Raw genomic sequence first — 144,179 nt, forward strand, 5'->3', positions numbered from 1 at the left:
TTCCTCCTATTCTGCAGAGGAGCAACTTCTAGCATCTGTGGAAGATGGTCTGTTAGGAGGCTGTGATACTTGTGCACTTTCAGTGTTCTATCTACAAAACATGGGCTTATGAGTTGATGGTTCACTATCCCACACCACATGTTTACACTACAGGGTTACCGACGTTTCACCTGAAAAAGCCAAAGGGTCTATCAACAGACCCATAGTGCATGCTTTGGTGGTTTAGCTGGCCACGATTGGTAAATGTGGCATCATCGCTAAACAAGATAAGTGATACATCTGGAGTATCCTTTCTTAATGCCTATGTACAGAAGTTAACATGATTCTCATAATTGTTTCCATGCAGCTCTTGATAGAGAGAAGTGTGATATGGATGGAACCTATGTCGATGGAGAATGCATAAGACACTTTCCTGACTCATGTCAGTTCCTTATGCAATTGCACGGGAGGTGATATACGGATCAGCTGCTGCAGCAGCAAGAACATTAATTTCCCCCACATGCGTCATCACTTGTTTCCTTCTCTTGCATTGTCTGGGTGTTACACTTACCACTTTCATGTAACTGGCCGAAGAGGTTGATAAATAACTGCTGAGATGTTTGACATCTATTGGGATATCTTGCCCCATACACTGTGCTAGAACAAACTGCATTCATCCTTCTCTCTCGATACACCATGAGCACATCAGCTTTTTCTACGTTGGTGAATCCTATCATCCACTCACGACCTCCTGCTTAGACTGTCACACACTAAGTGACTAACAAGTTGCACTGTACTCAGTGAAACACACTCTCTCTCTCTCTCTCTCTCTCTCTCTCTCTCTCTGTCTCTAAGCAGACGTAACAACATTCTACTTAGTTGCAACTACGCAGGTTGAATGGCACAAACAAATGTCAGTGTGGAAACTTTTCTAAATACAGTATCTCGTAAACAACTTCCACTAGAATGCTGCAACTGATATTCTAATTTACTTTTAGTTTGTTAATGTGAATAGGCATTGTTCCATTTAAAAAAGTGTATGTTTTCACAAAAAATACACTTTCTAAGAATTATTACAATCTGTTTACTGTCTAACAATACAAGCGTCTTACTACCAACCCGTTTTGTGAAAACCACACATCAGTAGCACTTTCCATTTCCATGTCTAACAATACAAGCGTCTTACTACCAACCCGTTTTGTGAAAACCACACATCAGTAGCACTTTCCATTTCCATTAGGGCCAAGGAGGTGGATGCCCTTGACTGTTTTGTTATTATTAATAGAAGGGGATTTGAAGGTCTATATTTCCAAAATTTGTACAATACATGACAAGGAACTCAATCCAAAAAGTACTTTGTGTCTACCAGTTCACACAAGAAATGAAATCAGTATATGGAGTGAACATATCCTCAGAATTAAAAGTCTGGTGAGGTATGTGTCTTTCTGTTAGGGGCAATGATTTTGGGATGCAGCAGCCAGTATTGCCTATCGGGATAGCACCATCCTCCCAGGTGTCATTATGAGAAGAAAGTTTGTGACACTTGGAGGGCCTATCTATGTGTGGTTTCTGAAATTTGTATATTTGTGCTAGCCCATAGAGTGTCAATGGTCCTGCCACCAATTTTCTCTGAGGCAGGACAAACATTGTGGTAGCTTTGTATTGGTTAGGGTATTTTCCCTAATTTAATGAGAGTCTAGAGGAAATGATTTTGTTTCAAAGACTGATTAGTGTACACACACACACACACACACACACACACACACACACACACTCAAGCTTATATTACACTGAGGATTTGGATAGTAATTTCTTATAAATTTATTAAATCTCTAGAAGTGTTATTGAATTTAAACACATACTATGTTGCAGGTGCAAGACTGAAACATGATTTTCAAGTGATAATTTGTGTTTCCAGTAAAGTTTTAATTGTGCTACTTTTTTTTCTTAAACAATTCCATACCTTTATGATTGACACACAGCCATCTGAACAATCTGTTTACCTTGCAGGTGACAATGCTGCTGGGGTTTGTTTGTCATATTTTGTCACGGTTTTTACCTATAGTGGTGCAGCAACAGTGCCAGAAAGAATCTACTCAGGCAGAAGTTGGTTCTTCGACAATGAATACTGATGTAAGTACAAAAATAGAATCTTAGTTTCTTTTGAAATGCACTCTCTAACTCATTAATCACACATTAACTTAGATCCTGCAAAATTTAACACTACGAAATTAAAGGAATCTCCAAAGTATCTCTGAATTGTTTTGCTGTCACCAACTGCCTGTGCAGCTACATTCTTGCACTTGCCTTACATTCCAGTTTTTTGGAATAGAACTGTAAGAAATGTGTGAAATATGCAGCAATAATTGCACCTGTAGAATTTCAGGACTATGTAAAAATCTTAGGAATTTTGCTTTCAGAAAATGTTTTAAATCTCTTGTCACCATGCTTTCAATGAATTGGAGAAGCTGTGATGTAACTGAAAAATATAACACGGAAACAACCAATATAGGTTTCGGAAATGATTCTTATGCCATGAATGGTGGAAGAGGGGCAAGGGGGAAGGTTCGTTAAATCATATAGGAGAAACTCGTGTGGTGGATAAGCAAACAGACTGGAAGGAACATCAAATTAGAAACATTCCCCAAGGAGGTTGAATTTATATTTATGGTAGGGAATGTCAAAACTTTTATCTTCTGCATGGATTTTTAGGTAACTTACGTTGGTAACGAAGTGCCAGTTTTTTTGCAGTTGAGAGAAATCATTGCCAGATTCTGATATAGTAATAATGATTTTTATTGTCCCATGTTAGTTTCGAATATCTTGTCTGTTGTGCAATCAGATATTCATAAACAGGCTTTAAAAAATGTGGCAGACTCTACCACCGAAAGAAGGCATTGCAATTACTCTTCAATTTTTGCAAATAGTGTTTATTACTTTTATTACAGATATAATGCATTTATGTTTAGGCTAACATAAAAAAATCAACTAAAATGTAAAGTCATCTACACTGCGATGCTACTTTTCCTTCTGCTGAAACGAAGTATTCTGTAAATTAATTTCACACTTTTTCGGCTGTGGTGGTGAATTACATTTTTAGTGATTCCACTGGTACATTTGATTAGCCTGTCTCTCATTGTGCCATTCTTCTTTTCCACACTGACATTTTCATAATGGTTTTGAACAGAAAAAACTTTTAAAAGTCTGAGAAAAACTTCTAGCAACTGGGAAAGTTTGGCAAGTAATTGCAACAAGATGCAAGAAACTGTTGCCACTAACTTGTAGAAGCTACTTCTGTGAGTTGATGAAACTTGTAGAATTCAACTTGATGGGGGTGTTTCCACAGCTAATAACTTGTACAAGTAGCTTCTGCTAGTGGCTTTTGGAAGTTAACTTGTTTACAATCTTTCTGCATGGGTGCCTGAAAATTTTGTTAGCTGCTGCGTTATCTACACTTGAAGAAGGAATTGAAAGTCATATCACAAAGTTAACAGAATTTTTGAATGAAGAAGTGGATAGAGCCAGAATTGAGACAGTACCACTTCAGACATACTCATATCCAAGCCACCATACTGTATGCGGATATGAAAATACAGAAAATGGCAGCAAGGCTAAAAGATGTTATTCGGAATATTGTATGTTTTGTGACACTCAGCTCCATTGGATGCAATATTTTTCAAAAGTGCTGAATGTCGAGGAAACAAACAACAAGTTTAAGGCCTCATGCTGTGTCAAAAAAGGGGTTGCAATATCAAGGATTGCAGAAAAAGAAAAAAAAAGTAGGCCTTTCTAAAATTAAGAAAACCATCACATGTCTATATGCAGTGGAGAATGGCAAGTGGACAACATGGATGTGCGGTTGTATCATTTCACACGTCTTCAAACTCTGCTGGTATGGAACTAGGTAACAGCCTATGATCACAAGTCATTGCACACAAACCTTTAGCAGTTACAGAATTTGAGTTGCTATACTTAATGTTTACAAATCATACCTTTGTCAGGTTTAAGCCTACAGGAGATTGGACAAACGGCATGCTGACTATTTTTTTTGCTCGTGAAATTGAGAACACATTTCCCGTGTAGTCGTTATGTGAGGAATGCCGGATATGAACTTGTTGGATGCAAGCTTGCTGGATTCCAAGGTTAATACATAGTTTAATAGATGGATGCCAGTACTGGGCGATACTAAAGGACAGCCTACCAATACATCTCTCATATTCTGCAGTCCTCATTCTCTCAATATTTTGGTGTATTTGAAATGGGGAGATGTCTGGTGTTAATGTCAGTCATGTTACAGTGAATGACATGTCCCGTCATGAAAAATCTTCTTTGTCAGATGAAGGTAAGCATTGATTCTGGGACTTAGAAGTAATGGCAATCAGAGATCAACACAGAGGTCACACTCACTGAAATATACTGTCGTTTTGGAAGAATTCAACGATGTTTTCTAGAAAAAATATGAATTGGGAGTAGCGTCACTTTAAAAAACAAAAAAAGGTCTTTCATATGTATAATAGCAGTGCCAGAAAGAGGTTTTGATTCATTACAAAGAAAATTCACTAATAGTCACCAATTTCACGAAATGTTTCCTCTCAATATAACACAGCATTTGAGAATAATAAAAATCTCAGTGTTCATTGTTTTATACATTCAAACTATATTTTCTTTCTCATTATACAGTACAGAATGGAAGCACTGGAGTAGCTAGCTAAGTGGAGAATAATCTTTGACTGTTCATCACATGTGCACAATTCCCTATTGCCTAGTGACATTTTGACACAAGATGGAGTCTTCTGCCTGAAATTTTTCTTCAGTGTGTTTCTGTAAGCAGTAGTGGCACATCACACTTCAGCTTCTTAAATCTTTAAATGAGTGGGATAAAGGCTTATTTTTTCTGGTTTTGAATCAGTCAGTTGGCAAACCATGAATAGTCACCAATTTCACGAAATGTTTCCTCTCAATATAACACAGCATTTGAGAATAATAAAAATCTCAGTGTTCATTGTTTTATACATACAAACTATATTTTTTTTCTCATTATACAATACAGAATGGAAGTACTGGAGTAGCTAGCTAAGTGGAGAATAATCTTTGACGGTTCATCACATGTGCACAATTCCCTATTGCCTAGTGACATTTTGACACAAGACGGAGTCTTCTGCCTGAAATTTTTCTTCAGTGTGTTTCTGTAAGCAGTAGTGGCACATCACACTTCAGCTTCTTAAATCTTTAAATGAGTGGGATAAAGGCTTATTTTTTCTGGTTTTGAATCAGTCGGTTGGCAAACCATGAATGTCATCACATCCTACAGATTCACATGCTGCTTATTTCTTCTTTATACTACACTGTGGGGAACTCCTATGAGATTTAGTGGGAGATGTCCCATCCCAGCAGCACTTCTGTGTAAGTATACCTTTCTGGGTGATTTTTTTACTTGTTGTGGAGATGACAATGAAGACATGTTTATCTACAGGGATAATCAAAAGCTTTCTGTTCGAAGGTCATACAATCCAGAATACGTATGCTAATCTGGTAAAATCACCACGAACATCGAGGCAATCATCCCACCAATGCGCCAGGTTGAAGATACCTTTGTGGTAAAACACCTTGTCCTGCTGCATGAAAAAGTCTGTAACTGTGTGCTGTGCTTTCTCGTTCGCCAGGAATCGTTGACCCTTCACCTCCTTTTTTAAGGGACTGAAGGCATGATAATTCCATGGGAAGAGATCAGAACTACAGGTAGGGTAGTCTAGTGTCTTCCATTTGGGTTGGCACAATTTCTGCATTGCGACTTTCACGATATGGGGAAGTGTATTGTCATGAAGCAACAGAACCTGTTGTCAGCATTCCATAATAGTGGTTTCAAAAGACCTGCTACCCCATACACATACTTTGTTCTCTGATGGATACCTCTATTGTCATTATTCTTTAGCAGCTGAGAAAAGAATAGCAGTGTGCTCATCTTGTTTGGATGCATTTCTTAATAACATTGCCATAGTTCTTGCTCCTGTATTTACTACACACATGTTGGAAATACATGAACCCCACACAGATCCTTTGCCTACATGTCAAGTTATTATACATCCACATTGGGGTTGCTCTGTGTTGCCTGTATGCTGCAGCAACTCTCTCAAACGGAAACTTTTTGATTGCTCCTTATATTATCACCTGACAGGCTTGTTGCAGCAGCCAAAATTACTGATAGCTAACTGGGGTTTGGATCCTGAAAATTGGAAGGGCATGTGGAGAACAGCCCCACAGGAGTAGACAACATTACATTAGAACTACTGATAGCCTTGGGAGAACCAACCGTGACAAAACTCTACCATCTGGTGAGCAAGATGAATGAGACAGGCGAAATACCCTCAGACTTCAAGAAGAATAGGTGTGAAAATTACCAAACCATCAGTTTCATTAGTCACGGCTGCAAAATACTGACATGGATTCTGTACAGACGAATGGAAAAACTGATAGAAGCCGACCTCGGGGAAGATCAGTTTGGATTCCATAGAAATGTTGGAACACGTGGGTCAATACTTACCCTGCGGCTTATGTTAGGTGACAGATTAAGGAAAGGCAAACCTACTTTTCTAGCAAGGTGACAAGGGTCTAGTACAGGGAGCGAAAGGCTATTTACAATTTGTACAGAAACTGGTTATAAGAGCCGAGGGGCATGAAAGGGAAGCAGTAATTGGGAAGGGAGTGATACGGGGTTGTAGCCTATCCCCGATGTCATTCAATCTGTATATTGAGCAAGCAGTAAAGGAAAGAAAAGAAAAATTTGTAGTAGGAATTAAAATCCATGGTGAAGTAGGAATTAACTTCCACGGAGAAGAAATAAAAACTTCCCAGGTTTGCCAACGACATTGTAATTCTGTCAGAGATGGCAAAGGACCTGGAACAGCAGTTGAATGGAATGGACAGTGTTCTGAAAGGAGGATATAAGATGAACATCAACAAAAACAAAATGAGGATAATGGAATTTAGTGCCATTAAATCAGGTTATGCTGAGGAAATTAGATTAGGAAATGAGACACTTAAAGTAGTAGATGAGTTTTGCTATTTGGAGAGCAAAATAAATTGTAATGGTTAAAGTAGAGAGGATATAAAATGTAGACTGGCAATGGCAAGGAAAGCGTTTCTGAAGAAGAGAAATTTGTTAACGTTGATTATAGATTTAAGTGTCAGGAAGTATTTTCTGAAAGTATTTGTATGGAGTGTAGCCATGTGTGTAAGTGAAACATGGACGATAAATAGTTTAGACAAGAAGAGAATACAAGCTTTCAAAATGTGATGCTACAGAAGAATGCTGAAGATTAGATGGGTAGATCAAGTAACTAATGAGGAAGTACTGAATAGAATTGGGGAGAAGAGGAATTTGTGGCACAACTTGACTATAAGAAGAGATTGGTTGGTAGGACATGTTCTGAGGCATCAAGGGATCACCAATCTAGTATTGCAGAGAAGCGTGGAGGGTAAAAATTGTAGAGGGAGACCAAGGGATGAATACACTAAGCAGATTCAGAAGGATGTAGGTTGCAGTAGTTACTCAGAGATGAAGAAGCTTACACAGCATAGAGTAGCATGGAGAGCTGTATCAAACCAGTCTCTGGACTGAAAACGACAACATCAACAACATGGAGAACAGAAAGATAATCAGTCAAATGATGTGCTGTAGTCTTGGGTATTGATTAGGATGTGAAATCAGATTCATTGGACTTTGATCACAGTCTCATCACTGAGCAAGCTGCTAGATAGATGTGCCACAGAACATGTTTTACTGCGTAAGACAGCAATACTCTATGATTTTTTATAGAATCTTTTTTTCATTCGTATTTATCACAAGAAAGATTCTCTTTCTGAACATGTGGTGTGGCAGCATCCATTGGGATAAAATTCTGCCTTCAGACTTAGGAATTCAGATGGAAATTTTGTACTTAGAGATAGTAGAATTTTGAGAATTTTAAATAAACACCATATGATTGAATTTCAATATTATTTTATTAAGTATCTAACTTACTATAATAAGACCTACAATTTATATGATGTCTTAAGAATTTATCTCGGACATAATAATATAACAGTAAATGTAATCAGAGACCTTGTTAGTCCCAATGGTACTTCATAAAAATTATTGAATGATTGAGTGATTGTAATAATTTTACCACATTGTACTAATGGCAATACAATTTGTCAGGTATAAACAAGACACTGAAATACCATGTTTTATTGAGTATAGGATGCTATGGACTGTAAGAAACACTTTAATTTTTAAGCAATTTAAAAAAATAACATATTTACTATTTTTATTATTAGATGACAAAGCCAGACTAAAATATTCTTAGTTTAGAAATAAAAATTTCTTGTTTTATAAAATTAAACTGACATTTAAAATCCCTGAAAATCATCATCTGAACTTTCCTCCTTCTTCTTCCTCTTCCTTTTTGTCATCAATATTGTCCTCTTTGTACATAACCTGGTCCGTACTGCCATTGAGAGCATTTCTTGTGCCGCAGTTCTTGAAAGATTTAACAATACTTTTTTCTCTCACTCTAGACTACGACTGTTTTATCCGCTGACATACTTGTTTAGTTGTAGTTCGTTTTAAAGCTTCCTTTGGCGTGAATTCATGTTGGTTTCATTCGTCATCCATTTGTTCCATTCCTCACTCATATTCACTTTAAGTGGTTTATTTATCAAGATATCCAGAGGTGGTTGTTGTGAAGTAAGTCATCCTGGGATACCAGCAAGCTCTAGACTTCCTTGTCTCGATTTCTCTTTTACAGAATTTTTCAAATGAGCTCTAAACTGATCTAGCACAAGACAAGAACTCATATTCAGCAAAGCACTTTTAATTCTCTCACAGACTTTGTTAATTCGTAATTTCATACCAGCCCCACCCATCCAACCCTTGTCATGTATGTGAACAACACCCAGTAGTGTTTCAGAAGGGTTTGGCACTGTTTTGTGCTTGAAAATGATCCTTGGATTAAGTTTAATACTGTAAGCACAACATGAAAGGATGACAGTGTAGTGCATTTTTTCTTGTCCTCTTGTTTTTATAGTTACAGTTTCAGCACGTTTCATGGCAACAGTTCTGTTACTCGACACAGTCACGTGTCGGAGGAGATTTGTCCACGGTTGGTATTTTACTTAGTTCCACACTGGTTTTCTTTCGATGTTGAATAATAAAGCAATGAAAAGATAATATTTTCTCTTCACACTCTTGGGGCATTTTCTGAGATATTTTGGTTTTGGTTCATGTGCAGATTTCATGATGCTTTATAAACCTGTAACACCAACCAACTCCACTCTTAAAGTCTGTTAATTTCCACTGTAGTGCTAGCTTGCAAGTGTGCATTCAGATCATTTTTGTATTAATGCCAGTGCCATTTTGACATTGTCCTTGAATCCATTTCAATATATCATCTTCTAATTTTGGCCATTTTGCATTCAGTCCTCTATTTATATGTTTGGTGAGTCTTTCTTGTTTTTTACAGTTCTGTTTATCACTCACCAATCATGGATAGTTTTATCTGTTGGTGGAGGGCTGAAATGCCACTCAGCTGCTCTGTAGCCTGCATTATGCGTACCTTTTACTTACTTCCCTTACAAAACTAGCTACTAACAAAAATATTGTCCTGTTACCAATAACACAAATCACTTTCAGTTGAAGTTCACTGGCCCCGTAGACTGCAATGATGCATCATAGGCTAGTCAGTGTTCTGGGTTTGTGATGGCAGGACGGAAGGGAGACAATGTTTGCCAGCTTGTGAAACCCAGCAACTCATGTTTGTCGCATTGGTGCACTGCTGCTGCCAGTTGAATCCAATGCTGCCAGACACAAATAGGTTACCCATGGTATGGAATATATGGCTGTTTTGAAGACTGGTGGGAATTTTAAATCAAACACTCGACATTTTTATATTAATTTTGAGTATAAAATGAACGTGAATGGCTCTGAGCACTATGGGACTTAACAGATGAACATGAATTTTAGAGGCAATTTTTTAAAGAAAAAAGTGCATCTTATAGTCCGTAAAATATGGTACACAAAGAAAGACATTTTTAAAAAATTTTCCTTAATCTGAAATTAGTTCTTGTAAGTAGTTCCTTCATAAGTAATGGCAACCTTTTTTCCCAAGATATGTTTTAACTCTAAATAAATTTACAGATTCTCCAGTTGTTTGAAATGTGTGACTCTTGAAAATGTGCCTTGGTATGTTGGCTTATTGAAGGTTTGTAGTGATTAACATAAATATGTACACATAGCATTGCTTGCTCTTCTTGCAAAGCCAGTGAATACAGCCTCCCTGTGGTTTAAGTAATTACATATGTCTACTTTTTTCAGTTTGCCTGACATTGTTCTTATTGTTTGATGGTGTTCTTCACCTAAACTTTGCCATTATTGTAGACATTTGTTTCGCTTGGGGTGGTAAGAGTATTGGATGCATCTGCTTTACACGAAGCTGTAAGATTTTAATCACTGCAACACCAAATGTTCACCGAGCGAGGTGGCACAGTGGCTATCACACTGGACTTGCATTCGGGAGGACGACAGTTCAATCCCACTTCTGGCCATCCTGATTTAGGTTTTCCGTGATTTCCCTAAATCGCTCCTGGCAAATGCCGGGATGATTCCTTTGAAAGGGCTCGGCCGATTTCATTCCCCGTCCTTCCCTAATCCGAAGACCTCGCTGTCTGGTCTCCTTCCCCAAAAACAACCCAACCCAACCAGCCAACCAAATGTCTTCTAGAGATATCAGCCAAATGAACTGGCCATAACATTGCTGTCATCAACCATCTTACTCAGCTGACGTGCTGAGAATATGTCACTGTATTTCGCTGGGAAAGCCAACATTCACAAGTTCCTGTAACTCTCACCTTCAGTCCTTGACTGTATGCTTTCTGGCTATAACACTGGTTTGTCATGTCAAATATCAGTGTGCGTATATACACTCATGCTCATAAATTAAGGATAATTGCAGAATGTGGTGCCACACAATGTGGCACTACACAGAACTGGTACTAATAGCATAGGCACATAGGGAACATGCACGACACAGATCTGTAAGTCCACGGTATTGGTGCTAAGTTGAGAAAACCGTCCCGAAAGACAAGTGCTACAAAACGCCACTGTTTCCTATGCATGCACCCCGCTATCAATATGGGATATGATCACCATGCACACGTACACAGGCTGCACAACGGGTTGGCATACTCTGAGTCAGGTGGTCAAGCAGCTGCTGTTGTATAGCGTCCCATTCTTGCAACAATGCCTGTCGAAGCTCCTGAATTGTCCTAGGGGTTTGAAGACGTGCAGCGATACGTCGACCGATAGCATCCCAGACGTGCTCGATGGGGTTTAGGTCTGTAGAACAGGCAGGCCATTCCATTCGCCCGATATCATCTGTTTCAAAGTACTCCTCCACGATGGCAGCTCAATGGGGCCATGCGTTATCATCCGTCAGGAGGAAGGTGGGACCCACTGCACCCCTGAAAAGGCAGACATACTGGTGCAAAATGACATCCCAATGCACTTGACCTGTTACAGTTCCTCTGTCAAAGGCATGCAGGGGTGTACGTGCACCAATCATAATCCCACCCCACATAATCAAACCACGACCTCCATACAGGTCCCTTTCAAGGAAATTAGGGGTTGGTATCTGGTTCCTGGTTCACGATAGATGAAAACCCAGCGAGAATCACTGTTCAGACTATACCTGGACTCGTCTGTGAACGTAGCCTGAGACCACTGTTCCAATGAGCATGTACTGTGTTCTTGACACCAGGCTTTATGGGCTCTTCTGTGACCAGGGGTCAGTGGAATGCACCTTGCAGGTCTCCGGGTGAATAAACCGTGTCTGTTCAGTCGTCTGTAGACTGTGTGTCTGGAGACAACTGTTCCAGTGGCTGCGGTAAGATCCCGAGTGAGGTTATCTGCAGTACTCCGTGGCTGTCTGCAGGCACTAATGGTGGGATATCGGTCTTCTTGTGGTGTTGTACGCTGTGGATGTTCCGTACTGTAGCACCTGGACATGTCCTGTCTGCTGGAATCATTGCCATAATCTTGAGATCACACTTTGTGGCACACAGAGATTGTGTGCTACGACCTGCTGTGTTTGACCAGCCTCCAGTCGCCCTAGTATTCTACCCCTCATAAAGTCATCAAAATGTGTTCTTTGAGCCATTTTCAACACACAGTCACCATTAGCATGTCTGAAAACATCTGCAGACTTACTCGCTGCACCGTACTCTGACATTCACCAAAACACCTTTGCGTATGCGGACGGCGCCACCGTGCGACGACCGCAGTTCAAATGCACCACATGGTCATACCCGGAGGTGTTTCACCATGTATCAGCATTATCCTTAATTTATGAGCATGAGTGCAGTATGCAAGGTGACATTCTTAAATTTGAGAGTTTCCTCCATTTCCACATTTAGCATTTACTACGTGGTAAAAATTGCTTGATGAAACAAGAAAATGCAAAAATGAATTGGACAAAAGGGGCAGAAAGAAATAGGAAATGAACTAATTTTAGGAAATATTTGTGAAAATTGTGTGCCTCGAACTCCTACAGATAGGTGGATGACACCTTTGTTCTGTAACCACATGGCAAAGAAGCCCTTGACGAATTTTTTGGTCACAGTCGTCCAAGAGAAGGTGAAATTCACCATGGGGATGAAAAAAATCAGCTGTCTACCATCCAAACATTTGGAAAAAAAAAGAGAGCAGATTACTTCACTATGTAGGAAACTGACACACACTGATCTGTATTTGTACGTATCTAACTGGGACCACATGGCCAAACACAGCGCTGTTCAGGACTTCACAGGGCTATGGTTAAGTGACCAGAAAAGCCTCTCTACAGAACTGAAACACATGAGGGATGTCTTCCAGAGGAGCAGCTGTAGTGATACACAAATTAAGAGGGCAATATGCAGCTCCAAAATAACACGGGAAGAGGGGAAATGACTGGCATTATGTGGGACCACCTACAGCAAAGATCGCAAGGTACCGTCAGAAATACAATGTTAAAACAATCTTTCGACCACTACAGAAGAATAAAGACTTACTTGGCTCAGCCAAGGGTCCCGTGGGATTGCACACACTTAGCATGTGTGTGAGTGTGGGCTGCAGTACATTGGGCAGAAACAACACTGTGTTCAGCAGCATTGCTTGGTGCAGAAAGACAAATCAGTGATTGTTGCATACATCATTAAAGAAGCCATGTGTTTAATTTTGAACAGAATAGATTGCCATGCAGTACAAGTGGATTTTGAGAAAGCATAATAAATGAAATCATGAAAATTAGAACCAATGATAACCTCATAAATACATATGGTGGCCACCAAGTAAATTCTGCTTGCAACCTACATCCTTCTGAATCTGTTTAGTGTATTCATCTATTGGTCTCCCTCTACGATTTTTACCCTCCACACTGCCCTCCAATACTAAATTGGTCATCCCTTGATGCCTCAGAACATGTCCTAGCAACCGATCTCTTCTTCTAGTCAAGTTGTGCCACAAACTTCTCTTCTCCCAAATCCTATTCAGTACCTCCTCATTAGTTATATGATTTACCCATCTAATCTTCAGCTTTCTTCTGTAGCACCACATTTTGAAAGCTTGTATTCTCTTCTTGTCCAAACTAGTTATCGTCCATGTTTCACTTCCATACATGGCTACGCTCCATACAAATACTTTCAGAAACAACTTGCTGACACTTAAATCTATACTCGATGTTAACAAATTTCTCTTCTTCAGAAACACTTTCCTTCCCATTGCTAGTCTACATTTTATATCCTCTCTACTTCGACCATCATCAGTTATTTTGCTTCCCAAATAGTGAAACTCCTTTACTACTTTAAGTGTCTCATTTCCTAATCTAATTCCCTTAGCATCACCCGACTTAATTCGACTACATTCAATTATCCTCGTTTTGCTTTTGTTGATGTTCATCTTATATCCTCCTTTCAAGACATTATCCATTCCGTTCAACTGCTCTTCCAAGTCCTTTGCTGTCTCTGACAGAATTGCAATGTCATCGGCAAACCTCAAAGTTTTTATTTCTTCTCCATGAATTTTAATACCTACTCCGAATTTTTCTTTTGTTTCCTTTACTGCTTGCTCAATATACAGATTGAATAACATCAGGGACAGGCTACAACCCTGTCTCACTCCCTTCCCAACCACTGCTTCCCTTTCATGCCCCCTGACTATTATAACTGCCATCTGGTTTCTGTACAAATTGTAAATAGCATTTCGCTCCCTGTATTTTACCCCTGCCACCTTCAGAATTTGAAAGAGAGTATTCCAATCAACATTGTCAAAAGTTTTCTCTAAGTCTACAAATGCTAGAAACGTAGGTTTGCATTTCCTTAATCTAGCTTCTAACATAAGTCGTAGGGTCAGTATTGCGTCACGTGTTCCAGTATTTCTACGGAATCCAAACTGATCTTCCCTGAGGTCGGCTTCTACCAGTTTTTCCATTTGTCTGTAAAGAATTCGCGTTAGTATTTTGTATCCGTGACTTATTAAACTGATTGTTCGGTAATTTTCACATCTGTCAGCACCTGCTTTCTTTGGGATTGGAATTATTATATTCGAATGGCATATGAGGTGGAATCTGGTGCCAAGATTTGAGTGCAGTCCCTCCCACCTCTCCTTGTAGCGAGAGCAGGGGACAGCCCACTGCACTGAATTGTCTATCTGAGGACAACCCAGGCACCCTCTCCATGAGATGACAGGAGTGACTTAAAAAAACTGGTGATTAGACAAAAGTGAACAAGAATTCATTTTTGAGTCGTCGTGAGACATGGTGCAATGGTTGGCGTATTGGACTCAAATTTGGGAAAAGTGGAATCCAAATCCTTATCTGGTCATCTTTATTGAGGTTTTAACAGTGTAGGAAAAGACAGATTGTTACTTACCATAAATAAGACATGACAAATTGCAGACAGGAACAATTAAAAGACAGTCACATGGTAGCTTTTGGGTCAGAGTGCAACATCACATGGGATGCAATCACCAATCTGCAAGGGGTGGGGAAGGGGAAGGGGAAGGTGAAGGGATAGCAATGTATGGGTGAGGAGAGAGACGAACACGATATGATGAAGTCTGCAGGGACTAGACTGCCAATAGGCAGGTTTTAGATTGTTTTGTTGAAGTAATTGAGTGAAAATCAGGACAGTTCCTTTGAAAAAGGATACTGCCAATTTCTTTCCCCAACCTTCCTCTATTTGAATTTGGTCCCCAAATCTATAATGACACCATTTTTGACAGAAAGTTAAACTTTAAATAATTCTTCCTTATGTGTCCTCAGTCGTTTGTTGGTGGCATTAGGCGAACTTCTTTGTATCGATTTTTATTAGTGTCTGCAGGAAATTTTGTGTGGTTATTTGCAATAAAATAAAAGCCCGCACATTCATTCACACAAGCGAGCACACCTCACGCACATACGACCGCCATCTTCAGCAACTCGGATCTTTAGTGAAACTTTCAGTCACCTTGTCACACTTTATAATGCACACAAACTTCATTTTTGACCTTATACCACCATCTCTAATGAAGTGCAGATGAATATGTATCTTTCAGCCTTGAATGATAGCAGTTTGTAGGTGGCAACGTATTGGACATTGTTTGTTGCAGTGTAAGAATAGCACATTATCTCCTTGTTTACTGAGTTCAGTTTGAAGCTGTCGAAGCTACAGAGCTTCCTGAACTACTGATGTCAGTACATGACGATTTATCTACATGATCACTAACCCATTCTAAACACAGTATTCAGCTATTTCTGTGATTGTTTACACTGTATGAAATATTAGGTCTTGTCACTGGTGCAAGATGTAGCCAGTGGTGTACACGTTCCGCTTTTAACCCGCTCATGCTTGCCCGGTGGCCAGGCGGGCAGGCCGCCGCGCGTTGTCAACAGAACGGGCAGGCTGCTTCACTCCCAGCCAAGCCAAGCAGAACCCAACCTGGGCAGGCTGCGGGAAACTTGTGCCTGCCCATATTACCGCTTAGCTGCGCTATGCAGCTGTTTAGTCTGCGCTCATCATTGTCGTATTATGAACGTTAATTAAAAGTTTTTATCTTACCTGAGCACCAAAAGGTAAACCCCAACATTATATACATATATATATTAATTTCAGGTCAAAAAATATTGGGTTTTATTTGTACATTCTTCCTGTACGTGTATATTTGGGGCTTATTATCTATATAAATAAAAATGAATTGCCAAATGTGTTGTAAGCGTAAAACTCGAGAACGGCTGGACCAATTCGATTTTTTTTTCTTTTTTTCTTCTGTGTTCGTAATTCTCAGGACGAGGTTTTTATGAAATAAAATTTTTGGAAAATCGACCGAAAAATTGGAAAATTTGAGAAAAACTGAAAGTGCGTTTTCATTGTGTCCGTGTGTTTGTATTGCATTCAATCTTGATGACATTTTGCACACTATACCTTGAAACCAAGAGGAAGGTCACAGTCTACATAAAATTTCGTAGGGTGCATGGCAGAGGTTACTTTACCTAACGGAATTCGACAAATTGTACGTTTTTATTCCGATCTTGATGAAATTTGGCACACTTGATATTCAAAGCAGAATGAAGGGCAATGTCTGCTTAAAATTCTGAATGGTGCGTGGCGGAGGGTACTTTACTTACACTCTTCTACACCAACCTACAGTTTTATTCCGATCTCGAAGGAATTTTGCACACTTGACCATTAAGAGGAACATCACTGTCTACATAATATTTCGGACAGTGCATGGAATAGAGTAACTTACAAAAGATTTTGACATCGTTTGTGGGTTACCATGAAATCCTTCTCCCTCTATACTGCTAAATGGTCTCAGGTCCTTAGCACACATTTCGACACAGTTTTCGGCCACTAAATCTTTGTCCTCTTTCAAGATATTTACGGAGTGAGGGAACTGCTTGACAAATTTGCTCACGTGTCGTAACATACTGGAGGTTCCCGAATAAGTACTTAAGAGCATTTTTACATAGTTTGCATTGAGACACACCTACCGATTTATTTGAAGCGGCCTCATAAACACACAAAAACGTTTCCCGTGCGGCACTTGTGCTCTGTTTCGTTACCGGCATGTATTCAACAGTTGTCAATATTTTTTCAATCTCACTAAAGTTCGACCTATTCATTGTGCTGCCCCCACCGTTGCGATAAATGAACTGTGGGCTAACTACCTGGATACTCTAATCACAGTAGCTTGACAGCGCAACCTGTTGTCAGGCGCAGCAAGCTGAGCGGGTCCCGTGAAGCTTGGCAGGCCTGCGGGAACCCAGGTAGCCCGGGCTTGCGGGAGCCCAAGTCAGCCGCATTGCCCACTATGCCGCAGTACACGCGCACTCTTGTGTTTATGTCGCGGCAGGCCGTGCCTGCATGAATGGTTGCAGAGGAGCTAGGGGCAAGCAGGCTGCAAGGGGAATTTGTACACCTCTAGATATAGCAGACCTCGTATCGCTTGTCTATAGGGTACTTTCTTTCTCCAATAGTAGAGATTTTTATCATATTTTGCATTCACTTCAGTGGGAGTTCAGACTGGTCACCAATTTGACATTCCAAAATGATGTATTACTCCAATGATTGCATTACTTTTGATCTAGCATAATCCCACTATTTTGTGATTTGTGGTTACATTCATGCCAACGTGTTGCTTCACTTCATCAATACTGGTCATGCAAAACTTCTCTTTTAACTTTTCTTCGATTTCTGATTTAGTTTGCTGATGCCTAGCAAGAATTAGTGCACATCCACCCAAACTGAAAAGAATAACATTATTGATTTATCAACAGAATAATATATACCGGAATCAGTTCTTGACCTGTTGAGTCATATTTCAAGCAGTATATTATTCAGCTGTAGATTATACAGTTGGCAGCTACAGTTGGAGCCAGCAGTAGAAACGTTACTGACTGGAGGTCTGTTTTGATCTTAGAATAGGACCTTATAGTGTGCCCTCTCCAGTTTTCCTCATATTTACACGATTTAAAGGTCAGTGCCCAAATATCAGTTTCCTAAAACACACACACACACACACACACACACACACACACACACACACACACACTGAAAAATTGCCTTTGAAGTTAAAAGGTTTCCAAATGGCTGTTAATTATAGAAAATTTGCAGATTAACAAATTTGTCGGTAAGTCAGTGTGTACCAGAATGGGATTTTATCGTAAAGTCAGTGGTTCGAATTTTGCTAGTAGCATACTTTTTTAAAAATTTAATCCCATGTTTGTTCACAGTTAATAAAATATTTTGGGCTATTATGTCATGGTCAGATGGATTTCACATTAAAGCCCAACATTTTGTCCTCAGGTGCTGAGGACATTTTCAAGGCAAATCATAGCTTCTTGGAGTGTCCAATTCAAACGCTGGCTCACTAGTGACTGACTGCCGTCATCCACTGTTGCTATCACCCCCTGGTGGAAGATACATACACATCTACTTCAGCACATTGATCCAGATGTCATGCAATTTCACACACACTCCTGCTTCCTATTCAAATTCATGTGGTTTTAAACAACTGCTATGCCCTCTCTGTGTAGCCCTTTGTGATATCCATATGTAACTGCCAGTACTTGAGTCCTATCAAATGTCCTGCAATAGCTGATCTGCGAGTCTCTCCCCTCCTACTGTTGCTCTTGTGTTCTTCTAGCTGTTTTTTTACTATGGTTTTAGTACCCATGTACACCTCCCCACAACTACACAGAATCCTATAAATTCTTTCTTTCTCCAGCGGTTTGTGAGCAATGATGCCCAATTTTAGGTGATCCTGTATCTTCTGGGTGGGTTTGTAGATCAGCAAGATGATCCATTTTGTCAAGATTTATCTTATACGGCAAAACTTTCATTTTCACAAGCACTTGTACATTGCTAAGATTTTTGCGTAGCCGTCTTAATGCTCTTTTTACTTCAGTGGATGAGTACTGATTCTTGAGCATGCATTGGTGAGCATTCATTCAGCATCAAACAGCTCTGTTGTCGTAAGTGTTCCTTGCTCTATCCGCTAACATTTTTATGTCATCTTGCACTTGTTTTGGGTGGTGGCTCAAATCCCAGTGTAGGTAATGGACTGCATGCGTGTTTTCGGTGAACTGTGTGGCCTAAGTGATCATCATGTTTCTTGAAAACTAGCACACTAAGAAAATTTAATCCTCCACCTGCCTCCTCCTCCTCCTCCTCCATGGTAAACTGAATCTTCAGATTGAGATGCTTGTGAAAACAGTGTAGTTCTTCTCTGCTGTGCCTCCAAAACAAGCATATCAGCTGTATAGCCGACCAGAATTGGATAATCTTTTTTGTCAGTTTCCAATGCTTGCTCATCAAATTTCCCCAGAAAGAAACTCGCCATAACTGGTCTTAATAGGCTTCCATAGCCACACCATCCATCTTTTCATAGAACTCATCATTCCATTTAAAATACATGGTTGTGAGGTAATTTTAAATAGTTCTACTATATCTGGAGGAAAAATCAGTTTCAGCTGGTGCAACACCTCATTGAATGAACCATAGTAAACTAAAAACCTGAAAACTAACTAACCGTGTCCTCCGGTTAGACTGCTATGATATTTAATTTACTGATAAAATGTGGCAATTTCTTGGTATAGGAGTCTGATCGGCGTACGTTTGGTGATGATAATGTTGTCAAGAACTTAGCTGCCTAATAGTTTAGCATACCAATGGCACTCACTACAGGTCTGTGAGGAACATGTTCTTTATGCACCTTCGGCAACCCATGAAATTTTGGTGTTAACACAACTGAACTGAACAGACCTTTCAGGATGCTCTGTTCAATAGAGGAACATTTCTGAGAAATGTGTGGGGTGGTGTGGCGATGGGAGCCCGTTGAAAGCCCAGTTATGGTGAATTTCAGTCTGGAGAAATTTGAGGAGCAGGCATTGGAAATCAATTAAAAAAAAAAAAAAAAAAAAAGAAAGAAATTGGTTCTGCTATATAGCTGATATGTTTGTTTTGTGGAGGCATGGTAAGGAAGAAGTACATCATTGTTACAATGGAGTTAATCTGAAGATTCAGTTTACCATGGAGAAGGAGGCAGGTGGAGGATTACTTTTTCATTTGTGTGCTAGTTTTCAAGAAAGATGATGGTCACTTAGGGCACACATTTTACCAATAAAACACAGTTTCTCCCTCTCTCTCTCTCTCTCTCCCACACACACACACACACACACACACACACACACACCATTACCGGGATGTGAAGCATCACTGTCAACAAAAACGAGATAACATCAAAACATTAGCAGATAGTGAAGAAGTCTTAATGCTCTTTTTACTTTTGCAGATGAAAAACCGTTCATGAGCAATGCGTTTTTGAGGCGTTTTAATTCCGCTTCAAACAGTTCTGGTTCGCAAATGTTTGTTGCTCTGTCCGACAACATTTTTGTGTCAGCTAACTTCTATTGAGGGTGATTTTTCCCATCTCAGTGTAGGTAATGGTCGATATGCGTGTGTTTTTGGTAAACGGTGTGGCCTAAGTGACCATCTTCTTTCCTGAAAACTAGCACAGTAAGAAAATTTAATCTTCCACCTGTCTCCTCTTCAGCGGTAACCCGGATCTTCAGATTAATCCCATTGAGATGCTTGTTCATGATAAACCCACCCAGAAGATACAGGACCAGATAAAATTGGCCAAGTGTGCTCATAAACTGCTGGAAAAAGCAGGAATTTGTAGAATTCCTCGTAGTTGTGGGGAGGTGTATGTGGATACTACAAAAAGAATCCTCAAAAAATGGCTAGAAGAGCACAAGGGCAACTGTATAAGGGAAGAGATTGACAGATCAGCTGTTGCAGAATGTGCTTTGCAACCAGGAGACCACCATACTAATTTTGATATGAGTCAAATACTGGCAACCGAATGTCATGAAAGGATGTATAGAGAGGCCATAGAGAGCGGGAGACACCCCAGGAATTTCAGTAGGAAGGCGGAGGATGTGAAATTGAATGACATCTAGATGCGGGTGCTGGAGTAGGTGAGTACATGGAGTCCATGGAGTGATAGCAACAGTGGACAGTGGCAACCAATGAGGGCCAATTGCACCCAGATATTCATAGCATGTGGTGTCACGCCACTGCATGATAGCATGTGCAAACAGAATTTTTCTGTTGTTAGTCTGTATCCAGAGTGTGAAACGGACGCTTAAAGTAGTTATGATCCCCCTTGAAAATGTCCTATACAGATGGGTACGAAACATTGAATTTAATTTGAAATTCATCCAACCACGGGGTAGTAGTCTGAAAATTTTGTTAATTGTGACATTTCTGGCCATAAAAGTTTAGATTTCCATAATTATTAACAAATATAAACCTGAATTAACAGATATAGAATCATATTTTTAAATAAAAAACATTATTTGATATGTTGTATAAGATTACACTTGGACTAACTAAATGAAGTTCAGTGTTGATCCAAATCAGTACAATATACTGCTAAATCAGCTGTCAGCATGATTATCACACATCAACTGCAGATATTAATTGTACATTGTAGATACAAAGTATTTGGTATTGAAACTTTTCTGTTGTAAAGGAGGAGGAAAGTAACTGGAAGACACTTTTCCATGGGTAAATAACATCGAAATAATCAGAAATCCTCCAAGTAGATGTAAGGAAACAATATAATTCTGTATAATTCTTCGTGCTTAGTGCTTAGTACTCTTGAACGCAAAAAGCTGTCCACCACAGTAGCCCAGAACACTTTAAAAATAGCAAGTAGCATGTTTAGATGATATGGTTTCAAACAATTGTGTTGTAACATCATCTTTTACCCAGTACCATAAAGAAAACATCATTTGGCAGCTTCTAATTCAGGGTCACTTGGTGCTGGTTGTTAGGTGGTGCAACTAAGTTTACTGCGAACATGCAGTGTTGCTGGACTTGATCAAAACTTACATATTATAGATCTTTAGTCATGGATTTAAGGCAAAATTGACTGAAGTTTCTATAATTCACAGGTTTTGAAGTCATTAGTATTCAGTGTGAAAGAAACTATCAATGCAGAGTGTGGCAGAGACGTAGATTTTCATTGTTTGCCAAAGTAGAGTTGCTATAAATGTGAAGGTTAGTTTGACACCACAGTAACTTACTGGTCGCGGTCACTTTGGAGATGATTATACCCTTGTCTTCCTTAGACTTTCAAACAGACAGATTCATTGAGATGTATGGGAACTTATCTCTTAATCTGGATTCCAAACCACAGTGTAATTCAGAATTTCACATATTAACAAACATTGCCAGAAGCAAAAGAAGTGGAACAAAGAGGGGACCGGGGGGAGGGGGGGGATATAGAGATAGATAGATATACATCCTGTGATTGTCATGGGATCAACTCCTGGACCCTATGTTTCACAAACCAGCACATACCACTGAGCCACGGAACACCATTTCATTTTCTAGTTGGCTTACGAAAGGAACTTAACTAATTGATCTACATGTGCTTACTATTTCTGTCCATCAACTCCATGAAGAGAATTCTGATTTTTATAGACTCATTTTACTTAATTACTATCCATAGCAATTTAAGCACACGTGGGTATTCAGTAGTTACAGATTTAATGGAAATTTTGTAAGTTTACTATTGAAGTCTATAGAGCTTTTTTGTAAATGAATATAATAAAGGGAAACATTCCACGTGGGAAAAATATATCTAAAAATAAAGATGCTGTTACTTACCAAACGAAAGCGTTGGTATGTTGATAAGAGACAATAAAAAAACACACTCACAAATTTCAAGCTTTCACAACCCAAGGTTGCTTCGTCAGGAAAGAGGGAAGGAGAGGGAAAGACGAAAGAATGTGGGTTTTAAGGGAGAGGGTAAGGAGTCATTCCAATCCTGGGAGCGGAAAGACTTACCTTAGGGGGAAAAAGGGACAGGTATACACTCGCGCACACACACACACACACACACACATCCATCCGCACATATACAGACACAAGCAGACACTGAATGTCTGCTTGTGTCTGTATATGTGCGGATGGATGTGTGTGTGTGTGTGTGTGTGTGTGTGTGTGTGTGTGTGTGTGTGCGCGCGCGCGCGCGCGAGTGTATACCTGTCCCTTTTCCCCCCTAAGGTAAGTCTTTTCGCTCCCGGGATTGGAATGACTCCTTACCCTCTCCTTTAAAACCCACATACTTTCGTCTTTCCCTCTCCTTCCCTCTTTCCTGACGAAGCAACCTTGGGTTGTGAAAGCTTGAGATTTGTGTGTGTGTTTGTGTGTTTTTTGTCTCTTATCAACATACCAACACTTTCGTTTGGTAAGTAACAGCATCTTTATTTTTAGAGTTTTTTTGTAAGGTATGTTTATGCAATATTGGCTGAAGTTGAACTCCATATGCCTAACTGTGCACTGCAAATAGTTCTTACTTGTCTTTCCTACACTGCTGTTAAGATATGTGAAATAAGTATAAACTTTTTCATGTAAAGTATGAGCTGTCTACAAAAAATTCGTACGGAATCAATTACCAGCACTCGTTACTTGTATCACTTTTTTTTTTATTCAACTTAACCTTTAAAGATTGAAAAAAGGATATTAATTTTATCTCTTTTTTTTTAATTTTTATTTTATTTAACTAAACCTTTAAAGATTGAAAAAAGGATTTTAATTTTAATCATGTGAGAATGTTAATAACTTATTTATATTTTACATTTTTACGCTTGTATTTGTGCAATACGAACATTCACTTTAATTTCATTAGGTTGTAAATGATGACTGCAACTGAATTTTACTTAAACCACAAAATTTTACTGGTCAAAATTGATCTTAGTTCATACCCAAACAAAATGAGCGTAATGCTTAAACAATGCAGGTTTCTGAGTTCAGCTTGATCCAGGTAATTTTGGTCCCTAATGTACAGACAGACTGCTGCAGGTCGTTTATTATTTGACTTGGTTTACTCATCCGATGCAAGTATTCTCAGATGCTAGATCAAACTCACATCACTTTGTATTGATGATGGTGCCACAGTGCAAGTGTTCTCAGATGCTAGATCAAACTCACATCACTTTGTGTTGATGATGGTGCCAAAACTCTTCACTTTGTGTAGTATAATTTGAATTCAGTGAACCTTTAAAATGAGACATATATTATATGCAGCATAAGGATATTTATTAACCTATTTCACAAATTATGATTTACATTACTTATTATCTTTTAGTTTTTCAGTCATCACAAATTATGATTTACATTACTCATTGTCTTTTATTTTTCAGTCATCACAGGAGAAAAATTCAAAGACAACAGCAAATCCAAGTAATGTAAGGTAAGGTAGTCGATAAAGTAGGCTACATAATATTTTTAATGTGACTTTATAGCTTATAAAGTAAAAATAGATCCCGCAATTAATGTGCACAAATGTTGCACTTTGACTTTCTAATCTTCTTCATTCTGTAAGATCTGTGCCAAATTCCTTGTGCAGCAGGAACTTATATAAAATCAAACAATGGAAACTTCAATGCAGTATGCTGTGAGTTTGGTGAATACTCATGCAAGATCTAGTCCTTTGTTGACCCCAGTTGGAGCATGTCTATAAAGAAAGTGGTTTCGAAAGTGTTGCAAGCACAAACCTCTAACATGAAGGACAAGTTTACACGTTACAGTAGATGGTATATGATTCTCATAACTTAAATATCTAACTCATGAGATATCTATATGCTATGTTTCCCTTTATGATGAATCTAGTAACTGTCATAAATACTCATAGCTAATTTTTGTTTTTCAAACATTTTTCTTCTCTCGTACTGGTAAATCGACCATTTGAGTTATGAATAAAGCAATGTGTCAGTTTTCTTTGCAGGTATATTGTAAGTAGGTAGTTTGGTAGTGGTATTTCAGTTTAGAAGGGTGTTGCTACAGTTGGAAATGATCATTCCATCTAGCAGCACATAACAGAAAGATAATACTCAAAGCTGGTCTATAGAGATTGAAAGTATACTTTCATCTGAGAGACAACACCAGAATTGTATTCTGAACACAGATAGGCAACACTGATCAGAAGCATTCTATGTGAGGATGTCTTAAATCCTGCCATAACATATCAACATCAAAAACTATTTATGGGAGAGTGTCAGTGGCAAACAGGGAGTACGTTGAAACAGGGTATCATTAGAAGATGCCACTTGGTCGGGTATTTTCTTGTAGTATGGGAACACAGCTTCTTTAAATTTTGTAAAGGATTTCATCTTGCTTTCATCTTCAAGTATTATCTTTCAGCATCTATCCTTCATTTCACTGATTTGACTTGTCACTGTTATATGCTCCTAGTAGAATGAACATTTCAAACTGTAGCAAGACCCTTCTTAACTCAAATACAGTAGCAAATCATTCACTGTAAATTGTTCTCATTATGTTGTATTATGTTTTGTAGACACTTGAAAATAGCTTAATGTCAAAATTGCAATTGCAAAATAAAATTATAACAGCTGCAAGCAAGTTGAAATCCTATAAAAACACAAATCACTCTGTTATAGACTACTACACTTGAAAGCCAGCCCTGTACATATCACACACCAGACATCCTTTCAACAAGTGCAGAGACAAGATTATTCAAGTCATCCCTCTCGATATGTGTGATTACTGCTCCATAGTTATTTGACACCAATCAGGCAAATTCCAAATTCTGACCAAGATACTGAAAACATATATGATTAACAGTCTCTCTTCAACACTGGCTCTTCCCATTGCGCTCAACAACCTTAGCCCTCCCCTTCCTCCCCCCAAAATAATCGGGGTAACACTTCTAAGGTAAGGAGGTTACAGTACTACACCATTCCAGTTTCCACAGAAACACCAATTTATTTCCACTTTGATAAACCTTTCCAAGCCTATTTCCTTGACCAACTGTTAAGCTCCCTTACCTAACACAAATCTATCACAAAAAAGCAATATCAGCTTCACTTAGATGCTTGTACACTTGATCTCTGAATTCACAACTGAGGGGCCACTATTAATAAAGCAAAGCCAAAGTAGTACTCAAAACTATGATAAAGTTCTTACCCAAGTCCCAATGACTCTATTTTATTCCCTGTTGGACAATCTGCAACTAACACCCATTTTCATGAATTCCCATCTGAAATTAGTTGTTTAGGCTTCTGACACAATCAGTACAGTAGCTGCAGAACACTTGAATTGTTTCTGTCCGAAAGAACATTATCATGGATTCAGTTCTCTCTGCACCTAATAACCTTATCACACTTAGTGCCATATTTGGCAAGATAACAGTCAAAAAAATTCCTGTCATGACATGGGAAACATTCTTAATACCACGTGTAGTGAAACTATTCCTGAGAGCTGTGCTATTTGTGGATTTGGGCAAGATTGTTGCACTCCCTTCAGGCAATTAGCAGCGTGTTCTCTCCCATGCCTTTTGGAATGCTTTCCCAAAATCATGCACAACAATTGATTGAAATTGGTAATAACTCCTCCAATAACCCATCTCTGTCAGCAAGGAAAATATAATTTGCAAAATCTTTTGACTTACAAATATGTACAGTGGAAAATTGTCACTTGATAATTTGATGTGCAGTGATTATAACACACAGCATCAAAGATTTCCCTCATTCAGTTATGTTCAGTTAGTGGAAGATTCATTGACAAAGGGTGGAACATGGTCATTTGCCACTGCACTGTGACGGTTAATCCCCATATACTGCTGCTTGATACGTTGACGCCCTGAGCCACACAGAAGGCTTATTATTAGTACATTTGAATTATTCTCTAGATTTGACTTCTATTTCATGTTTTCCCAAAAAGCAAAGAAGAATATTTGTGGATAATGCATACTGCTTAGTAAAGTTGTTGTTGATGTATAATTTTTGACATGAATTGCACTAAAGAAGCTATGCAGGATACAGAATTTATTAGTTGACACCAGAGAATGAAAAAGTTTGCAAGAAATTTTTAAATATCCTATTTGTACAATGACTTGTCAGCTGTAGAAATTTTGTGTCAGAATTTTTGTGGGTTGATTGTAGAGGGTAAATATTTTTTGGATGGGTATTCTGTAGGCCACTTTTGGTCCCCTGGCCTTCCCCATTGTTATTTTCAAAAGATGAGTGTTTCTGTTTTTTTTTAAATTCTTTTTACCAAAGGAGATTTGAGAACTTTAAAAGTGTGTCATGTTTGGCACACTTGTTTTCTTTTCTCATATATGCCTTACTGCTGTATATAACAAGTTTATTTTGTTGTGTAGTTGCCTAGGTATTTCCATAATTCCTTCTCATAGAGTTTAATTTCACTGTTGTGAAGGTCTGTTTTTGTGATGAGGATTGTAACGTTTGAAATCCACATGGGGCAATAATTTTGTACCACATCCAGGGATTTCAGCCAGCTATCACAGTTTAGTCTCCATAGTGTTCTGCTATGTATTGTTTCAGGCGACATAGCTGCTTAGTAAAGTGTAAGTTTCGTTGCACTCAAGGATGGTGGACATAGGTGTTATGACATTGCTAATGATTTATTCATTTTTCTCTGTATATACGTTTTGAATGGTATTATCTATTCAAAAATCACTCATAATTAGTTCACTGTTTTATTTTAGTCAGTGGTGTATGTAAACACTGCATTTTAATTATTAAAATTATTAAAATAAATTACTGCTAATTTTTTTATCTTGTTTTGTTTACACTATTTCTTCACTAGATAGCTTTCTGACCATATATTTTGTTTCTGATATGGTTTCTGTAGCAGGCTAGGAATGCTTTAGTATCAGTGAATTGTGCTAAAACTATGTAGTTTTTTATGAGAATATCATTTACATGTTTTAAAATGAGGATAATGTAGGTGATAGTACTGACAGCAGAGGCATGCCAACTAATCATTAGTTACAAATGCTTTCTGTGGGTTTTACTACAAGTCTTATCCCTTGGAAGTAATTCTTTTTTCCAGTCTTCACCATTCTGAATTATTGATGTTGCGTGTTTTGGTGGTTCACCTTCTCTGGTGAGCATTTGTAGGCAGTTGACAGCAGGAAAAATAAAAATAAAAATAGAAAACATATGATTAGGAAAAAAATAGAAAACATAAAACTAGACTATAAAGAAAGAAATAAACCTTAAACTCATACTTTTTGACCAAAGAGGAGTACAAAGAAATACACCCATAGATGTCTGTCCACCAAGTAAGCAACCCTGTATTGAATTAATTGAATAGGTTGAGAAATTTTCTGGGAGGGCTGGTTGAAAAGGGATTTTATGACACCAGCAGTTTTTTCTGTTTATAAGAACTTTGGCTAAGTGGCATGCTCTCAGTATATCTGTTTGAAGCCCTAGATTACCTAATTTATTAACTACATGCTGTACAATGGATGTGTCTGGTTCACATAAAAAGAGTCACCTGGGGAAATCACTTATATGGACAGCCACAAAGTACCCATTTTATCTGTAGAATTAATGAATAAATGACCTGAAAATTTTTGAGTAACCCGTTGTTGCAGTGCAATAAATGCCACCATAAGTAAATTGTAGAAACTGTGTATCCCAGGTGGCAAACATTTTCAGTTACACAGAGACACTAAGCAAAGACATGAATTGAGCACACACAGCTGCAATATAAAGATGTCTAAAAATTTCTCACTTGGCTTCTTTTATGTGTACAAAGATCCCTACAGGCTAATAAATCACTCTCTGGTGTTCCGGTTGTGTGGTAGTTGGCAGATGTATCTGTATGTCCTACCACTAGCTGACACATTATTTTTGTGAATAAGCACTTATCCTCTTTTATATAAACAAGGTTATTGCATAAAAGTACTATTTATGTATAAGTCACAAATACAACAGATCATGATAGTAATGAAATTATGTGGCCTTAAGGTTTTAGCACCAGCAAAGAACAGAAATTGTATTCCTCCCAAGAAGAAATCAAAGATAATGAGACAAGAGGACTAACATTAACTAATTTCGACCGGAGACTGAACACCTTCCTGCAGAGTAGGAATTCAGAGCCCCAACAATGAGGAACATGAGACTAGGTCTTAGAAAAGCTGAGGAATTACTGGTTTCAAGTGGCAAACAAACTTTTACGTACTCAGCGATATGGAAAAACAGCTGTTGAAGTGTGTCCAATCTCGGATATTATTGAAACATTTCATCCTTTTTTGATAGACTCATGATCAGTGAATTTCTGTTTATGTTAAGAAGAAATATAATGGAGAAAACTTGATTGTGGTTCAAATACAGCTAGTTTCCGAGTTAGGAGGAAAACGCCATACAACTCTTAACAGTAATTTTAGAAAATGCTTCCATTTGTGAGGATTATCAGGAATGTAACCACCATTAGGCCACAAGTAAAATGTGAAAAGTATTGAACCAATTTACTAGATAAGTCTGAAAAATATCCTTTGGAATTATGCCTCTACATAATCTCCATTCATATTTAAACATTTATCATGCCTCTTAAAGAATTGACAAATTCTCTCTGCATAAAATTCTACCACCTGAAATTGCAGATAGTCAGTGGTAGCATACTGAAGTTCTTCGTTGGAGTCAAAGCTTTGGGAACCAGTTGATTTCCTCATAAGCATTAATAATGGAAATGACTGGGAGCCAAGTTTGGACCTTTCAGTGATCTCTCTAAAAAAAAGCATTTTAAAAGTGGTGCCAGACTTCTTCTGTTTTCTGAGCTGAGTATGGTCAAGTTGCGCAGGAACGCGATGTGCAGAAACATGATATCAATAGTCAAGAGTCTATGTCACTTGTTTTGAGTGGCTCACAGTATATTTCAGACTTGACTGACTGAGCGTGTGCCCCTTGGCCACAAACAATATTTCTTTAGCATTTCAGAAACTTGGTTGACCATGATTGTTTAGTCACTCTGAGAAATCTCAGGAACATTGTCTAATGGCTGAGATATCTTGAGAAACTGATTTTCATTAATTTTTTTTGTCAATTTTCTGTAGTGTTTTGCTGATGGCAGAAGTGATTATCCATCATTAGTGAGAATCGTGGATGTTTGTATTTCCACTACCAAACAAAAGATGCTATTCTCACACAGGTTCTTCATTTATCTTCATATACAGCACAAATCTTTGTTAAAAATGTCTACTAGTTTTGAGATTTTTTTGCTACAAAAAATATTTTCAAATCGAGTTCAGATTAGGCAGGATGTTCAATTGCAGTGTTCATTTTGAATAACTGCTGAAGATTAGTGGGGGGCAATGTGGCTTTTCTTTATCCCAGCTCTAAGCACAATGATTTAATGTGTGAATTAGCATGTGACTGTTCTGTTCCTGCCACTACTTCCCTTGCTTCATGGAAACAGGTTGCTTCATGGACAGCACTCATAACTAGTCACGTACTGTGGTTACTGAAAATTAGCAAAAATTTCTTTCTTACAACACACAACATACTTCAAAAATTCTACTGTTGGAACTAGAGCGTAATGATGGTGCAGATGAGTTTTATTTGTAAAACTCAACCGTGTTGTTCCGGTTTTGTCACTGACAATGAGAAGCTGACAAATAGTTAAAACTCTTATAAGAAACAATGAATGCCTTGCCTGTATAGGATAAAAAATTTAATGCTTCTCTTTAGATCTTTTTATCGTCTGTTGCTTAAGAGAAACATTCAAGGACTTCAAAGTAAGCATTTACTTTTGTCCTAGTTAGAATTCATTGTATTTTCTGAATTCACAGTGGCTACGCAATGATCTTAGTGGTTTGGTTTCTTAGTTAGAAGTTTGATGAAACCCAGTCTCTCCAGGCCCAATGCCTTGTCACAAGCTACCCATTAGCACCATGAAAAGTTTGTACACTAGATTACCACACACTGGTCAACATATCCTTCACTATTTGACTGTCCCTCATAAATATTATTTGTTCTCTCTCTCTCTCTCTCTCTCTCTCTCTCTCTCTGTGTGTGTGTGTGTGTGTGTGTGTGTGTGTGTGTGTGTGTGTGTGTGTGTGTGTTTTGTTGTTGTTCCACCAGTCCCCTTCCACTATGTCCAACTTGCTTTTCTGTGCTGTTTGATTTGAGATGCATCATATTGTGTTTGATTTTACAGGTTGCCTGACAAAGATGGGAATGAAATATCAGATACAGAATCCATGTGCCAGTCCCCTCTAGACAGCTTAACTCCATTTTCCACTCCAACAAAAAGCTCGATGTGTACGTCTCCTTCCACTCTGAGTTCTACAGACTCTGATATCAGGTAGAAATTGTTCCACCTTTTATTCATCAAATATTAGTATTCATTTTCTTTTCATTCATGCTCTGCGTTATATTCTGCTATCCCTGTGTTATTGTGTACTATGTGTCAATCTGACTGTGAATTAACTTTTATATATATATATATATATATATATATATATATATATATATATATATATATATATATAAAGATGATGAGACTTACCAAACAAAAGCGCTGGCAGGTCGATAGACACACAAACAAACACAAACATACACACAAAACTCTAGCTTTCGCAACCAACGGTTGCCTCGTCAGGAAAGAGGGAAGGAGAAGGGAAGACAAAAGGATATGGGTTTTAAGGGAGAGGGTAAGGAGTCATTCCAATCCCGGGAGCGGAAAGACTTACCTTAGGGGGAAAAAAGGACAGGTATACACTCGCGCACACACACACACACATATCCATCCGCATATACACAGACACAAGCAGACATTTGTAAAGGCAAAGAGTTTGGGCAGAGATGTCAGTCGGGATGGAAGTACAGAGGCAAAGATGATGTTGAAAGACAGGTGAGGTATGAGCGGCGGCAGATTGAAATTAGAAATTAGCGGAGATTGAGGCCTGGCGGATAGCGAGAAGAGAGGATATGCTGAAGGGCAAGTTCCCATCTCCGGAGTTCAGACAGGTTGGTGTTAGTGGGAAGTATCCAGATAACCCGGACGGTGTAACACTGTGCCAAGATGTGCTGGCCGTGCACCAAGGCATGTTTAGCCACAGGGTGATCCTCATTGCCAACAAACACTGTCTGCCTGTGTCCATTCATGCGAATGGACAGTTTGTTGCTGGTCATTCCCACATAGAACGCTTCACAGTGTAGGCAGGTCAGTTGGTAAATCACGTGGGTGCTTTCACACGTGGCTCTGCCTTTGATCGTGTACACCTTCCGGGTTACAGGACTGGAATAGGTGGTGGTGGGAGGGTGCATGGGACAGGTTTTACACCGGGGGCGGTTACAGGGGTAGGAGCCAGAGGGTAGGGAAGGTGGTTTGGGGATTTCATAGGGATGAACTAAGAGGTTACGAAGGTTAGGTGGACGGCGGAAAGACACTCTTGGTGGAGTGGGGAGGATTTCATGAAGGATGGATCTCATTTCAGGGCAGGATTTGAGGAAGTCGTATCCCTGCTGGAGAGTCACATTCAGAATCTGATCCAGTCCCGGAAAGTATCCTGTCACAAGTGGGGCACTTTTGGGGTTCTTCTGTGGAAGGTTCCGGGTTTGGGGAGATGAGGAAGTGGCTCTTGTTATTTGCTTCTGTACCAGGTCGGGAGGGTAGTTACGGGGTGTTGGTGGGGTCAGGAGGTTGATGGAGTCAGGTGAAAGGTTTTGTAGGGGGCCTAAGGTTCTGAGGATTCCTTGAAGCTCCGCCTGGACATCAGGAATGGGATTACCATGGCAAACTTTGTAAGTAGTGTTGTCTGAAAGCTGACGCAGTCCCTCAGCCACGTACTCCCGACGATCAAGTACCACAGTCGTGGAACCCTTGTCCGCCGGAAGAATGACGATGGATTGGTCAGCCTTCAGATCACGGATAGCCTGGGCTTCAGCAGTGGTGATGTTGGGAGTAGGATTAAGGTTTTTTAAGAAGGATTGAGAGGCAAGGCTGGAAGTCAGAAATTCCTGGAAGGTTAGGAGAGGGTGATTTTGAGGAAGAGGAGGTGGGTCCCGCTGTGACGGAGGACGGAACTGTTCCAGGCATGGTTCAATTTGGATAGTATCTTGGGGAGTTGGATCATTAGGAGTAGGATTAGGATCATTTTTCTTCGTGGCAAAGTGATAAACGAATCTGCTCCAGTCCGGAATCCTTGAATCATTACACCAACAACCTGAAAACAGCTTTTGCATCCCGTAACTACCCTCCCGACCTGGTACAGAAGCAAATAACCAGAGCCACTTCCTCATCTCCCCAAACCCGGAACCTTCCACAGAAGAACCCCAAAAGTGCCCCACTTGTGACAGGATACTTTCCGGGACTGGATCAGATTCTGAATGTGACTCTCCAGCAGGGATACGACTTCCTCAAATCCTGCCCTGAAATGAGATCCATCCTTCATGAAATCCTCCCCACTCCACCAAGAGTGTCTTTCCGCCGTCCACCTAACCTTCGTAACCTCTTAGTTCATCCCTATGAAATCCCCAAACCACCTTCCCTACCCTCTGGCTCCTACCCCTGTAACCGCCCCCGGTGTAAAACCTGTCCCATGCACCCTCCCACCACCACCTATTCCAGTCCTGTAACCCGGAAGGTGTACACGATCAAAGGCAGAGCCACGTGTGAAAGCACCCACGTGATTTACCAACTGACCTGCCTACACTGTGAAGCGTTCTATGTGGGAATGACCAGCAACAAACTGTCCATTCGCATGAATGGACACAGGCAGACAGTGTTTGTTGGCAATGAGGATCACCCTGTGGCTAAACATGCCTTGGTGCACGGCCAGCACATCTTGGCACAGTGTTACACCGTCCGGGTTATCTGGATACTTCCCACTAACACCAACCTGTCTGAACTCCGGAGATGGGAACTTGCCCTTCAGCATATCCTCTCTTCTCGCTATCCGCCAGGCGTCAATCTCCGCTAATTTCTAATTTCAATCTGCCGCCGCTCATACCTCACCTGTCTTTCAACTTCATCTTTGCCTCTGTACTTCCATCCCGACTGACATCTCTGCCCAAACTCTTTGCCTTTACAAATGTCTGCTTGTGTCTGTGTATATGCGGATGGATATGTGTGTGTGTGCGAGTGTATACCTGTCCTTTTTTCCCCCTAAGGTAAGTCTTTCCGCTCCCGGGATTGGAATGACTCCTTACCCTCTCCCTTAAAACCCATATCCTTTTGTCTTCCCTTCTCCTTCCCTCTTTCCTGACGAGGCAACCGTTGGTTGCGAAAGCTAGAGTTTTGTGTGTATGTTTGTGTTTGTTTGTGTGTCTATCGACCTGCCAGCGCTTTTGTTTGGTAAGTCTCATCATCTTTCTTTTTAAATATATTTTTCCCACGTGGAATGTTTCCCTCTATTATATATATATATATATATATATATAGAAGTATTGATGATCAACATTATGATGGGAAATGTATTATTCATGTATAAATTGTGCATATTTGCTTAAAATTTAGCTATTAACAAAGATTTAGAAAATTACTACATTTATTAAAGAACTCATTTATGACATAGGATGGCTTGTCAAAGAAAAATATTTGTGAAACAAACTGCAGAGACCGGGATGTAATAACAACAATATGAAAAGGACAGAGCAGTACTCACCACAAAGAGGAGGTGTTGAGTTGCAGATAAGTGCAATGGAAAGGTTGCTAAACATTTAAGTTTTCAGATAAACAGTCCTCCTTCCATTGTTTTTAATGTGCTTATAATTATCTTTCTATGAAATTGTGAGACAGAGTTACTGGCCATAATTACCTTCAGAGGGCGAAGCGTGCGACACTGCCGATAAACTCAACAAATGTACAAGATACTATACCAGTTGCTAGAAGTATTAGTTCCCTCCTCATGGAGGAGAGACAGGGTTCAGAAATATTAAAAGGGAAAAACAGGCTACTCAGACTCCAGGTTATGATGGACCTCCTGTTGTGGAGGTATGAGGAAACAAAAAATGTTTAGGCAAATCCAAACCAATTATTTTATTCATGCTTGTCTCATGGACTACACTAAAGTTGCTGAAAATGACAGCTATGAATAATTTTTTTTTTTATATTTGCATCCAGCATGCTTGTTGTGTATGTCACAGTTCCTCCCAAATTGAAAAGGGTTGGCAATAACAATCAGTGAATTAAAGTGCTGTTAGGTTGCTTTTCAGATTCTTGGATATCTACACACATCCATTCAAAACTTAGATGCAGTTGTAATTTTCTTTGTCCAACTGAATCCATTTTGCCTTGTGGAGTTCTCCCAAAATATTAAACTGTATGGTATGCATAACTGGATGTAGTTGGGATACGGAATACATATTTATTTATTTACATATTAGGAAAAGGATAGATTGTTACTAGCCATAAAGATGACCTGTTGAGTTGCAGACAGGCACAACAAAAAGAATGTTACATGCTATAGCTTTTGGTGAAAGCCTTCTTCAGCAAAGAAAACACACACATTCACACAAGCTAGCACACCTCATGCCCACGTGACTGCTATCAGTAGCAGCTCCAACCAGATGTGAGTGTTGTGTGAATAGCAGTCAGTAGTGGGGCAGGGATAGCAGGGTGTGGGAGGGGAGAGAGAAGAGCGCTGTCTGGCAGGGTGTGCAGGGAGTAGAGACTGCTAGGCACATTGTCTGTACGTGGGGTGTGGTGGAAAAATGGGAAGTGAAAAAGGAGAGGTGCAGAAATTAATTAATTAATTAATTTAACTTGATCTGATAGAGGCCATCAGGCCCTTTCTTACATCAGACCAAGGTTTCATACATGAATATCTCATAGTAACTTAAGAAATAACGATTTTAATATGGCAAATAGTATGAAAATAATTTTAGTGTCTGAAATGACAATGTGAGTAAATAATACTATGAGCTAATAAAGTTAATACTGGCAGTGCTTGTACTACTGCAGCTGCTACTACTAATAGTGATAATAGTAATAATAATAATAATTATTATTATTATTATAACAATAATAGTGATGACGACAATATGTTATGACATAGGTAAATATGCATAACTATTTTAAAAAATCCACAAATTCATTGTTCCTCATTATATTCCCATAAATATGTAACACAAAAAGTTTGAACATTCTCCACATGCAGTTCATTCGTATCTGCTCATTAGTTTTAATGACAGCAATAAGTTTTGTGGAGCTTGAAATTGAATATGCTATATTCTTAGATTTCAAAGCAAAGATGTAAAAATGACTGGTAAGTGAATCTTTGTAGTATGCTATGAGTATCGATCTGAAATATCATAATCAGCTTGCAAAATTTCACCTCACCAAATGTGGGTCTGCTCCAACATGATTCTGATAAAGACCATTTTGCCTCAAGTTTAAAACAAATAAAAGTCAAATCTGCATTGAAATTTCTATTTGAAACATCAGGTAGAAATTTCAGGACTGGTTTGACCTTACATGCAAAGTGGTCATTAATGGAATCATGGTGGAATACTAATGCTAAGATGATGCTAAACAAGATGATATATGGCCTGAGATATCTTCCAGATCAAAACAGATAGCACAAAATGAAAGGTCAGTTAAGTGTTGTCTGTCTTTATCTTCCGACATGACTTTAATACAATATATTGTAGCTATGCATTGCCTATTGAAAATAATGCAGCAATAGAAGATACATTTCTTTGATCATTTCTATGCAAATTATCTTATGTGATAAGGCTAGTACTTCTTACAGTTATGCTGGTGTTACAATGAAGTGAGCTATCAAGCACAGTAATAAAATATTAATTTAAGTAAAGTGCTCAGGTTGGCAGGTGGTGGCTTTGTTGAGAACCAGTGATGATTGGACAAACATCATTCTCATCATTTTAAGTCGAAGTGTTCAGACATTGTGGATGTCCCACTGTCTATATGTGTCAGGAAGCTGGCCACTTCCCCTGTGTGTGGGTGCAAAGATACAGAGTGAACTGGACAGGAAAAGGAGTGTTAGCAAGGCCAAAGGGTTATTCTTCCTATGAGTGTTGTTGATGTGTTGGGGAGTCTCTAGGCATATAGCTTCTAATGTGGGTACCATTGTGAACAAAGTTGAAAGCCTTTGCTCGTAGTAACAATAGTGTTGTCAATCCTCTGTTGATTAATTTATGATACTATTCCAGTAGCATTTGACACTGGGTAGCAAATTGTTATATTCAAAATCAAATAAGTGTTCTTTGTTGAATGTATAACCCCCCCCCCCCCCCCCCCCTGCCCAATTGATATCTCTCTCTGTCCAGGAAACACACAGCTGATGTATTCTGCATTTGTCCAATGTATTCCTGACCAAATCACATGGGTGGTTGTATATCCTTGGTACATCTTATACAAGGTCCATCAAAATATTAAATTCACAGTGGAATCAGAAGAGAGTAGATTCAGAAAAGTCCATAAGGGGAGAGGAGCAGGAAGGGGCTTGAAGATTCCTCCCTAGCTGTCACCAAACCAAGCTTTTTTTAATGACACTATAAGACAAAACAACTTCATACATGTAGATATTGATTACAGTTTACTTCATTAAGATCCATCAGATTGCTATACACAAATGATCAGACAACTATTATGGCGAAGCGTTTCACTGTTGATGTAGGTATAAACTTCCAGATGGTGCAAGAAAACACACACACACACACACACACACACACACACACACACACACACACACACACACAACAGTTTTAAGTGCTTCTCTACTACATGACTGGTTGTCAGGTCAATGAAATAGTGTAGCTACTTTATTGAGTTTTGTGTCATCAAGAGTAACAACCGTTACATAATATACATTACGTATTCTGCATGGTAGCAAACAAATTTGGCATCTACATGACTGACACAAATAGGACCCCCTATATCTCATCAGTCATAATACATAAAGCTCACCCAAGTATCTCAGTCTCACATCCAATTAATTGTCACATTTTACATAACTCCAGAATAAACAAATCATTATAACTCTTAAAATTATGAAAACAGTAAATGCCACTAAACACCCCCCCCCCCCCCCCACACACACACACAAAAAAAAAAAAAAAAAAAAAAAAAAAAAAAAAAAAAAAAAAAAAAATGTTAAGTGAACTTCCACTTAATAAAATGATGTCAGGCAGGCACACATAAATAAACTCAGACACTTCAGCATACACTCAGCCAATTACCTTGTTTACCCGATTATAAGATGAGGCTTTTTTCCAAATTTGTCATTCGAAAATTATGGGGTCATCATAAATTGACAGATTAAACTGTTGCTGCAGAGGTCAACATTTTTGCATTGATTCCTACACTAATACAGTACTCATCTTGCATTTACAGAGGAAGCTTTGGCTATTGAGGTTTTGCACAAATTGTTTTGAATAATCATGAAATATAGGGCTTAGCAAATAATACTTGCATTTAAGATGATGACCTTCACATGAAATTAGACAGAAAATTAATCCAGAAATAAATGTCTAAGCAACAAAATAAATCATATTAACATGACCTGTAACTGTTGTTCTGAGAATAAATTACAGCGAAAAGATCCATTGTGGAGATAGTATCAACAAGCAATAACGGGACTGAATCATGGTTGCAAGCTTTTATTTTTACATTCTCAAGCACAGCACTATGGGAAGGTTGGAGGGGAGGGCAGTGACACCACTTTCATTGGAAATATGATGAGTACAGGGAGGCGATTGTCGAGCAGCCAGCGAATTTTGTTGTGCAGCCAACCGTGTGAACCTATACTGTGTACTTTGGCTTCTTATGAATATCTACCATGTTTAAACTGCAGTTTGCCTGAATTCATTTGTACTCAGAAATGAATTGATGCTAAAATTGGACAAATACTCAACAACAGCATACAGTTTTGCAAGAGACGCTAGGAGGCTAGATTGGGGCCACTGGCATGCTTACATGTTACGTGCACCAATGTTGCGTCACTCACCATGACATATGATGGGAACAAGGGGGGGCGTCAGCTGCTGGTTCTACACAGCCAATGAGAGAGTGGTGGGCAGATGATATGTTTGGAAGCAAGAGACATTGTGATATCCTCACGTCAGCATAGAAGTTAAATCCACTATGTGTTTAGGATGATGACGACAACAACGATGATGATGATGATGATGATGATGATGATGATTATGATTAAAAATAGTGATACCACAGATGGTAAGCTAAGTAAACAAAAAAGATAATGAAGATAAAAAATTAATGTATACCATTTTTTCCCCAAAATGTAGACAATAATAAATGGCATAACTGTAGAATAGGTGTTATGTTAGCTTTTCAGGCAGATACCATACTTCAACAAAAGTTTTTACTGTTAATTAGAATATGTTAAAAAATGAATTTTTCTCAAGGAGCCTGTTAAATGGGGGTTGTCATATTCACGGTCATCTTAAATGCGGGTTGTCATATTCAGGGTAATCTTATACTCGGGTAAGTACGGTACATGACTTTCAAAAACCTTAAGATAAAATATATGTCTTTCTTTAATTTGAGTTAAAACTTTGTCTTGATTCAAACTTTGTCTGTTTTACCTTTTTTTATATGCTCTCTGTTCGTTCCTGCAGCTCATTTCTTAACATTAACAGCTCATAAGGAATTTCGTAAAAAGATGTATTTATAAGCAACTGGCTGTATTTTTTGCTTTTCTGCATTACTCTTCCAGTGACTCTCTTTCCATATCACCTCCAAATGATTTTTTATATGTCTCCTTTGAAGAAGCAGCTGGCTGTATTTTTTGCTTTTCTGCATTACTTCTCCAGTGACTCTGTTTCCAAATCACCTCCAAATGATTTTTTATATGTCTACTTCGATGAACTTTTCTCATTTCCTTTGCATAATAACTACCTGGAGAATTTAAATTTATTGACTTTCCAAAAATTCAAAATAGATAGGCAAATTCTTTCTATTTCCTGCAATAATAATCATTGCAAATCCAATTATCCCCTACTTTAGTGTCATCTCCTCCTTGCAACTTCCTAATTACTTCTTAAAAATCACCCATTTCCATCAGGTCAGTGACATCTGATGTTATTTACTTGACATTGTGCACAGTTATCAAGATCATCCATGTTTGATATTAATCCCCTTGCTTCCATGATAACATATACTTCTTTCTCAGCTGTTGTATCTGATTTCACAGCTAGAAAGACTCCTGCCCTGTCAAAATATTCTGCGTTATCAAAAAACTCAGCACCATTTTTTTCTGAGTTACTGCCAACTCCACCATTGAAATGTCATTTCCATCTACTTCATTGTTAGCAAATAAAATTGTCACCAACATAAATACAATCAGATTTACATTTATAAAAAATATTTCTTACTTGTGAAACTACAGAAATTTGATCTACTTCAATATGCACATTACCCCCTGCTACATTCTCTCTTGTATCTCTCTCTCTCTCTCTCTCTCTCTATCTCTATCTCTCTCTCTCATTCAGTTTATTTGACTGCTGCAGATATTACCTTGCTCTAATGTGGAACATTAAGCTTCTGACTATTTACTTTCTATCTCTGACTTCAACGTGTTTTCAGTGTCAGTTTCTCCCTTTCACAAAATATTTCGTATTGATTGGGCACTTTTCTTAAAATCAGTTCCTTGGTTTTATATACTCAGTTTAAGTTCACCTAATTGGCTTTTCTTGGAGCTTGCAATACTGTATTTACAGGATCCACTTTCATTTCAGAGCTATTCAGTGTGCCTACACCCGTTTTATTCTCTGCAGATTTGCAATGACTGATAACTGTGTTAAAACAGTTTACTTTCATTTATTCATTCTCAATAAATTAATAAAAATTTCATAAACACGCTGTTGTGGCTGTGCTATCTTGTAATGTGTTGTGGTTCCTGGCTGGATGAGGAGAGGGTGGTATGATAGGCGAGAGGCTGGTTTCCTCTCACAACAACATAAATTGCACATGTGACTAAAATACACTTTATTACAAGAACCAATTGAGTACTTAATTTCAATGATGTCCAGTCTAAAGTTCTGTGGTTAACAGCAATCAACTTCCATGTACTAATTCTTGAATCTTGTCTGTGGCCATATCACAACTATATATAATGACTAACATTCCCTCACAGCTAGCTAAGGTGTGAGGTGACGACTATCACTGTGGAAGACTACAGCGTAGTGCGACAAATTGAGGTGCAGTGGAACTAAGTCCTGATGCGACGTACTGAGAATGAAAGACTGAGACAGCGTGGTCAACTGTGACGGCCTGTATGCACACTGCCCAGGACGTGTTCTTGACACGTAGCCTAGGGGCAAGTTTGCTCTTCGCTTGTCATAAGTGTGCATAGTACAGTGCCTGCTATACAATGTTTCCTAGTGCCGACCGGTCTGCCGGCGAAGACGTACACCAGCGCACACACCTCCACACAAGATCGTTCACTTTCTGTTGTTTAAACTTATCTTTTGGAGCCCTGCTGCTTCCCACAAGGCGCATGAAGCTGCCAACACACAGCCAAAGCCATCTCTCACTGGGTTCCCAACTGCCTGGTGTGGAATGCTGTCGCTGTTGCTCAGGGGAATGGCACCTGCCACAGCTTTTGATGTCATCATAAATCTTAGATGACTTTCAGTGTACACCATACACATCTTGAATTTCTCTCTGCCTGAATACTGTTCTAACTTCACTCATTATCTAAATCATGACTTTAGATTTGCCTTTGGTTTCATGCGTATTAGAATAGCTTTTAAAATAACAATATAAATATTTCTATAATAGAAGGAAACATTCCACGAAGGAAAAATATACCTAAAAACAAAGATGATGTGACTTACCAAATGAAAGTGCTGGCAGGTCGACAGACACACAAACGAACACAAACATACACACAAAATTCAAGCTTTCGCAACAAACTGTTGCCTCATCAGGAAAGAGGGAAGCAGCTTTCCTGATGAGGCAACAGTTTGTTGCGAAAGCTTGAATTTTGTGTGTATGTTTGTGTTTGTTTGTGTGTCTGTCGACCTGCCAGCACTTTCATTTGGTAAGTCACATCATCTTTGTTTTTAGGTATAATATAAATATTTCTATATTTAACTTTATACACTCCTGGAAATGGAAAAAAGAACACATTGACACCGGTGTGTCAGACCCACCATACTTGCTCCGGACACTGCGAGAGGGCTGTACAAGCAATGATCACACGCACGGCACAGCGGACACACCAGGAACCGCGGTGTTGGCCGTCGAATGGCGCTAGCTGCGCAGCATTTGTGCACCGCCGCCGTCAGTGTCAGCCAGTTTGCCGTGGCATACGGAGCTCCATCGCTGTCTTTAACACTGGTAGCATGCCGCGACAGCGTGGACGTGAACCGGATGTGCAGTTGACGGACTTTGAGCGAGGGCGTATAGTGGGCATGCGGGAGGCCGGGTGGACGTACCGCCGAATTGCTCAACACGTGGGGCGTGAGGTCTCCACAGTACATCGATGTTGTCGCCAGTGGTCGGCGGAAGGTGCACGTGCCTGTCGACCTGGGACCGGACCTTAGCGACGCACGGATGCACGCCAAGACCGTAGGATCCTACGCAGTGCCGTAGGGGACCGCACCGCCACTTCCCAGCAAATTAGGGACACTGTTGCTCCTGGGGTATCGGCGAGGACCATTCGCAACCGTCTCCATGAAGCTGGGCTACAGTCCCGCACACCGTTAGGTCGTCTTCCGCTCACGCCCCAACATTGTGCAGCCCGCCTAAAGTGGTGTCGCGACAGGCGTGAATGGAGGGACGAATGGAGACGTGTCGTCTTCAGCGATGAGAGTCGCTTCTGCCTTGGTGCCAATGATGGTCGTATGCGTGTTTGGCGCCGTGCAGGTGAGCGCCACAATCAGGACTGCATACGACCGAGGCACACAGGGCCATCACCCGGCATCATGGTGTGGGGAGCGATCTCCTACACTGGCCGTACACCACTGGTGATCGTTGAGGGGACACTGAATAGTGCACGGTACATCCAAACCGTCATCGAACCCATCGTTCTACCATTCCTAGACCGGCAAGGGAACTTGCTGTTCCAACAGGACAATGCACGTCCGCATGTATCCCGTGCCATCCAACGCGCTCTAGGAGGTGTAAGTCAACTACCTTGGCCAGCAAGATCTCCGGATCTGTCCCCCATTGAGCATGTGTGGGACTGGATGAAGCGTCGTCTCAGGCGGTCCGCACGTCCAGCACGAACGCTGGTCCAACTGAGGCGCCAGGTGGAAATGGCATGGCAAGCCATTCCACAGGACTACATCCAGCATCTCTACGATCGTCTCCATGGGAGAATAGCAGCCTGCATTGCTGCGAAAGGTGGATATACACTGTACTAGTGCCGACATTGTGCATGCTCTGTTGCCTGTGTCTATGTGCCTGTGGTTCTGTCAGTGTGATCATGTGATGTATCTGACCCCAGAAATGTGTCAATAAAGTTTCCCCTTCCTGGGACAATGAATTCACGGTGTTCTTATTTCAATTTCCAGGAGTGTAGGTCAAATAAAACTTGTACAGATACATGTTGGCTAGTCCCACGCTATACAAACATTTGCCTTTACAGCTGTCAACAAAAGAATGAATGTTCCACACTCTCAGAGCTGTTTCATGCTCCTCTTGACCAATGTCCCATCTCCGAGCTACAGAGGTTGCATTCACTACATTAATCCAATGTAAAATATATCTCTGACCATATTAGTGACTGTGTATTATATTTAAGTGGAGTCTGTGACTCAAATTCTCACAGCACACACTCACTTATTAAACATTCAGAAAATCTTCTATGGAGTAGCTAAGTTCTCCAGCCGATATGATTTTAGTTTTGGTTTGAAATTAATTTTATTATGTAATAAATTCTTATATTTTTATGGGTCCGTAACTCACTACTTTCTGTGTTGCACTAAGATTGAGTGAAGGATTGTATAAGTTACTTCCAATTCTAATATTTTGCTTGTGAACCAAACTGTTGTTTTCAAACTGTGCTTGACTGTTGACATCAAACTTCACAAGGGATTAAATATATGGTGATGACGTCGTCAGTATGCCGAACTGTTTAGAACTGTCTGTAAGAGACTCTAGAGCGTCCATTACATGTTGTCTTTGTTACACACTTGTGTGTAACAAATACTTTCCTCAATGATGAATTACTATAGATTGTGATGTGATAAGACAGTCTGTTCCAGCACTGCCCCTTGTAGAATGGGCACATCTAGGCTTGCCTGAGGCATGTATTCCATGCAAATGTGAGCCTCTTGGACATGATTGCCAGTGGGCTCTCAGCTAGGACAATACGATCACATAAGCTATGACCCCCCCCCCCCCCCCATGAACCATAGACCTCGCCGTTGTTGGGGATGCTTGCGTGCCTCAGCGATACAGATAGCCGTACCGTAGGTGCAACCACAACAGAGGGGTATCTGTTGAGAGGCCAGACAAATGTGTGGTTCCTGAAGAAGGGTAGCAGCCTTTTCAGTAGTTGCACGGGCAACAGTCTGGATGATTGACTGATCTGGCCTTGTAACACTAACCAAAACGGCCTTGCTGTGCTGGTACTGCGAACGGCTGAAAGCAAGGGGAAACTACGGCCGTAATTTTTGACGAGGGCATGCAGCTTTACTGTATGAATAAATGATGATGTCGTCCTCTTGGGTAAAATATTCCGGAGGTAAAATAGTCCCCCATTCGGATCTCCGGGCGGGGACTACTCAGGAGGACGTCGTTATCAGGAGAAAGAAAACTGGCATTCTATGGATCGGAGCGTGGAATGTAAGATCCCTTAATCGGGCAGGTAGGTTAGAAAATTTAAAAAGGGAAATGGATAGGTTAAAGTTGGATATAGTGGGAGTTAGTGAAGTTCGGTGGCAGGAGGAACAAGACTTTTGGTCAGGTTAATACAGGGTTATAAATACAAAATCAAATAGGGGTAATGCAGGAGTAGGTTTAATAATGAATAAAACAATAGGAATGCGGGTAAGCTACTACAAACAGCACAGCGAAAGCATTGTTGTGGCGTGGTAGACACGAAGCCCACGCCTATGACAGTAGTACAAGTCTATATGCCAACTAGCTCTGCAGATGATGAAGAAATTGAAGAAATGTATGATGAAATAAAAGAAATTGTTCAGATAGTGAAGGGAGACAAAAATTTATTAGTCATGGGTGACTGGAATTCGGTAGTAGGAAAAGGGAGAGAAGGAAACGTAGTAGGTGAATATGGATTGGGGGTAAGAAATGAAAGAGGAAGCCGCCTGGTAGAATTTTGCGCAGAGCATAACTTAATCATAGCTAACACTTGGTTCAAGAATCATCAAAGAAGATTGTATACATGGAAGAACCCTGGAGATACTAAAAGGTATCAGATAGATTATATAATGGTAAGACAGAGATTTAGGAACCAGGTTTTAAATTGTAAGACATTTCCAGGGGCAGATGTGGACTCTGACCAGAATCTATTGGTTATGAACTGTAGACTAAAACTGAAGAAACTGCAAAAAGGTGGGAATTTAAGGAGATGGGACCTGGATAAACTGACTAAACCAGAGGTTGTACAGAGTTTCAGGGAGAACATAAGGGAACAATTGACAGAAATGGGGGAAAGGAATACAGTAGAAGAAGAATGGGTAGCTTTGAGGGATGAAGTAGTGAAGGCAGCAGAGGATCAAGTAGGTAAAAAGACGAGGGCTAGTAGAAATCCTTGGGTGACAGAAGAAATATTGAATTTAATTGATGAAAAGAGAAAATATAAAAACACAGTAAATGAAGCAGGCAAAAAGGAATACAAATGTCTCAAAAATGAGATCGACAGGAAGTGCAAAATGGCTAAGCAGGGATGGCTAGAGGACAAGTGTAAGGATGTAGAGGCTTATCTCACTAGGGGCAAGATAGATACTGCCTACAGGGAAATTAAAGAGACATTTGGAGAAAAGAGAACCACTTGTATGAATATCAAGAGCTCAGATGGAAACCCAGTTCTTAGCAAAGAAGGGAAAGCAGAAAGGTGGAAGGAGTATATAGAGGGTCTATACAAGGGCGATGTACTTGAGGACAATATTATGGAAATCGAAGAGGATGTAGACGAAGATGAAATGGGAAATATGATACTGCATGAAGAGTTTGACAGAGCACTGAAAGACGTGAGTTGAAACAAGGCCCCGGGAGTAGACAACATTCTATTAGAACTAGTGACGGCCTTGGGTGAGCCAGTCCTGACAAAACACTACCATCTGGTGAGCAAAATGTATGAGACAGGCGAAATACCTCAGACTTCAAGAAGAATATAATAATTCCAATCCCAAAGAAAGCAGGTGTTGACAGATGTGAAAATTACTGAACTATCAGTTTAATAAGTCACAGCTGCAAAATACTAACACGAATTCTTTACAGACGAATGGAAAAACTGGTAGAAGCCGACCTCAGGGAAGATCAGTTTGGATTCCGTAGAAATATGGGGACACGTTAGGCAATACTGACCCTACGACTTATTTTAGAAGCTAGATTAAGGAAAGGCAAACCTACGTTTCTAGCATTTGTAGACTGAGAGAAGGCTTCTGACAATGTTGACTGGAATACTCTCAAATTCTGAAGGAGGCAGGGGTAAGATACAGGGAGCGAAAGGCTATTTACAATTTGTACAGAAACCAAATGGCAGTTACAAGAGTCGAGGGACATGAAAGGGAAGCAGTGGTTGGGAAGGGAGTGAGACAGGGTTGTAGCCCCTCCCCAATGTTATTCAATCTGTATATTGAGCAAGCAGTAAAGGAAACAAAAGAAAATTTCGGTGTAGGTATTAAACTCCATAGAGAAGAAATAAAAACTTTGAGGTTTGCCGATGACATTGTAATTCTGTCAGAGACAGCAAAGGACTTGGAAGAGCAGTTGAATGGAATGGACATTATCTTGAAAGGAGGATATAAGATGAACATCAACAAAAGCAAAACGAGAGTAATGGTATGTAGTCGAATTAAGTTGGGTGATGCTGCGGGAATTAGATTAGGAAATGAGACACTTAAATCAGTAATGGTGTTTTGCTATTTGGGGAGCAAAATAACTGATGATGGTCAAAGTAGAGGGGATATAAAATGTAGACTGGCAATGGCTAGGAAAGCGTTTCTGAAGAAGAGAAATTTGTTAACATCGGGTATAGATTTAAGTGTCAGGAAGTCGTTTCTGAAAGTATTTGTATGGAGCGTACCATGTATGGAAGTGAAAATGGACGATAAATAGTTTGGACAAGAAGAGAATAGAAGCTTTCGAAACGTGGTGCTACAGAAGAATGCTGAAGATTAGATGGGTAGATCACGTAACTAATGAGGAGGTACTGAACAGAATAGGGGAGAAGAGGAGTTTGTGGCACAACTTGACTAGAAGAAGGGATCGGTTGGTAGGACATGTTCTGAGGCATCAAGGGATCACCAATTTAGTATTGGAGGGCAGCGTGGAGGGTAAAAATCATAGAGGGAACCCAAGAGATGAATACACTAAGCAGATTCAGAAGGATGTAAGTTGCAGTAGGTACTGGGAGATGTAGCAGCTTGCACAGGATAGAGTACCGTATTTACTCGAATCTAAGCCGCACTTTTTTTCCGGTTTTTGTAATCCAAAAAACCGCCTGCGGCTTAGAATCGAGTGCAAAGCAAGCTGAGGTTCTGAAAAATGTTGGTAGGTGCCGCCACATCTAACTTCTGCCATATAAATATTTCTATATTTAACTTTATACACTCCTGGAAATGGAAAAAAGAACACATTGACACCGGTGTGTCAGACCCACCATACTTGCTCCGGACACTGCGAGAGGGCTGTACAAGCAATGATCACACGCACGGCACAGCGGACACAACAGGAACCGCGGTGTTGGCCATCGAATGGCACTAGCTGCGCAGCATTTGTGCACCACCGCCGTCAGTGTCAGCCAGTTTGCCGTGGCATACGAAGCTCCATCGCAGTCTTTAACACTGGTAGCATGCTGCGACAGCGTGGACGTGAACCGTATGTGCAGTTGACGGACTTTGAGCGAGGGCGTATAGTAGGCATGCGGGAGGCCGGGTGGACGTACCGCCGAATTGCTCAACACGTGGGGCGTGAGGTCTCCACAGTACATCGATGTTGTCGCCAGTGGTCGGCGGAAGGTGCACGTGCCCGTCGACCTGGGACCGGACCGCAGCGACGCACGGATGCACGCCAAGACCGTAGGATCCTACGCAGTGCCGTAGGGGACCGCACCGCCACTTCCCAGCAAATTAGGGACACTGTTGCTCCTGGGGTATCGGCGAGGACCATTTGCAACCGTCTCCATGAAGCTGGGCTACGGTCCCGCACACCGTTAGGCCGTCTTCCGCTCACGCCCCAACATCGTGCAGCCCGCCTCCAGTGGTGTCGCGACAGGCGTGAATGGAGGGACGAATGGAGACGTGTCGTCTTCAGCGATGAGAGTCGCTTCTGCCTTGGTGCCAATGATGGTCGTATGCGTGTTTGGCGCCGTGCAGGTGAGCGCCACAATCAGGACTGCATACGACCGAGGCACACAGGGCCAACACCCGGCATCATGGTGTGGGGAGCGATCTCCTACACTGGCCGTACACCACTGGTGATCGTTGAGGGGACACTGAATAGTGCACGGTACATCCAAACCGTCATCGAACCCATCGTTCTACCATTCCTAGACCGGCAAGGGAACTTGCTGTTCCAACAGGACAATGCATGTCCGCATGTATCCCGTGCCACCCAATGTGCTCTAGAAGGTGTAAGTCAACTACCCTGGCCAGCAAGATCTCCGGATCTGTCCCCCATTGAGCATGTTTGGGACTGGATGAAGCGTCGTGTCACGCAGTCTGCACGTCCAGCACGAACGCTGGTCCAACTGAGGCGCCAGGTGGAAATGGCATGGCAAGCCGTTCCACAGGACTACATCCAGCATCTCTACGATCGTCTCCATGGGAGAATAGCAGCCTGCATTGCTGCGAAAGGTGGATATACACTGTACTAGTGCCGACATTGTGCATGCTCTGTTGCCTGTGTCTATGTGCCTGTGGTTCTATCAGTGTGATCATGTGATTTATCTGACCCCAGGAATGTGTCAATAAAGTTTCCCCTTCCTGGGACAATGAATTCACGGTGTTCTTATTTCAATTTCCAGGAGTGTATGTAGCTCTACACAAGCATGCTTTGTGGGCACAAAGATAAATACTGGCGCCAAAACGTTTTTTCTCCGCCCCTTGTTTCGGCCACTGCATTTTCTTACATTATCCAACGAAGTAAATACAAATTCCGTATTGTTCTTCTTCGAATGTAGCAGAATTTCAATGTACTACGAAAATCCGACTGGCAAGACTGTTAGGGATGTTTGTCAATATGGCCAACTCTACGTTCCGAGTTTTTTCCTACCTGGGAGAAGAGATGGTTGCTAATAGGAACCTGATGAAATGTGAATCACATGCAGTATTCTCTTCACCATAAGAATAATACGAAAATAAACATTTTGCCAACTATTCTTTCGTGTTTGCTGCTATCTCATTTAAATCCTGCATGCCTAATAAACAACGAAACTAGAGTGAAAGAACAGCAAACGCGGAAGAATATACGTAGCATGTCATGTTTATATTCGTATTATTCTTATGCCTAATAGTTATATAGTCAGAAATGAAGCACGGCAACTGACTCGATTTTTAATGTAAGATGACTAATTTCTGTGCAGAATTTGATGTAGTAAATAAGCGGCTGCAAAGATTTTCAAACGGAGAAAAATTTGCGCCTAACTCTCGTTCAGAACATGTTCTATCATACGCAGTCTATTATTTGGTTCTTGTTGGTTATCAAATAAAGCAGCAGTGTAAGTAACAACAAATAGCAGTCTCTTGCCATTGTTTCGCTAATGAGACGGTTCCTCTTTTCTGTTTTTTAAGCGGCGGTAGCGCGCATAAAGCAAGTCATGCCGCGAGCGGCGACAGGCCATAAATACGCACTATCAGAATGCGGCAAACAATGCATGACACAGTACAGTAATGCATTTTCAGCTTAGAGTGACGTAAACACCTATAACAAAGAAAACGGCACTTATCAGATCAAAGCAAAATAAGCAATCGATTCAAACCAGACGAAGCACGTGAAAAAGGAAGGGTACCCGTATAAATACGGACGGAGCGCCTGACTCATAGCAATGGCTACCTGGTAAAGCTTAACTGCTAAGCTTACGACTCGAACCAAACTACTGTAGCTGCATCGTCATTCATTCGACCTAAATTGTGTCTCATATTACAATGTTACAATGGACCAACTTTGTTTCGATTTGGAGGTGCGGCCTAAAACTTTTCTCTTCCCTTGAATTTCGAGTCTCAAATTTCAGGTGCGGCTTAGATTCAGGAAATATTGTTTTCCTTTATTTCGAGTCTCATTTTTCAGGTGCGGCTTAGATTCGAGTGCGGCTTAGATTCGAGTAAATACGGTAGCGTGGAGAGCTGCAGTAAACCAGTCTCAGGACTGAAGACCACAACGACGACAACAAGCTACGACCCAGTTGCCCGACTGCCCATTCGTTAAATATTTCCTCACCACCTACCATTGTTACATTACATGAGTGCTCACTCCACAGATCCTGAATACATGTTATAATGATATGACACGTGTCCACAGGCAGTCAGCTGTGCATGAGTGGGCTCTTGAGCTGGAACAGCTTACCATTAGACTGTAGTGAACGAAATAGCAAATGTAAGTGATTGAAAATAGCAAAATTTATGTTAACTTTTTGGCATTTTCAACTCCAAATTCAGATATTTACAAGAACACAGAAGTTGCAGAGCTTAGATGTTTAATATCTGCATTTGACTTTCAGTTCACGTTATTATCAGTACAAACAGTGAAGAATTTAGAATTTTGTGATATTCTACTGGTTCTTTACTGTGCTATCGAGTGTCAGAGTAAAGTCTGATTGGGAGCTAAGACTTCCTGTTATTTAATCTTGCTCACAATGTTACTTCAGCACATTCACGTACCTGATCTGATTGAACCTCTTTTCTCAAAGTGCTGCAACTATTGCTGTAAGTTGCAAGTAGAAATCCACCATCCAACTCTGGAAATAAATGAGATGCTTCTCATTAACAACATCTTGTATATTGTGCTATTATTTATAATAGCTGTGTTACATTTGGAAAATTGCAAAAACACTGATAAGGACAAAGTCTAAACTGTTCTGTCTTAATTAACAGACTCCAATTGAATGCATCCACATAGTAAATTTTCTCTTGTATTTGTGACTTCATAGGCATTATCACGACTGCTCTTCCTCTGTGGTGCACACTATATCTCCAAGGCATGAACCGATGACATGGAATAAACTGCCCAATCAGCAGGTACTGCAAACATGGTATGATGTTTATCGTCATTCCGGCTTGCAGATACACTGGATCCATTCATCTCATGTTACATGCGCATAAATAAAACACATATCCAAAAATTAGATTATCTAATGGGGTAATCATCATTCGTTGGCTCGAAAACGCATCATATCATACGCTGTACCACAATATTTGTTTCATTTATTGGTTTATTACTCATTCACTATTTCTAATGGTACAGTGAGGCCTTGTGCAGTACAGGATTTCACGTATTTTGTTTCATCTAATTTCAGCAACAGTCCATATGCAGAGAACCAGTTAATAATTTTCAAGAAAATTTTATTTACATTTTCAGGTGTTGAGTTTCTCCATAATGTTTGATTGTAGTACTTGCATTGTCAACAAAGAGTACTGTTTCTGCTTCTCGTATATATGATGAGTGATCATTTATGTATAACAAGAACAAAGTGGACCCAATGTCAATCCCTGTGGTAAACATGAGTGTTTCTTTTCTATTCTGAAAATGTTATTTCATTGTGCATACACTGAGTTTTTAATGACACACTCTGCAACATTTTTGTTAGATGTGAAAACCAGTTACTAGCAAGATTCCTGATACCATAATATTTGAGCTTCTCGGAGAGAGTACTGTGGGCTGCACAATCAAATAATGCTTTTGATAAGTCATAGAAAATACTGCTCACAGTATTAGTCTCAAAAATTTTATGGAATCATATTTGTGGATTGAAAAGGGTACAGACTATTTAGAGACCCTTTTGAAATCCAAATTCAGAGAATTGTTTTGTGTACATACTCTTTTCTATTACCTCCGAGGAGGATTTAATTAGTAAGACTGGTCAGTATTAAATATTATTTGTCTTAACTACATTTCTTGTAAAGGGGTCCAAAATAGCATATTTCGGTCTGTCCGAAGATATCCCGTGATGGTGATGCGTATTGCATATGTGAGTGTATACATTACATATATATATGAAAAATAGAATTTTATTAAGTTTCTTGAGATATTATCAATTCTGTGGGCATTTCTACTTTTGTTGATTTCATTTACATTCTTAATTTCTTTGGCAGAGCATGGAATAATAATGATTTTCCTCTATGAATATGGCATTGCATCTTTAATGTATTGTCAAGTGATTATTAAAATGTGGCTACCTGGGTGCTGTAATTTATTATTCGCTGTTTCCTATAATTGCAAAGTCCTCACATTTTTAAAACTGATTTACACTTTTTTTTGCAATATGAAATCGATATTATTAGTCAATCCTACTTCTCTGTTTGTCCTATCTGTTTCATACAATTTCATTTTCCTCGCACGTGATGTTTAGTTCGTTTTGTGATCCAAGACTTTTTTGGTACCTTGTTAATGCTATACTTACTTATATGTAAATTTGCTATTAAAGATTGAAAGAAACAAATATATATCATCTGGAATTAACATCTGTCAAATTATACACAATCCGTCCAACCAGCATCCTGTACTGGTTATTCTTTATGTTTTACTGTCCCTGTTAACACATATTGCTAAACAGAATATTGCACTATACTAATTTGGAACCAATCTATTGAGTGGACTTGTAACATTGTGCTTTAAAAATAATTTTGTTTATAACAGGGAAAAAACCAATGCTTTTTGCCGACACTGAGCATGAAGCACCTGATTAGCAGTATTTGTTTGGGATGACTCCACCTGCGCACTGCAAGAATGAAATTGCAGATACCCGCTGAAACACCAGAGAAAATGAACTTGATACCTGGGGGGGGGGGGGGGGGGGGGGGGACATAAAAAAGAATTCTGTAAATTGAAAGGTGGTTGACTGGCCAAAATGCAACAAAAACATCCAGTAAATATGCGCTGTAATGCGTACTTTAAGAGCTTTGATCACTTATTTGTTGTTTGAAACACATTTCTTTTGTTGCAAACTTTTTGCTATTACAAATTATCTACAGAATGAGATAAACAAATGAAGTCACATTCTTCTGTTATTGTCCATGTATACACCATGCATGCAACAGTTTTCAGCACACAGTACATGGGCTTGATGATTGCTTTCCTTTGCCAGGCCATAACAGAATATCATGTCTGCCATTTCACATATTTCACATGTAAAATATTATGCTTCCCTTTGTGCTGGTAAGTGCAAAGACAAAACTACAATGTAAGAGCATTTCACAAACTTATCAAAAGACAAACTGTTTCCATTAGAACTGATGTGTAAATGACACTCAGAACTCTGAATACAGTTAACAGTAACAACACTAACATATGTTTACTGTATGCTGTATCGATGGACAACAACAATGGAATGTGTCCTCATTTGTTCACTGCTTTTGTTGGTTTACCATAATAGCAAAGAGATTCCAGTAAAAAAGATTAACAATTGCTCATAACTCTCAAAGGTATCCATTCTTGAGCCCATGTCTACGTGCTACTTATAAAAGATAGATTGCTACTTACTGTAAAGATGACATCTTAAGCTGTAGACAGGCACAATTAAAAGGCACTTACAGATAAGCTTTCGGCCACAGCCTTCATCAGAAAAAAAGAGAAACTTACAGCATTCATTCACACAAGCAAGCACACCTTACACTTACATGACTGCATACTCTGGCAGCTCAGGCTAGAATACAACTGTGACGTGGCATGGAAACAGCAATCTGGAGGGGGTGGGAAAGGGGATGGGATAGCAGTGTATTTATAGGGGTGGGGGAGCAGCACTGCCTGACGGAGTGTACAGGGTCTAGACTGCCAACAGGCACAGCATCGGTAGGTCCCTGCCCCCACAACCTCCCGACACTGCACTTGTTGGCAGCCTAGACCCTGCCCATTCCGCCAGACACTGCTGCTCGCTCTCCCCACACATGCACTGCTATCCCTTCTCTTCCCCATGCTCTCGAGGTTGCTGCTTCTGTTCCATGCCACAGTTGCATTCTGGTCCAAGCTGCAGGAGTTGGTGGTTGTGTGTGCGTGAGGTGTGCTTGGTTGTGTGAATGAATGATGTGTGTTTCTTTTTCTGACAAAAGCTGTGGCCAAAAGCTTATATGTAAGTGTCTTTTAATTGTGCCTGTTTCAAGTTAACGTGTCATCTTTATCGTAAGTAGCAATCTATATTTGCCTACATTGTAGATATACCAAGCTGGAGTTTCCATTGTTTAAATAATTTTTTTTACAGTTTACAAGCTGTGTGTGTGTGTGTGTGTGTGTGTGTGTGTGTGTGTGTGTGTGTGTAGGGAAAAGGGGGGGGGGGGGAATGAAGAATAAGCAGATGTTTGAGCAGCAAATAGCTTATTATTTGTCTAATTTTGTAAACATCATTATTTACTTGCTGTATACTGAACAGTGCAGTGGTTAGCACACTGAACTCGCATTCAGGAGGACAGTGATTCAAAGCTCTGTCTGGCCATCCAGATTTAGGTTTCCTGTAAATTCTCTAAACCACTCAAGGCAAACTCCAGGATGAGTCCTTTGAAAGGGCAGAGGCGATTGCCTTCCCCATCCTTGAGATTTACCGAGCCTGTTCTCCATTTCTAATGACCTCAGTATTGACTGGAAGTTAAACCCTAATCTTCCTTTTTATGTGTTTTTATATCAAATATTAATGTTACGGTATGGTTGTTAGTCATTAGTTTTATTTTGATTGTAGTCCAGGTACATATATCTTCCTTTTTTGTTTCTTCTATACATTAATCAGATGTGTTGTAAATGTACTTTGTGAGACAACCACTCATGTCATTTAGAACATAAATACTGGAAATGTTCACTTTGTTAATCACCTCACATGTTACACATTACAACAAGATATCTGGAACATAATCTATGGCACATGGAGACAAGTAACCCATCAGCCCATCAGGTTACTAGAAACTATGTTGCTTGTACACAATCATTGTGTGTCACATATTTTCTGGCAGTGTTTCAGATTCCATTGGTGTGTGTGCAGAGAAGGATGTTGTTCCTGTTGGAAATGTCATTATCAAAGAAAGCAATCTCCCTCCTTTGGGGCTGGTAAATCGTCCTCCTGTGGTTGTTGGAGATTCTATGTATATCATGAATGATATAAAACGTCCATGGATTCTTGCTACAGTGAAAGATATTGTCTCACCAAACAATCAGGTCAGTTAATTGCACCCATATTAATTCTCGGTCTTCAGTTAAGTAAGAGAGACTTGTAAAGTAAGAGAGGACTTGTATTTGCTGCACCAGGCATAAAAGCAGAACTGCATCTTGGTTTTTGTCTATTTTCAATTTAATGGCAAGATTGATGAGTATTTACTAAGGCTGAAAGATGTTACTCACTTGGTATAAACTAAGCTTCTTGTGTATCCATTGATGCAAATGCCAAACCGGTGTTGTGGCGTAGCTGCCTAACTGATGAGTGTGGAAGACAACACAAAGAATCTATGATAGAACTCAACACAGAGGTATTGCATAAACCTCACAACCCACCAACATACTGAGAGAGAATTGGAACAACTTAAAACATAAATGTCACACTAGCAGATTTGGACAGTGACATGCTGTGGGAAAGGCTGGAAGGCTGACAGTGGAATGACATAGTGGACAACAAGACACCACAGATAATGTGCTTATATCAGCAAAATGCAACATCAAGAAAGCTAACTGGAAAGAATTGGGAAGGGTGTTCCATTGTCCAGGAAGCTCATCACTGGGTGATGATGTAGACAGTAAAGCACAACAAAATAAAACGGCTGCACACAGTAGAGCAATAGAGGTGTCAATACCTGTTCTGAGACAGGGTGTATATGACCCGGGACAACCGGGAAATCCGGGAAAAACACGGAAATTTTTTCATCCGGGAGAAAACCGGGAAAAACCCAGGAATTTTTCGGAATTCCGGGAATTTTTCATTGTTTTAGCTTTCAGTTAAATTTTTGTAATTTTGACTGCAGAATAGATTCTCTAGCAAAGAATGTTATTATATCCTGCTGCTGGAGAATGATACTGCAACAATAAAATATAAACGAGAGGGAAAAAAATAAAACTTAAGTGGCAAAGGAAATGTGCAATTTACAACAACAAAAAACCGTGCACGCACAAGCGTCTGCAAATAGCAAAAATATGTCAAATGCCGTAGGGCGCAGACTAATTCTTCGTAACAATAAACTGCTTGCTATGAGCATGACGTCACAACTTTTCACATTAGGTTCGTTTGACCAATTGCCAGCGGTCTGTTGCGCATGCGCATTTGACTTGCGTATTAAGCAGTACCTTCTCCCACTACTTGAAGTTTGGCTGTTAGCTGTGTCGGTAGTAGCAGCAAGCAGCCAGATGCAAACGAGAAAAATTTTTCTCGCGCGCCCTAGCTGCCAGATTCACGCTTGCACAGAGTTGTCTGAGTTGTAGTGGGGAGGGGGTTAACCTCCACGTTAGCTGTGTTAATGTTAAGTGATTTCGCTGCTTCTCTTCGTGTACAGCTCCCATGTCAAATGAAAACAAAACGGATTTCTGTGGCCAGGAGCTATCAAGCGAATTAAAATACATTCACATAATTACGGAGGGCAAAAATATATTATTAATTTCAGTTTTCTGATTTTATTTTGTTTCCAAGTTAGTAGCAGTCAAGCATTTGCAGAACAGGGAAGTTATTTTTGCAAGTTTGCTAAAGAAATTTGGCTTTATTAATCTTTCCGCCGAGGCAATCATTTTATTTGAAACGAAGTGTTTCATTCTACAGTATTGGCTAGTTCCAACTGTTCGCTGAATTTCAAGTGCAATTTCAAGTGCACGTTATCATCTTCTGCCATATATGGCATTATGCCGTAATAAAGAACCAAAAATGAGATCGTAGTGTACTGGCACTCCAAGAAAAGTTACATCCCAAAAACCACTCTGAAAAGCTTAATATCAGATGGGACCTACTTCATTGTGAATCTGGAAAAAGCCAATTTGCACTTCAAGCAGAATTATGCATTTTAGTATGGCTTACGAAATTCCAATGCTCTTTGGAGTATCCTCTGGTGCACTGTTTCTTTTATGGTGTAATGTAAGCTCTCTTAGTGCTTTATACACATGAACATACGGGCTTCCTACACCACTGCAGTTGCACACGCACAATAATGCCTGTTTTCTGGCGCTCTCTGGCAACTGGTAAATTGAACCTATTTCTAACAGTCTCTGGATAGTATTACGAACGGTAGTTAGAAAAGTGTTACTTTCAAAGTAAATTTCTTTTTACGCAAGATGAATTGTGTTACGTGTGAGAAAGTGGGATGGATATCTAAATCACAGAGCGTTCGAAACTGAACAGTTTGAGGACCAGCCACTTACAAGAATTTGGAGCTGAGACATTTATGTCATAATTTTAAATTTTTCAGGCACATTTGTGTGATGTGTTTTAAAGTATAACACACGCAAAAAAAGATCAATATTACATATGAAAGCTTAGGTTCGGTTGTAGCGTGTTAATCTTAGAGACTAACATTATATGTGAAAGCTTAGCTTTTCTTGTAGATATATGGTACTGTGTACATTAATGTAAACCGTTAAACTTTTCCTCTTGCGTATTCGCGCCATGTAACCAGTGATCTTGCTATTGGCAGACTATAACACGTGTCATACGCTCTCAATAACTGCTGTCATCGACTGACGAGATCTCGTGGCTTGAGATATGACGCTTACCAAAGAACATCGCAACCTCGGTTTCAACGCTCCGGAAACTAACGGCCTGTGTTTGGTGCAATTCACATTACACTTTCGTAATACGAAAATATGCAACGTATATTTTGCTGCAAGTCAAAGGTCTTTCCAAAACTTCTCTCCTTTTTTTTTAATTTAATTTTATTTTTTTTTATTTTTTTTTATTAAAAGTCTCTCCAAAACTTCTTTGTCCCGTCTTTTCTTTTTTTTTTTTTCCGGGAAGTTCTATGCGATTGTATAAAACGTTAACCATTCAAAGGATTGATAAGTTCTACAGTTCCGAGGGAAAATCCACGGAAAACCTACTGTCACTTAGAACAGAAAAAGTGTATTTTCGCCCGGGAAAAAGCATATTTTTTAAACGGGATATCCGGGAGAAATCCGGGAATTTTTTTTCCTTGTCCCCGTATTCACCCCTTGAGAGGTCGTTGGAGAGGAATACTTTGAATTTATACTAGGACATAGCAAAAATTAGGATATGAAAGGAGGAGACCCAGAAAGCTCTATCAGATTAGCATTCCAAAAGAGGAAAGAATCCAAATGCTGCATAGATACAACCAGGTTAAACATTTTAAGGAAGAGTTTGGAAAGCCAAAATGTAATGATGGAGATAATTCATAAAAATGAACTTAGAAACTGATCACTGGAGAATACCATACAAAACAGTCAGCAAGAAAATACAATCGTCAACAGTCTTGTCCACACTCAAATGAAATGATGGGACAGTAACAGATGCTGACTATAGGCAGGTGCCCCGCTAATGGAAACACTGCTTCCTGATGATGCCGGAGACATCAACGTATGGCTAAAATATAAAAATAATCATCTTTTGTACCCATTCACACAACAAGTAATTCTACAAACAATATTAAAATTGAAAAAGAAAAATTTCCAATGTGTGAGCTGTACAGCAAGTTTCTCTGCTGAGCTGATGATTATTAGTAAAGAGCAAGACAAGATTCCTAACTCCTAAAGACCAGTTTGTTTCCTGAAAGTTCTCAATAAGGTATTTGATACCTATTATGCCAAACTTACAAGGTCATAGACTACTATATGAGACCAGTCCTCTGAAGTAAAGACTTAGCAGAGGCAACTCAACTGAAGACATATTAAATAAGATGATATCACTAACAATAGACACTCATTCTGTAAGTCGTTGTTGTTGTGGTCTTCAATCGAGAGACTGGTTTGATGCAGCTCTCCATGCTACTGTATCCTGTTGTGCAAGCCTCTTCACCTCTGAATAACTACTGCAACCTACATCCTTTTGAATCTGCTTAGTTTGTTCATTTCTTGGTCTCCCTCTATGATTTTTACCCTCAGTGCTTCCCTCCAATACTAAATTGGTGATCCCTTGATGCCTCAGATGTGTACTACCAGCCGATCCCTTCTTCTAGTCAAGTTGTGCCACAAATTCCTCTTCTCCCCAATTCTATTCAGTACTTCCTCATTAGTTACGTTATCTAACCTTCAGCATTCTTATGTAGCACCACATTTCGAAAGCTTCTATTCTCTTCTTGACTAAGCTAGTTATTGCCCATGTTTCACTTCCATACATGGCTACACTCCATATAAATACTTTCTGAAAAGACTTCCTGACTCTTAAATCTTTACTTACTGTTAACAGATTTCTCTTCTTCAGAAACCCTTTCCTTGTCTTTGCAAGTCTACATTTTATATCCTCCTTACTAAAACGATCATCAGTTATTTTGCTCCCCAAATAGCAAAACTCATCTACTACTTTAAGTGTCTGATTTCCTAATCTAATTCCCTCAGCATCACCTGATTTAATTCAACTGCATTCTATTATCCTCGTTTTGCTTTTGTTGATGTTCATCTTATATCCTCCTTTCAAGACACTTTCCCCGTTCAATTGCTCTTCCAGATCCTTTGCTGTCTCCGACAGAATTAAATTGTCATTGGCAAACCTCAACGTTTTTATTTCTTCTCCATGGATTTTTCTTTTGTTTCCTTTACTGCTTACTTAATATGCAGGTTGAATAACATCAACTCTTATAACTGCCGTCTGGTTTCTGTACAAATTGTTAATAGCCTTTCGCTCCCTGTATTTTACCCCAGCCATCTTCAAAATTTGAAAGAGAGTATTCCAGTCATTATCGTCAAAAGCTTTCTTTAAGTCTACAAATGCTAGAAACATAGGTTTGTCTTTCCTTAACCTACATTCTCAGATAATTTGTATGGTCAGTATTGCCTTGCTTGTGCTAACATTTCTACGGAATCCAAACTGATCTTCCCTGAGGTCAGCTTCCATACAAACCATTTGTCTGTAAAGAAACAGTGTTAGTATTTTGTAAATGTGACTTATGAAACTGAAGTTTGGTAATTTTCACACCTGTCAGCACCTGCTTTCTTGGGGATTGGAATTATTTTATTCTTCTTGAAGTCTGAGGGTATTTTTCATGTCTCACACATCTTGCTCGGCAGATCAAGAGTTTTGTGTTGGCTGGCTCTCCCAAGGATATCAGTAGTTCTAATGGAATGTAGTCTATTCCCGGGCCCTTGTTTTACTTAGGTCTTTCAGTGCCAGTGCTCTGTCAAATTCTTCACGCAGTATCATATCTCCCGTTTCATCTTTGTCTTCATTTACGTCCTCTTCCATTTCCATAACATTTCCCTCAAGTACATCACCCTTGTATAGACCCTCTATATATTCTTTTCACCTTTCTGCTTTCCCTTCTTTGCTTAGGGCTGGTTATCCATATGAGCTCTTGATATTCATAAAGATGGTTCTCTTTTCTCCGAAGGTCTCTCTAATTTTCCTGTAGGCAGTATCTATCTTACCCCTAGTGATATGTGCTTCTATATCGTTACATTTGTCCTCTAGCCATTCCTGATCAGCCATTTTGCTCTTCCTGTCGATCTCATTTTTGAGATGTTTGTATTCCATTTTGCCTGCTTCATTTACTGCATTTTTATATTTTCTCCTTTAATCAATTGAATTCAGTATCTCTTCTGTTACCTATGGATTTCTACTAGCCCTTGTCTTTTTACCTACTTGTTTTTATTAAAAATGAAACTCCTCCAGCTGTACTTAAGATTTTATATTTATTTGGCAACTAGTTTCGACGTTGCGTTAACGCCATCTTCAGGCCCATACATTTTGATGAAATCAGTTGTGTGTGACTGAGTACTAGAAGTCCGTGGTGTGACCAATACGTGCTCCACATGGATGGTGGGCAGTAACTATTGTCACTAGTGACACCACATTGGCACGTTTCCATAAGTCTCATGTAACTGAACTTTTGACAGTTTTTGTGCCTGTCCTGATATAATCTACAGAGAATTGGTTTGGGGTGGTCACATTGTAAACTTTAATTCTGTAAGTGTTATAGATTCTGGAAGGGTGATAAGAGCTCAGTATTTTAGACCATACTACTCTGAATTATTAATGGCTCATATTGTAAGAACAGTCCTGGCAGGATTTATGTAATTGAGTAGTAAATGAGACCACTCACCAAATAGTAGAAGCATTGCTTCATCAATTGGCACACGGAAAATAATGAAAACTATGCTAGCTCCAGAATGAATCATTTAATGAGCTAAGAGTACACATGCACATTGCATCATTTAATGCTCAAGCCTCATTGCTCTTTGCCGTTGCCTGTTCTGGCATACCCAGTCATTATTTGGCCTCATGAGTCTTAATGTGTGTCGTAGCTTGCAAATCGTGCTAAAGAACTAAAAGGTTTGTGGAATGTTTATATTAGTTACTGCATAAAAGTAGACTGTGATTAGGAGGACGTTTGATTGGAGCATTGGGTGCTAATGTTACTGTGAAGAATAAATTACTTTTAGCGAAGTAAATTCATCCACCTCATTTTTAAGAATGCAAGTGAAAGTAAACAACTGACACATCACTCTATGTTGTTGAAGTAGTAGAAATTTACACCAGTGAATTTACCTTTCTGGTAAAAATACTGCAATACCAATGACTAGACCCAAGACTGTCCTGTGATGTTTTTATCTAGTCGTTCTGTGTCATTATCAGTAGTGGTGATCAGGTTATTTCATAGTTATGTTTTTTATTAAGGCTCCCTGCTATCATGCTTACCTCATGTGAAAGTTTTGTTTTCAGACATTGTACACTGTGGAGTTCTTGAATTCTAAAAACAAGAACATGAAGGAAATAAAAAAAGTTGCAGGCTTTCAGCTAGCCTATTCCCAGGTGCAAAATTTTCGTTTCTCTGTCGGTCACCGCATTATCTCTATCTTTCGAGATGGAATTTCAGATGAAGAGTATTATTCTGGTGTGATTGCAGAGCCACCCAAGTCTATAAACCGTTACAGGTGAGTTGCATTTTAACTGACTGACATGAGTGTAAAATTTATGTAATGGGAAAATCAGTTTGTAGTTTCTATTAATTGTGTTTCATGAATTAAAAAACCAATGGAGGCTCACAAATACAGTGTTTCTTAATAATGTAATATGCCACTGTATACTTACTTGTATGTGTGCTATGTCAGTAATGGAAATAAATTTCATTCAATAGAAAGTTCATGTGTAGCAAACGAGAGACATTACCATGGAAGGATTGTTAACATTGATTGGCAAATCATTGACATAGATCAGGGACAGAATGTGCGATGGAGGTCGGTAAGAAGTGTTGGAGGCAGAGCAAGAGATTGCATTTCAATCCTTCCATAGGAAATGACTGTTGCGCATGTCACCCACTGCTAGGCACACTCAGCACTCTCATGGTATAAAGCCATTAACCAGTAAATCCGCACCAACGTAGTATCTAAATCAAATAATGGGAAATCCGGACTGGAATGTAACAATATTGTGAAAAGGATAGTCGCTAATCGCCATATAGCAAAGATGCTGAGTTGCAGATAGGCACAACAAAAAGACTGTCAGAAAGTACGCTTGTGATCAACAAGGCCTTTGTCAGAAGTAGGCACACATACACAGGCCCTCATCAGGCAGAGAGTGTGGTCATGTTCGTGTTAGTTGCATTTGCATGAATGTGTGTGTGTGTGTGTGTGTGTGTGTGTGTGTGTGTGTGTGTGTGTGTGTGTGTCTAATATGACGAAGACCTCGTTGGCCAAAAGCTCACTTTCTAACAGTCTTTTCGTTGTGCCTATCTGTAACTCAGCATCTCTGCTGTATGGTGTGTACCAAACTTGTGTCTGTGCTCCATTACTATCACACATATTACACATGAATGGGGCACTTGGTTTTTGCATTGTTTACATTTTTATCGGTGAGATATTTAACATTACCAATATCTGCTATTATCTGCTATCAGACATAATGAAAATGATGCGTCTGCTGCTGGTTATTCTAGTTTACTGTCTAATACTGCTGCTAACTTATTGTTTTGCAGTTTATTTTGCATTGAAATGTGTTTTTTAATCCTCAGGATCAACATTCCTACTCTTATCTGAATTTGCATAGCATTAAGAAAATACTGAAGCTGTTAAAGTGCTATCTGTGAACTTTGTGGTCTTCAAGATCGCTTAAGTCGTTAAGAAGTTATTAATTTTTAAAGTTAATAGGGTCAGTCATATATTTCATCAGCAGTGTCTCAGATACTGTTGTAGCTACAGAATGGGTGTTCTACATGTGCTATACAAAGTGTAAAAGGCCTTGTACATGTGTGGAGCCTGTGCTGTTCTCTTTTACCTGGATATGGGCCAGGGTATTGCTGTGTACATTTGTGGGAGGTATACATAAGTTGTTTTTTTTCATTTTCTGATATCTTCTTTAGACACTGAAGGCTTGGGTGTTCCCTTCTCTGCTCTTAGGTCTAAGTTTTCATAGAATACCACACATGTGTGCCCCCCCCTCCCCTCCCCCCCCATATGAACACGCATTGACAACTCCCCCCACCCCCAACACACACACACACACACACACACACACACACACACACACACACACACTTAAGATCACACACATGGATCTTCATTTTGCTTAACTTTTTATTTAGGCAGTCCCTACAAACTTTGACAAAATACTCTTCAAAGAAACTGTATCTTTCTTTTATAGTTTGTACTCATTGTGGAATTTGGAACCTAGAGCATGGTAGGTGGTATTTTTAACCCTACTTGTGCACTGTTTTTCCTGTTGAGACAAATAAAATTGCAGAAGACAGATGTCTACTGTCAATCAAAAAACTGATTGAATTTTTGATTTCTTGGTACCTCTCTTAAGAACCGAAGGAAAATTTTGGCAGTTGTTCCAGTGTCAGTCTTATTATCTCTTCTGAACTTAAGATCATTCTCTTGCCTATTGCGTGTCTCAGTTTTATTTGCATAGCTCATGTCACAACATGGTACTAATAATTTATTGCCATGTATATATGGTTTGTCTTTCATATCCATTAGATTGTTGTATTTGTGTTTGGTAAGGAGCTGTCTATCTTAATTCATATTGCTATTCTCATTCCATTCCGGATTTTTCATTATTTGAAAACTGTCAGGAAGTTATGGCTTGGCACCTGGGATGGAGCATTTCAGAAATGATAAAACTGGCCAGCTGTTTGTCTGCTACTGTCGTGATCTTCTATGGAAATTGGTCGGAGAATGGTGAAACTGTTAGTGGGTGACAAGGTGTTGGACGTCCATGCCTCATCACGGAACATGGAAGTTGGAGGCTTGCACACACTGTAAAGCAGGATTGGCAGTGATCTGCAGCAGATCGGATGACGGAGTGCAGTGTTGGTGCAGTGACAAGTGACTTAGAGCATATTGCCAAGTGCATACTGTTGGAAGATAGGGCTCCACATTGGATGCTCCCTCCTTGTTCCCGCATTGACACAAGGACATTGTAAGTTAAGATTGCAGTGAGCACGAGACCGTCGAGATTGGACCAGTGGAAATCTGTTGCCTGGTCTGGTGAATCATGTTTCTTGTTACACTAGGTCGATGATTGTCTTCAAATATGCTGTCATCCAGGTGAATGTCTGCTCAAAAGTGCACTATGCCTTGAATGCATGCCAGTGGGGGCTGTATTATGCTATATGGGGAACATTCACTTGATGTTCCATTGGAACTTGCGACAGTAATCAGAGGCGCCGTGATAGATGTGGGGTACTTGAACATTATTGCAGAACATCTGCATACATTAATGCTTGAGGTCTCCACTGATGAGTTTGGCATCTACCAGCTGGACAACTGTCCATGTACAAGACCAGAATCATGTACAGTGGTTTGAAGAGCATGATAATGGACTCATGTTGATAGATTGGCAACCAAATTCCCATGATCTGAACCCGATGCAACACATTTTGGATGCTATTGAACGCCAGCTCCACACCCTCAAACCACTACCCTGTTATTTATGATGATTTGCGTAATTTGTGCATATACATCTGGTACCACATAGCCCTGGAAACTTACTTTTAGGACCCATCAGTATCTGTGTGCATGTGTGCATACACATGTCATATTGTATCCACAGCTGTAGAAGTCCTTAGTTTTTCCACCAAAGCTGTTACCTTGTCATTGACAAAAGTTTTGCATATAGTGGTTCATTCATGACAATGTGAACTGTGCCAGAAGACTACCAAACAGGCATGACAATTCTGAGCGAGCTATCAGTAGTTAGTTAAATTATTTGCTGCATGAAATCTTTGCCCATCTATCAAGTAATCCGTATGGCATTTGTTTTATTCCATATAACACTCTGTACCCCTACCCCTATCTACTTTATGTTTAAAGGCAAGTTAGCAGAGAATCCAAAGATGAAAGGAATTAGTAACATAGAGATTACATTGTTACGAGGTCGGTTTGTGTGCTAAATGAGCCTTTAAAGTTACACATGTTTGAGAAATAGAAGAGCTGGTATAAATTTTTAAGGAAATAGTAAAAAAAAATGTAGTTACGGTGTTTGTATCCTGATGATGCAGATGGCATATTGGAGAAGTTGCCTTGTCTAAGTGTATCAATTTCTAGGTATCTCATCTTCTATGATAATGGTGGCTCTCAATATGTTAAACATGAAGATATACGTCTTGTTGTGGAAAGTTCTCAGAATGTGTGGGAAGATGTACATATTGAGATTCGAGAATTTGTTCAGAATTATTTGGAAAAATACCCAGAAAAAGCTTTGCTTAAGGTGCAAGAAGGACAGGATGTCAGAACTGAGTGGAATAGTAAGTAATCCTTGAACATCTAGTAATTGGTATGCAATCAACCATAGTTATATCATTTGATGATCAGTTTATTATTATTATTATTATTATTATTATTATTATTATTATTAATGTTTATTTTCATTGCAGCCATGTGTGTTGCAAATTTGCAGAATGAGTTTGGAAATCTGATAAATAAGTTACAGAGCATTTGTCTTGTTACAGTTACACCTCAGTGAGAAGCAATGTGCTGTAACTCTTTCTTGTATGTATACAGTAAAGCTTTCACAATTGTAATGAAGCTATTATAGCATTTTGAATGGAGCATTTACTTTGTGTGAATTTAATACAGCTTTTAAAGCAAGGCACGAGTTACATTATTCCATGTAGAGAGCAACAGAATATGCATCAAGAAATCAAAGGGGAGTGTTGTGAGTGCAATTGTCATCTGTAAGCATTGAACATCATATTGTTGTAAAACTCAGATCCAGTATGTTGCTGATCAACAGAACCCCTATCATCTTTGTAGGTCAATTATGAAAATGTTTTATCCGTCTTGCAAAGAAATCTTGAAATCTCATGCATCATGTGGATGTCAGTCAGTTAAAATGCATTTTTGCTTTATGGCATCCCTGCTGTAGCAATTGCTGTGGAGAGTATACAGAATTCAGGGACTGCAAAGGTACACAATGGCGCCTTGGGCACACAAAAAAGGATACTAATCCTCTACCAAATGTCAATTGTACTTGACCAGGCTGTAGTCAAAATTGAAACAAATCTCTCCAGAACAGAAAAATGCTTATCGTTTAGCATGACACGTTGATCCAGTTGCCAACATAATTAAATTTTGAACTTGACTGTAAACTGTGGTGAAATAGAGGTCTATTTAGGTCCTGTTCAATTTTATTTTATTTGATGCTTTGAGATGTAGACTTTTTTCTCGATGTAGTGTCCTCAACAAACACTAATTTATGGCATGTAATAAAGTTATAATTCTATGTATTTAGCTTTGTGTCACTATATCTCATGTAGACTAAATTTAATTCATTTTTAATGATTCCTTTGTGATTTCTCACACTATTGTGGAGTCAATTTTTATAGAATGCAAAAGACGTTTGAAACATGAATGAATCATAAAATATTGTGCCTTATTTTTTTCATTAACCTGTATTTTAAAAATTCTAGGGAGGTGGTACAATGCCAAAGTCTTAGAAGTGGATGCATCTCTTGCTCAAATGTCTTTCCCGCCTTATGGAAAACATGTAGAGTGGATTTACAGGGGCTCTGCTCGCTTTTACCCACTTTTTGAGGCACATAACCGGACTTGTAAGGAACAGTTTGCTCGCTCAAAAGCATTTGCGAGGAAGGTAATAACTGTATTCTTCCTACTGTTGTAAATATTTCAGACACTGAATACAGGGTGGGGCAAATAAAAGTGGCCTGGAATTCCAGGGAACAAAGAAACACAGCAGAGGAAAGGAAATACAGTACTAACATGACTATAACATGTGCTGAAAATGATCACCATTCATCTCTTAGTACTTTCGGGCCATGTTCAGCAAGTTGCTGAAGACAAATCAAAGCTGGACTGCTGGAATTGCTGCTGTCTCATCCGAAACATTCTGCCACATTTCTTGAGGATTATGAGGGTTGTTGCGACACACAAATTAATCGCACACTGACAGATCAGGGGATCTAGTTAGCCAGCTAGGGCCATAACCAGACTGACCCCTGCTACCAACTTTGTCAGACGTGAAGATTGTGTAAATGTCTCCAACGTTCGGCTGGCTGTATGGGCAGTTGCTCCATCCTGTTGGAAGTAACTGTAGGTCTTTCCCACCTCCATTTGGAATGTTTTTTGACGTGTTTGATACAGATCCTGCCTGATGCCATTTTTGGACTAAGCATTGCATGGCACTCTTTGCTTGCACTTTGATACCATTAAACTTGCCATCAAACAGCTGACCACACGTTTCCATGACTTTGTTCTCCCGTATCTTTCGACAGTGATCACCCATTGCTCCACTGTGAGTACCATTGTCCCCTTTACACTGCACCCCTCACACTGACACAGCCCACACTATGCTCTGAACCTAATGTAGATCACATGGTGGGCGTGCAAATGCTGTGTGTTTCACATGGTGTGGTTATATGCATACATTCACATCCAGTTGTAGTCGCTCATCCGGGCCACTTTTATTTGCCCCTTCTGGTATTGTAAATATGCTAAATTTGAATCGGTAAAGTTGTAAGTCGTATTGATTGTGAATTAAGTTTATGTTGCAGCTTACAGTGATTAATTATTCTCAAGTTTTAACTTATAAGGTGTTTACAAGAGAAAGAGGCTGTGTGTAGCGCTGGAAAATTTCGCAAAAACGCTAATAAGAAAAATGAGGCAAAATTATGTTTTTAGCAGAATAATACAAAATCAGTGATTTTTACAAAATATATTGAAATTTGGAATTTAGCTGTATAAAAGTGTTGTAATTAAGAGGAGGGTGGTGTACTAATATTTGTAAGTGGTAGTTGTTAAATGATAAAATTACATTTCATGTTATAATCTCCTCAAGGTCGAAGTTTGTGTATAATCTTAAAATAATGGTTGATTTACCTCTGCATTTGGGGGGAGGGGGATGGACCTCTGATTTTGCTTCTCCCCAGTCATCCCTCCCTCCAACCCCATCAACTAATCCTTGTGTGTGTGTGTGTGTGTGTGTGTGTGTGTGTGCGTGCGTGCTTGTGTGTGCGTGTGCGTGTGTGTGTGTGTGTCCATCCATGTCCATGTCCCTTAAACTTGCCTTTTTGGCATTTTTGGTCTCCTTTTGGAGTTTGTCGTTTTAATTTTGTCTCCGTAGTGTGGATCAGGTGGGGAAGAACACCTTACTTAGCATCTTTTACATGTGGTCTTACTTCCTCTTCCATCTTTTCATTGACACCATTGTCCTTTAGCTCTATCTAGCCAGTACAGTAGCAAGTCCATGTGGTGCGGTCGTAGGCACCCTTTTGGTTGTGCCCTCTGACAACACAGGGATCACACTTCTGATACATGAACTGCTAACTTTCTATGCGTAGGAGTGATTGCTGTCTACAGCTGCCATCCCAAACTGACCTTGCTGTGGCTGTGTGACATCCTCAGGGAGAGCCCCTGATTGGAGTGGGTGGTATCAGGGCAACTCCTTTGTGTATGAAACACATTAAGCTCCAAAAAACAGACCATTCTTCTATGGATGTCTCTTAAGTTAGGAATGGATCTTTTAATGCTGCTTTTTATGATGCTGTGGTCTTTTCTTCCCTGTCTACTCCCTGGGAGGAGGACCAGGCTCGATGGCTTGGGATGAAACCTTTTCCCCCCTACCTGGTCTGCACCAGGACTGACGGGGATGCTTTCACCGCCACCAACTGATTATTTTTCATGGAAATTATGAAGGACAAGTTTGGCAAAGTAGACCCGTGGAGTTAAGATGCAGTCAGGTCCGCTGTTGATCAAAACTTATTCTGCCATCCAAAATACGGCCCTTCCTGTCTTTGACCACGTTGGCAACAATGTGGCATCTATTACTCCATACCAACCTCTGATGACTTGATGGGTGGTGACCCAGCAGCGTGACCGGCATTGGTCTGTTCACCTCCCATTTGGACCCCCGTTCCCTGCTTATCCAGTAGAATTGTAATGGATACTACCACCATCTTCCAAGGTTGGATACTACCACCATCTTCCAAGGTTGCAATTCCTTATTTCCTTTTACTCCACAGCTTGTATTGTTCTCCAGGAATCTCATTTTACTTATTCAACTTGGACCCAGCTGCCACAGTTTGGACTCTCTGTCTCCCTCTTGACAGGTTATCTATGCCCACAGCCCTAACTGCCCTCATTCAGCAACTCTTCCCTCCTGCTTGCTCCTCCATGGGGATTTTCATGCCCATCACCTCTTTTGCGTCAGTGCTTTTTCATCTATTCAGGTCCTCCTCAGAGACCAGTTTCTTGTGGGCCATGACCTGTACCTTCTTAGTGATGGTGCCCGTACCTATTTTAGTGCTACTTGTGGCAGTTTCTTTGCCATTGATCTTTCGCTCTCTTCCCCTCACCCTCCACTTCATTACAATGGTTGCTGCACGATGACCTCTGCGATAGTGGCTACTGTCATTTAATTCTCTCATTCTGTTCCCACTTCCTGATGGCCAGGTTACCTTTCTGGGCTTTCCATTGTGCTGATTGGCATCACGCTGTGTTGCCCACTCTTTATCAGGTTGTATTGATGAAGTTGTCTGTGACATATCTGATATGATTATTCACACTGCTTGCATTGCTGTCCCAAACTCGATGTACCCCTTAAACTGCCAGTCATAGTGATCACCGTCTCTGATTGCCATCAAGCCTTACAATGCATTAGCAGCATCTGTCCTCTGCTGGTCTTATTACCTTTAAACGCCTTTTCACCAAAGCCTGTTATTTAATCAAACAGAGAAAGTGAGTGTGTTGTGAATGTTTTGCCTCCTCCTTAGATTTTTTCTGTCCCTTCGCCACAGTTGTGGACTATGCTCTGCACCCTCCAAGGTTGCCAACAGCCATCTTCCATCCATCCTGGACATTGCCCTCCCGGATAGCCTTTGTATGAACCTTTTACTGAATGGGATCTGCTTCTGATCATCTCCTCTTTCCCTGTGATTCAGCCCTGGCTTTGATTCCATCCATAAAAACCAATTGCTTCAACACCTCAATCCACCACAACAACAATATCTCCATTAGGCATTTAAACATTTTTGGCTCCAAGGTGTTTTCCCCTCTCAGTGGAGGGACAGTATTGTGGTTCCTTTCTTGAAGCCCAGTAAGGATCCATCATACTTGATGTTTACCACCCAGTCTGTCTGACCAATGTCCCCTGCAAGTTATTTGACCAGATGGTGGCTCGTCAACTCTGTTGGGCCCCAAATGATGGGACCTTTAGTCTCCTTAGCATTGTGATTTTTGGAGGGATGGTTTCTGATCAATCATCTGCTGTGGTTGGAAACAGCGCTTCGGCAGGCCTTGTCACAGTAACTCCATCTTGTCACAGTTTTCTTTGCTCTTCATAAGGTCTATGACACGGCATGCTACCATTACATCTTACTATACTCTACAAGTTGTGTCTTTGGGACTGCCTGCCAATTTTTATTTGTCAGTTCCTGTCCCACCAGTTGTTCTGAGTTTGGGTTTGCACCATTCTCAGCTCTCAATGGACGCAGGAGAATGGCATTCCACAGGTTCTGTATTAAGTGTCCTTTTACTCATCTCTGTTAATGGACTTGTGGCCTCCCCTGCATATGCGTATGATTTCTGTATGTGGGCTACTTCCCACTCAGTAGCCTCTGTGAAGCAGCAGTTACAGGATGGCAGTGGGCTTGCTTCTGCATGGTCTCTCTCACACAGTTTTCAATTCTGCTCCCGTAAATCACTAGCAGTGCATTTCTGTCTCTGTACTAAGGTCCAGCCTGATCCAGATCTCTACCTTGATGCCCAAGACCAGACCATAGTCCCCCATTTCTGTATCTCGAGTCTTATTTTTGACAACAAGCTTACTTGGTTGCCCCGTATTCGCCTTCCAAAGATTGTGTGTCTCCCTAAACCCAGTGTCCTCAGCTTGCTTACACCTCTTGAGGTGTGAATCGTTCAACTCTTTTCTGCCTTTATTGGGCCTTACGACCGTCCCATTTGGACTATGGTTATCAAGTTTAAGACTCAGCTGCCCTTTACACACTGCTTCTTTTGGACCCGGTCCATCATTGTGGTTTCTGTTTGGCTATCAGTGTCTCTCGCACTAGCCCTGTCGATAGTATTCCGGTTGATATTGAGATCCCTCCCTTGTGGTTTGGCTATCCCATCTCCTGGTTATTTGTGTCTTTGATATCTGGTCTTCCCATGCTCACCCCTTGTGTGTGGATTTGTGGCATCATCTCAGATCCCTTTTCGCTAAGTTTTGGGCCAATTCTTTGCCGCCCCCCCACTCTCTCCCACACTCCCTGACCTGCCCATCTAGTAAACTTATGTGATTAAGGAGACTCTTGTTACGTGATGCTCCTCTCTCTGCCTCTCCAAATGGGAATCTACAATCATTTGCTACTTTATTTTCGAAGATTCAGGTTGACCCACATTGTTTCTTTTTAAATACACTATAATAAGCCAACCCCCTATGTAGTTGCGGGGACTCCCTCACAGTGATCCATATGTCGCTGGACCAGGTTTGGCCCTTCGCACTAAATGTGCCCTGCCACTTTCTTGGTCCTGAGTGTTAATGGATGGCGCTTGCATCTTGGTCCCGAGTATTAATGGCTAATGCTTGCATGGTTACATTCGTCTTCAGTTTTCTATGCGAAAGTGGTTTGTCTTCCCAGTTTAAGCACCTGAATTTCTTTCTGGAGGCGGAGTCCCTCAGTTAGCATTGACATTGCTTTGGGAGTCCTTTGGTCTTGCCTCCATGTCCCATTTGTTTTGTCTAGTCTTTTGTGCTATCCCCGTTTGTTCTGACACTTTCCCCTAGTGTTGTCCCCATTGTGTCATGATCATGGTATGATGTGGGGATCAGGATGGATTATGTAGTGCTTCTGGGGTGCCCCACTCTTCTCGTCCCTTTCCCCCTCCTGTTCTTTACTTTTCCTACCACCCTGACATTCCTTCTGCTGCCCTGATGTTCCTTCTGCTTCTTTGTTTGCTCGTTTTTCTTTCCCATTGACTGGACTGTGTTGTTGGTGTTGTTCTTCCCTTAGCTTCTGCCAGATTGGATTGTGGGACGTATGACCACTGTTCGGTGCCCCACCCCACCCCTCCCTCCACCACCAACACACACCAGTCCACCAACCAACTGAATGTGGGTGGGAGAAAACACCAGAATTAAAAAAAAAACCACACACACCAAATTCAGCAAAAAATTACACAAACTTTCGCAAAAAAATACACTGAATCTAGTAAAGTAAAAAGAAAAAGAAAAACAACAAATTTGACAAAAATAATGACAACTCTTGGAAATAATAAAACTGAATTTGGCAAAAATTCATTGAATTTGACACAAAACCACACCATATTTGGTAAAAACAGTGAATTTGGCAAAGAATTACAGTTGAATAAAAAAAAATCTGGAAAAAGATAATACTGACTTTGTCCACAAAATAAAATGATTTTTTCCTGTCCCTAGTCATGTGTTATTTAATATCTTTTGTTCATTTTCTGTATTGTTTCTTTTTAGAGAGGCGATCCATATATTCAGTACACTCTGAAAGAGGAAGAAGAATTGGACAAAGAGATAAAAGGTATGCTAAAACGTTTTCATACACATGAAAGTAAGAAAAAGTTGTTGTTGTACTAGCTTCTTTAATATTACTCAGTTACATTTATGTTATTTGATGGCATGTTTCTTGCTACTTAAGTTGCAAAGGAAATGCACCATATGCAACAACAAAACACTGTGCTCATACACGCGTCTGCCAACAGCAAAATGTGTCAAAGGCTTCAGGACAACTGTGATGTATCTTAAGTGTAACACACACAAAATAGATCAACATTATGTGTGAAAGCTTAGCTTCTCTTGCAGCTTATTAATCTTAGAGACCAATATTATATGTAAAAGCTTTTATTTTCTTGTAGCAATACTATGTATATTAATTTAAACCATTACCTTTTCCTATTTGTGTGTTCGCGCTACTTAACAGTGATGTTTCTATTGGCTGACTACATCATGTGTCCTATGCTCTGAATATCCACTGTCATCGGCTGGTGAGATCACTTGACACGAGCTACAACTGGCTTACAAAAGCGCATCGCAGTCTCAATTTCAATCCTTCGGAAAGTAACATACAGTGTTTGGTGGAATTCGAATTTATACTTTCGTAATACAAAAAAATGCAGTGTACATGTTGCTGCACATCAGACATATTTCCAAAACGTGTTTTTTCCCCCCGAGTTTTGTTTTCTAAAGTGCTGGTAAATTCCACGCCGGTGTATAAAACCACAACCGTCGGAAGGATTGATAAGTTTTACAGTTTCGAGGAAAAGTATACTGTTACTTAACATGGAAAAAATGTGTTTTCATCTAGGAGAAATTGTATTATTAACTGGGAAATCCGGGAAAAATCCAGGAATCTTTTTTCCTCGGCCACGTGTACACCCTGAACCCTGCAGCTCGTGTTTGTCGCGTCAGTGCACTGCTGCTGCCAGTTGACTCGATTGTTGCCAGATAGAGATAGGTTTCCCATGGCATTGAATATATGGCCATTTGTAAGACTGGCAGAAATTTTAAATCAAACACTGGGAAATTTATATTAATTTTGAATATAAAGTGCATCCGAATTTTAGAGGCAATTTTTCAAGGAAAAAAGTGTGTCTTTTAGTCCGTAAAACACAGTAATTCAGTACATTTTCCTCTATAGTGAGTGTCCATCAGAGACAAGATATCATCAGGAGTACCCCAGGGAGGTGCTATTATTCTCTATATCATAAATGATCTGAGGGTTAGGGTGAGCAGCAGTCTGCAGCTGTTTGCTGAAGAGGCTGTTGGGTACGGGAAGGTGTCATCATTGAGTGACTGCGGGTGGATACAAAATGACTTAGAGAAAATTTCTAGTTGGCATGATGATTGGCAGCTAGCTCTAAACACAGAAAAATGTAAGTTAATGCAGATGAGTAGGAAAAACAATCCCATAGTGTTTGAATAGAGCATTAGTCATGTGTTGCTTGACACAGTTATGACAATCAAATATGTAGACGTAACATTGCAAAACAGTATGAAAAGACGCTAGTACATAAGAATTGTAGGGAGCTGATTGGTCAACTTCAGTATATTGGTGGAATTTTAGGAAAATGTGGTTGGTCTGTAAAGAAAACTGCATATAGGACACTAGTGTGACCCGTTCTTGTGCACTGCTCAAGTGCTTGGGATATTCCGCTGTTCTTGTGCACTGCTCAAGTGTTTGGGATATCCCACAAGTCGAATTGAAGGAAGACATCAAAGAAATTCAGAAGCGGGTTACTAGATTTTTTACTGATAGGGCCAGTCAAAATGCAAGTATTATGGAGATACTTCAGGAACTGTAATGGGGGCCCCTGGAGGGAAGGTGATGTTCTTTTTGAGGAACACTATAGAGAAAATTTAGAAAAACGGAATTTGAAGCTGACTGTAGAATGATTCTACTGCTGCCAACATACATTTCGCACAAGGACCATGAAGATAAGAGGAATTAAGGCTCTCATGGAAGCATATAGATGATTGTTTTCCCAAGCTGTGTTCGTGAGTGGATTGAGAAAGGAAATGACTAGTAGAGGTACAAGGTACCCAGCACCACACACCATAAGGTGGCTTACGGAGTATGGACAGGATTATTGCCTATGCTTTCACCTATCACCAAATCATCCAGGCCCCTGTAATAATTGGGAGACCCTCTTAAGTTTGGAAGGAATGTACCTGTTCCATGAATCGTTTCATGTGGTAACCACCCTCCTTAGCTGTGGTGCTTTGAAGTGGTGAACATCAGGACTAGTTACACTATATGCAAGGTTGCAATATTTCTTTATTTCTCTTATTTTTAATCAACAGAAAACTAAAGACTTAGGACATGTAATACTTGTGTACAGTCTTCCTTTGCCTGGTCTTCTTCCAGTCAAACTGTAAGCATAGTTGTAAATTATCAGAAATGCTGTTGGTTGGAGAGTATCGTATCTTTTTCTGCTTTCAGAGATATTCTACCTTCCCATATCATTATTGGTGCGGAACAGCCCAGTACAAAAGCTGACTGTTCTTCCTCTTGTTTGCAAGTGTAATTTTGCCAACTCTGCCAACTTGCAGGATGGGGAATCATATTGGGAGATGACAGATAGAGATACAGATAACTCACACAATACTCAATTGAGAGGATATTTTCTCTGCAGATTAGTAGTGTTACTCAAATAATGTGACATTTGAGGAAATTAAATTTGAACATTTAATAACTGCACTTTCTTTTGAATATGATCTATTTCTTAAAATTATGTGCAGATGATCATGAAGCAGTCACAGAGGACTTTGAGCCTACCCATCGTTCCACAGCTCGTAAGAGCACTTCTCAGACAACAGCCCAGTATCCACGTTTATCATCTTCAGTAAAAGCTCCAAAAAGGGTAAGTCTGGCATCTTTTCTAACACAAGTACAATAAAAGATACTCCAGCTGTAGTACTGTAATTAAATTACAGTGGTGTAAATTTATTTATTTATTTTTTACTATTGTATTACTGTAAATTCCAAAAGTGAAGTAAATGGTTAGGAAGCACATACAAATTGTGTGGTTTTGGATGACTTTGCTATTTAATCCTTTACTTTTGGCTTGGTTGAACTCTTCCCATTTGTAAGTTTATCGAACAGAGAGGTATCTTTTTTTACGCATGCTTGCTGCCCTCTGCAAAAGTAACATTTTTTGTCTTTCTCCATTTTCAGTGTATTGTAAGTATTGTTAATGTAAAATAAAACTGTTCCAGAAAATATTTACAACAATTTGTCCCATATAAGATTCTCTCCAAAACGACACAGAACAGAATAGAAGGTCATCTTGACCAACTGATTGGGGAATATCAACCTGGTTTCTGAAAGAGCCATTCTTGTCCAGAACAGATCTTTAATCTAAAGAAAATCATCAGGTACAAAAAAACTGGAGGAAATAACTACATGGCCGTGTTTGTTGATTTTCAGAAGGCATATGACTCCATTGACCGACAGGCATTACTGCATATTTTGGAAGGGTTTGGGGTAGATGATACATCAAGAAAGCTGATCAGACAAACTCTCACTAACACAGTGTCAAAAGTAAAATTTATGGGTGAGATATCGGAACCCTTTATAATCAGAACAGGCATTAGACAAGGAGATGGCCTATCCCCGCTCCTTTTTAACTGCATCTTGGGAAAGGTCATTCGTGAGTGGAGAAAGTTGTTAGCCCAAGAAGAAACAAATGAAGAGTGGTTCAGACTTGATCTTAAGAACAAATGGGTGTACATTGACTGCTTGGCCTTTGCAGATGACCTGGTCATTTTTTATAACAACATAGTCAGCAGTCAACAAGATCAATAGGCTGTCAGAAATTGCTGAAAAAGTCCGACTCCAGATCTCTATTCAAAAGACAAAATATATGACGAACATCTGTGATGGACATGAATGGCTGATCACCAATCTTGGAAATATCGGACGAGTTAAGAATTTCAGGTATCTCGGTGAAGTCATCCAGGAGAATGGATTAGAAGAAGCAGCAATTAATGCCAGGATGAGGAAGTTAGACCAAGCATACCAACTGACAAAGAATACCTGTAACAAAAAGTCTATGAGTATAGGGGCCAAGTTCCGACATTATTATATACTTGTCAAACCTGAGGGCTTATATGCATCCGAAACTTTGATCATGAATAGACTCTAGGTCAAGCTGAGTGGCTGGAAAAGCAAGAGTGTAGGATATTAAGGAAAATCCTAGGTAATAGATAGGTTGATGGACAATGGCGAATGAGAGCAAATGAGGACTTGTACAGTAAGACAGAATCTGTCACAGCATCCATTAAGAAGAGACGATTGTTATTTTACGTCAGCTCATGAGGATTGACTGTGACCGACTAACTAAAAGAATATGGAGTTTCAGCCAATCTAAGAAAACAAGGTCAAGATGGTTCAAAGAATGTGAAAAAGAGCTTTGGCAGATTGCTCTCTCAGAAAGAGAAACTCCTGACAGGAATAAATTTAGAAGATTGGTGAACATGTACCAAGGTTTTAAAATGGCACCAATGTCCAAAAGACAGAGAGGACCATTATCCGAAGAGCATAAACGGGCACTTCCTGCTGGGCTCATAAGATACTGGCAGGAAGTCAAAGCTGGAACAAGAACAAGACCTAGACACTAAAATGAATTTGGTTGTTACCACACATTCCATAGAGGCTCAACTTGTTAATAATAAATTACAACAAGATTGCTGTGCAATTGGTCCCTGGTAATGAACAACACAGAAGATGCTGGAAATGGCCATGATTTTATCACTAACAAGGCAACATTCCCAAGTATAAATAAACTATCTTGGTGAAACTTGGCAGGTTTGTAGAGGGACCAGAGTAAAGTCATGCATATTATTTTGTTTGTGCCCAGTTCCACTTTTAAGGATTACAACATGCCTCAAAAGATAATTTGACATATTATGTTTTATAAAAATTGATATGTAATTAACGTTCTAGATTACTGTGTAGTCAACTTTTGTAATAATTTGAAATTTTATGGTATACCCCACCACCACTAATTAATTTTGAAAATGAAGACGTTTGACAACATAGGTTAAAGAAGTTTTCAAGCCACATACATCCACATGTAATAAAGGTGGTTTCTGAAATACCATTCATGGGAAAAAGAAGAGCTGTACACAGTGTGCTGTCAAAGAATTTTCAGCGTACCCAATTAAAATATCTAAACATTGGTTATTATTATAATTATTTATGTTACTTATATTTTTTTTCTGTTTTAAATTGTTATTTTACATTTTATTTATTTATTTATTTTTCCCTCCTTCATACATAGGGTTCATTAATTGAAAGTAATATGTGACTCATTATTATTATTATGCAAAATTATTGCAGAATTTGATAATGTGTAAAAAAAAGCTTAAAACATGACGTGTTTTTTACACCATGCATGTAAAATGAGTGTAAATTCTTCACATAGTATACACGATGGAGAACACAATATAATACAAAATTCAGCAGGATTTCAGAATATCGTCGGTGATCCTGTACATATTGTGATTTGTATCATACTTATTTCAGTACATTGGTAAGCCTTGGCAAAGAGAACTGATTATGTACTAGTGACTGCAGCTTGATTATATTGTATCTAAAGTGGAGACTGACATCATAAACATTTATGAGAACTAAATCTGAAATTGTTCTCACAAACAATGGAAAGGACAGTTTGGAATATTAACAATTATGGAAAGGATAGATTGCTACTCATCGTAAAGATGAAACATTGAGTTGCAGACAGACACAACAAAAAGACTGTTACACATTGAGTTTTCCGCCAAAGCCTGCATCAGAAAAGAAAAAACACACATGCATTCACACAAGCAAGCACACGTCATGCACAAATGACCACTGTCTCTGGCTGCTCAGGCCAGACTGAATCTGAAATGTGTCAAACAGGAGCAACGATTGGTTGTGGAGCAGGGAAGGGGAGGTATAGCAGGGTATGGGTGGGGAAGAGGAAACAGTGCTGCCTGGCGGAATGTGCGGGGACTAGAGGTGGCAGTCGAGGCTACCTTATGCAGTGTCAGAAGGCCATGGGGGAGGAAAGGAAGTGAAAAGAAGTGAATGTGAGGGAAAGAAGAAGAAAAAGGGAAAATACAGGTGGGTGCGTTGGCTGAGAGCAGTGCACTATGAAGGTGAATGGACCTCAATTGGGAGATAATAGGATGGAGGGGGTGGAAACTGTTGTGTGTAGGATGTTGGTATAGTAGGTTAACATAGGTTGAAGCCGGTGTAATTTCGGGAGCAGAGAATGTTTTGCAAGAATAACTCCCATCTGCATGTTGTGCAACAGGGTGGTCCACTTTGCTCTTGGCCACAGTTTCTCAGTCGCCATTTATACTGGTGGATAATTGGTTGGTAATCATACCAAAATGAAAGTCACTCCAAATCCCAACCACTTGCCACAGGGATGATATTCTTGGGAAAGACCCATGTGCAAGACCTGCCCAATCCCCTCACCCAGCAAACCCTATTCCAGTCCTGTCACAGACTTATCATATTGCATGAGATTCTGAGCCATCTGTGAAATCAGCCTTGTGTTGTACCAGTTCTGCTGCAACCATTGCTCAGCTTTTTATGTTGGTATGACAACCAACCAGCTGTCCACTAGGATGAATAGCCACTGGCAAACTGTGACCAAGAGCAAAGAGGACACCCATGTAGCACAGTATGTACCAAACATAACATGTTTGATTTCGGTGCCTGTTTCACAAGCCGAGCCATCTGGATCCTCTCCTCCACCACCAGCTTTTCTGAACTGTGCAGATGAGAGTTATCCTTACAACACATTCTCTGCTCCCAAAACCAACCCTGGCTCAACCTACAATAACCTGCTGTCCTCACACACTCCACCCCTTGGTTTCTGCTCCCTCTGTCCTATCACCTCACCCCAACTCACTCCCATAACCCCTGGTGTGCTTTCCTCTTTGCCAATGGTGCACCCATAATATTTTCCCCTTTTCTGCTTATCTCCTTTCCACTCCCTTCTTCCCAAGCCCCACATTCCCGCATCCCACTCCCACAGTCTCCCAACACTGCGCCAGGTAGCCTTGTTTGCCACCTCTAGTCCCTGTACACTCCACAAGACAGCACTGTTTCTTCTTGCCGCACCCGTACCCTGTTATCCCTCCCCCTTCCCTGCTCCACTGTTGATTATTACTACTGTTCAATGCACTTTAGTTTCAGTGTGGCCAGAGGAGCAGCCAGAGGTAGCAGTCGTGTGTGAAGTGTGGATGCATGTGTGTTTGCTTGTGTGAAAGCATATGTGTCTTTTTCTTTTCGGATGAAGGCTTTGGCCGAAATCTTAATGTGTAACAGTCTTATTGTTGTGTTTGTCTGCAACTCAGTGTGTCATTTTTACAGTGAGTAGCAGTCTATCTTTTCGTAATTATTGATCTTCCCACAAAGTTCTTCCAGCATCAAAGGTCATCTGAGTTCCATGGCTGTAACTGTACCCTTGAGCATTTTGAGATGATCAGATGGATAAGTTTCTTGTCCTCAGGTGCAATGCTCAAAACAGTTTTTACACACTGACCACCTGTCTTTTTATAGTTTTAAAAGAAAATAATGATGACTTTCGACTGAGAATTCGAAAATCTCTTTTTAAAGTTCCCAAATGACCTTGTGACATTATCAAAATCTGGTAAACTAATGTTTGCCCTTGTGAGGAGATCTTTGAGAGAAGTTTTATTTCCCAGAGTGGGAGAAAAATCTGTATTACGGTTATGTTCTTGAGGTGGTCAATGTGAAATAACCATTTTGAGCATTGTACCTGAGGAGAAGGAACTTGTTCACTTGGCTCGACAGGACAGGTACAGCAATTGGACATATGTGGCATTCAATGTTTTGCTTACAAGTCTACTGAAATATACCTGATACAAATCAGGATATTTAGAATCGCCCGTGACAGTTTGAAATCCTGCAGAATTTTGTTTTATATTATGTTCTCTGTCATGTATGTTATCTGAAGAAATTTCATTCATTTTATGTGCATGCTGTAAAAAATATGTTTTAAGCATTTTTTACAGATTATTATTGTTGTAATGATTTTATATCATAATAGTGAGTTACTTATTATTTTCAGTGAATGAAAAACAAATATGTGAATCACAAAAAGTAAAATAAATAATTAGAATAATAATAAATGTTTAGATTTTAATTAGGTATGTTGAAAATGTGCTCCCTGCCGCCGTTGGATAAGCAGCTGCAGCAGCAAGTCGTATACTCCTAGCTCACGCATTTGTTACATAGTTTAATTCTTAATTTCTTTGTGTGTTTTTGGTACTTGCATTGTTTAATTCATAAATTTCGGGCGTATTATAGTATTTGAGAGTTGTAGCATCGCGTTTTAGTACCTGAATAGTGTAAAATCGCGTAGTCTCCTTCCGCCGCCGAGCAGTGTGTGAGCAGTGCGCAAGTAGCAGCATTACTGCATTTACTAGGCAATCTTGTATTTTAATAACCGTTTAAATTTTGTGTCGATTTGTTTGCGCTCTCTGTAGATTAGTTCAGACGTTCTTTGCACAACAGTTTTTAGCATGGATAGGGACTGCAACTGCTGTGTTCGGATGCAGGCTGAGTTGGCATCCCTTCGCTCCCAGCTTCAGGCAGTGTTGGCTTCGGTCACACAGCTAGAGGCTGTTGCCAATGGGCATCACTGTGGGGGTCCGGATGGGGGTTTGTCGGGGATGGCCAGCACGGCCCATGCATCCCCCGATCGAACTACGACTGTGGTTGCCCGGGATACTGCCCGCATTGAGGCTGATCCCTCACCTGTGGTAGAGTGGGAGGTCGTCTCAAGGTGTGGCAGGGGGCGAAAGACATTCTGGAGGGCTGAACGGAAGGCCTCTCCAGTTTGTCTGACGAACCAGTTTCAGGCTCTGTCTCAGGCTGATACTGATCTTCGGCCTGACATGGCTGCTTGTCCTGTTCCAGAGGTTGCCCCTCAGTCTGCAAGATCCGGGCGGTCACAGAGGGTGGGCTTACTGGTAGTTGGGAGCTCCAACGTCAGGCGCGTAATGGGGCCCCTTAGGGATATGGCAGCAAGAAAGGGGAAGAAAACCAATGTGCACTCCGTGTGCGTACCGGGGGGGAGTCATTCCAGATGTGGAAAGGGTCCTTCCGGATGCCATGAAGGGTACAGGGTGCACTCATCTGCAGGTGGTCGCTCATGTTGGCACCAATGATATGTGTCGCTATGGATCGGAGGAAATCCTCTCTGGCTTCCGGCCGCTATCTGATTTGGTGAAGACTGCCAGTCTCACTAGCGGGATGAAAGCAGAGCTCACCATCTGCAGCATCGTCGACAGGACTGACTGCGGACCTTTGGTACAGAGCCGAGTGGAGGGTCTGAATCAGAGGCTGAGACGGTTTTGCGACCATGTGGGCTGCAGATTCCTCGACTTGCGCCATAGGGTGGTGGGGTTTCGGGTTCCGCTGGATAGGTCAGGAGTCCACTACACGCAACAAGCGGCTACACGGGTAGCAGGGGTTGTGTGGCGTGGCCTGGGCGGTTTTTTAGGTTAGATGGCCTTGGGCAAGTACAGAAAGGGCAACAGCCTCAACGGGTGCGGGGCAAAGTCAGGACATGCGGGGACCAAGCAGCAATTGGTATTGTAATTGTAAACTGTCGAAGCTGCGTTGGTAAAGTACCGGAACTTCAAGCGCTGATAGAAAGCACCGAAGCTGAAATAGTTATAGGTACAGAAAGCTGGCTGAAGCCAGAGATAAATTGTGCCGAAATTTTTACAAAGGTACAGACGGTGTGTAGAAAGGATAGATTGCATGCAACCGGTGGTGGAATGTTCGCCACTGTTAGTAGTAGTTTATTCTGTAGTGAAGTAGAAGTGGATAGTTCCTGTGAATTATTATGGTTGGAGGTTACACTCAACAACTGAGCTAGGTTAATAATTGGCTCCTTTTACCGACCCCCCGACTCAGCAGCATTAGTGGCAAAACAACTGAGAAAAAATTTGGAATACATTTCACATACATTTTCTCAGCATGTTATAGTCTTAGGTGGAGATTTCAATTTACCAGATATAGACTGGGACACTCAGATGTTTAGGATGGGTGGTAGGGACAGAGCATCGAGTGACATTATACTGAGTGCACTATCCGAAAATTACCTCGAGCAATTAAACAGAGAACCGACTCGTGGAGATAACATCTTGGACCTACTGATAACAAACAGACCCGAACTTTTCGACTCTGTATGTGCAGAACAGGGAATCAGTGATCATAAGGCCATTGCAGCATCCGTGAATATGGAAGTTAATAGGAATAGAAAAAAAGGGAGGAAGGTTTATCTGTTTAGCAAGAGTAATAGAAGGCAGATTTCAGACTACCTAACAGATCAAAATGAAAATTTCTGTTCCAACACTGACAATGTTGAGTGTTTATGGAAAAAGTTCAAGGCAATCGTAAAATGCGTTTTAGACAGGTACGTGCCGAGTAAAACTGTGAGGGACGGGAAAAACCCACCGTGGTACAACAACAAAGTTAGGAAACTACTGCGAAAGCAAAGAGAGCTTCACTGCAAGTTTAAATGCAGCCAAAACCTCTCAGACAAACAGAAGCTAAACGATGTCAAAGTTAGCGTAAGGAGGGCTATGCGTGAAGCGTTCAGTGAATTCGAAAGTAAAATTCTATGTACCAACTTGACAGAAAATCCTAGGAAGTTCTGGTCCTATGTTAAATCAGTAAGTGGCTCGAAACAGCATATCCAGACACTCCTGGATGATGAAGGCATTGAAACAGAGGATGACACGCATAAAGCTGAAATACTAAACATCTTTTTCCAAAGCTGTTTCACAGAGGAAGACCGCACTGCAGTTCCTTCTCTAAATCCTCGCAGAAACGAAAAAATGGCTGACATCGAAATAAGTGTCCAAGGAATAGAAAAGCAACTGGAATCACTCAACAGAGGAAAGTCCACTGGACCTGACGGGATACCAATTCGATTCTACACAGAGTACGCGAAAGAACTTGTCCCCCTTCTAACAACCGTGTACGGCAAGTCTCTAGAGGAACGGAAGGTTCCAAATCATTGGAAAAGAGCACAGGTAGTCCCAGTCTTCAAGAAAGGTCGTTGAGCAGATGCGCAAAACTATAGACCTATATCTCTGACGTCGATCTGTTGCAGAATTTTAGAACATGTTTTTTGCTTGAGTATAATGTCGTTTTTGGAAACCCAGAATCTACTATGTAGGAATCAACATGGATTCCGGAAACAGCGATCGTGTGAGACCCAACTCGCTTTATTTGTTCATGAGACCCAGAAAATATTACATACAGGCTCCCAGGTAGATGCTATTTTTCTTGACTTCCGGAAGGCGTTCGATACAGTTCCACACTGTCGCCTGATAAACAAAGTAAGTGCATACGGAATATCAGACCAGCTGTGTGACAGGATTGAAGAGTTTTTGAAAACAGAACACAGCATGTTGTTATCAATGGAGAGATGTCTACAGATGTTAAAGTAACCTCTGGCGTGCCACAGGGGAGTGTTATGGGACCATTGCTTTTCACAATATATATAAATGACCTAGTAGATAGTGTCAGAAGTTCCATGTGGCTTTTCGCGGATGATGCTGTAGTATACAGAGAAGTTGCAGCATTAGAAAATTGTAGCGAAATGCAGGAAGATCTGCAGCGGATAGGCACTTGGTGCAGGGAGTGGCAACTGTCCCTTAACATAGACAAATGTAATGTATTGCGAATACATAGAAAGAAGGATCCTTTATTGTATGATTATATGATAGCGGAACAAACACTGGTAGCAGTTACTTCTGTAAAATATCTGGGAGTATGCGTGCAGAACGATTTGAAGTGGAATGATCATATCAAATTAGTTGTTGGTAAGGCGGGCACCAGGTTGAGAATCATTGGGAGAGTCCTTAGAAAATGTAGTCCATCAACAAAGGAGGTGGCTTACAAAACACTCGTTCGACCTATACTTGAGTATTGCTCATCAGTGTGGGATCCGTACCAAATCGGGTTGACGGAGGAGATAGAGAAGATTCAAAGAAGAGCGGCGCGTTTCGTCACAGGGTTATTTGGTAAGCGTGATAGCGTTACGGAGATGTTTAACAAACTGAAGTGGCAGACTCTGCAAGAGAGGCGCTCTGCATCACGGTGTAGCTTGCTCACCAGGTTTCGAGAGGGTGCGTTTCTGGATGAGGTATCGAATATATTGCTTCCACCTACTTATACCTCCCGAGGAGATCACGAATGTAAAATTAGAGAGATTAGAGCGCGCACGGAGGCTTTCAGACAGTCGTTCTTCCCGCGAACCATACGCGACTGGAACAGGAAAGGGAGGTAATGACAGTGGCACTTAAAGTGCCCTCCGCCACACACCGTTGGGTGGCTTGCGGAGTATAAATGTAGATGTAGATGTAGATTCTGACAACACATCGTGTACAGCTTATTTTCCAAAAATGGTATTTCAGGAATTAGCTTTAGTATACATGGATGTATTAGCTCGAGAGCTTCTTTCATTTATGTTGTAACAGAAGTTTCCATTTTTCAAAGTTAGTTAGTGGTGGTGAAGTTTTTCGCAAAATTTCAAATTATTACAATAGTTGATTAAGAGTTATCAAAAATGTTATGTATCAACTTTTATATGAGAAACATTTTTATATGTCATCATGTCGAAGATATTCCCTCTAAATGTAATATGTCAAATTACCATTTGGAGTGTGTTTCCCCTACTTTAAAGTGAAATTGGACACAAACAAAAAAATACATATTGCATTATTTTGCCCCTCTACACACTAGCCAAGTTTCATCAAGATGTAATGAAAACTACACAGGTTACTTATTTTTTATGCTTAGCACAATGTGTTTTGAGAACTTATTGTCATTTTCGAGTGCATTTGTGTACATGAGTGTGTTTGGTGATGTTTGCATGAGGGTTTCTGCCCCTCTTGCGTCTTTTTGAAGTTACACTGTAAGTGGAAAATCGCACAAAATAAATGTTTGAGTGTTTTTAAATGCTAATGTTAGAGACAGTATTTTTGTTTTTCTAGTTACAGGTATTGTGCCTCCTCCATTATACAGAATATCACATACACACAGCTTTTTGTTTACAAACTATGTCTTCACAAAGAGTTTATACACAGTCACAGTTGTTACATTCTTTTTGGATTACATTATCTATGTATATAAGGTTGTAAATTATGAAATGTATTTTTACCGCTGTTGACTACTAAATTATTGATTACTTTCTTCCTAATGAGGAAATGTACATATTTATGAAAGTTGTTACAGTTATCATATGCAGGAGAAACATTTGAAGAAATGGGTAACAGAAGAACTTGAAGTTTTTGTACACCACAAAAAGCAAAGAGAAAAAAATTATCAATGACAAACTAGATACTGAATCACTTAATTTTTTAAAATGTTTCTTCTGCATATGCTAACTGTAACAATTTAAATAATGAAAACTGCATGAGTTACTTATTTTTTGATGCTTAAACACTGCAACAACTCTATGTACAAACTCTTTCAGAAGCCATAGTGTCATATCATCTTTGTAGCATGTTTTCTAAACAAACAGTGTAAATGATGATTTGCCTGTGTGTGATTTTCTGTATAGTGAAGGAGACACAATACCTGTAAGCAGACAAACAAAAATACCACCTCTAACATTAGCATTTAAAAACACTCAAAGATTTATTTTGTCCAATTTTCCGATTGCAGTCTAACTTCAAAAAGATGCAAAGGAGGTAGAAAATCACACATGCAGTCATATTCATGTTAACAAATGCACTTGAAAATGAGAATAAATCCTCGAAACACGTTGCACTAAAGGAGTCGCGGAGGAGGGGGGATAAGAGAGAGAATAAGTAACTTGTGCAGTTTTCATTACTTAAATCATGAACAATACAGTTTCAGGCTTTTCTGAAACATCTAATATGATGAACAAAATTAAATTTCATCAAGATAGTTTATTTACACTTGGAAATGTTCCCTTATAAGTCTTGTATTGCAGATGTTTTTGCTATAACACTTGAGGTCTCAAACTCTTGTACTAACACATTTTCTGTGAATTGTTTGATAATGAATACATGCTGTTTTATTGTTGAGCACCATTTTGTATTACATTCAGCTTGCCATTAAATGTGTCAGCTCGTTTCACTCATTGAAATGTAATGACTGTGACGAACTTGGGTCAGAGCTTCTGGGAGATACTCATGTGCAGACATGTGACAGCAACTGATGGGTCCAACAAAGTCACAGTTCCCAGCATTTCCTATGATGAGCAGTTCTGTTCATAAAAAATTACCACTATCATCCTACAGGCCTAAGTTATGTTTTGTACAAAACTTTTACAAGCATATTATTAAATTATGTCAGCCCCATTCTTGATGCAGCTCAAACTATTTGATCAGGCTGCATGCCATGGTAGCTTCAGCACTGTATTTGATATTTTTGTTCTCTGGGACTTAATAAGCAGAGCAAACTAGTGCAAAGTATCTCTGTGTGTAGATTTTGAGAAGGCCTTGATTCAATTAGCCAGCCTGCTGCTGTGCAAGTCTTATTTGAGCAAGGGTTGGAGATGACTTATGTTAAAATCCTGCACCATATATACAAAACTTCTACAACATTTGTTAGTGTCAGGGAACTAACTCAAAAGTTTCCAGTTCACAGAGGAGCAAAACATGGTGTTCCTTTCTCTGCCAAGGCGTTCTCTGCTGTTCTGAATATAACATTGACTGAATTAAACTGAGAATAAAAAGGAATTAGAATCAATGTGAAGAGTCTTAACAACCTGAGATTTGCAGGTGACCTCTTGCAATCGTAAGTATTACCTGCCAGGCAGCCCTATTGGAGCATATTCATGCCTTTGTATCACATGCATGAACAATTTGCCCACACCTACCTGTAGGTGCTTTGCCAAGAGACACAGCATCTGGCCTCCTGTGCTCAGGCACTTGAGCTGGAACAGCCTGGTGTAGGGTGTAAGGTTTTGAGGAGGAGAGTCATTGATTCCTCATTACAGTTCTGACAGAATTGGAATACTCAACACAGTATGGTTGAAGGAAGGAATGAAACACGTATGGTCCTTCTCCTCCACATAGTGCAGCCAATCTGCAGATGCAGCCACAATCTGTGACTTTAGTAATTATAGCAACTTGTATGAATTTTCCTATATTCCTAATAATCACAGCTATTTAATGGGATAAGTAAAAAATCTTCCCTCCAAGCAACTGCAAGATACACACATAAAAGACTGTTGTAATTGGCAAGCTTTTGGTGCCAGTGGCTCCTTCTTCAGGCAGAAGTGTTGAAGGGGAAGGAAGAAGGGTGAAGGAAAAGGACTGGAGAGGTCTAGGAAAAGGGGTAGATTTCGGGATAGTTACCCAGAACCTTGGGTCAGGGGAGACTTATTGTACGGAATGAGAAGGAAAGACTGAGTCATCCCTTATGGTAAATCTCCCCTGATCCATGGTTGTGGGTGACTTTCCTGTAATCTACCCATTTTCCTAGACATCTCCAGTTCTTTTCCTTCACCCTTCTTCCTTCCCGTTCAACACTTCTGACTGAAGAAGGACCCACTGGCTCCGAAAGCTTGCCAATTATGGCATTCTTTTATGTGTGTGTTCTGTTGCTGAGTAGATTTTTTTTATGAATCCAATTAAATAATTATGTCAATAATTGATTGTTTTCATTATTATAATAATCATTGCTGTTTGAATTTTATTTCTGTTATAATCCATTAAAAGTTACTTCTTGTTGCTGTGGTGGTCTAGCAGGTAGAGCACTAGACTCTGGCTGTGAAGTTCCCAGGTTCAATTCTGGACAGGGGCAAGAATTTCCCTCGTACAAGTCCTTCCAGAATTGCCACAGGTCCATTCAGCCTGCTGTCGTAGAACACTGGGGGTCTTTATTGCGGGTAAAAGACAGCTGGGGCAGTGGGCAACCTTCCCCCTTCTGGTGCTGCATGGAAGAAAGGATGCTGGTGCTGCAGGGAAGAAAGGATGCATGCTGCCTGCAGTCAGGTCTATAACCCTATCATGATCTTGCACCACATACTTTACTTTTCCTTTTACAAATGATTTTTAAGTGATTATTGTTGCATAGAAGACTTTTGAGACTTCAGTTTCCGTCTTTTATGTAAGGAAAACAGTTGCATAAATTATGCTTGGCTTTGCTACATCCCATTCTAAAAGCTGGTATGACTGACTTCAACGTCGTGATTGCTTTGAATACCACAGAGCTTTCCTAGAATGGTCCTTGGAGGTGCTATGCTCTTGCCTTCTCCAACTTTTGAACTGACTTAACCAGCCCATTATAAGGGGAACTGTAGTTGAATCTGGACTACAAATTATGGTGCAGTTCAGTATCTTTCTTGTGCACAATTCATTTCCAGAGATGAAAGAAGAGATAATTGAGAGAAAAAAATCCTAGGAATTGAACCTTGAACCGTTGGATTTGTAGTTTGACACTTAACCACAAAGTTACCTTGTTTGACATGAAATATTTTATACCAGGTGCATTTTCATATATCTTTCAGAGTTTGCACAAATGTTAAAAAATATGTGAGTGCATAGGCTTCCCCAGCCATTGTCACACTCATTAAAAATGTTCGGGTCTATTCACTGCATAATTAAACCACGCTAATGAAGCAGCTAAAAATACACTAAAAATTTTTATGGAGATTACAAACTGTAGTGCTACTAAAGGCTGCTGTAGTCAGGAATGCGGCATTTATAACACCCAGTGCAGACAGGTGGAAAAATACTAACACCCAAACCTCCAGGTGTCAGACAGATCAGCCCCAACAGTTGTATGTTGACAGAATGTCAACCAAAACTGTGATATATTTTCTGCTATGTGCTATTGTCCAGGAGAACATGTGTAATAAGTAACACCTGACCTACAGAGTAGACAAAAAGTGTAACTCTGAGCATCTGTCGTTGGAGCTCTAGTTTGTTGTACCAAATATCCCCCAGTTCGAGTACTGGTTATGCCAGTTTTTGTACTCTAGCACGTGTGAAACTGTTAAATGGGACAACATATTCCTGACATGTAAAATGACTGTTCAGATTTTATAGCAATGTTCTGTTGGCAGTCTGCTTTCGCTTCATTTATTTGAAAGCAGCAAACTTATTCAGTACATTTATAGTTTCAGAGAATGAACATAAACAATCAGAACAGAAAAATATAGAAAGAATTGCTTCACCCATGTGGAAATGTTAATAGTAATAATAATTATTATTACTGTTATTGTTATTATTATTACTATTAATATTTTTGCATGTGTGATGCAATTGTTCTTCTTCTGTACGAAATGTTTATGTTTATTCTATGAAACTACAAAAGTACTCTATAGCTTTTCCACTTTCAAATAAATGAAGTGAAAGCGCACTGCCAATATAACATTACTATAAACTCCAAACAGTCCTTTCACATTTCAGGAATATGTTGTCCCATATAACAGTTTTACATGTGCTACAGCAGAAAAATTGGTGTAACCAGTCCTTGAACTCAGGTCTCTTGGTACAATCAACTGATGCTCTACTGACCTCTACACGGGAACTCTAGGTAACACACGCTCACAGCTATGCTTTTCCTTTGCTCCATGGGTCAAATGTTACCTATTAAATCCCATTTATGCATGTTCTCGTGGACGACAGCACATTGCACGAGTTTTGGTTGGTACTCTGTTGATGTACAATGTTTGGGGCTGATCTGACTTTCTGACATCTGGAGGTTTGGGTGTAAGTGGAGACATGCAATAGAAGTACTGTTTCCATTATTAACAATGTTAAGAAGGATTCATTGTTATTGTAAATTGTTAGCATATATCCACAGATTTTGTACCAAAATTTTGTTCTTGTGATATGTTTTTGCACATTGTTGACTTCAGTAAATTATGCTGTTCAATGTCATTTGTCAGTATATATTTTCGGATATAATTTTAGCAATTATGCCAGTCAGAGAACTACTTGACTCTGTGTCATTTTAATTCATAAATATAACACTTACAAGTTTTGTTCTTTGCATTTGCAGATATTTTACCCATGCTACTCTCAGGTGACCTATAGTACACACAAGTGTAAGCCTTCATGTCTGGTGATTGGAAGTTCAGAAAAAGATTTTTCCAATTATCGAAACCTTCTAAGTCATCTGTCGGAACCAATGTTACATGGCTGGACAAGGTAAGTAATAAGTGTAGTTTGTCATTCCCCTTTTCCTTGCAGTAAAGACTGTCCTGTCAGCCTTTGGATTGAAGATTGGATATATATATACACTCCTGGAAATTGAAATAAGAACACCGTGAATTCATTGTCCCAGGAAGGGGAAACTTTATTGACACATTCCTGGGGTCAGATACATCACATGATCACACTGACAGAACCACAGGCACATAGACACAGGCAACAGAGCATGCACAATGTCGGCACTAGTACAGTGTATATCCACCATTCGCAGCAATGCAGGCTGCTATTCTCCCATGGAGACGATCGTAGAGATGCTAGATGTAGTCCTGTGGAACGGCTTGCCATGCCATTTCCACCTGGCGCCTCAGTTGGACCAGCGTTCGTGCTGGACGCGCAGACCGCGTGAGACGACGCTTCATCCAGTCCCAAACATGCTCAATGGGGGACAGATCCGGAGATCTTGCTGGCCAGGGTAGTTGACTTACACCTTCTAGAGCACGTTGGGTGGCACGGGATACATGCGGATGTGCATTGTCCTGTTGGAACAGCAAGTTCCCTTGCCGGTCTAGGAATGGTAGAACGATGGGTTCGATGACGGTTTGGATGTACCGTGCACTATTCAGTGTCCCCTCGACGATCACCAGTGGTGTACGGCCAGTGTAGGAGATCGCTCCCCACACCATGATGCCGGGTGTTGGCCCTGTGTGCCTCGGTCGTATGCAGTCCTGATTGTGGCGCTCACCTGCACGGCGCCAAACACGCATACGACCATCATTGGCACCAAGGCAGATGCGACTCTCATCGCTGAAGACGATACGTCTCCATTCGTCCCTCCATTCACGCCTGTCGCAACACCACTGGAGGCGGGCTGCACGATGTTGGGGCGTGAGCGGAAGACGGCCTAACGGTGTGCGGGACCGTAGCCCAGCTTCATGGAGACGGTTGCGAATGGTCCTCGCCGATACCCCAGGAGCAACAGTGTCCCTAATTTGCTGGGAAGTGGCGGTGCGGTCCCCTACGGCACTGCGTAGGATCCTACGGTCTTGGCGTGCATCTGTGCATCGCTTCGGTCCGGTCCCAGGTCGACGGGCACGTGCACCTTCCGCCGACCACTGGCGACAACATCGATGTACTGTGGAGACCTCACGCCCCACGTGTTGAGCAATTCGGCGGTACGTCCACCCGGCCTCCCGCATGCCCACTATACGCCCTCGCTCAAAGTCCGTCAACTGCACATACGGTTCACGTTCACGCTGTCGCGGCATGCTACCAGTGTTAAAGACTGCGATGGAGCTCCGTATGCCACGGCAAACTGGCTGACACTGACGGCGGCGGTGCACAAATGCTGCGCAGCTAGCGCCATTCGACGGCCAACACCGCGGTTCCTGGTGTGTCCGCTGTGCCGTGCGTGTGATCATTGCTTGTACAGCCCTCTCGCAGTGTCCGGAGCAAGTATGGTGGGTCTGACACACCGGTGTCAATGTGTTCTTTTTTCCATTTCCAGGAGTGTATATATATATTTTTTTTTGCTGAAAGAAAGTCATTTACATACTGTGTACGGAAGGGGAAAGGAGGAAATGAGGGAGAAGTAATTTCATGGCCATAGAGACAGGGAGTGGAGAGAGGAGGTGGGGTTGGGGAAATATGTTACATTTCAGCTATTTCTTTGCTGTGAAATCTAGCAACTCTGAAGGCAATGCAGTATTAGTAGATAGGATGTGCTAGTGGCTTGTGCCATTTAATATTTTCCAATAAGTCTGCTGTGGGCTAATATTTGAGTAAAAGACATTTGTCTGTTTCTCATTTGGTTAATGTTCTTGGATGTCTTACTGAATCACTCCCGTGCAAGTTCCACAAGATAATTATTAAGTAAGAACAGCAGAAGCCATTTTGCTTATTATTTTTCTCACTTCGTACAGTAGTCTTTCTCATTATAATTTTCTTATGCCACCTGTTGAATGTTAAGACATAAACGAGTGGACAACATATCCATTATTTGTTATGTTTTTGTGACCGGATTACCTGTGTCATTATTGTTGCTTAAAAAGACAATGACTACTCAAAAAAAGGTGTTTAGTTTCTCTGCTTTAAGGTATATACAGCTTTTTTTTTCAATAAATATTAATGTGTGCGATACAGCTGTTTATACCACTTCAACAATGGTTAGGGGCCAAGTCGTACTATTAAAAAAGTACTGAAAAACAGTGTTTAATGTGAGTTAGCTAATCTAAAACTTGCACATGTGGGAAAGATGAAACATTTTTCTATCAGACCAAGTATTTTTGTGAGACACCAGCAGAGCTGTGTTTGTGAATTTCATAGGAAAGAAAATGTATTCTTTTAACAACAGTAAAACAGAGAATGGACACAGGGTTGAGAAACTGCATGGAGTGAATGATGCTCTGTGGGTGTACCAAAAGAAAATGATTCTAAAACATTCTGATTCGTTCACTATAATCAAACCTGGTGAGATGGAAACAGGTGAAGATACATCAGTTGCTGATAAGAAGGCATACATAGCATCACAGTGTAAGCCACTAGCAAAATTATATTTTTCATATGCAGGGAGCAGCAAAAGCACATACAAAATTATAAGAGGCGTTCAAAAAGAAACAAGCCAGAGGCATAATTTCAGAAACGAGTACCTGTATGTCAGAAGTACTGACCCTGGCTGTTGAGAAACTTGCCCTCTGTGACACAAGGCGGTGAATGGCTGTCTCATAAAATTCCCGGAACTGTGATCTGAACCAATTCTGCACGCACAGCTGGATGTCATCATCCGAGGTGAATCGTTTGCCCCTCAGAGCCTTTTTAAGGAGAGCAAAAATGGTGTCATCACAGGGAGAGAGGTCCGGACTGTAAGGAGGGTGGTTGAGAACCTCCCATTTGAATTTCTGCAGGAGTGCCGTGACTCTGTTGGCCGTATGAGGCTTTGCATTGTCGTCGAGCAGAATGACCCAATGGGTGAGATTCCCTGGTCGTTCTGATTGGATCGCTTGGTGAAAGGTGGTCAAGGTTTGCGAGTAATGCTGGGCATTCACTGTTGTCCCTTGCTGCAGGAAGTGAATCAGAAGGTGGCCAACTTGATCAAAGAAGAATGTCAATATAACTTTTCTTGCACCCGTGTGGTCTATGAAGTCCAACTGTATGTGCGGAACTGGTTCACATCACAACCCCCAGAATTTTATGAGACTGCCATTCACCATATTGTGCCATAGTGGGACAAGTGTTTCAACAGCCAGGGGCAATAGTGCTAACATACAGGTACCTCCGGCTCATTTCTTTTTGAACGTCCCTTATACAATACCAAAAAAAAAAGTATGGGAAGGACTTTAAAACTATACAACCCAAAGGATAGCAAATCCTGCTCTGTGTAGCTGAGATGGAATTAGCTGAAAATGAAGAATTGTGAATCTGTGGGAAATTAACTTGACTGACAGAGCTGAAATTCCAGATGGAGCTGTAGTAATGCATATTCGACATAGACTTCCAAACAATTGCAGTGCAGGGGTTAGGTGCTACAATAAAAATACATTTGCTTGCCCACCATGTTATACATCATGAATGTAAAGAAGATAAACATTCTGAAATGCCCTTGAAAACTAATACCAGTAACGAAAAGTACTTATCAATGCCACTTGTAGAACCAGGGTGTATACGACCCGGGACAACCGGGAAATCCGGGAAAAACCCAGGAACTTTTTCATTCCGAAGAAAACCGGGAATTTTCCAGAATCCCGGAAATTTTTCGTCGTTTTAGCTTTCAGTTAAATTTTTGTAATTTTGACTTTTAAGAATTGATTCTCTAGCAAAGAATGTTACTGTATCCTGCTACTGGAGAATGATACTGCAGCAATTTACAACAACAAAACACCGTGCACGCTCAAGCGTTTGCAAGTAGCAAAAATATGTCAAAGGCCGTAGGGCGAAGACTATGTAATTCTTCGTAACAATAAACTGCTTGCTATGAGCATGACGTCACAACTGTTAACATTAGGTTTGTTTGATCAGTTGCCAGCGGGCTGTTGCGCATGCACAGTTCACTCGCGTACAAGCAGTACCTTCTCCCGCTTCCCGCTACTTGAAGTTTGGCTGTTAGCCGTATCGGCAGTAGGAGCAAGCAGCCAGATGCAAACGAGAAAAATTTTTCTCGCGCGCCCTAGCTGCCAGATTCACGCATACACAGAGTTGTCTGAGCTGTAGCGGGGAGAGGGTTAATCTCCATGTGACCTGTATTTATGTTAAGTGATTTCGCTGCTTCTCTTTGTGTACAGCTCCCATGTCAAATGAAAACAAAACGAATTTCTGTGGCCGGGAGCTATCAAGTAAATTAAAATACATTCATATAATTACAGAGGGCAAAAATATATTATTAGTTTCTGTTTTCTGATTTTATTTTATTTCCAAGTTAGTTGCAGAACAATGAAGTTATTTTTGCAAGTTTGCTAATGAAATTTGGCTTTATTAATCTTTCCGCTGAGGCAGTCATTTTATTTGAAACGAAGTGTTTCATTCTACAGTATTGGCTAGTTCCAAATGTTTACTGAATTTCAAGTGCAATTTCAAGTGCACGTTATCATCTTCTGCCATGTATGACATTATGCCATAACAAAGAACCAAAAATGAGTTCGTAGAGTACTGGTACTCCAAGAAAATTTACATCCCAAAAACCACACTGAAAAGCTTAATATCAGATGGGACCTACTTCATAGTGAAACTGAAAAAAGCCAATTTGCACTTCAAGCCAAATTGTGCATTTTAGTATGGTTTACGAAATTCTGATGCACTTTGGAGTATCCTCTGATGCCCTGTTTCTTTTATGGTGTAATGTAAGCTCTCTTAGTGCTTTATACACACTAACATGCGGGCTTCCTACACCACTGCATTTGCACATGCTCAATAATGCCTGTTTTCTGGCACTCTCTGGCAACTGGTTAATCGAACCTATTTCTAAGCGTCTCCTGATAGTATTGTGAACGGTGGTTACAAAAGTGTTACTTTCAAAGTAAATTTCTTTTTACGCAAGATGAATTATGTTACGTGTGAGAAAGTGGGATGGATATCTAAATCACAGAGCGTTCGAAACTGAACAGTTTGAGAACCAGCCACTTACAAGAATTTCGAGCCGAGACATTTATGTCATAATTTTAAATTTATTGGCACATTTGTGTGATGTGTCTTAAAGTATAACCCATGCAATAAAAGATCAATATTAGCTTATTTTCTGTTGTAGCGTGTTAATCTTAGAGACCAATGTAATATGTGAAAGCTTAGCTTTTCTTGTAGATATACGGTACTGTGTACATTAATGTAAACCGTTAACTTTTTCTCTTGTGTGTTCGCGCGATGTAACCAGTGATCTTGCTATTGGCTGACTATAACACGTGTCCTATGCTCTGAATAGCTGCTGTCATCGGCTGGCGAGATCTCGTGGCTTGAGATACGACTGGCTTACAAAAGGACATTGCAACCTCGGTTTCAACGCTCCGGAAACTAACGTGCTGTGTTTGGTGCAATTTGAATTTATACTTTCATAACATAAAAATATGCAGCGTATATGTTGCTGCAAGTCAAAGATCTTTCCAAAACTTCTCACCTTTTTTTATTAAAAGTCTCTACAAAACTTCTCTCCCCCGTCTTTTCTTTTTTTTCCTGAGAAGTTCTGCGCGATTGTATAAAACGTAAACGATTCAAAGGATTCATAAGTTTTACAGTTCCGAGGGAAAATCTACAGAAAACCTACTGTCACTTAGCACAGAAAAAGTGTATTTCGCCCGGGAAAAAGCATATTTTTTAAACGTGATATCCGGGAGAAATCCGAGAATTACCAGTGAATTTTTTTCTTTGTCCCCGTATACACCCTGAGAACAATATTACACATGGAAAAAAAACAAACTGAGAGGATACTTTTGTTTGTTACAGCTGTCACAAGAGGGGTCACATATCTAGAAATTGCCTTGAAAAGAGACATTTAAAGGAGAGCAAAAGAAAAGAGGTACTGGTAGTGTGAGCACTTCCTGTGCCACAGTTACATTGAATAGTGACAGCTGGCTAGTGGATTATGGGACAACTCATCACGTGGTTCTGAATGAAAATTATTGTTCTGCTGTTGATAAAAATATTTTAATTGAAAAAATAACTTTATTTATGGCAGACAACTGAAACCATGGGGAAAGGGACAATAAGGGTGAAGATAATTAACATTGAAGGTTTGGCTAAAGAATTTGTTGCTAAAAACACACTACGTGTACTTGAGATCAATCAAGCAATCATATTCGTAAGGCAGCTCAGTTAAAATGATAGAAAGGTTTTCTCAATACAGAAGATTGCAAGATCTACAACGAATCTGGAAAACCGTCATTACAACATAACAGAAGAGTCCTTTATATTACATAAATATACAGCCAAATAACAGAGGATTAAGAAACATATTGAGAGATAATGAATTTAACATAAAATCACTAGATTTGTGGCATCGTTGAATGATGCAGATCAGTAAGAGTGCAATTGACAAAAGAAAGAAAGAAAGAGTAAACACTTTAGAACTTGTTTGTTCATAGTGACTAGAGTTGTTCGCTGTGCTAGTTTCAGCTTGCTCAGCCCATGTTTTGCAGCCTTGCCCTTATGGGCTATGGGCTGGCCCACATGGCTGATGAGCTGAAAGCAGCCGGCCAGCCCAGAGACAGCCTGCTGTGCCTTGTGCTCTGTTTGATGTACTCACCGCTGTATTCCGTTGGCTCTGCTGTTGTGCCTGGGTCTGTTTTCAATGTCTTAAGACTTATGGGGAGAGAATGACTAATACACATTCTGTGCTGTGTTATTGCTACCATGAGTCAGTTGGTTATTTTAATAATTGTGATTGTCAACAACTCCTCCTGTGAGATTGCAGTGTCTTTAATTCTGTCAACATACGTTTGATTTCCACTGTTTGATATTAAGGCACATGATTGCAAGAATGCATCCACAATAAATATATTCCATAATGTTACTAGTGTCACAAATACTCTTTATAACCATAACATGTACGGATACTGTAACAGACTGGAAATAAATAAAAGCTGGCATTACAGGGAAACTTGCAGTTGTCTCATAGATAGAGTATTTTCTTTCATGATGTTTGCATATAAAATGAATAGATAAAATGCTGTAATCCAACACATCAGTCAATTAAATGGATGAGCAGTGAAAGTCCAGTACTGGTATTCAGTTCTGAAGAACTCAGAATTCAGAACATTATTTTGATGTTCAGTTGATCGGATTCTTCCTCCTGAAATGGCGGATATAATTTATGTGCAGACTTTTAGACAAGTGAAATCACTGCATTTTGAGTTGCGGATTTATTGAAATTGTATCACGGAAAATAATATGCTGACAAACCAGTTTATGGACACCAGTTTGCTGCACTATAAAATAAATCGCAGTGTTTGCCGAGTGGAACCTCCTGGCTGTTACAATCTCTTTTGTTTCTAAAAGCAAACAGTAAGAATAAAGCATTAGATACCATGAATTATTGTGCAAAAACAAGGGCTGCACCATTTAAGTGAAGCACTCCTGGAAATTAAACAGTTTCTGCAGAATTAACTGTATCAAATAGAAGTTATGCAGATTCAGCAGCTCATTAATGCTTTGTGGACTGATCATTGATCTTTTCTCATTGACAATCAACCCTGCTTGGCTAAAATTGCTTTCTGTAGGTGCACTTGTAATGGGAATTATGAGCAAAGATCGAGCTAATCTGAAGAACCTTGGGAACTTCTTCCTGTACTCCACCATGTCAGCAACTGCAGTGGTTCCTCATTTTCATATTAACCTCTTGCTGAGAGCATGGGATTGGTGTAACTCTGATCTGTGTAGACCATGAAACACCTCCTGAGAAAGCGGTTTTTCCTGCTTAGTAACTAACTTAACTCGTATGCATCTATTGCAGAGTGCAGGGCAGTGGGGCACCTCATTACAGAATGACCCCCCACCACACACACACACACACACACACACACACACACACACACTGAGAACAGGGGTATACACTCCAGGAAGTTTTTCATCTGGGAGAAAATTGGAGAAACCTTGGAATTTTTTAGAATTCTGAGAATTTTTCATTGTGTTACTTTTCAAATAAATTTCTGTAATTTTGACTGATAAGAACTTGTACTCAAACAAAGAATTTTACATTAGCCTGCTATTGCAGAATAATACTGCAACAGAAAAGTTAAACAAAAGAAAAATACCAAAATGAAACTTAAGGAAAATACACCATTTACAACAAAACACATTGCACACACAAGCATCTGCCGACAGAAAATGTCTCAAAGGCTTTACGATGAAAACTATGCAATACTTCATAACAAAATCTGCATTTGATGAGCATGACATCAGCAGCTTCATGCACTTGTTCAGAAGTGAAGTCATGTACGAGCAACATCTTTTTCCGCTTCTGGCTATTTAAAGTGTGGCTGTTAGCTGTATCAGTAATAGCAGCAAGCAGCCACATGGTAGCCAGAAACATTTTTCTAGTGTACCTGAGCTGCCAGATTCGTGCATATGCAGAGCAGTCTTAGTTGTAGTGGGAGTAGGGGTAAAAGCTCCATGTGACCCGCATTTATCTTTCATGAGTTTGCTGTTTTCTCTTGTTTACAGCTATCACGTCAAATGAAAGTAAAACTGATCTCTGTGGCCGGGAGCTATCAAGTGAACTAAAATACATTCGGATAGTTATGGAAGACTAAAAAATGTTATTAGTTTTCTTTCTGGTTTTATTTTATTTCCACATTATTGGCAACCGAGCATTAATTGTCTTGCAGAACAATGAAGTTATCTTTTTTGGTTTGCTGAAGAAATTTGGCTTAATCTTTTCCACAGAGGCAGCAAATTTTTTTTAAATGAAGTGTTTCATTCACCACTCTTGGCTATTCTCAACTGCATGCTGTATTTCAGGTGCATGTTTTCATCTTTTGGCATATATGGCATAATGCCACAACAAAGACCCAAACATGAGGTAGTTCAGTACTGGTATTCCAAGAAACCGGCATCCCGAAAACCACACTGAAAAGCTTAATAAAAGGTGGTGGCCTACTTCGGTGTTAATCTAGGCACACAAAGGTGCACTTTAAGCCAAATTATGTATTTTTGTATGGTTTACAAAATTCCAATGCTCTTTGAGTATTCTGATGTCCTCTTTCTTTTATGACATAATTTAAGATCTGTTAATGCTATGTATGTATGAACATAAATAAATGTTCAGTTGAAGATGATTAATTGGCCAAATGTGGTCAGGATTAAAATGTGGTCAGGATTATTAAATATAATGTTTTGTTTCAAATATATTATTAGCTATAGCAGAATTTTACAAATCTGCCTTCTGTTAAACACAGTGTCTCCCAATCACGGGATGTGTTTCACCACTTGTGTGGTACCTCATCTGGGCTTGCCATTGTTTCTTAATTTGTGTTATTTACATCTTAAATTTACAGAATGCCCTTCTTTGGTAAACTATAGACTGGCAGCAAACCATATTTTATCATTGTAACTCCTGGAGTACAATATAATCTGCCTTTAATACGGGTTCTTGACTTCACAGATGTTGTTGTTGTTGTGGTCTTCAGTCCTGAGACTGGTTTGATGCAGCTCTCCATGCTACTCTATCCTGTGCAAGCTGCTTCATCTCCCAGTACCTACTGCAACCCACATCCTTCTGAATCTGCTTAGTGTATTCATCTCTTGGTCTCCCTCTACGATTTTTACCCTCCACGCTGCCCTCCAATACTAAATTGGTGATCCCCTGATGCCTCAGAATATGTCCTACCAACCGATCCCTTCTTCTGGTCAAGTTGTGCCACAAACTTCTCTTCTCCCCAATCCTATTCAATACTTCCTCATTAGCTATGCGATCTACCCATCTAATCTTCGGCATTCTTCTGTAGCACCACATTTCGAAAGCTTCTATTCTCTTCTTGTCCAAACTATTTATCGTCCATGTTTCACTTCCATACATGGCTACACTCCATACAAATACTTTCAGAAACGACTTCCTGTCACTTAAATCTATACTCGATGTTAACAAATATCTCTTCTTCAGAAACGCTTTCCTTGCCATTGCCAGTCTACATTTTATATCCTCTCTACTTCGACCATCATCAGTTATTTTGCTCCCCAAATAGCAAAACTCCTTTACTACTTGAAGTGTCTCATTTCCTAATCTAATTCCCTCAGCATCACCCGACTTCATTTGACTTCATTCCATTATCCTCGTTTTGCTTTTGTTGATGTTCATCTTATATCCTCCTTTCAAGACACTGTCCATTCCATTCAACTGCTCTTCCAAGTCCTTTGCTGTCTCTGACAGAATTACAATGTCATCGGCGAACCTCAAAGTTTTTATTTCTTCTCCATGGATTTTAATACCTACTCCGAATTTTTCTTTTGTTTCGTTTACTGCTTGCTCAATATACAGATTGAATAACATCGGGGAGAGGCTACAAACCTGTATTACTCCCTTCCCAACCACTGCTTCCCTTTCATGTCCCTCGACTCTTATAACTGCCATCTGGTTTCTGTACAAATTGTAAATAGCCTTTCGCTCCCTGTATTTTACCCCTGCCACCTTCAGAATTTGAAAGAGAGTATTCCAGTCAACATTGTCAAAAGCTTTCTCTAAGTCTACAAATGCTAGAAACGTAGGTTTGCCTTTCCTTAATCTTTCTTCTAAGGCAAGTCGTAAGGTCAGTATTGCCTCACGTGTTCCAGTATTTCTACGGAATCCAAACTGATCTTCCCTGAGGTCGGCTTGTACTAGTTTTTCCATTCGTCTGTAAAGAATTCGTGTTAGTATTTTGCAGCTGTGGCTTATTAAACTGATTGTTCGGTAATTTTCACATCTGTCAACACCTGCTTTCTTTGGGATTGGAATTATTATATTCTTCTTGAAGTCTGAGAGTATTTCGCCTGTTTCATACATCTTGCTCACCAGATGGTAGAGTTTTGTCAGGACTGGCTCTCCCAAGGCCGTCAGTAGTTCCAATGGAATGTTGTCTATTCCGGGGGCCTTGTTTCGACTCAGGTCTTTCAGTGCTCTGTCAAACTCTTCACGCAGTATCATATTTCCCATTTCATCTTCGTCTACATCCTCTTCGATTTCCATAATATTGTCCTCAAGTACATCGCCCTTGTATAGACCCTCTATATACTCCTTCCACCTTTCTGCTTTCCCTACTTTGCTTAGAACTGGGTTTCCATCTGAGCTCTTGATGTTCATACAAGTGGTTCTCTTATCTCCGAAGGTCTCTTTAATTTTCCTGCAGGCAGTATCTATTTTACCCCTAGTGAGAAAAGCCTCTACATCCTTACATTTGTGCTCTAGCCATCCCTGCTTAGCCATTCTGCACTTCCTGTCGATCTCATTTTTGAGGCGTTTGTACGAGGGCAGTTCAATAAGTAATGCAACACATTTTTTTTCTCGGCCAATTTTGGTTGAAAAAACCGGAAATTTCTTGTGGAATATTTTCAAACATTCCCGCTTCGTCTCGTATAGTTTCATTGACTTCCGACAGGTGGCAGCGCTGTACGGAGCTGTTAAAATGGCGTCTGTAACGGATGTGCGTTGCAAACAACGGGCAGTGATCGAGTTTCTTTTGGCGGAAAACCAGGGCATCTCAGATATTCATAGGCGCTTGCAGAATGTCTACGGTGATCTGGCAGTGGACAAAAGCACGGTGAGTCGTTCGGCAAAGCGTGTGTCATCATCGCCGCAAGGTCAAGCAAGACTGTTTGATCTCCCGCGTGCAGGCCGGCCGTGCACAGCTGTGACTCCTGCAATGGCGGGGCGTGCGAACACACTCGTTCGAGATGATAGACGGATCACCATCAAACAACTCAGTGCTCAACTTGACATCTCTGTTGGTAGTGCTGTCACAATTGTTCACCAGTTGGGATATTCAAAGGTTTGTTCCCGCTGGGTCCCTCGTTGTCTAACCGAACACAATAGAGAGCAAAGGAGAACCATCTGTGCGGAATTGCTTGCTCATCATGTGGCTGAGGGTGACAATTTCTTGTCAAAGATTGTTACAGGCGATGAAACATGTGTTCATCAGTTCGAGCCTGAAACAAAACGGCAATCAATGGAGTGGCGCCACACCCACTCCCCTACGAAGAAAAAGTTTAAAGCCATACCCTCAGCCGGTAAAGTCATGGTTACAGTCTTCTGGGACGCTGAAGGGGTTATTCTGTTCGATGTCCTTCCCCATGGTCAAACGATCAACTCTGAAGTGTATTGTGCTACTCTTCAGAAATTGAAGAAACGACTTCAGCATGTTCGTAGGCACAAAAATGTGAACGAACTTCTCCTTTTTCATGACAACGCAAGACCTCACACAAGTCTTCGCACCCGAGAGGAGCTCACAAAACTTCAGTGGACTGTTCTTCCTCATGCACCCTACAGCCCCGATCTTGCATCGTCGGATTTCCATATGTTTGGCCCAGTGAAGGACACAATCCATGGGAGGCACTACGCGGATGATGAGGAAGTTATTGATGCAGTACGACGTTGGCTCCGACATCGACCAGTGGAATGGTACCGTGCAGGCATACAGGCCCTCATTTCAAGGTGGCGTAAGGCCGTAGCATTGAATGGAGATTACGTTGAAAAATAGTGTTGTGTAGCTAAAAGATTGGGGAATAACCTGGTGTATTTCAATGCTGAATAAAACAACCCCTGTTTCAGAAAAAAAATGTGTTGCATTACTTATTGAACTGCCCTCGTATTCCTTTTTGCCTGCTTCATTTACTGCATTTTTATATTTTCTCCTTTCATCAATTAAATTCAATATTTCTTCTGTTACCCAAGGATTTCTACTAGCCCTCGTCTTTTTACCTACTTGATCTTCTGCTGCCTTCACTACTTCATCCCTCAAAGCTACCCATTCTTCTTCTACTGTATTTCTTTCCCCCATTCCTGCCAATTGTTCCCTTATGCTCTCCCTGAAACTCTGTACAACCTCTGGTTCTTTCAGTTTATCCAGGTCCCATTTCCTTAAATTCCCACCTTTTTGCAGTTTCTTCAGTTTTAAATTACAGGTCATAACCAATAGATTGTGGTCAGAGTCCACATTCGCCTCTGGAAATGTCTTACAATTTAAAACCTGGTTCCTATATCTCTGTCTTACCATTATATAATCTATCTGATACCTTTTAGTATCTCCAGAGTTCTTCCATGTATACAACCTTCTATCATGATTCTTAAACCAAGTATTAGCTATGATTAAGTTGTGCTCTGTGGAAAATTCTACCAGGCGGCTTCCTCTTTCATTTCTTAGCCCCAATCCATATTCACCTACTACGTTTCCTTCTCTCCCTTTTCTTACACTCGAATTCCAGTCACCCATGACTATTAAATCTTCATCTCCCTTGACTATCTGAATAATTTCTTTTATTTCATCATACATTTCTTCAATTTCTTCGTCATCTGCAGAGCTAGTTGGCATATAAACTTGTACTACTGTAGTAGGTGTGGGCTTCGTATCTATCTTGGCCACAATAATGCGTTCATTATGCTGTTTGTAGTAGCTTACCCGCATTCCTATTTTCCTATTCAGTATTAAACCTACTCCGGCATTACCCCTATTTGATTTTGTGTTTATAACCCTGTAGTCACCTGACCAGAAGTCTTGTTCCTCCTGCCACCGAACTTCACTAACTCCCACTATATCCAACTTTAACCTATCCATTTCCCTTTTTAAATTTTCTAACCTACCTGCCCGATTAAGGGATCTGACATTCCACGCTCCGATCCATAGAATGCCAGTTTTCTTTCTCCTGATAACGACGTCCTCCTGAGTAGTCCCTGCCCGGAGATCCGAATGGGGGACTATTTTACCTTCGGAATATTTTACCCAAGAGGACGACATCATCATTTATTCATACAGTAAAGCTGCATGCCCTCGGCAAAAATTACGGCCGTAGTTTCCCCTTGCTTTCAGCCGTTCGCAGTACCAGCACAGCAAGGCCGTTTTGGTTAGTGTTACAAGGTCAGATCAGTCAATCATCCAGACTGTTGCCCGTGCAACTACTGAAAAGGCTGCTACCCCTCTTCAGGAACCACACATTTGTCTGGCCTCTCAACAGATACCCCTCTGTTGTGGTTGCACCTACGGTACGGCTATCTGTATCGCAGAGGCACGCAAGCCTCCCCACCAACGGCAAGGTCCATGGACTTCACAGATAACCTTGGTAATTTTTTATAACATTTGAAAAAAGTCATGACAAATTTATTGTCCTTAGTTCTGACCCATGCAAACAGCTGTTTATTTTTGCAAGAAATTTACATTCCTTCTTATTAGCTTTTTTTCAGTGCTGTGTTGATGTTGATTGGAAATGCTAGATAACACTATTGCATAGTATGACTTTAAAGAAAAACTGTGTTAAAGTCACCACATTGCAAAATATTGTGGTACTTTGAGCTGTAGAGACTGGTTTTGAAATAAATACACAGATCAAAAAAAGTTTTTCATCACCCCGGTTCCCAGAACTCCTGAAGATAGATGTTGACTGCGGATATTGTATCACAGACACAGTCCCTTTGACTGTTCAGAGATGTCAGTAGCCAGCCGGTGTGGCCGTGTGGTTCTAGGCGCTTCAGTCTGGAACCACGTGATTGCTACGGTCACAGGTTCGAATCCTGCGTCGGGCGTGGATGTGTGTGATGTCCTTAGGTTAGCTAGGTTTAAGTAGTTTTAAGTTCTAGGGGACTGATGACCACAGATGTTAAGTCCCATAGTGCTCAGAGCCATTTGAACCATTTTAGATGTCACTAAACCCGCCCAAAGATGTAAACAACCATGCATGAGCAGCGCCTATTAGACAGATGGGGTCCAACAACCAATCAGTTCCAGTCATTCCACTAGGAAGGAGGTACATGTCTCGTATTGTCTGTAGTTACCATGCCTACCGTATTTACTCTAATCTAAGCCGCACTTTTTTTCCAGTTTTTGTAATCCAAAAAACCGCCTGCGGCTTAGAATCGAGTGCAGAGTACGCGGAAGTTCTGCAAAATGTTGGTAGGTGCCGCCACAACTAACTTCTGCCGTCGAATATATATATAGTGCTACACAAGCATGCTTTGCAGGCACAAAGATAAATACTGGCCCCAAAACCTCTGCGTCAGTAAAAAAAAAAAAAAAAATGAACTGTGAATCACATGCAGTATTCTCTTCACCATAAGAATAATGCGAATATAAACATTTTGCCATGTATTCTTTCTTTCGTGTTTGCTGCTATCTCATTTAAATCCTGTCTGCCTAATAAACTATGAAACTAGAGCGAGACAACAGCAAACGCGGAAGGATATTTACATCCTTATTTCATGTTTATATTCGTATTATTCATCTGCCTAATAGTGATACAGTCAGAAATGAAGCACGGCAATTGACTAGATTTTTAAATCTAAGGTGACTCTAATTTCTGTGCAGAATGTAATGTACTAAAGAAGCGTCTGCAAAGATTTTCAAACGGAGAAAAATTTTCGCTATACTCTCGTTCAGAAGATCTTCTATCATCCGCAGTCTATTATTTTGTTCTTGTTGATCATTATCAAAGAAAGCAGCAGTGTAAGTAACAACAAATAGCAGTCTCTTGCCATTGTTTCGCTAATGAGACGATTCCTCTCTCTCTCTTTTTTTTAATAGTAAGCGGCGGTAGCGCGCATAAAAGCAAGCCATGCCGCGAGCGGTGACAGGCCGTAAACACCCATTATCAGAATGCGAAAACAATGCATGACGCAGTACACTAATGCATTTTCAGCTTAGAGTGACGTCAACACCTATAACAAAGAGAACGGCACTTATCAGATCAAAGAAAAATAAGTTATCAATTCAAACCAGACGAAGCACGTGGAAAAGGAAGGGTACCCGTATAAATACGGACGGAGCGCCTGACTCATAGCAATGGCTACCTGGTAAAGCTTAACTGCTAAGCTTACGACTCGAACCAAACTACTGTAGCTGCATCGTCATTCATTCGGCCTAAATTTTGTCTCATATTGCAATGGGCCAACTTTGTTTCGATTTGGAGGTGCGGCCTAAAACTTTTCTCTCCCCTTGAATTTCGAATCTCAAATTTCAGGTGCGGCTTAGATTTGGGAATTTTTTTTTTTCCTTGATTTCGAGTCTCATTTTTCAGGTGCGGCTTAGATTCGAGTATGGCTTAGATTCGAGTAAATACGGTAGACGGTCAATACTGCGGTTCAGTCACGTCCGCATTGTTATGTTATGCCAGGGAGGCCTCTCAACAAGGGAAGTGTTCAGACGTCTCGGAGTGAACCAAAGCAATGTTGTTCAGACGTGGAAGCGATACAGAGAGACAGGAACTGTCAATGACATGCCTTGCTCAGGCTGCCCAAGGGCTACTACTGCAGTGGATGACCGCTACCTACGGATTATGGCTCAGAGGAAGCCTGACAGTAATGCCACCATATTGAATAATGCTTTTTGTGCAGCCACGGGACGTCGTGTTACGACTCATATTGTGCACAATAGGCTGTGTGGTGCGCAACTTCACTCCTGACATACATGGCGAGGTCCATCCTTGCAACCATGACACCATGCAGCGCGGTACAGATGGGCCCAACAACATGCCAAATGAACCGCTCAAGATTGGCATCACGTTCTCTTCACCAATGAGTGTTGCATATGCCTTCAACCAGTAAATTGTCGGAGATGTGTTTGGAGACACCCCGGTCAGGCTGAATGCCTTAGACACACTGTCCAGCAAGTGTAGCACGGTGGAGGTTCCCTGCTGTTTTGGGGTGGCATTATGTGACACCGACGTACCTCGCTAGTGGTCGTGGAAGGCGCTGAACGGCTGTACGATACTTGAATGCCATCCTCCAACCAATAGTGCAACCATATCGACAGCATATTTGTGAGGCATTCGTCTTCATGGATGACAATTCGCAGCCCCATCATGCATGTCTTGTGAATGACTTCCTTCAGGATAAGGACATCACTCAACTAGAGTGGCCAGCATGTTATCCAGACATGAACCCTCTCGAACATGCACGGGATAGATTGGAAAGGACTGTTCATGGACGACGTGACCCACCAACCACTCTGAGGGATCTACGCCAAATCGCCATTGAGGAGTGAGGCAGTCTGAGCCAACAGTGCCTTGATGAATATGTGAATAGTATGCCACAACGAATACAGGCCTGCATCTATGCAAGAGGACGTGCTACTGGACCACCACCACCTCTGAAGGTCTCGCTGTATGGGGGTACAACATGCAATGTGTGGTTTTCATGAGCAATAAAAAGGGCGGAAATGATGTTTATGTTGATCTCTATTCCAATTTTCTGTACAAGTTCCGTAACTCTCGGAACCGAGGTGATGCAAAACTTTTTTTAGTGTGTGTATTATTCCAAGAACTGCTTCCTTGTTTTGAAATCCTTATGTGGATAGGATATGATAAAACGATAACCCTGAGTACAATAGCTCCCTACAGCCCCTCTGAACAACATGTCACTGCACTACACAGTCATGTGATGCACAACTATGCATGAAATTCCAAACAGAAATGCAAAAAAACGTATGATCAGAGCAGACACTGAGCATGGGCTTGCTTTGTAAGCGTAGCTGCACATGCACAGTAACAACTACTTCCTGGTGCTCTCTGGCAACTGCTCAAACTAACTTATTTGTAACAGGTTGAAGGAAAATATTGTGAATAGTGGATTTGAGAAGCATTATTTTCAGAGTAAATTTCCTTTTCTCCAAGATGAAATATATTAAGTGTGAAAATGTGCTATAAATTTCTTAAATCACAGAGCATTTGTCTATCATTCAGAACTTAACACTCTGAAAACCAGCCACCTACATAAACTCTGGGCCCTGAAGAGCAACCATTTATATCATTATTAAAAATTATGCTGGCACATTTGTATTTGATATATCTTAAAGCGTAACACATTCCAAGAAGTACCAATATTGTGCAGGAAACCTTAGGTTCGCTTGCAGCTATGCTATACAGTATACACAGCGTGATAATAATTAAAGTTTAACTTTCAAACTGCCATAGAAATAACACCACTGCTCAGAATGATGTCAAATTGCAACGAAATATTATCAGAGAAGGGAGACTGTGTGGCAGAAGAAAAATAAATAGTTACAAAATGCAACAATAGATGGCACTGTAAGCATCATAATAGTGGTCGACTACAAATGACAAATGAATCATACAACAATGCCTAAGGTGTACGTTTGACATTAAACAAACTGTAGTAGGCAGTGTGCATGGATGTTCAGGTATGATACTGTTAGTTACGTAAGCCCATCTACCTAGGCAAGGTCATATCACATTGGATGGGTAAAATCTGTTTTTAATTGTCCTGAGGCCAAAAACCACATAAAAAGCATCACTCACATCTGTTTTTATTGTCCTGAGGCCAAGAACTGCATGTTGTTGTTGTTGTTGTTGTTGTTGTCATTGTGGTCTTCAGTCCAGAGACTGGTTTGATGCAGCTCTCCATACTACTCTATCCTGTGCAAGCTTCTTCATCTCCCAGTACCTACTGCAACCTACATCCTTCTGAATCTGTTTAGTGTATTCATCTCTTGGTCTCCCTCTACGATTTTTACCCTCCGCACTGCCCTCCAATACTAAATTGGTAATCCCTTGATGCCTCAGAATATGTCCTACCAATCGATCCCTTCTCCTAGTCAAGTTGTGCCACAAATTTCTCTTCTCCCCAACTCTATTTAATCAAAATCAAATTCGATTATTAATTTCCATGTGACTGGTGCAAAACATGTTCAGTAGGCTGTCCACTGTTGTCTGCAACAAGTTGAAACTGAGAAACAGCATGTTCCACAACTGATTGAAGTTTTTTCGGGGTCACGTTCAGAATGTGTTGCATAGTGTGTGCCTTCAGTGCAGCTAAATTTGCAGTCGGAACACTGAACACAACATCTTTCACATAGCCCCACAGCCAGAAGTCACACGGATTAAGATCAGGTGATCAGGATGGCCAGGCTGTAGGGAAATGGCGTCTGATAATTCTAGCATTTCCGAAATGATGCTTCAGCAGCTGCTTAACTGGACTTGCAGTGTGTGGAGGTGTGCCATCCTGAGTAAAAATGATCCCATCCACACACATCCAAGCTGTTGGAGAGCTGGAATGATGTGGTTGTGCAAAAGACACTCATAGTGCTTACCAGTGACAGTACAGGTAACAGGACTGGAAGCACCTGTCTCTTCGGGGAGGGGGGGGGGGGGCGTACGTTGCCCTATGATAAATGATTCCATAAATCTGCACCACACAGTAACCTTTGCAGGATGAAGTGGTTCTAATTGATTTGCGTGTGGATTTTACATTGCCCATATTCGACAATTCTGTGTACTGACGTATCCTGTGAGATGGAAGTAGGCTTCGTCTGTCCACAAAACCTTCCACGGGCAATCATTGTCCATTTCCATGTGAGCAAGAAGTTCTAAAGCAAAAGTCTCTCTTGCTGGCAGGTCAACAGGAAGCAACTTGTGCACATGGGTAATTTGGAATGGACTGTAAAGAAGGATGTTTTGTAGGATTTTATGCACCACGTTCACAGGCATGTCCAATGTTTGGGCAATTCTCCATGCACTACACATTTGCACATCACCACTCGTCTCCTCCTGGTTTGCTGTGGCCACTGCTTCCACTGACATCAAATCAGTTTGTTACCTCCCTCTACCAGGTTGCACTCCAAAAGAACTCCTCTTTTCGAATTTCCGAATCATTTTCTCCGTACCCACGGCAGTTACCGGATCAACGCCTTTCTTTGAACCCTTCAGTGTCCGGAACTTCTGCACAGCAACATGTGCACAGTCATCATTCTTGTAATACAGCTTTACAAGCAGAGCACAATCATGCATTGAGACAGTCATGGCAAACATCACAGACACATAAGGAGGAAAAGCTGTGTACCCAGCGTGTTTATACCAACTTCAGTGTGTTATGCGAATGATAGGTGTTGTCATTTACATACTCTGACACATACAGCGCCATCTGTTGATCAATTTTTGCACTATTTTTTTCTTCTTGTGCCATATGTTTTCTCCCTTCTCCGATAATATTCTGTTGCAATTTGACATCATTCTGACCAGTGGCGTTATTTCTACAGTGTTTTTAAGGTTCAACTTTAATTATAATCACCATGTGTATTGATTTAAACCATTAACTTTTCATATTTGTATGTTTGGGCTACTTAACAGTGATGTTGCTATTGTATGCCTACATCATGTGTTGTATGATCTAAGTATCTGTTGTTATTGGCTGGCGAGATCATATGACATGAGCTATGAGTGTCTGACAAAAGTGCATTGCCATTTCAATTTCAGACCTTTGGAAACTAATGTGGTGTATTAGGTGGAATCAATATTTGTACTTTCGTAATTCATCCCCATTACGGTCGGAGGAAGGCAACGGCAAACCACCTCCATTAGGACCTTGCCTAGTAAGGCGGTGCGGGTCTCCCGCATCGTTCCCCTACGCTCTGTAAAGAAGCATGGCACTTCATTTCATTTCAATAAGAAAATACACAGCATTCTTGTTGCTGCGCATCAAAGATATCCCCAAAACACATTGTTTTTATGCTGCATTTCATTTTGTAAAGTAACACCGGAAAAGTTTATTTTCACCTGGAAAAAAAAGTGTATTTTTAACCTAAAATCTGCAAAAAAATCCCGAATGTGTTTTTTCTTGCCAGCACATACACCCTGGATGAAGGATGTCGTGCTTCTTGACTTAATTTTAAGAACTCTTAACCCATTTACAATAAGACGACTCTTCAACTTAACTTTTATGTTTGCAAAATATGATACTATGTCATTTTGTATGCTCTTGGGACTTACATAAATGCTTCTTTCGGTTCAGTTCGTATTTGTCGTGAATTTACTATTACCATTTTCTTTTCTTTTATATTTCTTATAATTATCAATCATACCATTCTATTTTGAATTCGATATCCATTTAATCTTTTTTCAGCTACCTTGGAAATGTTTTGTGAAATCGTTGAAAGATGAGGAAGGGCATCATGAACATTGATGGAGTCAGATTTTGCATACTGTGCCCCTGTCTAAACGATCCTGGCATAAGCTACTGATCCCTTCACCTTTAATGATTTTATAGGTATGTAGGGTCTGGGCACACAGTCGAACACAGCTACTAACAACAGTAGATTTTGTTCGTGAAGGTATTGCTGGGGTGTTTCCAAGCCTCAAGAGTTTTTCACTTAAACATTTGTGCCTGATTGACATTGAAGTTGGTGATCATTTCTTGAAGCAGTAAACAAAATCACATGATTTTCACTGCACAAAACCAACATATCTGTTTGATTGTGCTTAATACACAGCCAAAAAATATTTCCATAATGTAGACAACTCATTCTCCCTTGAGTGATGAATAATTTTTTTTTTTTTTTTTTTAAGTAACTTTTCCTTCACTACTTACTCGTTAAGAACACCAAATGGTGCGGGTGATGTTCACACGGATGTGAAAGTCGAGGATGGCAACTGCAGGTGAAGCTCAGCATACAGAGTTATCAAAAACTATGTTGCTAAGAGTGGTCACGAGTTGCACGTACACTGAGTTGTTGGATGGGGGTGTCCACTGGAAAGATGTGGCACATGCCGTGGCACAATGTTTGCACCTGGCTTGCAACTTCAGATGGAAAAACACAGTGTAATGGGGCAGAACCTAACAGACTGATGTGACATAAATAAGTCATCTGGCATACCACGTCATTTGCTAGAGGAATAAGGCATGCTCCACTTTTGACATACTCTTAAGTCTGTACTAGCGGTGCGATTCTCTCTGTACCGAGGAAAATGAAGGACAATCTTGAGTTCAGTATTCATTTTGATGGTTTTGTGGAGAAATATCTATGTGACACGATCTGATGTTTTTGTAGCATACTTCTAACGTGTAGAATTCTCAGGTGTCCCCTAGGTCACATTGTAATTTCCCCACATTATTTTGGCAAACAGGCACATTGCCAACTTCACATGGTTCCTGCAGCAGTTATCAGGGGCTGTCTGAAAATGGCAATGCATATGTTTGCCAAAATATTGTGGAGAAATTGCGATGTGACGTGAGTGGGCACCCAAGAACTCAACACATCAAATATCCATATGTTGACAATCACAACAGTTATGAATAGAACAACATGAACACAAAATATATAAGAATGGGAAAGATGATGAGACTTACCAAACAAAAGCGCTGGCAGGTCGATAGACACACAAACAAACACAAACATACACACAAAATTCTAGCTTTCGCAACCAACGGTTGCCTCGTCAGGAAAGAGGGAAGGGAAAGGATTGACATTGGAATACCAGAGGCAGGTGTAATATTTGAAATTAAGCAAATGAAATTTTGGACCAGAAAGAAATACAGAAGTGATTAAAAGTACATAATGTTTTCTACTAAACATGTCTGCAAATCTTTTTGCTGGTTAGCCATATGTAATATCAGATCCTTTCAGTACACAGCTACCTAAACACTTTGTACTGCCAAGACAATGCTCCATTTGGGTTAAAAAAGGAACTATAGACCCAAAGTCTCACCGCCATAGCGTCATTTGTAGGTCTGTGTTGCTTTCTGGGGTGTTAATGAGGGTTCTCAATAGGAGTTAATTATAGAAATGTGGTTCTGCTGTGAGCAAACACAAACTGTTCTTCTTTAACACCCAAATTACTTCAAAACGCGTGAATATCTGATACATAGTGACACAGTGTCTATTAGGAAGGACATTTTACACACTCTACACAGGCAAGAAAAAACAAAATTAATGATAAATTACAAACATGAGCAAAATACTTGTATCATCTGGGCTGCAAGTGTGTGAGAGCCACATAAACATCACTAAGATGACTAGGGAACACACTGAGAATGGTGAAACTTCACCAAAACAGGTTTGGTTGTTAAACAAGAAGAATTTGTGTTTACTCAAGGCAGAACCGCATTCCCAGTATTACGTATTAGGAAGTAAACACAGACATAGGTAAAAGGCTGTAAAATGTAAGCGGGTTTCTGGTGCATGGGTATGATTTGTAGGTTCATAGCGGTAATGTAATTTTCTGCTCATCTGTTTACCTTCCACAAAAAAAGTGGCTGAATAAGTTTTTAAAGGCTAGATTCATATTATTTTTAATTAGTGGATGTCACTTTTTTCAGTAAAATGGAATACAAAGAGTTGCTAACATTTGACAGTTTTCCATTTTTCTCCATGTATCCCTAAGAGAACTTTCATGCTCACATTAGGACCCTCAATGATCCATGTTAATCACATCTGAAACAATTTAATCCATAGCAATATATTAATATGTCTTAAATGATAATAAATCTATTCAGCACATAATAAAATGAATATGTATAGTACTTATTATAACTTTGGCATTCCCCCTGAACTGTCTCCACATTCTCCTGAAGGGTAGGGCTATCCTCCGGTGGTTTGTGTACCCCGGTTGTATATCAGTGCTTTAGTTCAACTAATGAAAGTTCTACAGACTGGTTTCACTCAGGGGAATTAGTGGATAGCTCAATGAAGTGAAACACTAAAAAATAGTTTGAGGTGAAAGAATGAATACATGTGTCGACTGACCGTAAACCTACAGACTGGTTTCACTTGAAAAGAAAGAATGAATAATTCTGTCGATTTGCAAGACTACACCAGACAAGTTCTTTGGGTTACACCCATAGATTGGATTTAGCTGAAAGAATGAATTAATAATTCATCAGATATGTAAAATTACAAATGAATGAGTCCATTGTTTTCCAGCAATGATTGAATTGATTGTTTTCATTCAGTTGTTCCCACAACTACATGCACCATGTCGCTTGCTACACCATGTCGGTGGACATCGTGTCTATGAACATAACACAGCAGAAGCAAAGAAAATGCTGGACCAGTAAGTAAGCACTGCGTGCATTCCGACAGGCTGGGGAAGAGATGGGCCACCAGGCCATGACAACTCACTGCCTGTGGTCCAGCGGCCTGTTCGCAGATTTCCAGCCCAGTGGGCCAGGCGGCCGCCATGGCTCATACGGGCCAGCCCGCGAGACACGTGTTAGGTTGGCTCATACCATCACTGTGCATGACTAATAGTGACCTCATGGGACCTTTGATATTTGTGGTTTGAGAGGCAATAGGTAATTAATGAGTACCGTATATGATACAGACAGACACATATTTGTGTGTTTCTTAAAAAATAAGGATGAAATATTTCAGAACTTAGGAAATGGAAGATTCAAAAAGAAAAACAAACAGGTAATGCTTGAAGAGAATTGCACTGGCAATGGCATAGAATTCTGTTCATGCAAATTGTCATAGTTCTTTGAATCTGAAGGAATTCACCATGAAGTATGTAACATATACCACCACAAATGGCTATATCTGAATGTCTCAGTAGAATGTTAATAGATATGGTAAGGTCACAGGTGCTGGGAAGTGATTTACCGAAGATTTCTTGGGCTGAGATGATTTACAATTCGACATACATTAAAAAAAAATCGTGTTACAAATAGCCACAACGATGGAAAAATGCTTTATGAATTGTGAGCAGGAAGAAAGCCTAGTGTATGACATTTACATGTGATGGGATGCGTAGTTTTCAGTCACATACCCAAACAAAGTCATCATCCAAAATTATCCAGAAGGGTAGAATAAGCATTCTTATTGTACACACTCTACATGGCCATGGCTACAGGATCTGGATGCCAGAAACAAAACGGGTTGAGGAATTCAAAGAATTTTTGATTGGCTGATGCTCAACAGAAAATAGTAAACAGAAAGAATTTATTGAACTGTATAATGATGAAGCATTACCATTTCCGAGTATTGAAGATGAAAAGTGGAAGTGAAAGAGAAGATTTCAGCACTAAGAGGAAGTTAATCGTTTTTCACATCTGGAAGACAATTTGGAAGAAATTCTTTTATTAATTGTTAATAATCAGGAACTTTTCAAACACACAGGACTCCATGAAAATGACACTTCATTCCAAACGGAAGGCATTACTGAAGAAGCACAAACAAGTACTATGAAAAGAAGAGACATTGATGAACCATTATTGTATCATGAAGCAGTCACATAATGAAATAATCATTTTGAGGGGATGGAGGTTGAATGTTAAAGAATTCAACAAGTGAACAGCAGCCCCTTTATTTGTCCATTTTTGTGACTGGATTATCATTGATGTTGCTTTTACTTAAAACTTTAAAGAATAGTTAAAAGCCTTTTTTTTCTATTTTTGTTAAAAAAGTAATTTAGCTTCTCTGCTTTAATGGTATTCACAGTTTTCCTTCCAACAGATATTAATTTGTGCAATACAACTGTTTATTCTCTCTCTCCAACTCTCTGTCATACCTTGTGGAATAAGTATTCAATCGAATAAGCTATTTCAGTTAGGAATTGTTCAAAATTGAAATTTATTTTTTTGTTGAATTTTATTTAAGGAAATTATCATTATTGTTTGTTTCATACAGGGAGAAGGTGAAACATTCAGACTATGTGTCTGTGTACTATAGAGCTCCTTGCAAACGCAGATTGCGTAATATTGAAGAGTTGCATAGGTATCTGTTGTTAACTAAATCCAAGTTAACTGTTGACCAGTTTGATTTTGACCATTGGGTGAGGTGCTTCACTGAAGGAATTAATGAAAAGTACTTCGTAAAAATTGAGGTATGGTGCACTTATTTCCTAAGTGATGCTAGTTGTTTTTTATGAAACCTAGTATTTGTAGTAGTAGTAGTAGTAGTAGTAATTGCATGTAATTGCTTGTCTGGGATGTATTTTTATTTTTCAGTCTGCAGGGTGAAGGGAAGGGCAAATTACGCTAAAAGGAAAAACTTCATAATTTCATCCTGTCATGGTACCTGAAAACACTCTGAGCTGTTGAGAAAAGTAAGGATGGTCTACAGCAGGCTGTTTAAGCTTCTGTGGCAGCCAAGTGGTCTGAGAACAGTTGGGCAGGGATGGGAAAACAGTTGAAGCATGGGCAGTCTTGCAGACGAGCTGCAGTTACCCGATTGTACTGCTTTGGCTGAGTGCACATGGGTAAGAGCAGCCAAGCAGCTCACATGTGCACAGAACACATGCAATAAGTCAATCAGAGAGTACCCTGCACAACTTGCACCTGATTGATAGCATGATAATGGGTGCTCTTGTCCCATGGGGCAGTGTTGGAACAGCCTAGTCTACAGACATAATACAGTGACAAAATAAAGGGGAAGAAATTGTAGGAGCAGAATTCTGAAGTGGGTTCCTGGAGACCTGAAGAATTTGAAATGTGAAAGAAGCTAGCAATAGCTTGAATTGTTGTAAGTTCTCTGACTGTTGTAATAACATCCAATTTTGAGGGGATAATGATTTGAAGTAGCAGCTGATTAGAAAATGATAATGACTTATGTTAGCTATTCTTGCCCAGTCTAAGCTTGTTCTTCACTGTAATGACTTCATCATTGGTGGGCCACTGCAGAACTGTACTGCAGCACAAAAGAAGTGAGGTTGCTTGCATTACCAATTAAATTTTTGGTATGTAATTGTCTTGCTCATGATCTGAACCCTTACATTGTGAATAGTTCCACCAAAATTGATCAACTCTGTGGCAGTGGATGTGCAGTTAACTACAGATGTATTCATATCCTTTGATGGGAGGCAGAAAAGATGGAGCTCATACACATCTTCATTAAAAACCACTACAGAAATATTTTCAGTAATGGAGTGAGCAAATTCAGACATTTCCATAATAAATTTTAACTTTTCGGTTTAGCTTGCATTATTTTGAAACTCCTTGGCAAATTAAAAGTATGTGACTGGGTTTAAGTCAGAGTGTGGCACGCAGTTTTAATCTGCCAGGAAGTTTCATCGTTAACCCTTTGACTGTGGCTGACTGCTACAGCAGTCTGAGTGTGCCGTGCCTTGGGTGCGGCTGACTGCCACAGCAGTTCAGTGCTGCTGTGTGTCAGGTGCTGCCAGCTGCTGTAGAAGTTCTGAGACGTCCACTTGCCTATTGTTTAGCTGTGCCTGAATAAGAGGCCTGTATGTTTGCAGCATTACTGGCGGACTCACGCCACACCTTATCATTTGCTCTAACCGCAACAGGTGACGTTTTAATATGTTGAACATGACTACATAAGTCGATATCAGTGCTTTTGGCGGACCTTCACAGCACTTGTGTGAGTAATTTGCTTTAGACACAACATGACGCTACTGTGATTTCTGCCGAACTGTAGTTTCACACCTTTCTGTGAGACACTATTCTTCGTTAAGACATCAGTTGTCTATTATTCACTTGTGTTTGTGTAGTGAATTTACATGTTTTGATGGCATGTTCAATGCCTTTTGCTAATACCAGAAATGTGGGATGAAAAGGAAGTACGAAAAGTTTCATCTCAATGTAATTAGAGAAAGTTTTGTAACTTTTTACGTTGATCGCAAGGGAGCAAGTGGTGTTAAACATCAAGAGTACACTACAAGACTAAACATGTCATCACATCTACCGGATTAGTGGGAAAAGTACAAGACATGCATAGCCTCTGCTTGAATTGGTGTCGGGAAACAAACTAAATTGTGCTGTAAGGAATGGAATGTAACTCTTTCTGCTGATCCTTGCTACAAAACTTATCACACACAATATCAGTAATGTAAACCATTAAACCCTGTTTTGAGAGAACATAGAATTATATCACTATTGTACACATCTTTATTTGTATATGCATAATAATAAAAATACCCCTCACTTGAAAATGAAGTGTAAATATTGTAAATAAATACCAGACTAAATACCAGAACAAAATAGAAAACTGAAAAACAGCAAGCTTGTTGTAAGCATTGCAAGTGGTGGAAGTATTCAGCACACAGCGCATGGCGAGCACCGCGACAATGCAGCACACAAGACGTGACCGCTAGTGTTGTGCATAGCAGTCAAAGGGTTAACATTGTTTATGTACTGTAGTAAGGCAACAATAAAATCAGATTTATGGTGTGCTGAATCATAGATTAATTTTTTTATTGAGAACAATTGAAAATGGAAATATTGGTATTATAAACAAACCATTTGGGCTTTTTAAATTTTGTGAAAAGTTTCATAGTAATGAATATAATGGAGAGAAACATTCCACATTGGGGAAATATATCTAAAAACAAATAAAATGCAACTTACCAAACGAAAGCACTGGTATGTTGATAGAGACACTAACAAACACACACACACACACACACACACACACACACACACACACACAAAATGCAAGCTTTTGCAACAAACTGTTGCCTCATCAGGAAAGAGGGAAGAAGAGGGAAAGACGAAAGGATGTGGGTTTTAAGGGAGAGGGTAAGGAGTCATTCCAATCCCGGGAGCGGAAAGACTTACCTTAGGGGGGAAAAAGGACAGGTATATACTCGCGCACGCGCGCCCACACACACACACACACACCCATACACACACACACGCGCGCACACACACACACACGCACGCACGCACACACACACACACACACACACACACACACACACACACACACATCCATCCGAACATATACAGACACAAGCAGACATATGTCTGTTATGCAGGTGGGAACTCTCTCTGCAACATATCCTTCGTTCCCCTCACCCCCCTGGCCTCAGCCTTTGCTAATCCCTGTCCTCCAATTACGTAGCCCCTTCCGTGTTCCCACTCCAGCACTACACACACCTTCTGTTCCGCCAGTGCGCATACAGCCTTTTCTACTTCACTCCTCTTCCCTCTCCCTTTCTTGCTATCCCTTTCCCCCATTCCCCCCTCACAGCCTCCTGACTCTGCAGCCAGCAGCCCTAGAACATCCCCACCACATTCCTGCATGCTCTCACAAGTAGCACAGTTCCCCTCCCATACCATGCTCTCTCTCCCTCTTATGCCCACCACCCATACCAGATTGCTGCTCTGGTTATATACAGTCACAGTCCACAGTTGGGCCAAAGTGGCCATGTGTGTGTGAGTTGTGCTTGTTTGAATGTGTGTGTGTGTTTTCTATTTCCGAAGAAGGACTTTTTTTTCTGAAAGCTTAAACATTTAGCAATCTTTTCATTGTGCATGTACGTCTCAATGCCTCCTCTTTGGTGAGTAGAAGTCTATTCTTTTCATAATAGTGTTGAAAGTATTAATTTTTGATTATGCTATAATTATGTGGCCTTATAATAGTGTCTATTTATTACCTGGACATACATGAACTAAGATCTTGCATCTAGTATGAGGTCTGTAAAATGTTTGTAGCCCATGCCCATTTTTGAGACTTTGTTGTAGTTTAGTTACTGATTTACATATATGCAATAAATATGTTGAAGCCAGTTTAACCAAACTCTCACAGTTTTTCTGAGCAAAGTGGCATAGTTTTTAAGACAATAGACTTGCATTTTGGAGGATCAAGATACAATTCCCAATCCATCCATTCAGATTTAGTTTTTCTGTGGTTTCTTTAAATTGCTTAAAGCAAATGCTGACATGGTTCATTTGAAAAGAATGTAGCTGATTTCCTTTCCCAGTCTGTGTTTGTACTCAGTCACTTATACCTCAATTATTCATCATGTTGATGTGATAGTAAAGTGAAAACATTGAGACATCTATAAAAATCTTAGGCTGGTAATTGTTTGTGTTGGTAACTACTTTTGTAATCAAACAGTTTGTGTCGGGATGATGGAACATGGAATTTTTTATACAGCAAATGAAATGCTCAATGAGCAGTTTTGTTATGACACTAACTGTTTATTTAAACGTTTACAAGAAAAATAATAAGCACAATGAACTTCCTTTCCAGATTCACAGGGCTAATTTGTTTTACAAAAGAAAATCAAAGGTTCAAGGAATCAAGAGTATACAGGAAACAGGATAATTACCAAGCACTCTGAGCTAAGAAATAGACAGCAGGACAGAATAGTAGAATGAAATCTATAGCCAATACCAACAACAGATCAGATTTTAAAATCTGAGAGGTTGTAGAGAATGTTGTTGAAAAGACAGAGATTAGGGAAGAATAGTCTGAAAATTTGAAAATTAATATGTAACTAACATAAAAATGGGCAGCTGTAGGTATAAAAGAAAAGAATTCATTAATGTTAGTGGGAGACCAGCCAAGGGTGAAAGAAAGGCGGTAAAGGATCATAATGTAGAAGAGATATAAAAACAGAAAGCAAAAAATGCTATGGGTGTGGAAAAACAATAGCTGAAATGAAATGAGAGAGAGAGGCACAGAGGAGAAAGGATGTGGCAAGTAACAGAAAAGTGTGATTTAATTTGAGATATGATGTGTTGCTAGAGCCAAACATATACAGGGCTATTACAAATGATTGAAGCGATTTCATAAATTCACTGTAGCTCCATTCATTGACATATGGTCACAACACACTACTGATACGTAGAAAAACTCATAAAGTTTTGTTCGGCTGAAGCTGCACTTCAGGTTTCTGCTGCCACAGCGCTCGAGAGCGCAGTGAGACAAAATGGTGACAGGAGCCGAGAAAGCATATGTTGTGCTTGAAATGCACTCGCATCAGTCAGTCATAACAGTGCAACGACACTTCAAGACGAAGTTCAACAAATATCCACCAACTGCTAACTCCATTCGGCGATGGTATGCGCAGTTTAAAGCTTCTGGATGCCTCTGTAAGGGGAAATCAACGGGTCGGCCTGCAGTGAGTGAAGAAACGGTTGAACGCGTGCGGGCAAGTTTCACGCGTAGCTCGCGGAAGTCGGCGAATAAAGCAAGCAGGGAGCTAAACGTACCACAGCCGACGGTTTGGAAAATCTCATGGAAAAGGCTAAAGCAGAAGCCTTACCGTTTACAATTGCTACAAGCCCTGACACTCGATGACAAAGTCAAACAATTTGAATTTTCAGCGTGGTTGCAACAGCTCATGGAAGAGGATGCATTCAGTGCGAAACTTGTTTTCAGTGATGAAGCAACATTTTTTCTTAATGGTGAAGTGAACAGACACAATGTGCGAATCTGGGCGGTAGAGAATCCTCACGCATTCGTGCAGCAAATCTGCAATTCACCAAATGTTAACGTGTTTTGTGCAATCTCACGGTTTTAAGTTTACGGCCCCTTTTTCTTCTGCGAAAAAAAACGTTACAGGACACGTGTATCTGGGCATGCTGGAAAATTGGCTCACGCTTCAACTGGAGACCGACAGTGCCGACTTCATCTTTCAACAGGATGGTGCTCCACCGCACTTCCATCATGATGTTCGGCATTTCTTAAACAGGAGATTGGAAAACCGATGGATCGGTCGTGGTGGAGATCATGATCAGCAATTCATGTCATGGCCTCCATGCTCTCCCGACTTAACCCCATGCAATTTCTTTTTGTGGGGTTATGTGAAAGATTCAGTGCTTAAACCTCCTCTACCAAGAAACATGCCAGAACTGCGAGCTCGCATCAACGATGCTTTCGAACTCATCGATGGGGACATGCTGCGCCGAGTGTGGGAGGAACTTGATTATCGGCTTGATGTCTGCCGAAGCACTAAAGGGCACATATTGAACATTTGTGAATGCCTAAAAAAACTTTTTGAGTTTTTGTATGTGTGTGCAAAGCATTGTGAAAATATCTCAAATAATAAAGTTATTGTAGAGCTGTGAAATCGCTTCAATCATTTGTAATAACCCTGTACTGCAAAGCCATACTTCACATCCTTCTTTTTAAAAATGTTAAGTGAAGCAGAGACAAAGCTCTGAGAAGATTGTCTCACAGGTGACAGTCTCCATTTAATGAAATAGCCTGAACAGTGAGAAGCCTGCAGTTGCTACTAGTTGGTGCTTATCTTGCATACCATATGTAGGCCTGTATAAACCAAAAAAGTAGCTTCCAAAAACTGCAAACCTAGGTATTTGATTGCTGTTATTATACATCTTTGCTGGAAATATAACAATGAATTGGAGCTGCTTTTAGAGGAAAAGATATTGGTGGTGGTTCTGGGTGGAGGGGGGGGGGGGGGGTTTGGAGCTGCTTTATACTTTTGTCTCAAATTACTAGAAATGCAGCACTGCAAGTAAAGAGTAACATTCATCAAACAGTAGTGTTGTGACCTATTCGTAATAAAAAGTGTTTAATGACAATGGATCACATGGTTTGTGGGTCAAGGAGCTCAGAATCAAAGGAAAAAAGGCTCGGGTTGTGCTTTGACCTCCAAGAAGCCTAATTGAAGGATTATATTATTTTCTGTGCATATCTACTGAGCATAAAAACCGTTTATTTAGTGTTGATTATACAAACATTTAACTTTGTACATTTGTATAATTGCACCGTATTGTAATTGTGAATTATTCTTAAATCTTGTGGCCACAATCTAAGGAAACATTTGGGAAAACATACAGTGGTTTTCTAGAAATTGTTAATTACATTCCTATGAGTTGATCTAGTCCTGAAGAATTTCTTGATTCAAAACATGTTTTCTTTGACAATGTATGTCTTTCTTCCATACTAATATACTTTTGTTGGCAAAAATATGATGATACGAAAATTATCTTACACTTCGAATGCTCCTTCTTATTACTGTGCCAGTTGTAATAGTGTGACAAATCTAGTGACAGATTCATATAGTTATATTGACATTCATTTTATTTTTTCAGAAAGTATTTGCTTCTACTGTTATATTAACAAATCACAATGATCTTTGTTTTTGCTATAGGATATCTCTAATGGTGTAGAGGCCGTTCCTGTCCCGTGTATTAATACAGTTGATTCAAGAAAGCCAGATGACATTACATATGTCACCAAGCATGTACCTACAAATGGTACATACATCGAAACTGACCCAGAATTTCTCGTATGCTGTGAGTGCACTGATGATTGCTTGGTATGTTTTATAAATCATTTTTAGTACGTTTATTAAGCACAACATAACTGAAATAGTTTTGAGCTTCCAACCAGAAAATTATGGCCACTTCTGCATTTTTGGATTTACTATGAGTAGGTCACATGATAGAGTAGCTTACCCGATTTCTCTGCACAATTTTCCTTGGTAGTAGCTCCTCTGTAAGAACTGGCTGAAAAGTTGGTGGTGGGAACAGTCTACTGTTAACAATGTAGTCCTCATCAAAATTGCAGTTCAAACAGTTTCCTTGCAGTCGGATGCTGAATGAACTACTGTTTATGATCGGTTCGAGTCTCATTTACTTTAATTATGCACAGATAAATGAGTAAACACATATTGCACTTCATTTATGTTCTGCGATAAAATGTGATGTCAGATTATGTAACTAAGATAAAATATGTTCACATGAACTAATGAACTGTAGACAAATTACAGCAGTTGTTCATAGAAGAAAATAATTGAACAATAAACTTTGGTAGCATATATAAAGAATGTGGCTGAACAAAATAAACATGTCCTTAATAGCTCCTGAATTACAAACAGGTAAGGTACAGTAGTGATATTAGGCAGTTAAGTGAAGGAGCTGTGATCATACAAAGTAAATTTTTATAAAACAAAGAGGGAGATTATAGTAACTGAAGTAATGAAAATGAGACATATGGGTAAGACAGGTAATTTACAACATGTCCTGAATGGAATTGTGAGTAGTGTCTGTAGTTAGAAGTGGTCAGTAAGGGAACTGTGTCTGGTCATTCAGTATTAAGCTCGGGCTGATGGACATATGTTTATTAATTCGAAGGTAGTTCATGTTCATTCCTTTGTAGATGTGATGTAATACTTAATGTTTAGTCTTATAACTGTGGTCTTCTTTAAGCAGGTGGTCTGCAAAGAAGAATCCCCTTTTAAGTTTCCAACTTCCATGGAGTTCCTTCAAGTGGGAACATATTGCCCTGCCAGATAGACCTACGTATAACTTATAACAATTACAAGTAATTTTATACATCCCATTCTTTTCCAAAGCTGGAATGCTGTCTTTACTATTGGACAAAAAGTGTCCAACAGTGTTGTGCACATAAAATGATGTTTTTACATTCCTGGATTTATGCTCTTTGGCTACACATCCAGTGAGAGTTTTCCTAAATTGTGCACCTTTCATTGTGTTCTTGAGGTGGTGGGTCAAGAACACGGTAAAGCAGAGAATACACCTGTTGTTTTTGCTTTTTGTGCAGTATGTAGTCAACTAAGGTAGGAGTGTAGCCGTGTTTGATACTATTTATTTGAATGCATTTAATTCCATTTGGAAGTTATCTTCACTCACAGGGATGGATGTTAGGTGATTTGAATGAAAGACAGTATGTTTATGGTTCACTGGATGTTGAGAATTGGTCGGTATTACTACATCTGTGGTGGTAAGTTTTCTATAACTCTTGAAAGTATGAATATGGTCATTAATGTCTGTGGTTAGATCTAAATAATTTATGCCATAACCCCCAAACTCCATTTTGAATTTTATAATGTTGTGTTTAGAATTTAGTTGCTTGAGGAATTCAGTTGACTTAACAAACAACTTGAAAGACATGCAAATCCTACCTAGTGCCAAGATAGTTTCTTTTGATGTTAGCAACTTATTCACTAAACATTCTCAAAGACTTATCTAAAGTGAAGAGTTAACCCAGTTGTCACAGATGATGTAAGGTTAGCTACACAAACTTGTCTAACACAATATTATTTACATTTCAATCACAAGATGTACAAATACACTACTGGCCATTAAAATTGCTACACCAAGAAGAAATGTAGATGATTCATTGGACAATTACAAGTAATTGATTCATTGGACAAATATATTATACTAGAACTGACATGAGATTACGTTTTCACGCAATTTGGGTGCATAGATCCTGAGAAATCAGTACCCAGAACAACCACCTCTGGCCGTAATAACGGCCTTGACACGCCTGGGCATTGAGTCAAACAGAGCTTGGACGGCGTGTACAGGTACAGCTGCCCATGCAGCTTCAACACGATAGCACAGTTCATCAAGAGTAGTGACTGGCGTATTGTGACGAGCCAGTTGCTCGGCCACAATTGACCAGACGTTTTCAGTTGGTGAGAGATCTGGAGAATGTGCTGGCCAGGGCAGCAGTCTAACATTTTCTGTATCCAGAAAGGCCCGTACAGGACCTGCTGAAATGTAGGTTTCGCAGGGATCGAATGAAGGGTAGAGCCACGGGTCGTAACACATCTGAAATGTAACGTCCACTGTTGAAAGTGCTGTCAATGCGAACAAGAGGTGACCGAGAGGTGTAACCAATGGCACCCCATACCATCACACCAGGTGGTACGCTAGTATGGCGATGACGAATACAATCTTCCAATGTGTGTTCACCGCAATGTCGCCAAACACGGATGTGACCATCATGATGCTGTAAACAGAACCTGGACGTTTTGCCATTCGTTCACCCAGGTTTGTCATTGAGTACATCATCACAGGCACTCCTGTCTGTGATGCAGCGTCAAGGGTAACCGCAGCCATGGTCTCCAAGCTGATAGTCCATGCTGCTGCAAACATCATCGAACTGTTTGTGCAGATGGTTGTTGTCTTGCAAACGTCCCCATCTGTTGACTGAGGGATTGAGACGCGGCTGCACGATCCGTTACAGCCATGCTGATAAGATGCCTGTCATCTCGACTGCTAGTGATACGAGGCCGTTGGGATCCAGCACGGCGTTCCGTATTACCTTCCTGAACCCACCAATTCCATATTCTGCTAACAGTCATTGGATCTCGGCCAACGTGAGTAGCAGTGTCGCGATACAATAAACCGCAATCGTGATACGCTACAATCCGACCTTTATCAAAGTCAGAAACGTGATGGCACGCATTTCCCCTCCTTAGACAAGGCATCACAACAACGTTTCCCCAGGCAATGCCGGTCAACTGCTGTTTGTGTATGAGAAATCAGTTGGAAACTTTCCTCGTGTCAGCATGTTGTAGGTGTTGTCATCGGCGCCAACCTTGTGTGAATGCTCTGAAAAGCTACTCATTTGCATATCTCAGCATCTTCTTCCTGTCGGTTAAATTTCGCTTCTTTAGCACGTCATCTTCGTGGTGTAGCAATTTTAATGGCCAGTAGTGTAGTTGGATGGTCTAGCTATGGGTTCTTCCCTCAGTCCAGTCCTTACTGAAGTTTTCATGGACAATTTTGAAACACAGTTCTTGGAAAATAATCCACTGTCTTCCTAGGTTGGATACTGGTTTGTGTAGATTGATTCTGTGTTGTGCTTATGGACAGCTACCACACTACAGCTTCTAAAATTCCTCAAGCAGCTAAATCCTAAACAAAACAGTATAAAACTAACAATGGAGTTTGGGGTAATTGTGTAAATTACATGGATCTAACCATAGACAACGGTAACCGTAGTGGTATGTTCAAGTTTTATAGTAAACTTACCACCACGTATATACTAATGCTGGCCAATTCTCAACTCCCAGTGACCCATAAACATTCAATGATACATCATCTAACATCCATTCCTGTGAGTGAAGACAACTTCCAAATGGAATTAAACACATTCAAACTTAACAGTATCAAACGTGGCTATCCTCCTAGCTTCATCAACTCCATAATGCAACCCACTACAAGAACACAATTAATGGTGCACAATTTAGGAAAAGTCTCACTGGATGTAGCCAGAGATCATAAATACAGGAACGTAAAAGCATCATTTTATGTGCACAACCCTGTTGGGCACTTTTTGTCCAATGGTAAACACAGCATTCCAGCTTTTGAAAAGAATGGATGTATAAAATTACTTGTAATTGTGATAAGTTATATGTAGGTCAATCTGGCAGGGCAATATGTTCCCACTTGAAGGAACCCCATGGAAGTTGGAAACTTAAAAGGAGATTCTTCTTTGCAGACCACCTGCTTAAAGAAGGCCATAGTTACAAGATGAAACATGGAGTATTGCATCACATCTGCAAAGGAATGAACATGAACTATCTTGAAATAAATAAAATGGAAATGCCATGTGGCTAGGGCCTCCTGTAGGGTAGACCGTTCGCCTGGTGCAAGTCTTTCGAGTTGATGCCACTTGGGCGACTTACGTGTTGATGAGAATGAACCTCCACGTACAACGGCTACAGTGAGCCAACCATTACCATGTGAAAATGTGTCATTGAGGTCGATACTAAAATTAAGTCTACAACCACAGAAAACACACGGTCCATCGACAAGTGCAGTAGCAGCAACACTCTTCACTGGTATGCGATTCTTCTTGTCACCGGCTGTTGTAGCAAGCTCGATGTTCTCAATCGTTTTGTAGACTGTCTGCTTGGTACGGCGTCGAAGTCTTCTGTAAGGCATCGTGGGTGCGTTCAATGCAGTTGCCTGTGCAGCAGCAGCAGCGCGACTGAGCCTCTGCGCGGCTCTCGCTCGCTTATATAGTGTGTGAGCGAGCTAAATTTTTCTAAGTGCTTATCCCAGACGCATGGAGTGGCGTTATCCCGGACGCATGCACTAGTCATTCTAGGTGCGCGCATTAGCGCGCACCCACGATTGCGTAAGCCAGCCGCAGAGCGGGGTCAACAGGGTCATGCGATAAGACTATACAAACAAACTGTTGCCTCCTACAACCACAGAAAACACACGGTCCATCGACAAGTGCAGTAGCAGCAACACTCTTCACTGGTATGCGATTCTTCTTGTCACTGGCTGTTGTAGCAAACTCGATGTTCTCAATGGTTTTGTAGACTGTCTGCTTGGTACGGCGTCGAAGTCTTCTGTAAGGCATCGTGGGTGACGAGAAGAATCGCATACCAGTGAAGAGTGTTGCTGCTACTGCACTTGTCGATGGACCGTGTGTTTTCTGTGGTTGTAGACTTAATTTTAGTATCGACCTCAATTCACATACCTTGTTGACCCCCCTCCGCGGCTTGCTTATGCAATCGTGGGTGCGCGCGTTCAACTAGTGCGCGCGTCCGGGATAACGCCACTCCACGCGTCCGGGATAAGCACTTAGAAAAATTTAGCTCACTCACACACTATATAAGCGAGCGAGAGCCGCGCAGAGGCTCAGTCGCACTGCTGCTGCTGCACAGGCAACTGCATTGAACGCACCCACGATGCCTTACAGAAGACTTCGACGCCGTACCAAGCAGACAGTCTACAAAACGATTGAGAACATCGAGTTTGCTACAACAGCCGGTGACAAGAAGAATCGCATACCAGTGAAGAGTGTTGCTGCTACTGCACTTGTCGATGGACCGTGTGTTTTCTGTGGTTGTAGACTTAATTTTAGTATCGACCTCAATGACACATGATGATGATGATGATGATGACAACACAACACCCAGTCCCTGAGTGGAGAAAATCTCCGACCCATCTGGAAATCGAACCCGGGCTGTTAGACATGACATTCTGTTGCACTGACCACGCAGCAACCAGGGGCAGACTATCTTGAAATAATGGAAATTAATAAACATGTGTCCAAGAGCCCAAGCTTAATACTGAATGACCAGACACAGTTCCCTACCTCACCACTTCTAACTGCAGATACAACTCATAATTCCATTCAGATCATGCTGTAAATTATCTGTCTTACTCACATGTCTCATTTTCATTATTTCAGTTACTATAATTTCTCTCACTGTTTTAAAAAAGTGTACTTAGTGTAATCACAGCTGTTTCACTCACCTGCTTAACATCATTATTGTATGTTACCTGTTTGTAATTCAGAAGCTATTAAAGATAGATTATTTTGTTCAGCCACATCTTTGGAATATGTCACCAAAGTTAATTGTTGAGTTACTTTCTTCTGTGAACAATTATTGTAATTTCTCCATAGTTCATTCGTTAAAGTGACACATATTTTATGTTAGTTAAATAATCTGACATCACATTTACACTGAAATAACCATTCTTGTTTTATTCCTAATTCTGATATTAACATTTTTCATCTCTGGAAGTGGAGATACTGTGTAGATGCACTAGTTTAATATCTTTGATCCCATAAAATTTCTCTGTACCACTTATCTTTGTACCTGATGCTGCCATGACAGAGAAGAACCAATTTACGAAACAAATAATAAATATTGTAGAATATTACACCACTGTTGTGTGTGTTTCATTCACATTGTATGAAATATTGTACCAAGAATTGATACATCAATAAATCAATGCAATATTGTTTGAGTGCAATACCCTAACCATAATGTAATTAAACACAAGTATTCATGTGTGGCAAGGAAACATATAACACACTGTCCTTCAGATCAAATAATCATACCAGTACAAACACAATGTGTGCAGTAAATTTCATTTGGAAAAAATATTGTCTATAGCCTGACTTCATTATTACTGTTACAGTGTGCACTAGCCATTATTGGAAGATTTATACATTCAGTGAAAATAATTATGAGTTCACAGTCGATCATGAAAAACAATCACTGAATCATTGGGCAAACTCCCAGACATGGAACTTCGGGTAAAACACGTTACATTTCCCCGACTTGCAATGCAGTACATTTCCTCTTATTAGCAGACATAGACCTAGCTCCTTTCAAAACTCACCACAGACTGGTCTAAAACTGTCCTGCTTCTTATATACAATATTTTAAACTGAATTTATGTATTCTTGTATGTTAGATATTTATAATTTACAATTAAAGATATAAATTTCTGAGTAATTGAATAGTGGATAGAGATTTATTTAAATATGAATTTCCAGCTGCAGTGATAATTTTATTGAATTTTTCCGCAAACAATATGAGACTGGAACAGAAGGGAGAACCGATAAAGGTACTCAAGATACCCTCCGCCACACACCGTCAGGTGGCTTGCAGAGTATGGATGTAGATGTAGATGTAGAATTACTTTGGTTAGTTTGCATAAATATGCAGTTCTATGTCGGTAACAAATTTTTACCTAAAGGTGTTAAGTACTTGGAAATTAATTGAGCACAGGTGGTGTTAACATATTTTCATTGATGGTTGTATCAATATTGTATTTATTTCTGCGTCTTTTTCACCAGCTTTATCTGGATGGCAGTAAACTTGTATATGTTCATATATGAACAATGATAACAAAACTAACATTTTGTAATTAACATGGTCTTTAGGCAAACTGTATATACGAGGGCCGTTCAGAAAGTAACCTCCGGTTGATTTAAAAAAATACACCAAGTTAAATAAAAATATTTTAATATATACATCTTACAACTACATCTTTGCACTATTTTTCTACATAGTCTCCATAGTGATTGAGGCACTTATCGTATCTCTTCACAAGCTTTGAAATTCCTTCTGCATAAAAATCACCCGCTTGTGCCTGGAGCCAGCCTGTGACCGCATCTTTGAGCTCTTCGTCGTCATCAAACCGCTGTGACCCGAGCCATTTCTTCAAATGCATGAAGAGGTGATAATCACTTGGCGCCAGGTCTGGGCTGTAAGGTGGATGGTTGATAATGTCCCACTTGAAGGACTCAAGAAGGGCCGTTGTTCTGCGAGCAGAGTGAGGACGGGCGTTATCGTGCAAAAAAAACGATACCGGAAGTCAGCATACCACGGCGTTTGTTCTGTATAGCCCGTCGTAACTTTTTTATTGTTTCACAGTACACGTCTTGATTAATGGTCGTACCACGTTCCATGAATTCAACCAACAACACCCCTTTGGCATCCCAAAACACCGTTGCCATCAGTTTTCTGGCAGAAAAATCTTGCGAGGCTTTTCTTGGTTTGGTAGGCGAATTTGAATGTGCCCACATCTTTGTTCTTTTGTCTCAGGGTTCACGTACTTAATCCAGGTTTCGTCACCGGTCACGATTCTGTTTAATAATGGTTCTCCTTCGTCCTCATAACGTGACAGAAAGTCTAATGCAGAGGCCATTCTTTGAGTTTTGTGGTGGTCGGTAAGAATTTTGGGCACCCATCGTGCACAGAACTTAAGGTAACCCAATCTTGCTGTCACTATCTTGTACAAGAGAGTCTTAGAAATCTGTGGAAAACCAGTAGACAACTCCGACATTGAGAAACGTCGATTTTCACATACTTTTGCATCAACTGTCTGAACGAGTTCGTCAGTCACCAATGATGGTCTACCACTCCTCTCTTCATCATGAACGTTTTCTCGTCCACTTTTAAATAAACGTACCTATTCACGGACAACTCCTTCACTCATAACTCTTGGTCCGTACACGGCACAAAGCTCACGATGAATAGCTGCTGCAGGATATCCTTTGGCTGTAAAAAACCTTATGACAACACACACTTCACATTTGGCGGGGTTTTCTATTGCAGCACACATTTCAAACTGCCACAAAAACTAAACTAGCGCAGGTACGACGTTCACTCGACCACGGCTTGATGCCGACTGACCTGTTGAGTGCGTGAACGCACAGATGGCGTCGCTACTCCCCCCACAAACCGCACTGTGACCGATCGGAGGTTACTTTCTGAACCGCCCTCGTACTAATGGATTCAGAGTAACCAAAAGAATCTAATGAATAATGAATTTGAGCAGAATTTGGCTTAATTATGGGTTGGCATTATATCCATACAACATATTACTTTCGTGGTTCTATCAAAGATATAATAATTCTGGAAAAAAAATTGGCTGTTTTTGGAAGGAAGGAACATAGTAGATAGTAGATGTCTCAAGGGTAATGGAATTTGGTAAGAAAGGCATAGGTTCAGGTATGGAGAGAATGCATTCAATCTTCAGGGCTTACAGAGAAACAGGTGTTGTGGCGTAGCAAGACAGCCACGCCACTCGGAAGTAGCCGAAATGCACGCATACCGTATTTACTCGAATCTAAGCCGCACTTTTTTTCCGGTTTTTGTAATCCAAAAAACCGCCTGCGGCTTAGAATCGAGTGCAAAGTAATCGGAAGTTCTGAAATATGTTGGTAGGTGCCGCCACAACTAACTTCTGCCGTCGAATATATGTAGGGCTACACTGGCATGCTATACAGGCACAAAGATAAATACTGGCGCCAAAACCTCTGCGTCAGTAAATAAATTTAAAAAAAAAGATGGAAGACGAGCTTTTTTCTCCGACCCGAATTTCGACCACTGCATTTTCATACATTATCCAACGAAGTAAATACAAATTCCGTATTGTTCATCTTCGAATGTAGCAGCTTTTCAATGCACTACGAAAATCCGACTGGCAAGACCGTTTGCGATGTTTGTCAGTATGGCCAATTCTACATTCTGATTTTTTTTCTACCTGTGAGAAGAGATGGTTGCTAATGGGAACTTTTGTGAATTCTGAATCACATGCAGTATTCTCTTCACCATAAGAATAATACGAATATAAACATTTTGCCATGTATTCTTTCGTGTTTGCTGCTATCTCATTTAACTCCTGCCTGCCTAATAAACTACGAAACTAGAGTGAGACAACACAAACGCGGAAGTATACACATATGTCATGTTCATATTCGTATTATTCTTATGCCTAATAGTGATACAGTCAGAAATGAAGCGCGCGCGGCAATTGACTAGATTTTTAAATCTAAGGTGACTAATTTCTGTGCAGAAAATAATGTACTAAAGAGGCATCTGCAAAGATTTTCAAACGGAGAAAAATTGTCGCTAAACTCTCGTTCAGAACTTCTTCTACCATACGCAGTTTATTATTTGGTTCTTGCTGATCATTATCAAAGAAAGCAGCATTGTAAATAACAACAAATAGCAGTCTCTTGCCATTGTTACGCTACTGAGACAATTACTCTCTTTTTCTTTTTTTATATTGTAAGCGGCGGTAGCACGCACAAAAGCAAACCATGCCGCGAGCGGCGACAGGTCGTGAACACTCATTATCGGAATGCGACAAACAATGCATGACACAGTACAGTAATGCATTTTCAGCTTAGAGTGATTAAAACACCTATAACAAAGAGAACGGCAATTATCAGATCAAAGAAAAATAAGCAATCAATTCAAACCAGACGAAGCACGTGAAAAACGAAGGGTACCCGTATAAATAAGGACGGAGCGCCTGACGCATAGCAATGGCTACCTGGTAAAGCTTAACTGCTAAGCTTACGGCTCGAACCAAACTACTGTAGCTGTATCGTCATTAATTCGACCTGAATTGGGTCTCATATTACAATGGACCAACTTTGTTTCGATCTGGAGGTGCGGCCTAAAACTTTTCTCTCCCCTTGAATTTCGAGTCTCAAATTTCAGCTGCGGCTTAGATTCAGGAAATTTTTTTTTCCTTTATTTCGAGTCTCATTTTTCTGGTGCGGCTTAGATTCGAGTGCGGCTTAGATTCGAGTAAATACGGTACACACACGCCGGCTGGCGTGAGGTCTGAAACAGGATACTTAATGAATGCTATAAAGAAAAGGACGGAGCTTCTGTTTACTTAACTTTAATTCATCCTTGTGGTACATCGCTCTTGATAATACAAGTGAGACTCTCAGATATGGTTAATGGCGCCTTGCTAGGTCGTAGCCATGGACTTAGCTGAAGGCTATTCTAACTATCTCTCGGCAAATGAGAGAAAGGCTTCGTCAGTGTAGTCGCTAGCAAAGTCGTCGTACAACTGGGGCGAGTGCTAGTCCGTCTCTCTAGACCTGCCGTGTGGTGGCGCTTGGTCTGCAATTACTGACAGTGGCGACACGCGGGTCCGACATGTACTAATGGACCGCGGCCGATTTAAAGCTACCACCTAGCAAGTGCGGTGTCTGGCGGTGACACCACAACAGGTATTCTGTTGTAAGTGCTTTGACAAAGGGCAAATGCCGAGATGAGTAGCACTAAAATGTCAGAACTAGTTAGAATCTCTCTCGTTAATACTTTGATGCTTATATGAAATTAATTCATTTGAGCTCATGCAGGCAAGTGTTATGTATTATTAGTATTGTAACAAAAAAAATTTTCCCTTGCAGACTAGCTCCGAACAATGAATAGATTATCGAAATCAAAGTGAAGATTTTTAGGCCTTAAGTTTGAATATTCCATCCTTGAAATGGAATTAAAACATGTGAATGTAGAGTTTCCTAGTGTATACTGATGACGAAATCTTCTTGGGCAGATGTAAGCCCGTGTTGAAATTCTGTGAACTTTAGATCACTGTCACTCTCATTGTCTTCTGGCAAATAATTACAATGGTTTTCCAAGCTAAATAATAAAAAAATAATTTTTAGTTTTTGTGTGTGTTTTTGTTCAACACTGCTGTCCCTGTAAGTTGTTGTGAACTTAATCTCAAGATGGAATTATTTTACATTTTACGGAGTGTATCCTGTGCGAATAAAATGTCACAAGTTGAAATTGTGAGCAAGTTGGGACTAAACCCCTAATACCTGTCTCTTACAGGCAGGACTCTGCCATTCAAGTCCTATAAACACACCTCGAGGGCTGAGTAAAAGCTTCAACTTGCTGGTAGCATCTCACACAGAACCAGACCACATGTATTTTGCAAATAGTAAAGAAGATTTGATGTCGAAGTTATATCTAATTCTTAATTCTCCATGATAATATGTTGTCCCACATTTTCACAGGAGAGCCTTTGTGGAATTTGGAAAGTAATGAAAGAAATGTATAGCAAGTTATTGGTTCATGGGATGTGATCATCGACTCCCTTGTTAAATGTCTGCCTGTGAATGACAGATATATTTCTTCTTGTTCCAAGCACAGTTTTAGCTGAATTTATTTCTTCTCAAATTATTTTATCATGGGCAAAAGATGGCTAATGTGGAATGCAGTACTGTTGAATCATTGTAACAGTGATCACCATTCGAAAGATGCTCATTATATTTTGGCCACAGATACCACTATTTAACACAATATAATGTAGTATGGAGCTTTATTGAATTAGTTCTTCCACTATCTCCAGTAACATATATTATATTTATGAATAAAATTTTAATAAACAGAACTATATTTTGGAGTCCTATCTTACGGCATCACACTTGTCTGGTATTTTTCCAGTGTGTAGATTCTGTCTTTGATGTGCAATTCTGAAAGGTCTGCAAATTACTCATCTACAACTATTGTATCACAAAATGATTTCAAGCCAGAAGTTTCTCATGTTGAAATCAGTGGATGCTAAATCTAGTGAATAGGAGGGATATTTTAATCCATTATACTAATATTCCCTCATGTTTTCCGTTTCAAAAGAACTTTTGTGAGCAAATTTTCTTCTGTTATAATTTGGGTGTCTCAAATGAATTTTCATCCTGATGCTCCATAACACTGTAGTGGTATCTGCCAGCTATTATTTTTATTTTATACAGTTTAACTGTTCTAGCACTGTGGTGAAATTTAAATACCACATAATTTTTAAAGCTTGTAAAAAAGGCATTCAAAAGTAGAGTAAGCTATCAGACAAAGTCTTTCCTCGACATAAAAAGCCACACACATACATTCATACATGCACAAATGACACACACATACTCCAGGCACTGAGGCCCAAAAGCGGTGAGCAGCGATCTCAGCTGGGGTGGGTAGTGGGAATGCAGATATGGTGTGAGGCAGGGAGTGGCCGGGATAGCAGGATAGGGATGAGGGAAGAATACGTAGTGCTACCTGTGGGAGTGTGCTTGACTTCAATGACTGCTGCACAGCCTTTTCTCTCTAGCTTTTCTGTATTGTCCAGATGGGAACTTTGCCTACAATATATTCTTTGTTCCCATAATCCTCTGGACACAATCTTTGCCAGTCCATGTCCCCACTTGCCTCTGTCCCCTCTGCTGCTCCCACTTTTGTCTCACACTGTCTGCTAACCCCTCCTACAACCCTTCCTCTCCCCTGCCCCCCAGTCCCTCCCCCAAGCACAGGCTACTAATGCTGCAGTTATCCTGATATCCCTCCCCTTCCCATCCAAGCTTCTTCTGTACCCCCACTATCCACACCGGCTGAGATCATTTATAACTGTATTCTGGTCTCAGCACACACAGAACGCAATGGCCATGTGAGTATGAGTTGTGCACGTTTGAATATTTTGTGTGTGTGTGTGTGTGTGTGTGTGTGTGTGTGTGTGTGTGTGTGTGTGTGTGTAGTGTTGTTGTTTTCTATGTCTGAGGAAGGACTTTTTGTTCATTAGCTTAGTCTACCTTGAAATGTACTTTAAATGTGTGTGTTTGCCACTCAGTTCTTCCTCTATGTCGAGAGTATCAATCTGCCCTATTTCATTGTTGTTATTTCACCCCAAATTTTCCATTATTTGTTTTCTTAAAGGTTTCTTGTAATGAATTCTTCATGAGAAATGTACAGATACCTTTTATGATGTTCCAGGTAGTTGACACAGTGTTTGATCCTTGATCATCCAATACTATATTGCACCTTGTTGATACTTACACACGTGGTTGCAGTTTTGGGACAACATTGACGAGTATCATCTTCAAGAGAAGTGTGGCCATATTTGAACTGAGCTACTGAATTCTCAGATGTTCAGAATAAATTAGCAGATTTCTTACAAATGGTTACTGACTTTGAATTCATTGGTTGGGAATTAACAGTCTAAAAACAAAGAATATTCAGCATCTTGGTATTCCAGTTATCTACTTGAATGAAATGCGCACAGCTACCTCAAAACACTGTCAAAGCAAAACTATATTGCAGATCAAGTAACAGTTGAGAAGAGAAAAAAAAAGTTATTGATATCAACATCTCCCTGTGCTAGGCTGAGAAGTTTTATCTTAGTTCTCAAAAGATTGATGATAAACACAATGCTTTTTTCAAAAGCAGTAGTTTTCAACAAGTTTCCTATTGGCATCAGGTTGGATTCTGTAAAAATCCATAAATTAAAACAATGTCATATTTGCAACTGTCTCTGTAACATATGTTAATTTTTGGATTTTGATAGGGTAGGGTTCTACATCTACATCTACATCCATACTCCGCAAGCCACCTGACGGTGTGTGGCGGAGGGTACCTTGAGTACCTCTATCGGTTCTCCCTTCTATTCCAGTCTCGTATTGTTCGTGGAAAGAAGGATTGTCGGTATGCCTCTGTGTGGGCTCTGATCTCTCTGATTTTATCCTCATGGTCTCTTCGCAAGATATACGTAGGAGGGAGCAATATACTGCTTAACTCCTCAGTGAAGGTATGTTCTCGAAACTTCAACAAAAGCCCGTAACGAGCTACTGAGCGCCTCTCCTCCAGAGTCTTCCACTGGAGTTTATCTATCATCTCTGTAACGCTTTTGCGATTACTAAATGATCCTGTAACAAAGCGCGCTGCTCTCCGTTGGATCTTCTCTATCTCCTCCACCAATCCTATCTGGTACGGATCCCACACTGCTGAGCAGTATTCAAACAGTGGGCGAACAAGCGTACTGTAACCTACTTCCTTTGTTTTCGGACTGCATTTCCTTAGGATTCTTCCAATGAATCTCAATCTGGCATCTGCTTTACTGACAATCAACTTTATACACTCCTGGAAATTGAAATAAGAACACCGTGAATTCATTGTCCCAGGAAGGGGAAACTTTATTGACACATTCCTGGGGTCAGATGCATCACATGATCACACTGACAGAACCACAGGCACATAGACACAGGCAACAGAGCATGCACAATGTCGGCACTAGTACAGTGTATATCCACCTTTCGCAGCAATGCAGGCTGCTATTCTCCCATGGAGACGATCGTACAGATGCTGGATGTAGTCCTGTGGAACGGCTTGCCATGCCATTTCCACCTGGCGCCTCAGTTGGACCAGCGTTCGTGCTGGACGTGCAGACCGCGTGAGACGACGCTTCATCCAGTCCCAAACATGCTCAATGGGGGACAGATCCGGAGATCTTGCTGGCCAGGGTAGTTGACTTACACCTTCTAGAGCACGTTGGGTGGCACGGGATACATGCGGACATGCATTGTCCTGTTGGAACAGCAAGTTCCCTTGCCGGTCTAGGAATGGTAGAACGATGGGTTCGATGACGGTTTGGATGTACCGTGCACTATTCAGTGTCCCCTCGACGATCACCAGTGGTGTACGGCCAGTGTAGGAGATCGCTCCCCACACCATGATGCCGGGTGTTGGCCCTGTGTGCCTCGGTCGTATGCAGTCCTGATTGTGGCGCTCACCTGCACGGCGCCAAACACGCATACGACCATCATTGGCACCAAGGCAGAAGCGACTCTCATCGCTGAAGACGACACGTCTCCATTCGTCCCTCCATTCACGCCTGTCGCGACACCACTGGAGGCGGGCTGCACGATGTTGGGGCGTGAGCGGAAGACGGCCTAACGGTGTGCGGGACCGTAGCCCAGCTTCATGGAGACGGTTGCGAATGGTCCTCGCCGATACCCCAGGAGCAACAGTGTCCCTAATTTGCTGGGAAGTGGCGGTGCGGTCCCCTACGGCACTGTGTAGGATCCTACGGTCTTGGCGTGCATCCGTGCGTCGCTGCGGTCCGGTCCCAGGTCGACGGGCACGTGCACCTTCCGCCGACCACTGGCGACAACATCGATGTACTGTGGAGACCTCACGCCCCACGTGTTGAGCAATTCGGCGGTACGTCCACCCGGCCTCCCGCATGCCCACTATACGCCCTCGCTCAAAGTCCGTCAACTGCACATACGGTTCACGTCCACGCTGTCGCGGCATGCTACCAGTGTTAAAGACTGCGATGGAGCTCCGTATGCCACGGCAAACTGGCTGACACTGACGGCGGCGGTGCACAAATGCTGCGCAGCTAGCGCCATTCGACGGCCAACACCGCGGTTCCTGGTGTGTCCGCTGTGCCGTGCGTGTGATCATTGCTTGTACAGCCCTCTCGCAGTGTCCGGAGCAAGTATGGTGGGTCTGACACACCGGTGTCAATGTGTTCTTTTTTCCATTTCCAGGAGTGTATTATCATTCCATTTTAAATCACTCCTAATGTGTACTCCCAGATAATTTATGGAATTAACTGCTTCCAGTTGCTGACCTGCTATATTGTAGCTAAATGATATGGGATCTTTCTTTCTATGTATTCGCAGCACATTACACTTGTCTACATTGAGATTCAGTTGCCATTCGCTGCACTATGCATCAATTCGCTGCAGATCCTCCTGCATTTCAGTGCAATTTTCCATTGTTACAGCCTCTCGATATACCATAGCATCATCCGCATGGTCATTTATGTATATTGTGAACAGCAATGGTCCTACGATGCTCCCCTGCGGCACATCTGAAATCACTCTTACTTCGGAAGACTTCTCTCCATTGAGAATGACATGCTGCGTTCTGCTATCTAGGAACTCTTCAATCCAATCACACAATTCGTCTGATAGTCCATATGCTCTTACTTTGTTCATTAAATGACTGTGGGGAACTGTATCGAACGCCTTGCGGAACTCAAGAAACACGGCATCTACCTGTGAACTCATGTCTATGGCGCTCTGAGTCTCGTGGACGAATAGCGCGAGCTGGGTTTCACACAACCGTCTTTTTCGAAACCCCTTGTTGATTCCTACAGAGTAGATTTCTAGTCTCCAGAAAAGTCATTATACTCTAACATAATACGTGTTCCAAAATTCTACAACTGATAGACGTTAGAGATATAGGTCTATAGTTCTGCACATCAATTCGATGTCCCTTCTTGAAAATGGGGATGACCTGTGCCCTTTTCCAATCCTTTGGAATGCTACACTCTTCTAGAGACCTACGGTACACCGCTGCAAGAAGGGGGTCAAGTTCCTTCGCGTACTCTGTGTAAAATTGAACTGGTATCCCATCAGGTCCAGCGGCCTTTCCTCTTTTGAGCCATTTTAATTTGTTCTCTATCCCTCTGTCGTCTATTTCGATATCCACCATTTTGTCATCTGTGCGACAATCTAGAGAAGGAACTACAGTGCAGTCTTCCTCTGTGAAATAGCTTTGGAAAAAGACATTTAGTATTCCGGCCTTTAGTCTGTCATCCTCTGTTTCAGTACCATTTTGGTCACAGAGTGTCTGGACATTTTGTTTTGATCCACCAACCGCTTGGGCATAAGACCAAAATTTCTTAGGATTTTTTGCCAAGTCAGTACATAGAACTTTACTTTCGAATTCATTGAACGCCTCTCACATGGTATTACATTTCGCTTCGCGTAATTTTTGTTTGTCTGCAAGGCTTTGGCTATGTTTATGTTTGCTGTGAAGTTCCCTTTGCTTCCCAGCATTTTTCTAACTCACTTGTTGTACCAGGTGGCTCTTATCCATCTCTTACGATCTTGCTTGGAACATACTCATCTAACGCATATTGTACGATGGTTTTGAACTTTGTCCACTGATCCTCAACACTATCTGTACTTGAGACAAAACTTTTTTGTTGAGCCATCAGGTACTCTGAAATCTGCTTTTTGTAATTTTTGCTAAACAGAAAAATCTTCCTACCTTTTTTAATATTTCTATTTACGGCTGAAATCATCAATGCAGTAACCGCTTTATGATCGCTGATTCCCTGTTCTGCGTTAACTGTTTCAAATAGTTCGGGTCTGTTTGTCACCAGAAGGTCTAATATGTTATCGCCACGAGTCAGTTCTCTGTTTAACTGCTCAAGGTAGTTTTCAGATAAAGCACGTAAAAAAATTTCACTGGGTTCTTTGTCCCTGCCACCCGTTATGAATGTTTGAGTTTCCCAGTCTATATCCGGCGAATTAAAATCTCCACCCAGAACTATAACATGGTGGGGAAGTTACCACCAAGTTACAGGCAGAATGAATGGACAGAGACAGAGGGTGTATACTGGGAACACACATGCTCTAGAACATGACTGTTGTCACCATGATGCCTGTTTCACTACATGTGCCATCTGGCTTCGTCCCCCAGATACCACTTTTTCAGAGCTCTGCACTTAGGAACTCGTGTGGAAACGTGTTTGGTTCTTGTCACTTACCTGGCCATAATTTACGTTAGTTATTTTATTTAATTTCTTCGATCTTGGCATTCCTTCTCAGTAACTATTCATTTCTTCACTCCCTCCCCTCTCCCCTTCTAACTCTACCCCCCCACTACGACATATGATGCACAATGTTTTGTCAGATATCTCTCTTGCTTTTTACCCATCTTCCACCTTTAAGCTCTTAGATTTTCAAATCTCATATGCTGTAGTTCCCAACAATCAGTTTTTCCTTCTCATCCCATCTTGTAAGACTACCCTGACTCACAGTTGTGGACAACTTTCACAAATACTCCCCATTTCCTATACCTTACCAGGCCTTTTGCATTATTCCTCTTTCTTCCCCTCCAACCCTCCTGCCAGCAGAAAAAGCCACTGGCTCCAAGAGTTAGCACATTTCTTTAACCTTTATATGTATTTTCTTCAGCTGTTGCTTGGTGTGTAGATTTTTTTATGTATCCAATTACATTATATTGTCAAAAATTGATTATTTTCATTTGTAGAGTAATTATGTACATGTATATATCCTCTTAAAGAAATTCCGAAGGAGCTCAGGTAATTGTCGGATATTCCACAGTACAGGATATCACATGACACTATTTGAAACTTGTAAAATGTCTTTGATATAACATCTGACATGTGGCATCCATAGGTACTTCAGTCAATACCATATTGAAGAATAGAATCATTTGATGAACAGCACATGCAGCATTACAAAAAGGGAAATTCTCTGGACAGAACTTTAAAATTGGAAGGAGATGTAATGATTGATCGGTATAAGAAACGAACATCTATGCACTGCCAGTAGAGATGTCTAAAAGTAGAAATAAGATCTAGTTTTTGGAACTGTTAGTTCGTTTCACGTGTAGGAAAGGTGGGCAGGTTTGGGAAGATTGGAAAGACGGGCCATAGAGGGACCCATTTGTTGTGAGGACAGTGGTAGACAAAGTTAAAGGTGGAAGCATAAGACAGAGGAGGAGGTCAAAGATAGCTCATTGGGAAATAGTGTGCCACCTTCAGCTCAGAGAGGATACGGGGACAGAGTAGGAAGTAAAGACGGTTTAAGAGGTTGAATAATTAGAAGTGAAATGAACAGTGTACTTACAACAGAGCAGAACTCAATACAGGTAAAAAATAAAAATGGAAACAGAAGAAAACTTAAGGACAAAAAGTAATAGCGTAGATAATGAAATTCTACCAATGAAAAGAAAGATCAAATCTTATCATTGATGTAATTTTATATAGTGGAACCTCATTTAATGAGCACCTCCCATAATGCACAATTCATGCAACGAGCAAAACAAATTGTAATAAATGACTTGTTTGAAGAGTGATGTTTCGCATAACAAATGACAACGATTTAGTGTGACATCACCAGCCGTACTCACGTGGTGGGAGAAATGCTCAACAATATGAACACCGTTTATTGTCGGCAGCAGCATATGAATAATGTCTTTAATACATACTGCAGTCTGGGTTTAATACTCTTTCTGCTGTCTTCGTAGTGCAGCTTGTGATCACACATTTTTCGTAACTTGTAATCACATAGTGGTTCTTCATGTGCAAATTTTAATAACCTTCGTAGAAATGTCCTCGAAGCTAAAGCTGCAAGAAGACAACCAAGAGAAAGAAAATGATCTTAGAAATGAAATGTAAAATCATTGAAAAATGTGAATGTTGTGTGAGTGTTGCTGATTTAGCATACACATGCAATCAGTCTTCATCAACTGTTTGCACTGTCCTGAAGAACAAGGACAAGATTAAGATGCTTCAAAGGTACAAGAATATCTAAACAACAGTTTTGTATTCTGGATGATGTTGAAAGATTGCTCCTTATGTGGATAAATGAAAAGCAATGGCAAGCTGATTTTATTAATGAGAACATCATTTTTGAGAAGGCAAGAATGATTTTCACCAACCTTGTTAAGATGCCACCAGGATCATCAACGGCCGAAGAAGTGTTTAAGGGAAGCAGTGGGTAGTTCAGGAAGTTTAAGAGAAGAAACATCATCCACAGCATTGTGAAGCACAGTGAAGCTGCCAGCTCCAACACAAAGGCTGCAGAGAACTTCATGAGCAGCTTCAACATGCTCATAGAGTCTCAGGGTTATCTGTCGCAAC

This window comes from Schistocerca cancellata, chromosome 9, assembly GCF_023864275.1.
Source record: "Schistocerca cancellata isolate TAMUIC-IGC-003103 chromosome 9, iqSchCanc2.1, whole genome shotgun sequence".
In the NCBI taxonomy this organism is placed as follows: domain Eukaryota; kingdom Metazoa; phylum Arthropoda; class Insecta; order Orthoptera; family Acrididae; genus Schistocerca; species Schistocerca cancellata.